At 47.8% G+C, this 119,213-nt stretch overlaps 1 protein-coding gene across 3 annotated transcripts; it reads right to left on the bottom strand.

Moving 5' to 3' along the window:
* Window positions 1-1,635: 1,635 nt before the first annotated feature.
* Window positions 1,636-110,513, bottom strand: CERS4 (ceramide synthase 4). 3 transcript variants are annotated; one of them, XM_035117930.3, is made up of 11 exons: window positions 110,381-110,513; window positions 33,738-33,911; window positions 21,101-21,218; window positions 19,602-19,720; window positions 17,279-17,336; window positions 15,681-15,731; window positions 12,225-12,317; window positions 10,093-10,221; window positions 7,525-7,631; window positions 4,404-4,560; window positions 1,636-2,079 (listed from the first exon to the last, which is right to left on the bottom strand). In XM_035117930.3, the coding sequence occupies exons 2-11, from the start codon at window positions 33,908-33,910 to the stop codon at window positions 1,891-1,893; spliced, it is 1,194 nt and encodes a 397-aa protein (XP_034973821.1). In that variant the 5' UTR covers window position 33,911; window positions 110,381-110,513; the 3' UTR covers window positions 1,636-1,890. The 3 variants fall into 3 exon arrangements, with proteins under 3 accessions (XP_034973821.1, XP_034973820.1, XP_088529143.1); XM_035117929.3 differs by lacking the exon at window positions 110,381-110,513 and adding an exon at window positions 86,715-86,781; XM_088673017.1 differs by lacking the exon at window positions 110,381-110,513 and adding an exon at window positions 52,924-53,077.
* Window positions 110,514-119,213: the final 8,700 nt, after the last annotated feature.

Here is a 119,213-nt window from a genome sequence, read left to right as displayed (position 1 = left end):
GGGGTTGTTTGTAAAAGTCTGGAACGGAATTCCAGAAAGGATTAAGTTTGAGAACCAAGGTACCACTGTACTTAATTCTGACCACATTAAGCCTCTTGACGTTCATTTTGCTCTAGAAGGCTTAGTTTGGTCAGCATCAAGCATATATTTCCAGAGTTGACGCTAAACACATTGCTTCTGGTCAACAAGACACCATAGCTAGGAAAATCTGTGTCTCAGGTTTTTTAGATTCACCCACCCATGTACTATCTGAAACCAAAGGGATGAATTGGTTGCCAGATGTGGGGCAAAAAATATTTCAGCTCTCTTACCCCATGAATGAATATGTTGGGGACAAACAAGGGCTGTTTGTCTTCATCTCAGTCTATTTGTAGGGCTTCCCATTGGGCTGTCCTCGGTTGGAAACTGTATGCTGGGGAACGTGGTGGCTTTCAGATATGGTTGTGACCTCCAACATCAAGCCTCAGCCAACACTGGTCAGAGACGATGGAGACAACAGCATCTCAACTTCCTCATCCCTAAACTTAGATGGACCTCTTCCCTTGGCCAAATCCAGCCACACCTTTTCTCACCTTACCTTCAGTGGAAATTGTGCAGCAAAGACCCCCAACCCCAAACGCCTCATCCTCCGCTGCCTTCGACGGCTCTCCAAAGCAGCCTTTTAAAGATCCCATTGGGATTCAATCCGGGTACGTTTAAGAACGGCGAGAGCGCCTCTGAGCGTACGCGGGCCGCGTTTCTCATCGGGCATAAGCCGAAACTGCGGTGGTGATGGTGGAAGGAGTGGGGGGGGGAGAGAAGAGGAGCTTCTTCGTGTTTCCGACGGGGATGCGCCAAGAGCGAGCGGATTCAAATGGAGAGAGGCAAGTGTTTTTTGCTTCTTCTTTTTTTTGCTTTTCTTATCTGTAATGAGTTTATTGGTTCCAGCAATTTAGTGCACCCACTCCCTGTCTAGGTCACTGGAATGGGGAACCCCCCCTCCCCTGTGCTCCCCCCCCCGCAACCCGTGCTCAGGAAGAGATCAAGTCCTGACTCTCCTTTTTCCTCGGGATTAGCCAATGGTCCGCTCAACACAGGCATACGTTCACACAAGCAGCGGCAGCAGCAGCAGCAGTAGCAGCAGCAGCAACAGCAACACCCCCTTCATTGTCTCATTTCTTCTCCCCAAAGAGACGCAATGTCCTTCTCCCTCTCCTGGAACGGAGCTTCAAAACACAGGCCTTCCGACAACATCCTCTGTCCAACGGCGAACCAGCGACGACCCACCTCTTCCTTCTTGGCTAACCCCACAACCCACTGCAAAAAACCCCAGGCACACCGAGGACTCGGAACCCGCGTTGCCTTAAGACGCGCCGCCGCGTCCCCTCGGGATGGAGGCTCGGCCCAGCTTCCGCGAGGACGTCATCGCCTCCCAGGCCCACCCCTTTCGATTCGCGAGCTGGGATCCCTTGTTGTTTAACCCGCCTGCTTTCCAGCTCTCTGGAGCGGGCTGGCGGGAGCGAAAACCATCGATTGGGTGGGAATCGAATGGGTCCCTCGTCTGCCCACCCGCCCGCCCACCCGCCCGCCCACCCGCCCAACCACCCAACCAGGGCTCCAAGCAGCCTTGCCAAGCTGTATTCAGGACCGGCTGAATAGAACGGGGGAAGGCTGCCTTTATTCCACCCAACCTCATTCCCCCACCAGACCTCGCGGCAATCAACGTCGCCAACAGGATAATATTGCGAAAAGAAGCACAGTCCTTTGTTTGTTGTTCCTGCAGGGAGCAGAGGTTCAGCTAGGAGGCTAAGTTCGTGCCCTTGCGGGCCTACAAGAAGGAAAGACAAGCTGGCATGGACACAGGGGCAGGGTTGGTTAAGAGGCTGGGCAGTCGATGGTGCCTGGCTCAAGTTATCTTGTTTTGGCATCTCCGTTGGCGGCGGGGCTCCTGCCGTTCAGCTGCAGCGGGGGCTCCTTGATGATGCAGTTGCTGCTGGGCTCTGAGTGGATGGCACCGTTCCTCTTGGCTTCCTTCACCTGCCCTGCCTCCTCGTCCCCCTTCTCGCTTTCGTCCGAGTCGCTCCGGAGGTCCTTCTCCATCTGCCGGGAGAGAAACAGCTTTGGTCAACGGCGGCTGCTGCCCCTTCCCCTCTCCGCTGCTGTGCGGTTTGATTTGGAGCGCTGGCAAGGGGTATTCCTTGACCAGGGCTGGATGAACCATTGAGCAAAATCAGCCCTTGCTTTAGGCATCAGGGGCGCCACGCATGGGCGTAGGCAGGGGGGGTAGGAGGGGGCAGTTGCCCCCCCAGAAGCAGGGCCGCTGGCCAGCCTGCCCCGCTGCCCGCCCGGTGCCATCTCCCTTCTCCCTTGCTGGCTGTGGGGCGGGTGGAGGGAAAGCCAGCTTTCCCGCCACCCGCCCCAGCGATCGCGGAGGGGGAGGAGGGAATCAGAACAGCCCAATTTCAGGCTGATCCTGGCGCCCCCTCGCCCCTGCCGATCGCGGAGGGGTCAGAAGGGGTCGGAGCAGCCCTATTTCGGGCTGATCCTGGCGCCCCCTCGTCCCTGAACGACCATGGCTTTCCTTGCCCCACTGTGGCCCCTCCCCCTGTGCCTTGGCCCCGCCCCTTGCCCCCTAATTTTGATCCTGGCTACGCCCCTGGCACCACGGAAATTTCCCATCGTCAGGATTTTTAAAGGTCGCCAATGGCTCAGCTGAGTGTTCGTTTTCTCCGATGAAGGACAGCGGTACCTTGGTTTGCGAACAGCTTGGCTGCCGAACAAATTGGCCCCCGAACGCCGCAAACCTGGAAGGGAGTGTTCAGGTTTGTGGACGTTTTTCGGCAGCCGGACTACCGATGTGGTTTCCGCGGTTTCCGCTTGAGTGCAGGAAGCTCCCGCAGCCAATCGGAAGCCGCGCCTTGGTTTTCGACCGTTTCGGGAGTCGAACGGACTCCCAGAACAGACTAAGTTCGAGAACCAAGGTACCACTGTATATTAAAAACCCCAGTGGAACAACTAGGCAATAACTAGGTGCCTTATCTCTAGTAATCATAAAAGGTTATGAAAAGAATCATAAAATCACTTTTAAAGGTAAAGGTAAAGGGGCCCCTGGCCATCAGGTCCAGTCGTGTCCGACTCTGGGGTTGCGGCGCTCATCTCGCTCTATAGGCTGAGGGAGCCGCCGTTTGTCCGCAGACAGCTTCCAGGTCATGTGGCCAGCATACAAAGCTGCTTCTGGTGAACCAGAGCAGCGCACGGAAACGCTGTTTACCTTCCCGCCGGAGTGGTCCCTATTTATCTACTTGCACTTTGATGTGCTTTCGAACTGCTAGGTGGGCAGGAGCTGGGACCGAGCAACGGGAGCTCACCCCGTTGCAGGGATTCGAACCGCCGACCTTCTGAACAGCAAGCCCTAGACACTGTGGCTTAACCCACAGCGCCACCTGGGTCCCCTCTAGTAATCATAGAAGCTACATTAGTTTTGAGGATCTGATCGAAAGCTTTGCAATCAGAAAAAGTAGGGGAACATTTTTCAAACATAAAATGGAAGTATACAAAAACAAAAAAAATATCATCTTCCTGTAGGTTTCGTTTCATTTTGAAAAGTGAAGTTTCACTTGATGGTTTATTATTGTTCTGATCTGCCAGAATCTTTTTTTTTTTTGCTATTTATTTTGCGTTTTTGTTTTTGCGACTCTTTTTTGTTTTGTGACTGTGTGGAACCCAGTTCAGCTGCTGATTGATGGATTGTGTGAATGCAGCACCTTGTTTATTACTTTCATTTTATGGATCAGTGGTCTCGTCAGATAGTAAAATTCATGTCCAATTGCTGTCTTAGGGGTTGTTTTTTTTAAAGTCTGGAACAGATCAATCCGTTTTGCATTACTTTCTATGGGAAAGCGCGCCTTGGTTTTGGAACGCTTTGGTTTTGGAACGGACTCCCGGAACCAAAGTACCACTGTACTTGTAATGGAGCTTAATTTGCTCAGAGTAGGCACATGGAAAATAACGGGCACGACTAGCTTAGGCCCGTGAATTTCTACTCTTGAGCAGAACTTGGTCGGCAACATCCCACAGCAAAACACAACCACGGCAGAACGTCTATAATGAAAAACAATTAATAAACAATTCCATTAAAACTTGTATAATTTAATTCTTCTCTTTCCAGAGAAGAATCCTTGGAAAAGACCCTGATGTTGGGAAAGATTGAGGGCACTAGGAGAAGGGGACGTCAGAGGACAAGATGGTTGGACAGTGTTCTCGAAGCTACGAACATGAGTTTGACCAAACTGCGGGAGGCAGTGGAAGACAGGAGTGCCTGGCGTGCTCTGGTCCATGGGGTCATGAAGAGTCGGACACGACTAAACAACTAAACAACAATTTAACTTAGGCAAATGTTTGCAGCGCCCGATTTCGGTCCCTACCGTGCCGCTCTTGAGAAACTTGTAGACCATGTGGATGATTAAGAAAGACCAGAAGACGTGGAGCAGTTGGAGAATCATCAGAAGGGCATTCATGAAGTAATAGCCGAAGAAAGGCTGGTAAAGTTCCATTGAGTAGTAATATGTGTTGTAGATGACCCTGCGAGGAAGTTGCAGGGATTAATAACAAAAACACCATTGAGCGGCCCTGCCTTTATTCTGACATCAATTAAAAACCAACAATACAGTTTAAAAGAAATTTCCACCACATGCGAGTCGTAAAAATCTGCATTATCGATCGTCTAAGTCAGGGGTCGCCAAACTTTTTCAGAAGGGGGCCGGTCGACTGTCCCTCAGACCGTGTGGGGGGGCCGGACTATATTTTGAAGAAAAAATATGAACGAATTCCTATGCCCCGCAAATAACCCAGAGGTGCATTTTAAATAAAAGCACACATTCTACTCATGTAAAAACTCGCTGATTGCCGGACCGTCTGTTGGCCGGATTTAGAAGGCGATTGGGCTGGATCCGGCCCCCGGGCCTTAGTTTGCCTACCCATGGTCTAAGTCCAAGGCATGCCTTCCAAATGTCCCTATTTTCCAGGGACATTTCCTGGATTTACAGAAGCTGTCCCGGTTTCTGATTTGATCCCACAATGCCCCAATTTTCCTTAGGACGCCCCTATTTCCGTTGGAGGAATATTGGCATAGAATCATAGAGTTGGAAGAGACCACAAGGGCCATCCAGTCCAACCCCCTGCCAAGCAGGAAACACCATCAAAGCATTCCTGACATATGCCTGTCAAGCCTCTGCTTAAAGACCTCCAAAGAAGGAGACTCCACCACACTCCTTGGTAGCAAATTCCACTGCCAAACAGCTCTTACTGTCAGGAAGTTCTACCTAATGTTTAAGTGGAATCTTCTTTCTTGAAATTTGAATCCATTGCTCCGGCATGTATGGAGTGACGCAACGCCCAAGCCAACATTTTGTACGGCAAAAAAATAATAATAAACGGTTCCATGGTATTATGTCCAAGAGGGTCGCTCCAGGTGGCAAATCATGTTTAGCACATAAAATCTTTGGGAAACTTACCAGACTGGCTTCTGGTATCTATAACTGAGGTCAAAAAACCCATTTCACAGTTTAAAAACAGCAAAGCACCAGGCATAGACTATTTGCCCCCAGAACTATTGAAATCTAACATTGACTGGTGGGTCTCCCTGTTGGTGGTAATATTCTCATTTATCGATTCATCTGGGTTATTCCCTGAAGTTTGGGCCACAGCGGTAGTCATCCCTTTATTCAACAAGGGCCTTACATCCGATCCAGCTAGCTACAGTCCAATTGGTTTGCTGCCTGTAATTAGCAAATTATATGCAAAGCATCTTTACAATAAGCTATTCGATTGGATAACTGACGAAGCTATTCTTGCTGAAGAGCAAGCAAGATTTAGACGAGGGAGATCTACTATAGACCATTGCTTTGTACTAGCCCATTTTGCAGATAAGTAGGCTAAGAAACCAGGTGGTGTGCTATACGCAGGTTTCATTGATCTGAAAGCTGCATTTGATTCAATCTCTCAAACAAGACTATACAGTGGTACCTTGGTTTTCAAACGCCTTGGTGCTCAAACAACTTGGGACCCAAATACTGCAAACCTGGAACTAAGTGTTCCGGTCTGCGGACTTTTTTCGGAACTCGAACGTGCTCCGTTTTGAGTGCCACACTTCTGTTTTGAGTGTTACGCTGAGGTCTGTCTGTTTTTGCTACTTCTTTTGCATTTTTGTTTTTGCAGCTCTTTTTCTTTTTGTGACTGTGGAACCATAGAATCATAGAGTTGGAAGAGACCACAAGGGCCATCCAGTCCAACCCCCTGCCAAGCAGGAAACACCAGAAATAAACAGTAAATTGCAAGAACTCGGGCCAGGAGGAAGATGGATTTCAAGTGAATCATCAAAAGGGATCGGCAAATAAAAATAAAGGCAAACATACTTGGTACATTCTGACCATTAAAACATTGCTGGCGAAGAATTGTCGAAACAGGGCCTTGTCCTGGGATTTTCTCACTGGAATTTATCTTTATTTGCCTATTATACTGGAATCGATTCCTATTTGAGTTCTTCATTACATAAATAAAACCTTTTGAAGATTCACTTGAAATTCATCTTCCTCCTGGCCCCAGTTCTTGCAATTTACTGTTTATTTCTGGACTTCACCAAGAACTCCAATTTCTAAAGCAGGAAACACCATCAAAGCATTCTTGACGTATGCTTGTCAAGCCTCTGCTTAAAGACCTCCAAAGAAGGAGACTCCACCACACTCCTTGGTAGTGAACCCAGTTCAGCTACTGATTGATGGATTGTGTGACTGCAGTACATTGTTTACTTCTTTCATTTTATGGATCAATGGTCTCGTTAGATAGTAAAATCCATGTTCCATTGTTCTTTTAGGGGTTGTTTTTAAAAGTCTGGAACGGATTAATCCGTTTTGCATTCCTTTCCATGGGAAAGCGCGCCTTGGTTTTGGAACGCTTTGGTTTTGGAACGGACTTCCGGAACGGATTAAGTTTGAGAACCAAGGTACCACTGTATAACATAAATAGATTGGTTCAGGTCCTACCCTTTTGTAGCAGGAGAAAACAAACTTGCTCCATCTCCCATGGGACAACCCTTCTGATCCCTATCACATATAATATCTCAATCTCCTCTTCCTTCAGCTACATCAGGCATCCCCAAACTTCGGCCCTCCAGATGTTTTGGATTACAATTCCCATCTTCCCCGATCACTGGTCCTGTTAGCTAGGGATCATGGGAATTGTAGGCCAAAACATCTGGGGGGGCGCAGTTTGGGGATGCCTGAGCTACATGTACCCAACTTCCTCAACCATTCCTCATAAGGCTTGGTTTCCAGAGGCTCAGTTGCCCTCTGCACATGTTCCAACTTGTTAATAGGGATTATTCGACTGATTCATTGATTTCTATACTGCTTAATATGTATCAAAAATCTCTCTAAGAGGCGTGCAAAAACAACAGCGAAGCAACAACAGACAGGTCCCCCACCCACCGGAAAAACCAAGATTTCTCCATTTTCCAGCCCTTGAGATATTTGAAGATGTCTTACTTACTTGTAGGGGAAAATAACCAGGCGGGTGAAAAGGAAAACAGCAGAGAAAGTGAGGAAAAGCGTGTCACATATACGACGCCATTTCAGATAGTTGAATATCTTCGTGGGCTGGAGAAGGGTGCGGGGAGAAATGGGGGGACGGGGACGACAGAGGGGCACAAATGAAGGCTCAGGTGAGGTTTTGTCTGCAACTACTGTTCAGCCTGTGACCAGACTGCAAAGTTTCTCTGAGTTTTAACTGCAAACTCCAAAGATCACAACAAAATAAAAATATCCTTCCAGTAGCACCTTAGAGACCAACTAAGTTTGTCGTAGGTATGAGCTTTCGTGTGCATGCACACTTCTTCAGATACACTGAAACAGAAGTCACCAGACCCTTATGTATAGTCAGAGGGTGGGGGTGGGGGTATTACTCAGAAGCGTGGTGGGAATGGGTGATTGGCTGATAGGAGTGGTGAACCTGTTGACGACTGTTAACGACTGCAAACCCATGGAGAGACCTGGTCTGAATAAGGACACTGGATTCTTGTCTCATTATACATGATCAAGCTTTCTTTAGCACCTCACCCCTTGCTTTTTCCTGCAAGACCAATTGCAGTCGAGGGAGCCGGCATTTGTCCACAGACAGCTTTCCGGGTCATGTGGCCAGCAGGACTAAACCGCTTCTGGCACAACGGGACACCGTGACGGAAACCAGAGCGCACGGAGACGCCGTTTACCTTCCCGCCGCAGCGGTACCTATTTATCTACTCGCCTTAGTGTGCTTTTGAACTGCTTGGCTGGCAGGAGCTGGGACAGGGCAACGTTATTTTAGAATGCAGGAAAATCCCCAAAGCCATCTCGGCTTCTCTAATTCCTCTAAATATTTCCTAGGCAGATTTACAAATCCTGTCTTCATATTTGTGCATGAATAGGGGGGTGCATGTGACCTGGATTCAATAACTAAAGTACAGTGGTACCTCGGTCTCAAACTGCTCTGTTGCCAAACGTTTCGGCTCCCGAAAACCTGGAAGTAAAGGCTCCCGTTTTCGAACATTGTGCGGAAGGCGAACCTCTGACATGGCTTCCGTTAAGCGCAAGAGCCAACTAGAAGCTGCGCCTCGGTTTTCAAACATTTCGGAAGCCGAACGGGCTTCCGGAACGGATTATGTCCGAGAACCGAGGTACCACTGTATTTACAATCTCAAAATGGCTCGGCTGCCCAGGTAATGCAATCGATAAAACATTGTCAGGCATCCTGGCGCATAGGAGAGAAGCTATTGTACGTTGTGATGTACGTAAGAAGCTTTTAGGATGGTCTTTGGCTAAGAGGTTCGGCAGCATCTAAAATCTTTAGAGGAGCTTTTGTTCGGGGTCTCTCTTACCTCCCTGTGAGGGGAACGGGGAACAATTCTCGGCACCCTTAATAAACTGCAGTTCCCCTCAGATAGCTTTAAATAGATGGGGCCTCTCATTCTCTTCAAAGCAGTGTCTGTCCACTTAAACCAGGCATGGCCATACTTGGCCCTCCAGCTGTTTTGGGACTACAACTCCCATCATCCCTAGCTAACAGGACCAATGGTCAGGGATGATGGGAATTGTAGTCCCAAAACAGCTGGAGGGCTAAGTTTGGCCATGCCTGAGTTAAACCAACGGGCAACAGATTTAGGAGGAAGGACACACAACACGGGAATCATTTCAGAGAATGATAGAATCGTAAAGCTGGAAGGGACCACATGGGCCACCTAGTTCAACTCCTTGCAAATGCAGGAACCTTTTGCCCAGCGTGGTACTTGAACCCACAACCCTGAGCCTGAAATTAATTTCCTCGAAACAATCAGATTGTTTCAAGGTATGGCAAAAAGATATTTCTAAATAGATCTGGCAAGGGGAAAAAACTGAGAATAAAATATTGATAGATGCAAAAGAAAGAGGTTTTCCCCTTGCCAGATATGACATTATATTATGAGGCATCCTGCCTTTGCAGGTTGAAGGAATGGATGACATTAGAGAATTCACATATATTAGACCTAGAAGGTCATGATAATATTTTTGGCTGGCACGCTTATCTATGATGAAAAGGTGAAAGTCTATAGAGATTGAAATCAATTTCCATTGGGAGTGGGGCCGATACAGGGAGCTGGAGTTCAGCATCCACATCTAGGTATTGGGCAAATTCTCATGAGAAGATGCATCCAGGGCCGGCTTACCCATAGGTGCTAGGGGTGCAGGGCACCCAGGCACTGGGCTCTCAGGGGCGCCAGGCAGAGTCCAGGGCCAAGATTTGGAGTCCGGGGATGGAAGATCCAGGCAAGCCGACAGCCGCTGCAGAGCAGAGCAGAGCCCATTGGAACGCCACAGGCTTTTCTGTTGCAGGCATTGAGGCAGCCGGCCGGCTCTGCCTTCTTGTGCGCCTGGGGCTGGCGGGCCGTCGAGAGGCCCGCCCAGAGCATGCACGCTGCTCACACTAGGCGCCCAGCTTCCCTCCCAAGCCTCTGCATATGCTAAAGGCGACCCTGGATGCATCAAACCAGCAGGCTAGGCCAGTCCCTCTGGGCTTTCCCCCTTCTGGGGCAGAGGCATCGCTTACCTCCAAGAAGCAGTCAGACGCATCGTGGATGACCATGACAAGGGTGCCAATGCGAATGTAGTTGGCACAGTAGGAGAAGCTGATGAGGAAAATCGTGGCTGCATGGTGGACAATCTGCTCGCCGAAGTCCTGTAGTTGGGGGGGGGGGGGGAGAGAGAGGAAACAGCAATGGAATGGCTGAGGACGCAACATGGATATATCGTTGGTAACACCGAGTAAACTGGCAAAAATATATACAGTACAGTGGTACCTCGGAAGTCGAACAGAATCCGTTGCAGAAGTCCATTCGACTTCCAAAACGGTCGGAAACCAAGGTGCAGATTCCGATTGGCTGCAGGAATCCCCTGCAGCCAATCAGAAGCCGCGTCGGACGTTTGGGTTCCAAAGAACGTTCACAAACCGCTTCCAGGTTTGCGGCGTTCGGGAGCCGAAACGTTTGACTCGCAAGGCGTTTGGGATCCAAGGTACGAATGTAACTCTAAATCAATCAAGTGTTGGAAATGTAGAGAGAAAGAAGGTTCTTTTTATCATATGTGGTGGTCTCATGGAAAGGTTAAAGCTTACTGGGGAATGATATACAATGAATTGAAAAATATGTTCAAAATAACTACACACAAGCTTTATTTTGGGGAATTATAGGGACAGAACAAACTATATTGTATAGAAATTTATTTATGTATGTTACCAAAGCAGAAAGAATGCCACTTGCCCCGAGGTGGAAAGTCCCAGTAAAGGAAGAATGGATACAAAAACTTACGAAATATGCAGAAATGGTGAAACTTACCGGAAGAATAAGAAATCAAGATAACAAAACATTTTATACAAGAATGGAAATGGTTTATTGAATATTTACAGATAAATTGCAAACGGATAAAAACACCAGCAGGATTGTTGTAATAACCTGAAGTTTCACAAGAGTATATATTTAAAACAGTTAATTTAAATGGGGATATTAAATGAATTTGGATATGCAGAAGATAATAATAAAAAAATAAGTTTATACATTTCATTAGTTTAACAATCAATTTGACATTTCAAGAGCTGACTTCCTTCCCCCTCTTTCTGCGGTTCCTTAAATTTATTTCCAATATCTTCTGCATATCCAAATTAAATTAATTTGCTCATTCATTCATCTACCAATATTACCCTATTTCAGGCACGGCCAAACTTGGCCTTCCAGCTGTTTTGGGACTACAACTCCCATCATCCCTAGCTAACTGGACCAGTGGTCAGGGATGATGGGAACTGTAGTCCCAAAACAGCCGGAGGGCCGAGTTTGGCCATGCCTGCCCTATTTATCAAGTCTAATGCGCCATCGAATCTAATGCACATCTTGATTTCCAGAACCTTGAACCCCACCCCCCCAAAAAGGTATTTGCTAGTGAATGTAAATGTGCCAATGCGCACCTTAATATCCGCGAACATAATTTGGCCGAAAAAGGCAAGCGTTCGAGTAAATGTGGTATTAATCGGGGGAAGGTTTTCACCTGGTTCCTATAGACCAGGGGTGGCCAACTTCCAAGAGACTGCGATCTACTCACAGAGTTAAAAACTGGCAGTGATCTACCCCCTTTTGGGGGGTTCAGGTCAAAGTTGAACTTTTTTTCAGGAAGGAAAGCCCTGTTTTTGGGGTTCACGTAAAAGTTGTTGCGCTTCTTTAGGAAGGAGGAAAGCGACATCGAGCTTTTTTTTTTTTTAGGAAGGAAAGCCCTATTTTTGGTGGTTCAGGTCATTTTAGGGGTGCAGGGCAAAGGTGTTGAGTTTTTTTAGGGGAGCCATGGTTTTTTTTAGCAATTGCGGGGGGAGCCACAGTTTTTTAGCTTTTTTTGGGGGGAGCCACTGATCTACTGGTGATCTACCACAGACGTCCAGTGATCTACCGATAGATCACGATCTACCTGTTGGACATGCCTGCTATAGACAGGCAAGGAAGGTGCCCACAGATGGGGAGCCACCGCAGAAAAGGCCCCGTTCTCGTGTTGCCACCCTCCAGACCTCTCATAGAGGAGGCACACAAAGAAGGGCCTCGGAGGATGAATGTAGAGTCTGGGGCGGTTTATAGGGAGAGAGTCAGATCTTATCTTGTCCGAGTCTTGACTGACTGCCCTCCCCCCCCCAAAGCTTCCACTCACCTTCCGCTTGATGTCGAAAGGCAGCGTGAAAACCAGCGAGCAATAGAACGAGAGCTCCAGCATGTAGTAGCTGAAGATGGAGGGGAGCAGAGGCTGCGGTGCCGAAAACAAGAGGCATAGGAAGGAGAGAGAGAGAGAAGTAACGTTATTCCGATAAATCTGAAAAAGCATATCAAGACTAGACTGCTGCCGTGGGCTTTGCATGGGGCTGCCCTTGGGCCTGGTCCGGAATCTCAGTCAGTTTGCATTTCTCAGTAGTGCAGAAATGAATGAAACTTCATTTGCATCAGCCACCGGCCGTAGCGATAAAACAACAATATAAAGAATAGAAAGAAAAAGTCTATTATATAAAATACATTTTAGGGTATCGAATCAATAGTCAAATAGTGGATGTTAGTCTGATTGCCCCAGCTAAAAGCCTTGCCACCTTTGCTGTCACCTTCTCATCTTGATCTGCCAAGAGAAAGGACTGGGCGACCCGGAATGGACAATAAAAGAGGGCAAGCCAGAAGGGCATGCGACACCGATTCAGGACTGCTGTGTCCACAAGGACATAAGGGTTTTTCATGTGGAATATACAGTGGTGCCTCGCTTTACGAATGCCTTGCACAACGAAAAACTCGCTAGACGAAAGAGTTTTGCATTGCGCGAGGCATTCGTAAGACGACAAAATTTTCTATGACCGCCGCTTCGTCTTACGAAGCGCGGCCATAGAAAGCAGCAAAGGAAGATCAGCTGTCAGCGCGGGAAGCTGACAGCTAATCTTCCTTTGCCGGGGGGGGGGGGGGACGGAGCCGAAACGCGGCGGTGCGGCGGCTGCCCCTGCCTGTCTTCCCCTTGGCTCGGGGAGGACAGGCGGGGGCAAGCAGCGCCCGCTGCGATTCGACTCTGTCCCCCGCCGCTGCCTCTTGCCCCGCACCCCCAGCACAGAGCGCAACTTCAGAGGTCTCCGAAGTTGCGCTCCATGCTGGTGGAGGCAGGCGAGAGGCGGCGGCGGGAGAAGGTTTTCCCCCACCGCCGCCTTTCGCCCCTTTTGGAGACCTCTGAAGTTGCGCTCCGTGTCGGGGGAAGCAGGCAAGGCGGTGGCTGGGAGAAGAGGGCTTCTCCCCCCGCCGCCTTGCACACAGCCGTCATCGGACGGGGCTTCGGAGACCTTCTCCGAAGCCCCGTTGCATGCCGCTGCCAGTCCCTCAGAGCCTATAGGAACGCATTGATTAAGTTTCAATGCATTCCTATGGGAAACTGGGACTCGCTAGATGAAAAATTCGTGACACGAATTGACCCGTGGAACGAATTAATTTCGTCTAGCGAGGCACCACTGTACTGGAATCATCCCTCAAGTGCAGCCAAGGGCAAGACATTCAATCTTGCAAGAGTAAAAGAGCACCTATGTTTTAGAATTGCTAGGTTACGCACATAGGGTGGCAGAGAGTCGACATGGGAAGGTGGAAAATAGGCATACCACGGGCAAAATTTCCTTATTGTGGCCCAATTGCTCTGGCTCTCGATATCATTTAGGCGCTGACAAATTAGACTGTTTGCTTTACTAAAACCCAAAGCGAGTAGCTGTTGTGGTGATAAACCACCAGAGTGAAGTGTCTGATAGACAATTTTAGCCCAGGCGCTCTTGTGACAATCTTGCCGCAGATCCTTAGTGCAGAAAGTATGGATCTGATGATGTGCAGAGATCTTTCCTATTCTGATTAATTCAAGAGGGTTCTGGAAGCTTCTCTGTGTGAAAGAAGCAAGCAGAAGGTTCCTGATGTGTGGGTTATCCTTCCAAGAAGCCGAGCACAGCTGGCTTAAATTGTTCCTGTTAGCTTTTTCTGTCAGGGTCATGCTGACTATAATAGTGAGGCCAGAAGGAGTCTGGGCTTCATTCTCTCTCTTTTCGTTCTAGTGTGGTGTTTTGTACATAGCGTTAAGGTTCTAGTCTTATTATAAGTTATAGTAAGGTTAAGTCAAGTCTGCTGCAACTGGATTTCTTTGATCTGGATTCAGGGCCAATCCTGAATGTATGGGAATGTGTGGGAATGTATGGGAAGGAGCGTCTCCACCCCCATTGTTCAGCCCGGACACTGAGGTCCAGCTCCGAGGGCCTTCTGGCGGTTCCCTCGCTGCGAGAAGCCAAGTTACAGGGAACCAGGCAGAGGGCCTTCTCGGTAGTGGCACCCGCCCTGTGGAACGCCCTCCCAGCAGATGTCAAAGAGAAAAACAACTACCAGACTTTTAGAGGACATCTGAAGGCAGCCCTGTTTAGGGAAGCTTTTAATCTTTAAGAAATTAGTGTATTTTAATATTTCTGTTGGAAGCCGCCCAGAGTGGCTGGGGAAACCCAGCCAGATGGGCAGGGTATAATTAATTAATTAATTAATTAATTAATATTATTATTCGTGACCGCTATGCTCATTTGCCTTCAGTAGCAGTAAAGCTCTGCCGGATGAAATATCTATTCTCTGGGAACCCTGCGACGTGCTTAAGCTTTTACTCTGCTAACTATACATTGGAATCTACTCTGGAATCTACTCTACATTGCGTAGGCTTCCAATGATCCTGGAGCGGGTTCAAGGCCTCAGCTGCAAGTCAGGCCATTCTTGCCCCTTGTCTCATGCTGTGTGAGCACATTTCCAGCAGAGGATGATGATGATGATGATGATAATAATAATAATAATATAGGTTTTTTTTGTGGGAGCTCTTCTAAAACATCTGCACTGGCTGCCCATATGCTGCTGGGGCAGACTCAAGGTTCTTGTGCCAATATTCGAAGCCTTGAACAATTTGTTCTATCATTGACGTGGAATCATAGAATTGTAGAGTTAGAAGGGACTCCAAGAGTAATCTAGTCCAACCCCATGCTGTGGAACACACTTCTGGGAGAAACTCCAGCAGGCGTCCTTGCTTTCGACTCTTAGGGTGTCTCTTGGAGACCTTTTGAGGCCAGCAGGGGACTGTGCAACTGTTTAAAATTTCCTTGAGTAGCTAATAATAATAATAATAATAATAATAATAATAATAATAATAATAGAAGATTTGCCTGACACGTGCACAACCGCCGCCAGTCAGTGCTGGCAATATGGAACTTGATGGCCTGGCTTAGTCTAAGGCAGCTTCCCAAGTTCTTTACGTCCTTTAATTCAGAACCATGAGGACTGGAATCTTGCTGTGTTTTCGAAGGAGGTTCTGCAGTACTCGCAGGCAGAAAGCCCCAAGTTCGGGCCTGGTAAGGCTGGCAAGGTAGACCCATTGAAGAGTCCCGGGCAAGTGCCCCTTGATATTCTCAAGCACCTCGGACGTTAAAAACCCAAGTTTTAAGCCTCTTGTCAATCTCACGCTCGGAAAGGCTGAACGGATTTCGGTTTCGTGTCGTTCCGCACACCTTATCTGTGTGTAGCATCCGGACAATTTATTATTATTACTTAACTCACGGATTGCTGATGAAATTTCTCGTCTGCTTACCTGCTGTGGATACCTGACCCAACATTCGCGGTGGTCCCAGAACCAGGGTTTCTGTAAGGAGACAAAAATCTGTAAGAATAATTGCACATCTCTCCACCGTCCCATAAGCCCCACAGGAAAAGGGTTGGGCACATACAACTGTTGGGCTGATTGGCTGTGGGGAGCAAGGGGGAGCTCTAGGAGTTGTCGTTCAACAACATCTCTTCCCCCTTGAGGCATTTTCAGGACCCACTCTGCTCCTGCGACTGTAAATTGCTTTAGCTTGGTGTGGGAATGTTCAGGGTGGCAGGAGAGGATATATTGTTTATTCATATCCTTCCTAACTTGCGCTAGCAAGTTCCTTTACTTAGCAGAGTTTACATTCCCCTTTGCACACCACAGCAGATAGCTGGTTGCAGGCTCGTGTGAGCCTCTCACTATTATACAACTCAGTCTGTCTCAGACTCAATTGTACGTTCCTGGTAAGTTCCCTTGAATCCCTCTTAAAAGAGTAAAGACACCACAATCTTATTCAAAGTCAATAAAAGAAGTTTACTCGCATCATCAATTCACAGTTGGATCCCTGAAGGCAGACTTAGTTACAAATACAGTATGTACATGTGGATCTACCCCATATGGTGGAATAACCCCAGTGCTTCTGCCAGCTGAGAGCTAGCAGAGCAGTCTTCAAACGAAGAAGGAAGTCAAAAAGAGGGAGGTGTGCTGCGTGACTCGTCCTTTTTTACCTGGACAGGTAAGGTCACACCAACCTTCTATCACATGCAAAAGGAAGGATGTTTCAGCCAGGAGGAACAGGAAGTTTCGACTGGCTGAGCCAAACACTCCCTCGCACGTCTTCTCCAACATAACAAGGAATGTTGTACTTGATTGCCTCTCATAAATCACAATCGACTGGCTTGGCTCCCGAACAAATTGGCTCCCGAACGCCGCAAACACCAGAAGTGAGTGTTTTGGTTTGCGGACATTTTTCGGAAGCCCAACCTACGAAGCAGCTTCCAATTGAGTGCAGGAAGCTCCTGCAGCCAATCGGAAGCCGTGCCTCAGTTTTCGGACCGTTTCAGGAGTCGAACGGACTCCTGGAATGGATTGAGTTCGAGAACCAAGGTACCACTGTAATTGTATTTAGCGTCTGGATTTTATTTATTTACTTATTTTTTAAAAAACCAACGCATTCCATTTATAGTTTTCAATTTTACAACAAATACATCATTATTAATATCACCTCGTTATCTGCAACTTCCCTTCCCCCGCCTCCCGTGGTTTGTTAAAATTTCCCCTATTCGACTGCAGATCCGAAATACCCCTTTAGCCTTTTATTTCCCCCTTCCGTCTTATTTCATTTTATTAATCTGTCTCTGATTATTCTAATAATATGCTATCGTTTTATGATGTTTACAAAATTTCCTTCGCGTATTCCGCAATTCCCCCCCCCCCCCCGGTTCTTTCTTAAAAGCCGCCCGTTCACAGCACCTCTGTGTTATCCAGATTGAGCTTTGGGTCGCATTCGCGGCCCAAATGCAGTTTTGGCATCTGAGACAGCGGGCTGCCTTTTGGGATAAGGAGCTACGAAACTGAAAAGTGTTGTTGTTGCAACTCACGTCGTGAAGGACTGCCAAACCGGTGCAAAAGGAAGTGTAGTAAAATGTGCACCTCCAGCTGCAAGGGAAAAACAAAAATCAGAGCAGATCTGTGAGGTCAGGACTTGGGAGCAGGACTAAGTCGGACGAACGGAATCCACTGGATACAACTTGAGTTCTCCCAACATTCCGCAAAGCAGTTTTGTCTAACAGGACACATTTGTTGTTATGCATAGTAGAATTACTTTTGTACAGGCCAAGGGAGCCGGCATTTGTCCGCAGACAGTTTTTCCGGGTCCTGTGGCCAGCAGGTCTAAGCCACTTCTGGCGAAAGCAGACCATTTGCAGTCGTTAACGGTCACCAACAGCTATCAGTCTGTCAATCACCCCTCCCTCCACCCTTCTGAGTAATACCCCCACCATCTGACTATATATAAGCGCCTGGGGACTTCTGCTTCAGTGTATCTGAAGAAGTGTGCATGCACACGAAAGCTCATACCTATGACAAACTTAGTTGGTCTCTAAGGTGCTGCTGGGAGGAATTTTTTTATTTTTGTTTTGGCACGGAAACACCGTTTACCCTCCCGCCGGAGTGGTACCTATTTATCTACTTATCGAACTGCTAGGTGGGCAGGAGCTGGAACCGAACAATGGGAGCTCACCCTGTCTCGGGGATTCGATCGCCGGCCTTTCGATCGGCAAGCCCAAGCGGCACAGTGGTTTAACCCACAGCGCCACCCGCGTCCCACATAGTCATCTTCAAATTATCTCAAGAGCTGTCACGTGGAGCGATATTGTTTTCTCCTGCTTCGGAGGGTAGGACTCAAACGCACGGCTTCGAGTTGCAAGCGAGGAGATTCCGACTCAACATCAGGAAGAGCAGTTTCGACAGTGGGAACGCTCTCCCTCGGGAGGTGGTGGACTCTCCTTCCTCAGGGGTTTTTAATCAGAGGTTGGACGGCCGTCTGTCATGGACTCTTGAGCTGTGATTCGTGCATTTCAGGGGGTTGGACTAGATGGCCCTTGGGGTCCCTTCCGCTCTATAGTTGTATGATTCGAACAGTGAATACTGATTCACTGGAATGGTATCTGTCCTACATCTGAGATGAATAAAGGGATATTTTTGTGCTTCTGTTCCTGTTTCCATTTCTGTTTAAATCCTCTGGCACTCCTGAAGGCACTAGCATCCCATTCTGCTCTCAAAATGTTGACAGGATATATATCCCCATCATGGGGATTTGAACCGCCGACCTGATGGTGGTTTCCTGCTCGGCAGGGGGTTGGACTGGATGGCCCTTGTGGTCTCTTCCAACTCTACGATTCTATGATTCTATGACCTTCTGATCGGCAAGCCCAAGAGGCTCAGTGCTTTAGACCACAGCGCCACCCGCATCCCTATTATCATCTCTATGGGGAATCAAAACTCCAAGGGTAAAATTATCTACTTTAGAAGTAAACCCATATTAAAAGGAGGGGAATGGAAATTTTCCTAATCTTGCATTCTATCATTTGGCAGTCCACTTGAAAGCGATTGTTTAAGCGACAAATGCTCGTGTCGCTTAAAGAAAGGGTTTTGATAACAGGCTGTTCTAGGGCAGCGTTAGCAATTTTGCCTTTTGGTAAGGATGAGTAAACCATAATTAAAATGTCCCGACATCTTGGGTCACATGGAAGAAGCAGCAGCAGCACAAACTGTTCAGGAGAACATTTAGTCAAAATATGTTTCTGAAGAAGTGTGCATGTACACGAAAGCTTATGCCAAGAACAAACTTAGTTGGCCTCTAAGGTGCTACTGCGCAATTTATTTATTTATTTTGTATATTTTGACTGCGTCAGACCAACACGGCTACCTACCTGAGTCAAAATATATAGCTCTACCCGATTTTGCTAAATGCAACAACACTATTTATTGGGTGCTACTAAAAGGATTCTATAATAATAGAATCAGGCCGAAAGAAGCAAATAATAAAAAAAGCACTTGGACATTGCTAGGCAAATAGGTATGGCGCTTATTCCAGATCTAACAGCTTCACTTAAAAAGCTGTCGCTTTAATGAAATTATGATTCAGAACTGACAACTCTGAGCAATGCAGACAAAGAATAATAGAATTGTGAACCCCAAGCGTCCAGGGTTCCCCAAACTTGGGTCTGCAGCTGTTTCTGGACTACAATTCCCATCATCCCTGAGCACTGGTCCTGCTAACTGGGGATGATGGGAGTTGTAGTCCACCAAACAGCTAGTTTGGGAAACCCTGCTTTAGAGTCTTCGGGCCTTTTAATCTTAAACACTGGCAATTTCTGGGTGAAAGATCTTAAACAGCGTGCGTGCTTTGATGTTTCTCACCTGGCTTCGCAGAACTTCTTGGTCAAGCTGGGCCTGTCCTGGTTACGGCGATATCGAAACCATCTCTCCACCTGCCTGGGTTGTAAGTCGCACTGCTTGGCCAGACCGGCAAGCTCGCCCTGAAAAAGAAGCCGGGGAACAGGTAGGTCATCGCAGTAGATCCCCCAAATCTCAACAACTCTGGTAGATCACTGCCCATTTTGTTATAGTGGGAGTAGATCTCAGTCTCTTGAAAGTTGGACATGCCCGCCCTATGGGATGACAGGTGATTGGCAGGTGATGGGAATGCCTTGGCGGACTGTCGGTCAGGTGGTTGGCAGGTAGGTTATCCCACCCACCTGTCAAGGTTGGCCCCCGGAGGGTGGGGGGAGGGATACAGCCAAAAAGGTTCAACACCCCTGCTTTAAGGTTTAGCTATGGTTTATAATCTATGGTTAACATTAACATTTTATATTTTTGTTGTTGTTGCAAACCAGGCAGTTGTAGAAAAAGTGATCTGGATGCAATTGCTTGTATGTTTTGGGGGGACAGGGTGCGTGTGCATGTGGGGGACTCCCTGGTCCTGTATGGGGTAACTCTGCCCCTGAAGGACCAGGTGCGCAGCCTGGGAGTCATTCTGGACTCACAGCTGTCCATGGAGGCGCAGGTCAATTCTGTGTCCAGGGCAGCTGTTTATCAGCTCCTATCTGGTACGCAGGCTGAGACCATCCCTGCCTGCGGACTGTCTCGCCAGAGTGGTGCATGCTCTAGTTATCTCCCACTTGGACTACTGCCATGCGCTCCACGTGGGGCTACCTTGGAAGGTGACCCAGAAACTACAAGTAATCCAGAATGCGGCAGCTCAACTGGTGAATGGGAGTGGCCGCCGGGACCATATAACACCAGCCCTGAAAGACTTACTGTACATTGGCTCCCAGTACGTTTCTGAGCACAATTCAAAGTGTTGGTGCTGACCTTTCAAGCCCTAAGCGGCCTCGGCCCAGTATACCTGAAGGATCGTCTCCACCCCCATCGTTCAGCCCGGACACTGAGATCCAGCGCTGAGAGCCTTCTGGTGGTTCCCTCGCTGCGAGAAGTGAAGTTACAGGGAACCAGGCAGAGGGCCTTCTCGGTGGTGGCACCCACCACCCTGTGGAATGCCCTCCTATCATATGTCAAGGAAATACACAACTACCTGTCTTTTAGAAGACATCTGAAGGCAGCCCTGTTCAGTGAAGTTTTTAATGTTTGACGTTTTATTGTGTTTTCAAGAGTGGTTGGGGAAACCCAGCCAGATGGGTGGGGTATGTATATATATATAAATAAATAAATAAATAAATAAATAAATAAATAATGTGTCTCTTTTTTTGGAGGGGAGGTGTTTAACCTAAATGCTGGTGCTGTACATTCACATTCCACTTTGTTTAGTGGCTGAAGAATAGCAAATCTGGCAGGAGAAAAACAGCCCTCCCTCCAGGAACCAGTAGAACCTGGTTGCAAAGACTTCTGCAGTCACTTACCTCTTTGGGGCTTTTTCTTTGCGTGGTGTAAAAAGCTTCCAGGACGGGGTTCGGAGGAGCTTTCCTTCGTATTTTCTCCCTCAGTCCCATTTTTCTGCTCAGCGGCACAGCGACAATCCTGCAGAGGAGAATGAGTCAGGTCAGCAGGTGCTGTTTTCTGCCTGGGTTTGGTCACAAAATGCCAGGAAAAGGAACAGAAGGCAACTTGGGGTCAAACACTGCTTGTCAGCCACTTACCACCAGAGTCGCTACAGGTATAATAATAATAATAATAATAATAATAATAATAATAATAATAAAGGTAAAGGGTCCAGTCGTGACAGACTGGGGTTGTGGCGCTCATCTCGCATTATTGGTCGAGGGAGCTGGCGTATAGCTTCCAGGTCATGTGGCCAGCATGACAGAGCCGCTTCTGGCAAACCAGAGCAGCACATGGAAACGCCGTTTACCTTCCCGCTGTAGTGGTACCTATTTATCTACTTGCACTTTGACGTGCTTCCAAACTGCTAGGTTGGCAGGACCTGGGACCAAGCAACGGGAGCTCACCCCGTCGCAGGGATTCGAACCGCCGACCTTCTGATCGGTAAGCCCTAGGCTCTGCGGTTTAACCCACAGCGCCACCTGCGTCCCAATAATAATAATTTAATAATTTATTATTTATACCCTGCCCATCTGGCTGGGTTTCCCCAGCCACTCTGGGCGGCTTCCAAACGAATATGAAAAACAGTACAGCATCAAACATAAAAAACTTCCCTAAACAGGGCTGCCTTCAGATGTCTTTTAAAATTAGGATAGCTGCTCATTTCTTTGACATCTGATGGAAGGGCGTTCCACAGGGCGGGTGCTGCTACCGAGAAAGCCCTCTGTCTGGTTCCCTTTAACCTCACTTCTCGCAATGAGGGAACCGCCAGAAGGCCCTCGGTGCTGGATCTCAGTGTCCGGGCTGAATGATGGGGGTGGAGACGCTCCTTCAGGTATACAGGACAGAGGCCGTTTAGAATGAGGCTTCCTCACTGTCGTCACAAGTAAAGGTAAAGGTAAAGGACCCCTGAACGGTTAAGTCCAGTCAAAGGTGACTATGGGGTTGCGGCGCTCATCTCGCTCTATAGGCCGAGGGAGCCTGCGTTTGTCCACAGACAGCTTTCCAGGTCATGTGGCCAGCAGGACTAAACCGCTTCTGGCGCAACGGGACACCGTGACGGAAACCAGAGCGCACGGAAACGCCGTTTACCTTCCCGTCGCAGCGGTACCTATTTATCTACTTGCCCTGGTGTGCTTTCAGACTGCTAGGGTGGCAGGAGCTGGGACAGAGCAACGGGAGCTTGCCCAGTCACAAACCTTCTGATCGTCACAAGTAAGCTGAGGCTTCTTGCATATCGAGTGTGGAGATGATTAGGGAGGCAGGAGATGATATAGTATATTATTTAATGATCTCCTTCCTAACTTGCGCTAGCAAGTTCCATGTTCTAGCAGAGTTCCAAACATCGCCCTTTTAAAATTACGCAGCAATCAGCTTGTTGCTGACTCATCTGAGTCTTACTATTAGAGATTCCTTCCTGGTAAAATCCCCTCTAAGCCCTCTTAAAAAGAATAAACACAAGATTAACGTTAATATGAAAGTCGCTTACTCACAGATTCATTCAGGTTCACAGACCAGAAATCAGCGTGTTTTTACATGAGTGGAATGTGTCCTTTTATTTAAAATGCATCTCTGGGTTATTGGTGGGGCATAGGAATTTGTTCATATCCCCCCCCCCAAAAAAACCAATATAATCTGGCCCACCACATGGTCTGAGGGACAGTGGACCGGCCCATGGCTGAAAAAGGTTGCTGACCCCTGGCTTAGGGCCAAATAAAGCGTATAGGGTAGGACTCGAAGCCGTGGCTTCAAGTTACAAGAAAGGAGACTCTAGCTAAACATCAGGATTTCCGGTATCACGCTGCGCCAGTCCAGCCCACAGACGATCTCCGTGGGAGTGATCCGGCCCATGTCCGGTAAACCTTTCTGACAATAAGAGCTGTTCGACAGTGGAATGGTCTGCCTCGGGAAGGTGGTGGACTCTCCTTCCTTCAAGGTTTCTCAGCAGACGTTGGGTGGCCGTCTGTCATGGATGCTTTAGCTGAGATTCCTGCATTGCAGGGGGTTGGACTGGATGGCCCCTGAGGTTCCCTCCCAACTCTACAATTCTATGATTCTACGGAAAATTTTGGGTGGATAAAAGAAAAGGATTTTCCCCTGTAGGAGGTAAGTTTTGGAACTCTCTCCCACCAACCTAGAAAGAGAAATGGACAAATTTGTGGAGGAAAAGGCTGGTTGTGTGGGCTACTCTTCCACTGCTGGAGGAAGCGATGCTTCTGAATTCCATTTGCTAGAAACTGCAGGCAGGGAGATCGCTGCTGTGTTCGTTTCCTGATTGCAAGCTTCCCAGGGATATCTGGTGGGTCCCCATGGGAACAGGATGCTGGACATTGGAACCCAGTTCTCTCCGAACCAAATCTTTCATTCTAGATTGCCTCTGAGCACCTGCAGAGTGCCTTTTCCCTTTTGCAACTTGGGGGTGCTGGACTGGATCCAACCGGCACCTCATGTCCTCATCTTCTAAGCTGAAACAGCCTGCCTTTAGGCATTGCTAAATTGCTTCTCTGTAAGCGCAGCCAGTCCCTGGGGCAAATGAGTATTTATTGATGAGTTGGCTCTAAAAAGGCAGGAGAACTTCGCTCGGAGAGATAATTGCTCCATTACAGAGCTCCTGCTTTACAGGCAGAAAGGGTTTCGGGAGTGAGGAATAGCGAGAGTTTTCTGGAAATGGCTTTGGGCATGTGAAGGGGGACAGAATCATAGAGCTGGCAGGGACCCCAAATATCATCTAGTCCAGGGGTCAGCAAGGTTTACTGGACATGGGCCGGATCACTCCCACAGAGATCGTCTGTGGGCCGGACTTGCGCAGCGCGATGCCGGAAATCGCACCTGTGCATGTCTGTGGCGCCGGAAACTGCTTCTGCGCATGCCCAGATGCTGAAAATCACACCTGCGCAGAAGCGATTTTCGGCGTCTGGACATGTGCAGATGCGGTTTCCAGTATCTGTGCATGCGCAGGCGCAATTTCCGGTGCCGCTTGGCAAGTCCCCACGCCGCACTGCGCCGGTTTAGCACAGTTTAGGGTTTAGGGACTTGCCAAGCAGGCGGCTCGGTTCAGGGACTGCTCATGGGCCAGTAAAACAGTCTTTGTGGGCCGCGTCCGGCCCCTGGGCCGCACGTTGCCGACCCCTGATCTAGTCCAATGCAGGAATCTCAGCTAAAGCGGATAGCCACACAACCTCTGCTTAAAAACCTCTGTGGAAGGAGAGCCCACCACCTCTTGAGGGAGTCCGTTCCACTATCAAACATCTCTTCCTGTCAGAAAGGTCTACCTGATGTGGACTTGGAATCTCCTTTCCTATAACCTGAAGCCACGGGTTCGAGTCCTGACCTCCAGAGCAGGAGAAAACAAGCTTCTTCCCTCTTCCATGGGACAGCCCTTGAGGTATTTGAAGGTGGCCCTCATATCTCCTCTCAGTCTCCTCTTTTCCAGGCTAAACATACCCAACTCCTTCAACCAACTCCTTCAACGCCCTCTCCGATTGCATGGAGCCCGGACAGCCCCGTGGTTTTCCCCGGAGCTGAGGGCGATGAAACAGTCGCTGAGACAGCTAGAGCGCCGGTGGCGGAAAACTAATTCTGAATCCGACCGAACACGGGCTAGAGCTCAACTTCGAGGTCAATTCTGTGTCCAGGGTCAATTCTGTGTCCAGGGCAGCTGTCTATCAGCTCCATCTGGTATGCAGGCTGAGACCCTACCTACCTGCAGACTGTCTAGCAAGAGTGGTGCATGCTCTAGTTATCTCCCGCTTGGACTACTGCAATGCGCTCTACGTGGGGCTACCTTTGAAGGTGACTCGGAAACTACAACTAATCCAGAATGCGGCAGCTAGACTGGTGACTGGGAGCGGCCGCCAAGACCACATAACACCGGTCCTGAAAGACCTACATGGGCTCCCAGTACGTTTCTGAGCACAATTCAAAGTGTTGGTGCTGACCTTTCAAGCCCTAAATGGCCTCGGTCCAGTATACCTGAAGGAGCGTCTCCACCTCCATCATTCAGCCTGGACACTGAGGTCCAGCACCGAGGGCCTTCTGGAAGTTCCCTCATTGCGAGAAGCCAAGTTGCAGGGAACCAGGCAGAGGGCCTTCTCGGTGGTGGCGCCTGCCCTGTGGAACGCCCTCCCAACAGATGTCAAAGAGGAAAACAGCTACCAGACTTTTAGAAGACATCTGAAGGCAGCCCTGTTGAGGGAGGCTTTTAATGTTTAATAGATTATTGTGTTTTATTTTTCTGTTGGAAGCCGCCCAGAGTGGCTGGGGAAACCCAGCCAGATGGGCGGGGTATAAATAAAAAATTATTATTATTATTATTATTATTATTATTATTATTATTATTATTATTATTACCACTCCTCATAAGGCTTGGCTGCCTGACCCGTGACCATATTAGTTACCCTCCTCTGCGCACGTTCCATCTTATGTGAAATTGCATACCTTTGAAACACCATCAGGAAAGCCTGCAAAGACCCTGCCCCGCCCCTTTCCCTGTCATTTTTGGGTCACTTCTGGGTTCGGTTTGTGGTCATGCACCTCCCAAAGGCGCATCAAAGGAGGCTTACCTGTACTGCGTTGTGAATTTGTGTATTTTTATATTGTGAACTGCCCTGTAATCCTCTGATGGAGGGCACTATAGAAGTTTAATTAACGGAACGCTATGGTCTAAACCACTGAACCTCCTGGGCTTGCTGATCGGAAGGTCAGCGGTTCGAATCCCCACAACGGGGTGAGCTTCCGTTGCTCTGTCCCAGCACCTGCCAACCTAGCAGTTCGAAAGCACACAGTGCAAGTAGATAAATAGGTACCGCTGCGGCGGGAAGGTAAACCGCGTCACTGTGCGCTCTGGTTTCCGTCAGGGTGTCCCGTTGTGCCAGAAGCGGTTTAGTCCGGCTGGCCACATGACCCGGAAAGCTGTTTGTGGACAAACGCTGGCTCCCTCGGCCTGAAAGCGAGATGAGCGTTGCAACCGCAGAGTCGCCTTTGACTGGACTTAACCGTCCAAGGGTCCTTTGCCTTTACCTTTTACCTTACTTAGAGGAGAATTTCGAAACAGTGAAATATCAGAAGAATATATGCTATTTTAAACCTTTGAAACCGGCCATTGAAATCCACGGCTTCAAGTTACAACAGGCATCCCCAACCTTGGGCCCTCCAGATGTTTTGGACTACAATTCCCATCACCCCTGACCACTGGTCCTGTTAGCTAGGGATCATGGGAGTTGTAGGCCAAAACATCTGGAGGGCCCAAGGTTGGGGGTGCCTAAGTTACAAGAAAGGAGATTCCAGCTCAACATCAGGAAGAACTTTCTGACAGCAAGAGATGTTTGACTGTGGAACGGTCTCCCTCAGGAGGTTGTGGACTCTCCTTCCTTGGAGGTTTTTAAGCAGAGGTTGGATGCTTTAAGCTGAGATTCCTGCATTGCAGGGGGGTTGGACTAGATGCCCCCGGCGTCCCTTACTGCCCTGGTTCCTTAGAGCCCGTCAACTTCCTTCCTTCCTTCCTTCCTTCCTTCCTTCCCATCTTATGGCTTTCGAAATTAACCTTTGTATCATTGCATTTCCAATTCTAATGACACTCATTACAAAATGGCTTAAAATTTGAATATGGAAAGGTAGACAATTTCTCATTACACGTCTTCAGACAACCCCGCTAGTGATGTTAATTGCTTGCAATAACCTTTCTAATATTGTATAAATTTGCTCCAGTCCTTTTGGAATACTTGATCGTGCTGGTTTCAGATTTTTCCCGTCAGCTCCGCCAGTTCTGCAAAGCCCATCATTTTCATCTGCCACTCCTCCTCTTTCCTCAGTACTTCCTCTTGTTTCCACTTTTGGGCTAAGAGAATTCTCGCCGCAGTTGTTGCTACATAAACAGTCTTTTGTCTTCCCTCCGTATCTCTTCACCCACTATCCCCAATAAAAAGGCTTCTGGGTTGTTGTTTTTTAACAAAAGTATTTTTAAACATTTTCTTTAGCTCATTATATACCATACTTCTGCTTCATTGACTATGCAAAAGCCTTTGACTGTGTCGACCACAGCAAACTATGGCAAGTTCTTAAAGAAATGGGAGTGCCTGATCACCTCATCTGTCTCCTGAGAAATCTCTATGTGGGACAAGAAGCTACAGTTAGAACTGGATATGGAACAACTGATTGGTTCAAAATTGGGAAAGGAGTATGACAAAGTTGTATATTGTCTCCCTGTTTATTTAACTTATATGCAGAATTCATCATGCGAAAGGCTTGACTAGATGAATCCCAAACCAGAATTAAGATTGCTGGAAGAAATATCAACAACCTCAGATATGCAGATGACACAACCTTGATGGCAGAAAGTGAGGAGGAATTAAAGAACCTTTTAATGAGGGTGAAAGAGGAGAGCGCAAAATATGGTCTGAAGCTCAACATAAAAAACAACAACCAAGATCATGGCCACTGGTCCCATCACCTCCTGGCAAATAGAAGGGGAAGAAATGGAGGCAGTGAGAGATTTTACTTTCTTGGGCTCCTTGATCACTGCAGATGGTGACAGCAGTCACGAAATTAAAAGATGCCTGCTTCTTGGGAGAAAAGCAATGACAAACCGAGACAGCATCTTAAAAAGCAGAGACATCACCTTGCCGACAAAAGTCCGTATAGTTCAAGCTATGGTTTTCCCAGTAGTGATGTATGGAAGTGAGAGCTGGACCATAAAGAAGGCTGATCGCCGAAGAATTGATGCTTTTGAATTATGGTGCTGGAGGAGACTCTTGAGAGTCCCATGGACTGCTAGAAGATCAAACCTATCCATTCTTAAGGAAATCAGCCCTGAATGCTCACTGGAAGGACAGATCCTGGAGCTGAGGCTCCAATATATGGCCACCTCATGAGAAGAGAAGAATCCTTGGAAAAGACCCTGATGTTGGGAAAGATTGAGGGCACTAGGAGAAGGGGACGACAGAGGACAAGATGGTTGGACAGTGTTCTCAAAGCTACGAACATGAGTTTGACCAAACTGCGGGAGGCAGTGCAAGACAGGAGTGCCTGGCGTGCCATGGTCCATGGGGTCACGAAGAGTCGGACACGACTAAACGACTAAACAACAATACCATTTTCCAGGAAGCCTTTACCTCTTTACAAGTCCACCACATGTGGTAGAAGATACCTTTCCAACGATTTTATGATTCTATGCTACAGGGAAAGGGGGCCTTGCTGAGAAATCCGAAGTGCTGTGGCACAAATGGGCACCTTTTTTGAAGCTGCCATTCTGTTGCGAGTTGTATTTGGTTCCCAGGAGAGAGCGTGGGGCTGCGTAAACACTGGGAATCATTTTATGGGCTTTTGCTGGAGGCGGAGGCGAGGTTCTGAGAGGTGCTGCTTGGTTTTCATAGGGCTTTGGGACGATCTTTTTATTGCCTGCCGAGTTTTACGGAAACAATGCGTTGCACCGAGTTACTCGCGAAGGGTTTTCTGGGGGGGGGGGGATCTTCTCCCGGAAAGAAAGCTGCCAGGAGCTTAGGCGCCGGGAAATGCAATTCTGCAAAGATGGACGCTTGAGACAAAATCTCCTTGCCCCGTTCGTGATGTCCTTTTCTGAGCTTCCCTGTTTAAAAAGATGGTGTAATACATGGTAGGCAAACTGAGGCCCGGGGGCCAGATCCGGCCCTATCGCCTTCTAAATCCGGCCCACAGACAGTCGGGGAATCAGTGTGTTTTTACATGAGTAGAATGTGTCTTTTTATTTAAAATGCATCTCTGGGTTATTTGTGGGGCATAGGAATTCGTTCTCCCCCCCCCCCCCAAAGCATAGTCCAGCCCCCCACAAGGTCTGAGGGACAGTGGACTGGCCCCCTGCTGAAAACATTTGCTGACCCATGGTGCAATAGATCATAGAATCATAGAGTTGGAAGAGACCACAAGGGCCATCCAGTCCAACCCCCTGCCAAGCAGGAAACACCATCAAAGCATTCTTGACATATGCCTGTCAAGCCTCTGCTTAAAGACCTCTAAAGAAGGAGACTCCACCACACTCCTTGGTAGCAAATTCCACTGCCGAACAGCTCTTACTGTCAGGAAGTTCTTCCTAATGTTTAGGTGGAATCTTCTTTCTTGTAGCTTGAATCCATTGCTCCGTGTCCGCTTCTCTGGAGCAGCAGAAAACAACCTTTCTCCCTCCTCCATATGACATCCTTTCATATATTTGAACATGGTTATCATATCACCCCTTAACCTTCTCTTCTCCAGGCTAAACATACCCAGCTCCCTAAGCCGTTCCTCATAAGGCATCGTTTCCAGGCCTTTGACCATTTTGGTTGCCCTCCTCTGGACACGTTCCAGCTTGTCAGTATCCTTCTTGAACTGTGGTGCCCAGAACTGGACACAGTAGTCCAGGTGAGGTCTGACCAGAGCAGAATACAGTGGTACTATTACTTCCCTTGATCTAGATGCTATACTCCTATTGATGCAGCCCAGAATTGCATTGGCTTTTTTAGCTGCTGCATCACACAGGCAGACAGGTCCCGGCGGTCAACCGCAATCAACAGGCAGATCCCGGGGTGATTGCTGTCGATTGTGGTCGATCGTGGGACCTATATTTGGATGCGTGGCATGTTGGCAATCTTTTCTTTCCTGGCAGCGGCGGCAGAGGTGCGTGCGATTGTCAGCGCTAGAGCTTAGGGTGAGCAGAGTTTTGCAAGCAAGAAACCCCAATAAAAAGTTCAACAACTCTTTCCACACACACACACCACGCACGCGCCTCCTCCCTCAAATGACAACGGATAGATCACTGCCTTTTTTATACACTGGGAGTAGATCGCAGTATCTTGGGAGCAGACGTGCCTGATCTATGGTATTAAATGTTTAGTAATATTAGGATTTAATTAGGACTTGTATCTTTTAATTGGGAGATAAGACAGCCTTCATCTGCACCTCGATAGGGATTTGTGGTGTTTAATTAGTATCTATGTGTAAGGACTGTTGGAGGTTTGGGCTGGGTGTTCGCCAGTATGCGGATGGTACCCAGCTCTACCTCTCCTTTAAATCGGAACCAGTGAAGGCGGTGAGGGTCCCGTGTGAGTGTCTGGAGGTGGTTGGAGGATGGATGGGAACTTCGGCATGCAACATGAATACTCTACCAAATGAGATAGCTGTTTCCCCAAGTGATTAAGTAAGTTTCTAGTCCTCTTGATTCTGAGGTAAAAGGCTGGCTTAAATAGAAGCATGAGAAATGGATGAATGGATGCTAAAAAGCACAGAGGAATCTTTTATGTGAGTATCTGGAGGCGGTTGGAGGATGGATGGCAGCTAACAGATTGAGGTTGAATCATGACAAAACAGAAGGACTGTTTTTGGGGGACAAGGGGCGGGCAGGTGTGGAGGACTCCCTGGTCCTGAATGGGGTAACTGTGCCCCTGAAGGACCAGGTGTGCAGCCTGGGAGTCATTTTGAACTCACAGCTGTCCATGGAGGCGCAGGTCAGTTCTGTGTCCAGGGCAGCTGCCTACCAGCTCCATCTGGTACGCAGGATGAGACCCTCCCTGCCCAAAGACTGTCTGGCCAGAGTGGTGCATGCTTTGGTTATCTCCCGCTTGGACTACTGCAATGTGCTGTACATGGGTCTACCTTTGAAGGTGACTCGGAAATGACATCTAATCCAGAATATTTGGGTAGGAGAGCTGAACATAATACCAATATATTTCACATCCGGCAACCTATGTGCCCCTTTGTTTCAGATAGTATATAGGTAAACGAGTCTAAAAATCCCCGGACACAAATTTTCACGGCCCTCTAACAGCTATGGTGGCTCATCTACCAAAATTCATGTACAGTCATATCTTGGAAGCCAAACGGAATCCGTTCCGGAAGTTCATTTGACTTCCCAAACGTTTGACTTCCAAGGCATGGCTTCTGATTGGCTGCAGGAGCTTCCTGCATCCAATTGTAAGCCGTGGAAGCCCCGTCGGATGTTCGGGTTCCAAAGAGCATTCGCAAACCAGAACACTCACCTCCGGGTTTGCAGCGTTTGGGAGCCAAAACGTTGAACTGCTAAGGCGTTCAAGGTATACTTGATTCTGACCAAACTAAACCTTCTAGTACTGTTTTTAGCGTTTGATGTTTTATTTTGTGTTTATATGTGTTTGAAGCCGCTGAGAGTGGCTGTGGCAACCCAGACAGATGAGCCGGGTATAAAAAATAAAATTATTACTATTACTATTACTATTAGTATATTTTGCTTTAGGAGACTTAGTTTGGGTGAGACAGCTCTGCAACAGAGGCTTAAACATCCCAGCTTAAACATGCCATGGAAAGTCATCACCAAGTGTGGGTGACTGGGTAAGTTTCATTGGGGTGCAGAACAGTGTACCCCAATCCTCCAGGCTTCCAGGGGATTGCTTGGAGATAAACAGTTCGGGAACGCTTGGCTACCCGTGCCTTGCGGAAGTCACGGATAGCAAGCTGTGGAACGACCTCGCATATGCCAGGAATGTTTAGGAATGCTGGCAGTTAACCAAACTTTAGCTCCAAAGGTTCTTCAGTCCCCGGGAACATCACTTTTGAATCCGGATGCCCACAAAAGCCAGAATTTCACCTTTTGCAAACTCTTGAGAGAAAACCAGGGGTGTTCTGGGGATCTGTCAGAGGCCTTGATGCCGGCCTTCAGAAGCAAAACATCGATCGCGGGGGTGTCTGTGATTGATCATGGGTCGATCTCCCCCCCCAAAAAAAAGCTGAACAACTTTGGTCTCTCCCTTCTAAAAAACCCCAACAACTCTTGGCAATGACAATGGGAAGATCGCTGCCATTTTTTAAAATACCGGGAGTAGATGGCAGTCGCTTGGGAGCTGGACATGCCTGGTGTAGACGATACAGTGAAAGCACAGGGGGCAAGGCTAGAAGGCGTTTTTGGAAGTGGCACCCGCCCTGCGGAATGCCCTCCCATCGGATGTCAAAGAGTTCCACAACTACTGTATATAATTTTTCATAGACATTTGAAGGCAGCTGTTCTTTCAGGACGCTTATAATATTTGAATTGGAAGAAGCAAAGATCACCCACGTCGAAGCAATGATTCTTTAACGTCAACTTCATTACACCGGTCATATTGTGCGGATGCCTGGTTATCGTCTTCCAAAGCAACTACTCTATTCCGAACTTAAAAATGGAAAGCGCAATGGTGGCGGTCAACAAAAGAGGTTGAAAGGCAAGGCAAATCTTTTTTAAAATGTAGTATAAACACCGACAACTGGGAAACACTGACCTGCGAGTGCTCCAGTTGGAGAACAGCCAAAGGTGTCATGGGCTTTGAAGACACTGAAACTCAGGACGAAAGGGAGAAGGACCAGCCTGGGGCTCGTTTTGGACTCACTGCTGTCCATGGAGCCGCAGGTCAATTCTGTGTCCAGGACGGCTCCATCTGGTACGCCGGCTGAGACCCCCCCTGCCCACAGACTGTCTGGCCAGAGTGGTGCATGCTCTGGTTATCTCCTGCTTGGACTACTGCAATGCGCTCTACGTGGGGCTACCTTGGAAGGTGACCCGGAAACTGCAACTAATCCAGAATGCGGCAGCTAGACTGGGGAATGGGAGTGGCCACCAAGACCATATAACACCAGTCCTGAAAGACCTACATTGGCTCCCAGTACGTTTCCAATTCAAAGTGTTGGTGCTGACCTTGAAAGCCCTAAACGGCCTCAGCCCAGTATACCTGAAGGAGTGTCTCCACCCCCATCGTTCAGCCCAGACACTGAGGTCCAGCTCCAAGGGTCTTCTGGCGGCTCCTTCCCTGCAAGAAGTGAGGTTGCAGGGAACCAGGCAGAGGGCCTTCTCAGTGGTGGCACCCGCCATGGAACGCTCTCCCATCAGATGTCAAGGAAATAAACAACTATCTGACTTTTAGAAGACACCTGAAGGCAGCCCTGTTTAGGGAAGCTTTTAGTATCTGATGAATCATTGCATTTTAATATTTTGCTGGAAGCTGCCCCAGAGTGGCTGGGGAAACCCAGCCAGATGGGCGGGGTATAAATAATAAATTATGATTATTAGATCAGAAGGTCGGCGGTTCGAATCCTCATGACGGGGTGAGCTCCCATTGCTCAGTCCCTGCTCCTGCCAACCTAGCAGTTTGAAAGCGTGTCATAGTGCAAGTAGATAAATAGGTACTGCGACGGCGGGAAGGTAAACAGTGTTTCCGTGCGCTGCTCTGGTTTCGCCAGAAGCGGTTTAGTCCTGCTGGCCACCTGACCCGGAAAAACTGTCTGAGGACAAACGCCGGCTCCCTCGGCCAATAGAGTGAGATGAGCGCCGTAACTCCAGAGTCGTTCACAACCGGACTTAACTGTCAGGGGTCCTTTACCTTTTTTATCCTAATAAAATGATTCAGGGACCTTTCCCCCCCCCCCCAGTGACCTTCAGCTGGGTGCCACAAACAAGGTGCAAAGGCAACAATTTCCCACCACCAATATTTAGAGGTAGGCTACCCCTGAACATGGAGGCTTGTCAGAGCTTGCATCGATTTAACATACCTTTCGAAGAAGAAGCGGATCACCACGAGCAGGAGGGCCAAGGGCAGGCTCAGCAAGAGGTGGCGGGGCTGAGGGTAACTGATCTCTTCCGTCTCCTTCATATCCTCCCAAGTGATCCCTGGAGGGAGCCAGTATTCGTGGCGCCAAATCCATTCGGTCACTGGTAGCACCATCCTGGAGAGGGAAAAAGAGGACGAGGTGAGAGGGAGGCAACGGGGAAAATATGTGGCGAGGCAGCGTGGTGTAGTGGTTAGAGCAGGGAATCAGCAAACCTTTTCAGCAGGGGGCCGGACTATATTTTGAAGAGGAAAAATATGAACGAATTCCTATGCCCCACAAATAACCCAGAGGTGCATTTTAAATGAAAGGACACACACTACCCATGTAAAAACACGCTGATTCCTGGACCGTCCGAAGGCCGGATTGAGAAGGCGATTGGGCCGCATCCGGCCCCACGGACCTTAGTTTGGGAACCCCTGGGTTAGAGTGTTAGATCTGGGAGAGCAGGTTTCAACTCCCCATTTGGCCACAAAGTTCACTGCTTATCTTTACAGAGGGAGGAGGAGCTCAATATATTTCCCGAACGCCTTCAGGGCATACAAGTGAAACTCGGAAAAATTTGAAGATCGTCGAAAAGTGCATTTATTTCAGTATTGCGACTTACTTCTCTTTTATTTTTCCAAATGCTTTCTTTTGGGAATTCCACAGTAATCACACAGTTACAATAATACGAAAATAAACAAAAATGAACATCGCTATTACATTTCATTAATTACTTTCTATTTATAATCGACCTGCCTAATGACAAATAATTACAATTACAACAAATAAAGGCTTGACATATCTTGCTTTGCATGTCATGCATCTGTCTCATATATTGGTTTCACCTTTTAAGTTGCATTACTGAAATAAATTCACTTTTCGACGATATTCTGGGGAAACCCAGCCAGATGGGCAGGGTATAAATAAATTATTATTATTATTATTATTATTATTATTATTATTAGTATTAGTATTATTTCCGAGTTTCACCTGTATCTCCACCCCTTTGGGAAACTTGAAAGTAAATACTTTCACATACAGTGGTACCTTGGTTCTTAAACTTAATCCGATCTGGAAGTCCGTTCCAAAACCAAAGAGTTCCAAAACCAAGGCGCGCTTTCCCATAGAAAGCAACGCAAAACGGATTAATCAGGTTCCAGACTTTTAAAAACAACCCCTAAAACAGCAATTGAACATGAATTTTACTATCTAACGGGACCATGGATCCATAAAATGAAAGCAATAATCAATGTAATGTTCTGTAAAATAAATAAGACAGTATTGTAGATGATAAAAATTAAAATTATTATTTTTTCTTATCTGCACTGATGATAGTCATTGTTTGGATGGGGGGCTTTTATCCATTTCCGCAGTCACACAATCAATCAATCAATCAATCAGTAGCTGAACTGGGTTGCACACAGTCACAAAAACAAATGAACTGAAAAAGCCTCAAAAACAAAAACACAAAACAAATAGCAAAACAAAAAAGCCAAACTTAATACGTTCTGGAAGTCCATTTCACTTCCGAAATGCTCGGAAACCAAGGCGCGGCTTGTGATTGGTTCAGGCGCCCTGGAAACAATAGCCGACAGCTGCATTGGACGTTTGGTTTCCGAAAAACATTCGGGAACCAGAACACTTACTTCCAGGAACCAAGGTGTTTGAGAACCAAGGAATTTTGGGAACCAAGGTACCACTGTATGTCTGGTTTGGGCTGCAAAACTGTTGCCGCACTTTGACCCTGTTTTGGAGCAAATCGGACCATGTTGGGGTTTGGGGTGATAGCTATGAGGCTTGAGTACCAATTGCTCAGTTTGTGGGGTGCTGCAAAGCGGAGGGTTTCCGCTGCAAAACAACCGCAACAGTTTGGCACATGTTGGGAGGGGGTTCCCAAATTTTGGGAAGATGGAACAAGACCCTGGTAGGTAGGAGTGAAACCAAGGGATATGAGTTACGAGAAAGGAGAAAAACTCTGGTGATTTAAGAATGGCGGTAAGAGCCATTCAGTAGTGGAACGGTCTCCCTCGGGAGAAGGTGAGGAACGATGGAAGATTTTAACAGCATTGGAACGAGATCAGGAAATCCAGAACTGCAAAATTCAGGTTTGGTGTTCAGAGAAGCATCCCTCAGTCCAACTTCAATGGATAAACTGCTTCTGTCTAGACATGCATCTTTCTCTCTCTTTCCAACCCCTTGCGGAAAGGCTACTGTATTCCTTATCTTCACCCGCCCCCCAAACCCCACTTGATAATTTGAAATAGCAAAAAATAGCTTTGTTCTTTACTTAACCGCAGGCTGTTTGTATACAAGCCCAGCTCCTGTAACAGGAGATTTAAAAATTTGAATGCCATTCCTTTAAAAACAAAACTAAGGCAGAGACCTTTTCTCTCGGCCCCACCTGTGGGTATTAAATGCAATTATAACTGCAAGCTGGCTTCCGGACGGCAGCGAACGTGTTCGCAATGCGCGTCGCAATGCACGCAAAGGAAGAAACAACAAACAACATTTCATACGGAGACTGCAACAGAGACTCGGGAGCGCTTGGCTCTGCAGCGACTCATGAGGAACTCTGGAGAATGGTTGCTAGTAAGGCTTGGGAAAAGAATCATGGAATCGCAGAATTACAGAACTGAAAGGGACCCTGAGGATCATTTAATCCAAACCCCTGCAATGCAGGAATAGGCAGCGGTCCCACACCGAGATCGAACGTGAGACCTTGGTGTTGTTTCAGGTTACCATCCTCGAGGTAGTAAAAGTTTCCGTTTATCATCAATGGGGTGGTAAAAAGGATGAATGCCGGCTACATTCACTTCCACTCGCGGAAGAGAATATCTCTTAACACTCCCCCCACACACAAAAAATAAAATATAGTACAGTACGTACAGTCGTACCTTGATACAGGTAGGTAGCCGTGTTGGTCTGCCATAGTCAAAACAAAACAAAACAAAACAAAACAAAATCCTTCCAGTAGCACCTTAGAGACCAACTAACTTTGTTATTGGGATGAGCTTTCATGTGCATGCTACAGGCTACGAATCAAAGGTATCTGAAGAAGTGTGCATGCCCACAAAAGCTCATACCAATAACAAACTTAGTTGGTCTCTAAGGTGCTGCTGGAAGGAATTTTTTTATTTAGTCATACTTTGGTTCTCGAATGCCTTGTTACTCATACGTTTTGGCTCCCGAATGCCGAAAGTGTTCCGGTTTCCGAACGTTTTTTGGAAGCAGAACGTCTTGACGCGGCTTCTGTTTGAGTGCAGGAAGCTCCTGCAACCCATCGGAAGCCGCGCCTCGGTTTTCGAATGTTTTCGGAAGTCGAATGGACTTCTGGGAACCGATTACATTTGCGAACCAAGGTACGGCTGTAGTTTGCTTTCCTGCGCTGCAAACGGTGGACAATTTGCAGAGATGGAACCGATCTCATAATACAGACTTCAAACCGGTTTTGGACGATATCTTTTTCTGGAAAAAGAGGTGCCATGATTGCTTCCCTTGTTCTTTTAGAAAGTGGAACCCGGTTGAAAAAATGTGCTGGATATATCAATATCCAGCCCTAATGGGTGGAGTGGATAACCCTGCTTTGTTTCGTCAGCAGGATCCATCCCTCTTGGAACAGCAATGAGGAGACAGCCATATGCTTCTACAAAGGAGGTTGGCCGTACATTCGCAGGGAAACCAAAATGCTTGTTTACAAAGCTATTGTACCACCAACCTTACTGCATGCTTGTGAAACATGGACCACTTATAAACGCAATCTCAAACTCCTCAAAATACAACTCTATCAACGGTGTCTCCGAAAATTTTTACACATCACTTGGGAATGCCAGTGTACTGGAAGAAGCAAAGATCACCAGTGTCGAAGCAATGATTCTTCAACATCAACTTCGTTGAACTGGCCATGTTGTTCGGATGTCTGATGATCGTCTTCCAAAGCAACTACTCTATTCCGAACTTAAAAATGGAAAGCGTAATGCTGGTGGTCAAGAAAAGAGGTTTAAAGACTCTCTTCAGACAAATCTAAATAAATGAACACCGACAACTGGGAAACACTGGCCTGCGAGTGCTCCAATTGGAGAACAGCCTTTACCAAAGGTGTCATGGGCTTTGAAGACGCTCGAACTCAGGACGAAAGGGAGAAACGCGCTAAGAGGAAGGCATGCTTGGCAAACCCTCACCGGGATCAACTCCCGCCTGGGAACCTATGTCCCCACTGTGGAAGGACGTGTGGAACCAGAATTGGCCTCCACAGTCCCTTACGGACTCACTTTAAAAACCGTTCATGGAAGACAATCTAACTTGGCTACGAGGGATCGCCAAAGAAGATGGAAGAAGACGCATGAGAGGCAACCATAGCCTGACTGGCTTCCATTCAGAAGGAACGCCCAGCCCAGCGACTCATGCAAAAATGCAGGACAGTCCGCGAGGCTCCTCTCAAGCGGTGCCATTCTAGCACCGATGGGAAAGCAAAGCTTTTCTCGTCACAACCCCCTGACATTTCCCCTGCGGTTGTGATTCAGCCAGCAAGGGTGAGTGGGTGGATGGCAGGGCCACGAAAGCTCAGCGAAGGCTGATCTCCATGAATGGGGGAGGGATCAAGTCCCTAGCATGTCTCCCTTTGAGTTGCATTTCCGAGCCTTGAGTCATCGCATCTGGCCTCCCTCCAAATTTCCAGGGTTATTTTGGAACTCGGCAGAGAGCATGGGTTGACGCAAGGCCATGTGCGTACAGGACTTGCTTCCTTTTCTCCCGCTTGCGATCAAAACACCCTCCGATGTTTCTCCGATGAAAATGAGGACATCCTATTCCATCCCCTCCGACATTTCTCCAATAAAAGCAGAGACATTCCTGCCAACACTTCTCTGATGAAAATAGGGGCATCCTATTCCACACGCTCCCAACATTTCTCCGATGTTTCCCTAAGGAAAAGGGGGACATTCTGAGATCAAATCAGAAACCGGGGCGGCAGCTCGACTGGTGACTGGGTGTGGCCGCTGAGACTATATAACACCAGTACTGAAAGACCTACATTGGCTCCCAGGACGTTTCTGGGCACAATTCAAAGTGTTGGTGCTGACCTTTGAAGCCCTAAACGGCCTCGGCCCAGTAGACCTGACGGAGCGTCTCCACCTCCATCATTCAGCCTGGACACTGAGGTCCAGCTCCGAGGGTCTTCTGGCGGTTCCCTCCCTGTGAGAAGCAAGGTTGCAGGGAACCAGGCAGAGGGCCTTCTCGGTGGTGGCACCCGCCCTGTGGAACGCCCTCCCGCAAGATGTCAATGAAATAAACAACTACCCGACTTTTAGAAGACATCTGAAGGCAGCCCTGTTTAGGGAAGTTTTTAATGGAAGGTCTGAAATCTTTGGCACTCTGCAGCACTTTGACAGCCCATCTCTCACTTTGGGGACGTCCACATTCCCAATTTTTTTCTGGCTCCAATATCATAGAATTGTAGAGTTGGAAGGGACCCCAAGAGTCAACTAGTCCAACCCTTTCTATGCAGGAATCTCTTGCCCAGAGTGGAACTCGAACCCAAGACCCTGATATAAATGTTTGTGCGTTTATGCTTGCGTACCCCTTGCCAAGGCAAAAAGGTGCTGGATCAGAGAAGGCAACCCAATCTTTTTGGGGTTCGGCTACCCTGATCGGCCTATGAGATACAAATGTGTGAGGCACAATGAGTTAGGTAACAGCCCATTAAATTGCCAAAGATATGTGCCTGTTTGACATACTTTTAACTCCATTTGTCACAGACAATACCGTAATCTTTGCTTCTCATGAGCACCCCATAATTTCATTTCTTAGCCACCTGCTTGCTAAAGTTCCAGTGCACACATCTAATGAATTAGGCCGGAGGAGAAAAATTGGATGCAGTTCACGTTTAAAGGGGAACCGAATACTCTTGCATCCAAAAAGCGCACAAACCGGGGGGGAAACAGGCGGCCTTTGAAATCCTCACTTCTCCAACTTATTGCAATGCCTTCTTCCATACAAATGCCAAATTCAGAAATATAAGGGAAGGTTGCTCAGATTTGCATGAACACGTCAAGCAATCAAGCGCTGTGTCTTCTTAAAGGACACAAGCCTCCTTCATTTCAGGGATTTCAGGAGTTCAGGGATATTTTTTTAAAAAAAAAAACAATTTTGCAAGTTGAGTGTCCTTGTTTCTCAATTTGATCCGTCTAGCATGTTGGGGTTTTTTTTGCACGTTTCACGGTATTTTATGCATTGTGACTTCATGTTATCTTTATCAATCATAGTTTAGTGATTCTTTACTGTAATTGTTAAGTGTAAACTGTTGAATTATTATTTGCTGGTTTAATTTTATTGTTTACTATTACATTCGAACGGATTATTGAATATTGCTTTAGTTGATCTAGGTTTTTAATTATAAAGTTATCGCGACTTTTCTCGTATTATTAGGTTGTGATCTTTGCTGTGTGTTTTGTGGTTCCTTCAGCTTGTCAACTGCCTTGTATATCGTAGCCCAGAAAGGCGGTACTCAAATTTAAAGTGAATTGAAATTGGTGAACCTCACAGACAGGGCTCATCTTCTGAGCACCAGAAGCGGGGTCGATTTTTCTTTTGTAAACATGTTCAGCTGGGAAAAAACCTAGAATCATACAATCATAGAGTTGGAAGAGACCACGAGGGCCATCCAGTCCAACCCCCTGCCAAGCAGGAAACACCATCAAAGCATTCTTGACATATGCCTGTCAAGCCTCTGCTTAAAGACCTCCAAAGAAGGAGACTCCACCACACTCCTTGGCAGCAAATTCCACTGCCGAACAGATCTTACTGTCAGGAAGTTCTTCCTAATGTTTAGGTGGAAGCTTCTTTCTTGTAGTTTGAATCCATTGCTCCGTGTCCGCTTCTCTGGAGCAGTAGAAAACAACCTTTCACCCTCCTCTATATGACATCCTTTTATATATTTGAACATGGCTATCATATCACCCCTTAACCTTCTCTTCTCCAGGCTAAACATGCCCAGCTCCCTAAGCCGTTCCTCATAAGGCATCGTTTCCATGCCTTTGACCATTTTGGTTGCCCTCCTTTGGACACATTCCAGCTTGTCAGTATCCTTCTTGAACTGTGGTGCCCAGAACTGGACACAGTACTCCAGGTGAGGTCTGACCAGAGCAGAATACAGTGGTACTATTACTTCCCTAGATCTAGATGCTATACTCCTATTGATGCAGCCCAGAATTGCACTGGCTTTTTTAGCCTGCCCCGAACCTTTGGCGTTTGCATGGAAACGGATCTGTGTGCTAGAAACTGTTTGCAGCAAAGAAGCGGGCCCTGGCCCTCCCTCCCTTCAGCTTTCCTTTGTCACCGAGAGAAGGAGAGCAACTAGTCGGGGCAGCCAGCCAGATTCCCTCTTTGCTCCCTCGCCACTATAAATTCTAGCCTCGTCCGCAGGGCCTGCGGGTAGAAAAGGCTGCTGCACTCACTGTCTGGGAAGGAGGAGAGGTTTGCAAAGGAGAGAACCAAAAGGACGGAGAGTCAGGGGAAAAATCTGCCCAAAGATCCACCTCCTTCGACATCCTCTTCCCAGCTGGGGTCATTTAGATCGGGGGACCTCTCCCAGGCCCAGGGTGGGGCTAGGAGCAAAAAGTGCTTCTGCAGAAGGTTGCCTTAGAATCATCGAGTTGGTGGGCTAAATTTTTTTGGATATAATATTCAGTTAGAATCCTGGGGAAGGTTGTGGAAGGAAGGTACAGTGGTACCTCGGTTTATGAACACAATTGGTTCCGGAAGTCTGTTCATAAACTGAAGCGAACTTTCCCATCGAAAGCAATGGAAAGTGGATTAATCTGTTCCAGACAGTCCGCGGAGTACTTAAACTGAAGCGTTCATAAACTGAAGTGAACTTTCCCATTGAAAGTAATGGAGAGTGAATTAATCCGTTCCAGATGGGTCCGTGGAGTTCGTAAACTGAAAATTCGTAAACCGAGGTGTTCATAAACCGATTTTACTGCATGCAGTGCACTTAAAGAAAATGTTATGAAAATGATGTACAGGTGGTACTTAACACCAGTTAAATTGGCTAAAATGTACAGTCATACCTCTGGTTACGTTCACTGCGGGTGGCGCACATCACGGGATACAAATGCGCCAAACCCGGAAGTACCAGAACGGGTTACTTCCAGGTTCGGCGATTCGCGCATGCGCAGAAGCGCCAAATGACGTCCCGCGCATGCGCAGATTCGGCACTTCAGGTTGTGCACTGCTCAGGTTGTGAATGGGGCTCCGGAACGGATCCCGTTTGCAAACAGAGGTACTACTGTACAAGACTAATGAGTGCTGGAAATGTAAAGAAAGGGAAGGTATCTTTTACCCTATGTGGTGGACTTGTAAAGAGGCAAAGGCTTTCTGGGAAATGGTATACAGTGGAACCTCAGTTTACGAACACCTCGGTTTATGAATTTTCAGTTTACAAACGCCGTGGACCCATCTGGAACGGATTAATTCACTTTCCATTACTTCCAATGGGAAAGTTCACTTCAGTTTATGAACGCTTCAGTTTATGAACAGACTTCTGGAACCAATTACACCCATGCTTCAGTTTATGAACACTTCAGTTTAAGTACTCCGTGGACCCGTCTGGAACGGATTAATCCACTTTCCATTACTTTCAATGGGAAAGTTCGCTTCAGTTTATGAACGCTTCAGTTTATGAACAGACTTCCGGAACCAATTGTGTTCATAAACCGAGGTACCACTGTATAAAGAAAATGTTCAAAAATACTTTTGTCAAAAAAGCAGAAGCCTTTTCACTGGGTATAGTGGGTGAAGAGATACCAAGGGAAGATAAAAGATATGTTTATGTACGCAACAACTGCGGCAAGAATTCTTTTAGCCAAAAAAATGGAAACAAAAAGAGGTACCAACGAAAGAAGAACGGCAGATGAAAATGATGGACTTTGCGGAACTGTCAAAGCTGACGGGGGAAATCCAAAACCAGCACAATCAAGTATTCCAAAAGGACTAAAGGAGTAAATTTATACGATATTAGAAAAGTTATTGCAAGCAATTAACATCACTAGCGGGGTTGTCTGAAGACTTGTAATGAGAAATTGTCTGCCTTTCTATATTTATTTAGATTTTGAGCCATTTTATAATGAGTGTCATTAGAATTGGAAAACGTACAAAATGCAATGATATAAAGGTTAATTCTGAAAGCCATGGGAGGGAAGGAAGTCGAAGTGGTAAAGCAGATAATGATGATGTGTATATAATATTAAATGGAAAATAAATAAAAATATATAATCATCGAGTCGGAAGGGGACCCTTGGGGTCATCCAGCCCAACCCCTTGCAATGCAAGAATATGCAGAGCTCTGTCCCATACAGGGAATTGAACCCACCTTGGGGTTACCACGTGAGCTATCAAGAGTTGCAGAATGCGGATGTCTGTTTTGCTTATTACTGTTGTTATTTGCCATTTATCTATCTATCTATCTATCTATCTATCTATCTATCTATCTATCTATCTATCTATCTATAAATGTATAAATGGTGAAAATGTGGGCTCCACTTTTCTCGGTAACCGCTTGACCGATCCCCCTGAAATTTGGACACAACGATCCATGCCACTTCCCGAGTTTTCGCAGAACCTCGGATGCCTCACATCAGTCTGTGAGCACCTAGAAAGAAACTCTGTGATCACTAAAAGTCAGCATGGGTTCCTGAAAAATAAGTCATGTCAGACTAATCTGATCTCATTTTTTGACAGAATTACAAGCCTGGTAGATGAAGGGAACGCTGTGGATGTAGCCTATCTTGATTTCAGCAAGGCCTTTGACAAGGTGCCCCATGATATTCTTGTAAAGAAGCTGGTAAAATGTGGGCTAGACAATGCTACCATTCAGTGGATTTGTAACTGGCTTACTGACCGAACCCAAAGGGTGCTCATCAATGGCTCCTCCTCATCCTGGAGAGTAGTGACTAGTGGGGTGCCACAGGGTTCTGTCTTGGGCCCAGTCTTGTTCAACATCTTTATCAATGACTTGGATGATGGGCTTGAGGGCATCCTGAGCAAGTTTGCAGATGACACCAAATTGGGAGGGGTGGCTAACACCCCAGAGGACAGGATCACACTTCAGAATGACCTTAACAGATTAGACAACTGGGCCAAAGCAAACAAGATGAATTTTAACAAGGAGAAATGTAAAGTACTACACTTGGGCAAAAAAAATGAAAGGCACAAATACAGGATGGGAGACACCTGGCTTGAGAGCAGTACATGTGAAAAGGATCTAGGAGTCTTGGTAGACCACAAACTTGACATGAGTCAGCAGTGTGATGCAGCAGCTAAAAAAGCCAATGCAATTCTGGGCTGCATCAATAGGAGTATAGCATCTAGATCAAGGGAAGTAATAGTACCACTGTATTCTGCTCTGGTCAGACCTCACCTGGAGTACTGTGTCCAGTTCTGGGCACCACAGTTCAAGAAGGATACTGATAAGCTGGAACGTGTCCAGAAGAGGGCAACCAAAATGGTCAAAGGCCTGGAAACGATGCCTTATGAGGAACGGCTTAGGGAGCTGGGTATGTTTAGCCTGGAGAAGAGAAGGTTAAGGGGTGATATGATAACCATGTTCAAATATATAAAAGGATGTCATATAGAGGAGGGAGAAAGGTTGTTTTCTGCTGCTTCAGAGAAGCGGACACGGAGCAACGGATTCAAACTACAAGAAAGAAAATTCCACCTAAACATTAGGAAGAACTTCCTGACAGTAAGAGCTGTTCGGCAGTGGAATTTGCTGCCAAGGAGTGTGGTGGAGTCTCCTTCTTTGGAGGTCTTTAAGCAGAGGCTTGACAGCCATTTGTCAGGAATGCTTTGATGGTGTTTCCTGCTTGGCAGGGGGTTGGACTGGATGGCCCTTGTGGTCTCTTCCAACTCTATGATTCTATGATTCTATGATTCTTACCTGTGCTGGTACAGACCTGCTTTTCCACAAACTAAAACAGCGCCCTCAAGTGGCGTTATTCCCTCAGCTCCTCCTCCTACACCCCCTCTCTCCCCATGGAGTCTACGCCACACCCACAAACCCCACCCTCACCAACTTCTTACATCCCACCTTCACCACTACCCCCTCCCAAAAAAAATCCCCCAGCAAATAACCACAAGACAAAAATAAATACCATCCTTCAAAACGTCATGAGATACGCCGGTCACGGAGAGGGGGGTGGGAACAAACAGAATAGATCATGGATTGGGACACGGTGGGGACAGTCACAGGGATTACCCACAACAATGCGCCACACCCACAAACCCCGCCTCCGCCACGAGATCCTGTAAAAACAGGGGGACTCTGAGGCTCAGGGGGATCTGAAGGGGGACTATTACCCTCCATTTGACAGACTAACGCACAGCAACGCGTGCAGGCCCAGATAGTTTTAAATAAAAGCACACATTGTTGTTGTTTTTGTTGTTTAGTCGTTTAGTCGTGTCCGACTCTTCATGACCCCATGGACCAGAGCAGTGGTTCCCAACAGGTTGTCCGGGGACCCCCAGGGGTCCGCGAGCTATGCCAGAGGGGTCCGCAAGATGCTATTAGAATAAAAAATATATTAAATATATTTCGTATGATAACAGATTTTTTGTTTTGGCCGCTTCCTGCATGAGCAGAGTCTAGCGCAAAACTAGAATTAGATAGAGGCAGTAGTTCTGCTGTATGCCGTTAGGTGGTGCTTTACAAACACTACTGTTTTGCAAAGAGGCAGCACGCGCATTCTACTAACGCTCACCTCCCCAAGATGCTTTGCGCGCGTCGGCTTCATTTGTGCACTACTGCGCAGGTACCCTGTCTTCTCCATTCCCCTCCCTCCTCCCTGGCACGCGCTGCCTCTTTGCAAAACAGTAGTGTTTGTAAACAAAGCGTTGTTTTTCGCGGAAGCTACAGTTCGCGTAGTTAAAAATGGACCGTTGGTTAAAAAGTGGTTCGTTAAAACGACAAAGGCCTACAGATAAAGAGGAAGAACTTTAAAAAACGTATAAATATAAAATATAAAAAGACTCTTAATTTGGCTCTCACTTTTTAATTTTAGGATTAGGAATTAATGGGGGTCCTTGTCACAATAGCGGCTCGATGATGGGTCCTCGAGAAAATTTTGTTGGGAACCCCTGGACCAGAGCATGCCAGGCACTCCTGTCTTCCACTGCCTCCCGCAGTTTGGTCAAACTCATGTTCGTAGCTTCGAGAACACTGTCCAACCATCTCGTCCTCTGTCGTCCCCTTCTCCTAGTGCCCTCCATCTTTCCCAACATCAGGGTCTTTTCCAGGGAGTCTTCTCTTCTCATGAGGTGGCCAAAGTATTGGAGCCTCAGCTTCAGGATCTGTCCTTCCAGTGAGCACTCAGGGCTGATTTCCTTCAGAATGGATAGGTTTGATCTTCTTGCAGTCCCTGGGACTCTCAAGAGTCTCCTCCAGCACCAGAATTCAAAAGCATCAATTCTTCGGCGATCAGCCTTCTTTATGGTCCAGCTCTCACTTCCATACATCACGACTTGGAAAACCATAGCTTTAACTATACAGACCTTTGTCGGCAAGGTGATGTCTCTGCTTTTTAAGATGCTGTCTAGGTTTGGATTATGGAGAAAGCTAGAGAGTTCCAGAAAAACATCTACTTCTGCTTCATTGACTATGCAAAAGCCTTTGACTGTGTCGACCACAGCAAACTTTGGCAATTTCTTAAAGAAATGGGAGTGCCTGATCACCTCATGTCTCCTGAGAAATCTCTATGTGGGACAAGAAGCTACAGTTAGAACTGGATATGGAACAACTGATTGGTTCAAAATTGGGAAAGGAGTACGACAAAGTTGTATATTGTCTCCCTGCTTATTTAACTTATATGCAGAATTCATCATGCGAAAGGCTGGACTAGATGAATCCCAAGCCGGAATTAAGATTGCCGGAAGAAATATCAACAACCTCAGATATGCAAATGACACAACCTTGATGGCAGAAAGTGAGGAGGAATTAAAGGAACCTTTTAATGAGGGTGAAAGAGGAGAGCGCAAAATATGGTCTGAAGCTCAACATAAAAAAAAAAACCAAGATCATGGCCACTGGTCCCATCACCTCCTGGCAAATAGAAGGGGAAGAAATGGAGGCAGTGAGAGATTTTACTTTCTCGGGCTCCTTGATCACTGCAGATGGTGACAGCAGTCACGAAATTAAAAGCACACATACTACTCATGTAAAAACACTATAGCTTGTTTAGCTTACACGTAAATCCGGCACTGGGCAGAGAGCACAGCCGTCAGGTTTAGCCACTCCTTGAATATGTCTGAGTCACCAGCGAGGCACAGCCCCACTGCTTCCCACCCCCAAAACACCCACACATACGCAGCCAGCTCCGTGATAATCTCTCCAGAACTGGCAGGTCCATTTACTCATTGCAGGCAACAGCTAATCCTCCACTTTCCTCATCCTGGTTTCAACAACACACACACACCACACTGTATTGTTGAGGATGCCAAAGCATAGATAAATCGACAGCAACAATTCTCTATCAACGGCACTTCCCACTGTGTACCTAGTTGGAATGTTTCTGCGTATTCCACGCTTTCGCAAAAGCTTAAGCAATTAGCTAGGGGAAGGGTGCAACTCGCAACTAACTATATGTAGACTCCAGCCAGCTCTAGGCTTGTTTTTATACCAGCATGTGTCAAATATTTCCTATTATCAGTTTCTACTTCTCGGCAAAGGCTAGTCACTAGAAGGCTGAGCTATGAATCACCGAAGTTCCTAGTGCGCATCTTCCCTCAAAGCAAGCCAGATTTTTTCCCCCCCACCTTTAGACCTTTAGTGAAAACCTGGACAAAGTTGCTGTCACATTTTTTTGTTGTTGTCAAAGTTGTTGAGGTTTTTTGGGGCTTTCTATGATTTTAAAGGTTTTTTTAAAAAATAATTGGCTCTCGCCAATTTTTGCAACACGATATTGACATTTGGAAAGGGTTTATGCAGAATGCTGTAGGTCACTAATAATAATACAGTATATGTATTATGGTGCTGGAGGAGACTCTTGAGAGTCCCATAGACTGCTAGAAGATCAAACCTATCCATTCTGAAGGAAATCAGCCCTGAGTGCTCACTGGAAGGACAGATCCTGAAGCTGAGGCTCCAATACTTTGGCCAGCTCATGAGAAGAGAAGTCTCTCTGGAAAAGACCCTGATGTTGGGAAAGATGGAGGGCACAAGGAGAAGGGGACGACAGAGGACGAGATGGTTGGACAGTGTTCTCAAAGCTAACAACATGAGTTTGACCAAACCGCCGGAGGCAGTGGAAGACAGGAGGGCCTGGCGTGCTACGGTCCATGGGGCCACGAAGAGTCGGACACAACTAAACGACTAAACGACAACAACATATGTATTAGGACAATAATATCACTCATACGTCTAGATCAGGCATGGCCAAACCAGATGTTTTGGGACTACAACTCCCATCATCCCTAGCTAACAGGACCGGTGGTCAGGGATGATGGGAACTGTAGTCCCAAAACATCTGGAGGGCCGAGTTTGACCGTGCCTGGAGATAATAACGTCTGGAAATGCAACTGGTTATAGCTTCTCTATCTATCATACAAGATCTTTCATCACTTTATTTTCTAGAACTGAAATTCTTTGAATAAAACAGTGATCAGAATAAGAACAAGGATGGCCCAGTATCACCTTATGGATGGGCCCACCAGTGGCAAAATCGCTCTCATCTGAATTCTCCCGATTCGCTTGAAAATAAATAAATCCGGCCTGGTCGACGGGCCCAAGCGCCTCTCTGGCGTTTCCAGGGAAATCCTGGGGAGCCGGTTGCTATAGAAACGAAACTGTTAGACGACACACATGCACACAAAGCCCTTTGCCGGCGGTTATGGTGGACTCGGGTGCTCTCGGCTCCTGCGAAAGGTCATCTCGCCGTTTGATGAATGCAAAGAGCTATTTGATGCTTCCGAGGGGTTGTGGTGGGGGGCACCCAAAAGGGGATTTGGTTTCAGGCCAGGGGCCTTTTCTTTCTCTCACCGGGCTTGGACTTTGGGAACTGGGGTAACTTGCTGCCAGGAATCGAGGACCGGAGATGGATGCCCTAGTCTGGCAGACTACATGCAAACCACTTCCAAATTGTAGGCAACCCTGTTTAGGGAAGTTTTTAATGTTTGATGTTTTATCGTGGTACCTTGGTTCTCAAATGCCTTGTTACTCAAAACAACTTGGTATCCAAACACTGCAAACCCAGAAGGAAGCCTTCCAGTTTCTGAAAAATTTTCGGAAGCCGAACGTGCTCCGTTTTGAGTGTTACGCTGAGGTCTGTCTGTTTTTGTTTTTTATTTTTGCGGTTTTGTTTTTGTGGCTCTTTTTTTGTGTTGTTTTTGTGACTGTGTGAAACCCAGTTCGGCTACTGATGGATTGATTGTGTGGCTGCAGTACATTGTTGATTGCTTTCATTTTATGGATCAATGGCCTCGTTAGATAGTAAAATCCATAATAATAATAATAATAATAATAATAATAATAATAATAATAATAATAATTTATTTATACCCCGCCCATCTGCCTGGGTTTCCCCAGCCACTCTGGGCGGCTCACAACAGAAAAATGAAATAAAATAATCAATTAAACATTAAAAGCCTCCCTAAACAGGGCTGTCTTCAGATGTCTTCTAAAAATCTGGTAGCTGTTTTTCTCTTTGACATCTGATGGGAGGGCGTTCCACAGGGTGGGTGCCACCACCGAGAAGGCCCTCTGCCTGGTTCCCTGCAACTTGGCTTTTCGCAACGAGGGAACCGCCAGAAGGCCCTCGGAGCTGGACCTCAGTGTCCAGGCAGAATGATGGGGGTGGTGACGCTCCTTCAGGTATACTGGACCGAGACCATTTAGGGCTTTCAAGGTCAGCACCAACACTCTGAACTGTGCTCGGAAACGTACTGGGAGCCAATGTAGGTCTTTCAAGACCGGTGTTATGTGGTTTTGGCGGCCGCTCCCAGTCCCCAGTCTAGCTGCCGCATTCTGGATTAGTTGTCGTTTCCGAGTCACCTTCAAAGGTAGCCCCATGTAGAGCACATTGCAGTAGTCCAAGCGGGAGATAACTAGAGCATGTACCACTCTGGCGAGACAGTCTGCAGGCAGGTAGGGTCTCAGCCTGCATACCAGATGGAACTGATAAACAGCTGCCCTGGACACAGGACATGTTAAATTGCTGTTTTAGGGTTTTTTAAAGGTCTGGAACGGATTAATCCGTTTTGCATGACTTTCTATGGGAAAGCGCGCCTTGGTTTGGGAACGCTTTGGTTTTGGAACCGACTTCCTCTTTTGTATTAGTGTACAGTGGTGCCTCGCTGGACGAATGCCCTGTAAGGCGAATTTTTCGCTTAACGAGGAGATTTTTCGAGCGCAGGTTGCCTCGCAAGGCGAATTAATTTTACGAAAAATTTGTCTAGCGAATCGCGGTTTCCCATAGGAATGCATTGAAATTCAATTAATGCATTCCTATGGGCAAAGAAAGAAAAAAAATTCAATGCATTCCTATGGGATTCGCTAGACAAATTTTTCGTTATACGAATTGACCCGTGGAACGAATTAAATTCGTCTAGCGAGGCACCACTGTATATAGTTTTCCCTCAGGTCCTTGACAGTTGTTTTAGGAGGGAACTTTAGGAGGGAACTTTGAATCATGTTTGATACATTGTTTGAGCCAGCCTCTATAAAAGCAGGCCAGCTCGGCAATGCAGTTCAGTTCTGTTCCAGCTTCCAAATAAAGAGCTTCTTGAAGAATCGCTGTGTCATCTACTCACTATTTAATACTTCCGGAACAGGTTAAGTTTGAGAACCAAGGTGCCACTGTATTCTGTTGGAAGCCTCCCAGAGTGGCTGGGGAAACTCAGCCAGATGGGCAGGGTATAAATTTATTATTATTATTATTATTATTATTATTATTATTATTATTAGTTGTGCTGCAGTTAGAGAGAAAGGCACCGCGGCTGAGAGAAACAGCTTTGGACAAGCTGAATCCCTGGGATCTCCAGGCAGGAATGGGGAAAAGCCCAGATAACAATGTACAAATCATAGAATTTTAAGAGTTGGAAGGGACCCCGAGGGTCATCTAGTCCAACCCCCTGCAATGCAGGAATCTCAACTAAAGCATCCATGACAGACAGCTGTCCAGCTTCTGCTTAAAAACCTCCAAGGAAGGAGAGTCCACCACCTCCCTAGGGAGACCGTTCCACTGCTGGACGGCTCTTACTGTCAGTAAGTTCTTCCTGATATTTAGTTGGAATCTCCTGTCTTGCGACTTGAAGCCCTTGTTTTCTCCAAAGCAGGAGAAAACAAGCTTGCTCCATCTTCCATGTGACACAGTCATACCTCGGGTTACAGCTGCTTCAGGTCGCGTCTTTTCGGGTTGCACTCCACGCCGAACCCGGAAGTACCGGAATGGGTTACTTCTGGGTTTCAGTGTGTGTGCAGAAGCGCTAAACCGCACTTTGCGCATGCGCAGAAGCGCCGAATCATGACCCATGCATGCACAGACACGCAGACGCGGGTTGCGAACGTGCTTCCCGCACGGATCACGTTCGCAACCCGAGCGTCCACTGTATTTGAAGATGGCTATCCTATCTCCTCTCAGTCTCCTCTTTTCCAGGCTAAACATCCCCAGCTCCTTCAACCGTTCCTCATCAGGCTTAGTTTCCAGACCCTTGATCATTTGGGTTGCTCTCCTCTGCACATGTTCCAGCTTGCCAACATCCTTCTTAAGCTGCGGTGTGCAGAATTGCACCTAAGAACCAATAGCCAGGCCAAGAAGGCATATGACCAAATTTATGAGGCCTTCTGGAGCCTGTAATTATCCTGTTAAATATTACTTTAATTATTGTTAATACAGCACCCTCAATCCCAGGGCGGTTTGCACAATAAACACACAATAAAAGCACGTAAATACCTTTAATTAAAAACAGAAGAGCGAAATGTGCATGTCAGCCTAACTATATTTTAGAAAGTTGCTTGCTTGCGGTGCATTTTGGGTAATGATTTGCGCAACGGCCCACAAGGATGAGCAACAGGTTTCCTCCAACACTCGGGTGCCATTTTGAATCAAGATGGCAGGCAGAACTTTTCAAAAGCCTGCTTATTCTAACCACCGAACAACACTGCCTACAAGACCGCTGGGACCACTTGCGCAGAGAGAGCTACGTTTCTACCCACAAGTAAACGGTTCAAAACTGAGACTCCCTGCAAGGTAATAATAATAATAATAATAATAATAATAATAATAATAATAATAATATTCTAGATAATGATGTATCAAAAGAGTTGATTAATACACACACACACACTGTATGCCCAAAGATGGAAAGAAGGAGAGGTTTAAAACAAAAGAAGAATGGCTTTTGAGAACAATGGAGTACGAGGAACTGGCAAGATTAACAGCAAAGATTGGAGACCAAAATGCCCCCCAAAATAATAATTGAGGACTGGAGACCTGTTACTGAGTATTTAAAGAACTACTACTGTATAGGGAATGCGAAAATGCGAGCTGGACTTGAAATATGAGCAACGGAGTTAGTTGTTAAGATTAATAGCTTAAAACAAATGTGAAAAGGGTAAATATGGAAACCATGGAAGGAGAGGTTCGGAAGTCAATGGATAAAGTCATTTATGTTAACATTTGTGAAGTTTCCAATTAAAAAGATTTGAAATAGTAGCAGTAGCAGTAATAAAATAATAAAAACAGGAATGGGACGTCGAGGGCCGCATTCTGCTTTGGGCAACTTTCTGGGGGCCGCACCAACTTGGCTGGCATATACATTCTCCATCTCTCTCTCTCTCTCTCTCATTCACACACACACACACACACACACAAACACACACACCTGCTGCTCAAATTTCTCCATCTTTCATCCAGGTAACCCAGGAGCCCGGTTGCAATCGAAGGACACCTTTCATGCAGGTGAAGCACTCCTTCGCAGAGGAAGTGAGGCAGGCGGGGGCGGCCTGGGGAGGAGCCGAAGCTTGAGGGGAGCCGGGGGGGGGCAGGCAGAAAGGCGAGGGCCGCACGCCTGGGCCCCTAGACCTCAGGTAGGGAAGACCTGCTCCAAAACGAAGCAAGCCGAGCCCCCACCCCCACAGAGCCCACCCCCAAGCTCTGACCTTGCACAAAAGCCGCTTTGGAGGTCCAAAACAGCTCCCTCTGACGACAAGTCGCCCTTGCAGCTTCCAGCCTCTGCTCAGAGCAGGAGAATCAGCAAATGAGATTAAGGAGGGGAGGCCAGCGATGTTTCCCTTTAAGGATCCCTTTTTTATCAGATTAACTCGGCTGCCTCCACCCACGGTTGCTAGAGGAGGGGAGAACGTGGTGTTCCGAAACTCGCACTCGCACCCTGCAGATGTTTCCTCCCCGTCAAACCATGCGCAAATCGAGACTGCATCTGCAGGAAGGCGCCTTGAATCGACCCCTGGCTTTTGCCCATGTCGCCTAGTTTCGGGGGCACAGAAGGGTTTCCCCTACAACCTGATCATCATTTCTCTGCTAGTTAGCAGGACCAGTGGTCAGGGATGATGGGAATTGTAGTCTCAAAACATCTGGAGGGCCGAGATTGAGGAAGCCTGTCCTATTTCATCATCATCATCATCATTGTATAATAATAACAATGTCATCTGAGAATTGTCATCCCCTCCAACATTTCTCTGATGGAAATAGAGAAATCTTGTTCCATCACCCTCCAACATGTCTCCAATAAAAATAGGGATGCCCTATTCTATGACGGTGATGGTGATTTATTATATTTATACCCCACCCATATGACTGCGTTGCCCCAGACGCTCTGGGTGGCTTCTAACATAGATAAAAACATAATAAAAAATGAAACATTAAAAAAAACACGCTTCCCTATAGTCGTACTGGTTTTAAAACAGTTTACTTCTCAAATGTTTTGGCTCCTGAGCGCCGTCAACTGTTCCGGTTTGTGAACTATTTTTGGAAGTCGAACGTCCGGCGGGGATTCCGCAGCTTCCGATTGGCTGCAGGAGCTTCCTGCAACCAATCGGAAGCAACACCTTTGGTTTTCGAACATTTTGGAAGTCGAGCGGACTTCCGGAACGGAGTCCGTCCGACTTCTGGTGCAACTGGACTTCTCCGCGACCCTTCCCCTCTGCAGGGAGGTGGGACCAATTTGGACGGTCCGCCCCCCGCCACTTAATGGTTTCCAGAGAGTGATAGGGGATGCTTTATCCCATGTTGATGGCCTTTCAGCCGATTCCCTGGTGGCCCACTGGAATATGGAGTTAACCAAGGCTATTGACTGTCTGGCTCCAAAGCGCACTCTCCGATTGCATGGAGCCCGGGGCAGCCCCGTGGTTTTCCCCAGAGCTGAGGGTGATGGAACAATTGATGAGACAGCTAGAATCAGACTGGACATGGGTTACAGCTCAACGCCAAGCCTACCAAGTGGTGATGGCAACGGTGAAGAGGACCTTCTTTGCCGCCTCTATTGCATCTGCAGAAAACAGCAGCAGGAGACTTTTTCAGGTGGTTCGCAATCTATCGGAACCACCTTCGTCATTGGGGCCTGGTAGGGACCCCAAGATCTCCTGCAATGCATTTGCAAAGTTTTTTGCAGATAACGTCGCTCAGATTCGGAAGCAGGTAGACACCACCGTGGGAGCAGGGCCAGGGTGGGAGAGTGCCAGAGCCCTGTCTAGTCATGTTATATGGGATCAATTTCAATCTGTTACCTCCGAGGATGTGGACAGGCTGCTTGGACGAGTGAAACCAACCACCTGTCTCCTTGATCCTTGTCCATCCTGGCTGATAAAAGCAAGCCGGGAAGGGCTGGGCGATGGGCTCTGTGGGGTGGTGAATGCTTCCCTCTGTGAGGGAGCCTTCCCAGGCCCACTGAAAGAGGCAGTCATTAAATCGCTTCTTAAAAAACCATCTTTAGATGCGGCCAATATGGCCAACTACCGCCCAATCTCGAATCTTCCATTCTTGGGCAAGGTGGTTGAGCGAGTGGTTGCTGAGCAACTCCAAGCACGCCTGGAAGAAGCGGACCATTTGGATCCCTTCCAGTCGGGATTCAGGCTTCATCATAGGACTGAAACTGCCTTGGTCATGCTGGTCGATGATCTCCGGCGGGCTAGGGACAAAGGTGAGAGCTGTTTCCTAGTTCTGCTGGATCTCTCAGCGGCTTTTGACACCATCGACCATAACATCCTTCTGGACCGTCTAGAGGGGTTGGGAGCTGGGGGCACTGTCATACAGTGGTTCCGCTCCTTCCTCCTGGGCCGTGTTCAGAGAGTGGTGGTGGGGGATGAATGCTCAGACCCCTGGGCTCTCACTTGTGGGGTGCCTAAGGGTTCTGTCCTCTCCCCCATGTTTTTTAACATCTATATGCAGCTGCTAGGAGAGATCATCAGGGGGTTTGGGCTGGGTGTTCATCAGTATGCGGATGATACCCAGCTCTACCTCTCTTTCAAATCAGAACCAGTGAAGGCGGTGAAGGTCCTGTGTGAGTGCCTGGAGGCGGTTGGAGGATGCATGGCGGCTAACGGATTGAGGTTGAATCCTGACAAGATAGAAATACTGTTCTTGGGAGACAGGGGGTGGGCTGGTATGGAGGACTCCCTGATCCTGAATGGGTTAACTGTGCCCCGAAGGACTCACAGCTGTCCATGGAGGCGTAGGTCAATTCTGTGTCCAGGGCAGCTGTCTATCAGCTCCATCTGGTACGCAGGCTGAGACCCTCCCTGCCTGCAGACTGTCTAGCCAGAGTGGTGCATGCTCTGGTTATCTCCCGCTTGGACTACTGCCATGCGCTCTACCTGGGGCTACCTTTGAAGGTGACCCGGAAACTACAACTAATCCAGAATGTGGCAGCTAGACTGGTGACTGGGAGCGGCCGCCAAGACCATATAACCATATCTTCATTGGCTCCCGGTACGTTTCCGAGCACAATTCAAAGTGTTAGTGCTGACTTTTAAAGCCCTAAATGGCCTCGGTCCTGTATCCCTGAAGGAGCGTCTGCACCCCCACTGTCCATCCCAGACACTGAGGTCCAGCGCCGAGAGCCTTCTGGCGGTTCCCTCGCTGCTAGAAGCGAGGTTACAGGGAACCAGGCAGAGGGCCTTCTCGGTGGCGGCACCCGCCCTGTGGAACGCCCTCCCAGCAGATGTCAAGGCAATAAGCAACTATTTAACTTTTAAAAGACAACGGAAGGCGGCCCTGTTTAGGGAAGTTTTTAATGTTTGATGCTGTATTGTTTTTAATATTTGGTTGGAAGCCGCCCAGAGTGGCTGGGGAAACCCAGCCAGATGGGCGGGGTATAAATAATAAATTATTATTAAATAATAATAATAATAATTATTATTTATTATTATTATTCTGAGGTACTACTGTATAGGGCTGCCTTCAGATGTCTTCTAAAGGCTGCAGAGTTACTTATCCCCTTGGCTCACATAACTCCATACCCTCCGACATTTCCCTGATGAAAATAGGGACGTCCTAAGGAAAGGCGTGACATAGAATTGCAGGAATGGGGAAAAACCCAGGTAACAATGTACGAATCATAGAATTGCAGAGCAGGAAGGTAACCCCAAGGGTCGTCTAGTCCAACCCCCTGCGATGCAGGGACATGCATGGGCTTGAGGGCATCCTGAGCAAGTTTGCAGACGACACCAAATTAGGAGGGGTGGCTAATACCCTAGAGGACAGGACCACACTTCAAAATGACCTTAACAGATTAGAGAGCTGGGCCAAAGCAAACAAGATGAATTTTAACAAGGAGAAATGTAAGGTACTACACTTGGGCAAAAAAAAATTGAAAGGCACAAATACAGGATGGGTGGCACCTAGCTTGAGAGCAGTACAGGTGAAAAGGATCTAGGAGTCTTGGTAGACCACAAACTTGACATGAGTCAGCAGTGTGATGCAGCAGCTAAAAAAGCCAATGCAATTCTGGGCTGCATCAATAGGAGTATAGCATCTAGATCTAGGGAAGTAATAGTACCACTGTATTCTGCTCTGGTCAGACCTCACCTGGAGTACTGTCTCCAGTTCTGGGCACCGCAGTTCAAGAAGGATACTGACAAGCTGGAACGTGTCCAGAAGAGGGCAACCAAAATGGTCAAAGGCCTGGAAACGATGCCTTATGAGGAACGGCTTAGGGAGCTGGGCATGTTTAGCCTGGAGAAGAGAAGGTTAAGGGGTGATATGCTAGCCATGTTCAAATATATGAAAGGATGTCATATGGAGGAGGGAGAAAGGTTGTTTTCTGCTGCTCCAGAGAAGCGGACACGGAGCAATGGATTCAAACTTCAAGAAAGAAGATTCCACCTAAACATTAGGAATAACTTCCTGACAGTAAGAGCTGTTTGACAGTGGAATTTGCTGCCAAGGAGTGTGGTGGAGTCTCCTTCTTTGGAGGTCTTTAAGCAGAGGCTTGACAGGCATATGTCAGGAATGCTTTGATGGTGTTTCCTGCTTGGCAGGGGGTTGGACTGGATGGCCCTTGTGGTCTCTTCCTACTCTATGATTCTATGATTCTATGCCAGGATAGAAACCAGGCAGATGGCCTTCTTGGTAGTGGAGCCCGCCCTGTGGAACGCCCTCCCATCAGATGTCAAGAAAATAAACTATATGACTTCAAGAAGACATCTGAAGGAAGCCCTTGTGCTCTCACAGAAGGAGCATCTCCACCCCCATCGCTCAGCCCGGACACTTGCATTTTTCGGCACTCCAGGGATGTGCAAACCTCTTGAGCTCTCTCACAGCTGACTCCCTTTGCCCCGTGCGGGGTGGGGAGAGTCACAAGCAGGCTTGTGGGTCAGCAGCCCAGGGTTATTGCAGTGTCCCCTGCCACACCTGGGAGAGATTGCCTCTCGCTGTTTCCCAATCAGAATTTCCTCCCTCCCTCTGGCAAAGCCTTGCACCACAGTTTCAGGGGTGAGCCTAGGACAACGGGAGCTTCCAACACCAGTGGGTGGTGAGGAACACAGCTCTTTTATGTGGCCAAGGAATCCCGGAGGGAAGGGGCAACGCCCCTTCTGCAAGTGATCATTCCAGGCATTGTTGTTGTTTAGTCGTTTAGTCCTGCCCGACTCTTCGTGACCCCATGGACCAGAGCACGCCAGGCACTCCTGTCTTCCACTGCCTCCCGCAGTTTGGTCAGACTCATGTTGGTGGCTTCGAGAACACTGTCCAACCATCTCGTCCTCTGTCGTCCCCTTCTCCTAGTGCCCTCCATCTTTCCCAACATCAGGGTCTTTTCCAGGGAGTCTTCTATTCTCATGAGGTGGCCAAAGTCTTGGAGCCTCAGCTTCAGGATCTGTCCTTCCAGTGAGCACTCAGGGCTGATTTCCTTAAGAATGGAGAGGTTTGATCTTCTTGCAGTCCATGGGACTCTCAAGAGTCTCCTCCAGCACCATAATTCAAAAGCATCCATTCTTCGGCGATCAGCCTTCTTGATGGTCCAGCTCTCACTTCCATACATCACTACTAGCTTTAACTATACGGACCTTTGTCGGCAAGGTGATGTCTCTGCTTTTGAAGACGCTGTCTAGGTTTGTCATTGCTTTTCTCCCAAGAAGCAGGCGTCCTTTAATTTCGTGACTGCTGTCACCATCTGCAGTGATCATGGAACCCAAGAAGGCATTGCAAGGCATTCCAGGGATTGCAAAAGAGCCAACTGTCCCTCCCATAAGCCATCTACCTGTTTTTTATATATAAAAAAATCACTTTAAAGTACTTTATTATGTTTTTATATATGTCGGAAGCCGCCCAGGGTTCGTGGCGTTCGGGAGCCAAAACGTTCGAGTCGCAAGGCGTTCGAGAGCCAAGGTACGGCTGTATGTGGAAATACAGGTGTGTAATATTTTGCTTTTGCTTAGATTCCTGCATTCCAAGTGGGTTGGGCTAGAGGGTTCCCTTTCAACTCGAGGATTCTATGAAAAAACAACGTAAATTTCCCACTGCATCTTTCCTTGTTCGCTTAAAGGTGGATTTCCAGGGAATCATAGAATCATAGAGTTGGAAGAGACTACAAGGGCCATCCAGTCCAACCCCCTGCCAAGCAGGAAACACCATCAAAGCATTCCTGACATATGCCTGTCAAGCCTCTGCTTAAAGACCTCCAAAGAAGGAGACTCCACCACACTCCTTGGTAGCAAATTCCACTGTCAAACAGCTCTTACTGTCAGGAAGTTCTACCTAATGTTTAGGTGGAATCTTCTTTCTTGAAATTTGAATCCATTGCTCCGTGTCCGCTTCTCTGGAGCAGCAGAAAACAACCTTTCTCCCTCCTCTACATGACATCCTTTTATATATTTGAACATGGCTATCATATCACCCCTTAACCTCCTCTTCTCCAGGCTAAACATACCCAGCTCCCTAAGCCGTTCCTCATAAGGCATCGTTTCCAGGCCTTTGACCATTTTGGTTCCCATTTTGGTTGGGAACCTTTACTGTAAGGGGGCGGGAAAGACTATTTCTAGTTCTCAGGCGGGGGCTGTTTGCCCCTCTGACATCCCTTCCTCCTGTGGCAGCACCCCCTGCCTGCAAGAAGTTTTGCATCTCCCTCTGCTTCTTCCAGGAGGCAGGGATACGGATGCGAGATGCCCCTCTGATGGCCTGCCAGCTTTCTGCAGAGGTCGCCTGGCATGCTGGGTGGAACGAGAAGGAGCGTTTCATCTGAGTCCTCTTGGCAGGATGGCGGGAGCTTCAGGAGATTCCTGCGGCTCTGTCTCCTGCATCAAAAGTCCTGGATCCTGTTTTTCCTGGTCCCTCCAGGGGAAAAAAAAACAGCAACCCACAGGCAGAAGGGCAAGAGCTTCTCTCCCACTGTGACTCGCAAGAACTTCAGAGGTGTCTCGGAGCCGGCCTGTGGTCCCATTTTGCCCAGCATCCCGTTCGCACAATGGCACTGCCAGATGCCTCTAGGTCTCGGATGCCCGCAGATAAGGCCCCCTGTTTCGCTATCATTCATTAGACAGTAAGACAATATCTCTGCTAGATCAGACGCAAGGCAGGTCTCGGTGAGCATCCTGTCCCCCCCACATTGGCCAAAACCTGCAGGTGATGCTTTCCCTTGAGATGAGCATGATCCATGCGGTTCTCAGGCTCTCAAATTCTCGAACCTCTATTGGCAATATAGGCAAGATTCCAGCGGGGTTTGGCACAATAAACCCACTTTGCAAAATCTGCACTTTACACTTAATGTTTATTGAACATTAGGAAATCCTCATTGCCTGTTTCGGAAACCGGGCTGCTATCTCCATCCTGTGTAACCATAACAAAGGATAGCCTATGTTTATCTGATCACCACTCCCTGCTAACAACCAACAGATTAACAAATTTAGATGGAATCAAAAGGGCCCATGGAACTGAGTCTACTAGATGATATGATAGCCACCCTCAAATATCTCAAAGGCTGTCACACTGAAGAGGGAACATAAACAAGTTTGTCTTCTCCTGCTCTGATGGGTAGGACTCGAACCCATGGCTTCAAGTTGCAAGAAAGGAGGTTCCGACTCAACATCGGGAAGAACTTTCTGACAGTAAGAGCAGTTCGACAGAGGAACGGTCTCCCTCGGGAGGCTGTGGACCAGGTACCCCCAAACTTCGCCCCTCCAGATGTTTTGGCCTACAACTCCCATGAACCCTAGCTAACAGGACCAGTGGTCGGGGAAGATGGGAATTATAGTCCAAAACATCTGGAGGGGCGAAGTTTGGGGGTGCCTGCTGTGGACTCTCCTTCCTTGGATGTTTTTAAGCAGAGGTTGGATGGCCATCTGTCATGGATACTTTAGCTGAGATGCCTACATTGCAGGGGGTTGGACTAGATGACCCTCGGGGGTCCCTTCCAACTCTACGATTCTAGAGTGAACAACCAAAGCATTAATGGACTTAGATAGAATTGTCTGATGCCAGGGTCAGTGCAGGAGAACAGGCACGACTGCATCTATCCTTCTCTCTCCGAGTGGTAATTTTGGGAATCTCCCCTGTAGGATTGCCAAATGTAGTCCATTCAGTCTCGCTAGCATGGAAGCCCTGCGTCGATTCGGGTGGGTCAAATGGGAGAGATAAAAGTCACCATTGTCACAATTCCCAGACTCGCACAGACTGTATTCCTGGATTTGGCTAGAAAGCTTTTGAAACCCGTTGTCCAACAATCTGCCAGCAGGCCATAATATTATTATTAGCATTTTGGACTCACAGCTGTCCATGGAGGCGCAGGTCAATTCTGTGTCCAGGGCAGCTGTCTATCAGCTCCATCTGGTACGCAGGCTGAGACCCTACCTGCCCGCGGACTGTCTGGCCAGAGTGGTGCATGCTCTAGTTATCTCTCGCTTGGACTACTGCAATGCGCTCTACGTGGGGCTACCTTTGAAAGTGACCCGGAAACTACAACTAATCCAGAATGTGGCAGCTAGACTGGTGACTGGGAGCGGCCGCCGAGACCACATAACACCGGTCTTGAAAGATCTACATTGGCTCCCAGGACGTTTCCGAGCACAATTCAAAGTGTTGGTGCTGACCTTGAAAGCCCTAAATGGCCTCGGTCCAGTAGACCTGAAGGAGCGTCTGCACCTCCATCATTCTGCCCGGACACTGAGGTCCAGCACCGAGGGCCTTCTGGCGGTTCCCTCGTTGCGAGAAGCCAAGTTACAGGGAACCAGGCAGAGGGCCTTCTTGGTGGTGGCGCCCACCCTGTGGAACGCCCTCCCAACAGATGTCAAAAAGGAAAACAACTACCAAACTTTTAGAAGACATCTGAAGGCAGCCCTGTTAAGGGAGGCTTTTATTGTTTAATAGGTTATTGTGTTTTATTTTTCTGTTGGAAGCCGCCAAGAGTGGCTGGGGAGACCCGGCCAGATGGGCGGGGTATAAATAATAAATTATTATTATTATTATTATTATTATCTACTATGGCATTTCCCCGGGAGCTCAAGGCGGGCTCCGTGGCTCTCCCCTTCCTCATTCAATCCCCACAACAGCCCTGCAAGGTGGGTTAACGCTGCTGTCAAGTGCCCTGCAGCAAAAGATGTTGGCAGCACAAAGCTACATGTGCGGCTGGGTGGCACCACGAGTCCTCCAGCATTCAAAGAGGAAATGCGGGTCAAACCGCAGTGCAAGCAAGATATAGACCTCAGGCATAGCTGTGAAGAAAGCTGTGGACGGAGACTCACGGCTCTCCTGAGATCCTGCCCCTCCCCGAGGTCGGGCAATCTTATCACATTGGCAAAAACCCTGCGTCTGAGAAACAAGGCCTGAAATGGCATACTCATTTCCCCCAACGCTTTGCGGACATAAAGAGGTGGTGACTGGATACAGCCCAAAAGCCCAGCATCCTGTTCTCGCAGTGGCCAATCAACCAGGTGCCTTTGGGAAGCTTGCAGGCTTGACCTGAACACAGACCCTCCAAATGTCCCTATTTTCGACGGACACCCCCAGATTCACAGAAGCTGCAACCGTTTCTGATTTGATCCCGCCTTTCCTTTGGACATCCCTGTGTCCGGGATTTTGAGCTTTCAAATAAATAAATAATAAGGACCCCCTGGAGGGCGAAGTCCAGTCCAAGGCGACTATGGGCTTGCGGTGCTCATCTCGCTTTCAGGCCGAGGGAGCCGGCGTTTCCGGGTCCTGTGGCCAGCAGGACTAAACCGCTTCTGGCGCCACGGGACACCGTGACGGAAACCAGAGCGCACGGAAACGCCATTTACCTTCCCACCGCAGCAATACCCATTTATCTACTTGCACTGGCGTGCTTTCAAACTGCTAGGTTGGCAGGAGCTGGGGGGGGGATTCGAACCGCTGATCTCCACCCCCATCGTTCAGCCCAGACACTGAGGTCCTTCTGTCCGAGGGCCTTCTGGCAGTTCCCTCCCTGCGAGAAGCGAGGTTACAGGGAACCAGGCAGAGAGCACTGCTTTGGCTAGTGATTAGCTTCCGGGCACAATTAAAAGTGCTTCTTTTGAACTATAAAAGGACATCTAGACCCTCCAAGCCTCTCTATTTTCCAGGGACAGTCCCAGATTTTAAAAAGCTGTCCCCGCTTTTCCTTAGGACACCCCTCTTTCCATCAGAGAAATGCTGGAGGGTGTGGAATAGGACATCTCTATTTTCACCCGAGAAATGTTGGAGAGGACAGACATGCAAACTGCATTTGCACATCTAAACAGGAACCAAAAGCATTCAAAGCAGATTTCTCTTTAAAAGAGAGAGAGAAAAGAGATGGGGATTTATTTCCTAACACTGCTGCCCAAGCAGCAAAGCAGAAACTCGGCCGCTGCTCTTTTGACTTTCCCGTTTTAAAAATAAACGGTCTCGTGAACAGGGCTGTGCGTCGCTTGTGCAATGCTGTCGCACGCCAGAGTCAGAGGTGTCCTCGGAAGTGCATGACAAGGCGTTCCTCCGCCCCTCGATCTATTTTTGCCGCACAATCCGCTTTGCACTTTTAAGTCCCCGAGGCTCTCTCTCTCTCTCTCTCTCTCTCTCTCTCTCTCTCTCTCTCTCTCTCTCTCTCTCTCTCTCTCTCTCTGCAAACGGGGATAAAGAGCTCTGAGGGATTTCAGATGCTGTGCAAGAATAGCCACAGCTTAATCCTACCCAGGGCGGACGGACAATGTTTCCAAGGAGAAGGAAACTTCGCTGACGACAAGAGGGTGGAATAGGAAGCCCTCGGAACCAGAAGCACCTGTATCTCAGGAAACCTTTGCCTATGGTAGACAGCGGTGGTTGCCTCCAACTAAATCCTGTTGTTGTTTAGTCGTTTAGTCGTGTCCGACTCTTCGTGACCCCATGGACCATAGCACGCCAGGCACTCCTGTCTTCCACTGCCTCCCGCAGTTTGGTCAAACTCATGTTCGTAGCTTCGAGAACACTGTCCAACCATCTTGTCCTCTGTCGTCCCCTTCTCCTTGTGCCCTCCATCTTTCCCAACATCAGGGTCTTTTCCAGGGAGTCTTCTCTTCTCATGAGGTGGCCAAAGTCTTGGAGCCTCAGCTTCACGATCTGTCCTTCCAGGAAGCACTCAGGGCTGATTTCCTTAAGAATGGATAGGTTTGATCTTCTTGCAGTCCATGGGACTCTCAAGAGCACCATAATTCAAAAGCATCAATTCTTCGGCGATCAGCCTTCTTTATGGTCCAGCTCTCACTTCCATACATCACTACTGGGAAAACCATAGCTTTAACTATACGGACCTTTGTCGGCAAGGTGATGTCTCTGCTTTTTAAGATGCTGTCTAGGTTTGTCATTGCTTTTCTAAATCCTACTCAGAGTAAATCCATTGGAAATGATGACCACGACGGCCAAATTCAGCCCCTCTATCTCATAGCTATGCTTCACCATAAGATCAAGGACCGAGTTACGACGGTGCAAAGAACGAGACCTGGTTTTATAGAATCCTAGAATTGTCACCCCTTTGAAAACAAAACTAAGGCAGAGACTTTCTCTCTCTCGGCCCCTCCTGCCGTATATTAAGCACAATTATCATTGCAAGCTGGCTTTCAGGTGCCGGCAGACGTGATCGCAATGCAACGAAGGAAGAAACAACAACATTTCATACACAGATTGCAACGGAGAATCGGGAGCGCTTGGCTGTGCAGCGACCCGCGAGAATCGCGGGAGAACTGTTGCAATTAAGGCTTGGAAGGAGAATCGTAGAATCACAGAATTGTAGAGTTTGGAGGGACCCTGAGCATCAACTAGTGACTAGTCCATGGGTCCCCAAACTAAGGCCCGGCGGCTGGATCTGGCCAAATCGCCGTCTAAATCCGGCCTGTGGACGGTCCGGGAACCAGCATGTTTTTACATGAGTAGAATGTGTCATTTTATTTAAAATGCATCTCTGGGTTATTTGTGGGGCATAGGAATTCGTTCTTTTTTTCTTTTCTTTTTCAAAATATAGTCCGGCCCCCCACAAGGTCTGAGGGACAGTGGACCGGCCCCCTGCTGAAAAAGTTTGCTGACCCCTGATCTAGTCCAACCCCCCTGCAAGGCAGGAATGCGCAGCAATGCCCCAGATGAGGATCGAAACTGCAACCCTGGCATAATCAGCATCACGCTCTAACCAAAGCGGTTCATATGTCCCCCGTGGGCCCCTTCCAACTCTACAATTGGATCATCTATGAAATCTCAGCGTTGTGGGTTCAAGTCCCACTCTGGGCAAAAAAAAAAAGATTCCTCCATTGCAGGGGGTTGGATTAGATGACCCTGTGGGTCCCCCTTTCAATTCTACAATTCTAGGATTCTACGAAAGGAGCAGTTTAAAACCCCTTAACCAGGCATTGCCAATCTCCTCCTCCTCTTCCCTCTGCTTGGCTTAGTTGGCGAGTTTTTCACTGAGAAAAGCTCGTTCATATCGCACACAGATACGACCCCAGCTGTGAAATAAGGGGTGGCCTTCCTTCCTTGCCCAGTCTTGTTCCCTTAGACCACTGGTTGTCTTTTCCCCTGATACTCTGCCAACCCTCCATTCCGCTTCATTTTCTCCAGTTCCTCTAGAAGTTATGTAACTTTGCATTCCTGGCACAGATGTTTTTGCAGATCGAGATCTGTCTGCTCAGAAGCGAAGCTCAGAAGCGGGTCTCCGTTAAGCGTGAAAGGGGATTTCCTCGGCCATGAACCTGTGCGGAAAGTTTCACCGCCATTCGGTTAGGAATAATAATAATTCACTAGACTGTGCGAAATAATCTGAAATTTGGAGAGGGAAACAACCCTTTTGAATTCTACGTGCCCAAGACATGGAATCTAACAAAGCGACAATATGAATGGGCTCTCTGCACACTTACTATGGCAAAAAGATGCAGTATGAACAGGAATAATAATAATAATAAAAATGTGGCTTTCTTTAATGACTGAAGATACCGTACGTACAAACTCGCTACACACGAACAAGTTGCGTGCAAACGCAGACTTGACATGTACAAAGTCAACAGTATTTGGAATTCATTTTTATAAATACCCTATTAGGTCAAGGTTTGGTTAACTACATTAACACTTTTTTTTTTTTGGTAATGCATACAGTTTTTCTGTTGTTGTTTTGTTTTCTTACACGGGTCCTATTTCTTTTCTTTTTTCCGCCTTATCTTATATCGTGCACTTGTATTTATGTGGTATGAATACAATTATTCATTGTATTGAATGATAATTCAATAAGGAATATAAAACTACCGTATTTTTCGGTGTATAAGACTAGGTCCCCCCCCTTAAATATAATGTCATAAATTAGGAGGCGTCTTATACATGGGGCCATCTCCCCACATTTTCTTGAGTATGAGTCCACCAAAATAGGGGGCATCTTATACATAGGGGCGTCTTATACCCCCCCCTTTCAACAGATATGAAACCTGGGAATAAAGTTATCATTGCCATCCATTACGGGCTGTGTCCTAAGCTTCAGCCTTATCATAACCGTCAGAGAACAATTTGTATAGTCTGAGGATCAAAGTAATGAGAACATTTTTTAAAAAAAGGTTGCAACGGGAAGCAAGCGAAATCTGGGCAATAATATTTTGAGCCAGGAGTTTAGAATTTAACTTTGCGCCTCCCCTCTCGGTTCAAACACTCATTGTCCTGATCTGCTAATGGGGAATGAGAGACAGAGAGAAAGAAACCAGCCTTTTAAAGATCACTATTTCATGCTTAATATTTAATTTTGCTGCCCAACCAGGCCGGACGGAATTTTTAAACCAAGGGAACCAAGACAAAACTATAAACGAGTCGCCATGAAGGTCTGGGCATCTTGTCCATGTGTGATCAAAGGGATCTCCATAAACAGAACTGATGTGCGTGCCCAAGCTCTAATTTGTGGGTGGATCCTACTCTGGTGTTCGGGGGAAAGATCCTGATGCCATGCGCAGAAGCTGTGAAAAGGGCAAATTCCATGTTGGAGAGCATCGTTTGATTTCATTCACGCAGGTTCTTTTATTTATCCCAGAGTTGGAATCGACCCCAAGGGTCGCCAAGCTCAAACCCCTGAAATGCAGGAATCTTCTGCCCAACATGGGGCTCGAACCCACAAGCCTGAGATTAAGTCTCAAGCTCTACCGGCTGAGCTAAGGTACATATGCGCCAGGTGCTGGACATAAAGGGTTGAAGTTAAATAACTCGTGGTCAGAGCAGGCCAATTAGACCAGGCTTCGTCAACCTCGGCCCTCCAGATGTTTTGAGACTACAATTCCCAGCATCCTGACCACTGGTCCTGCTAGCTAGGGGTCATGGGAGTTGTAGGCCAAAAACATCTGGAGGGCTGAGATTGAAGAAGCCTGAATTAGACATTATTAACAGGGGGTTAATAATGTGATCACTTGATCACTGCAGATGGTGACAGCAGTCACGAAATTAAAAGACGCCTGCTTCTTGGGAGAAAGGCAATGATAAACCTAGACAGCATCTCAAAAAGCAGAGACATCACCTTGCCGACAAAGGTCCGTATAGTTAAAGCTATGGTTTTCCCAGTAGTGATGTATGGAAGTGAGAGCTGGACCATGAAGGCTGATCGCCGAAGATGCTTTTGAATTATGGTGCTGGAGGAGACTCTTGAGAGTCCCATGGACTGCAAGAAGATCAAACCTCTCCATTCTGAAGGAAATCAGCCCTGAGTGCTCACTGGAAGGACAGATCCTGAAGCTGAGGCTCCAATACTTTGGCCACATCATGAGAAGAGAAGAATCCTTGGAAAAGACCCTGATGTTGGGAAAGATGGAGGGCACAAGGAGAAGGGGACGACAGAGGACGAGATGGTTGGACAGTGTTCTCGAAGCTACAAACATGAGTCTGACCAAATTGCGGGAGGCAGTGGAAGACAGGAGTGCCTGGCGTGCTATCGTCCATGGGGTCACGAAGAGTCGGACACGACTAAACAACAAAACAGGGGGTGTATGGAGTGTTAGGGGAGGGGCAGTACCTCTGGTGGGGGGGGCACACCATGCTCCTTCTGAGGTAGTTTGAGCACCTTGGGTCCCCACCCTGCACTCATCTCTCACCTGCAGCTCCTAGAAGCTGTCAGGATGCGACAGCGGTCATCCCAGTAACAGCTTTGACTGGCTTGCTAAACCAGGCAAGGTCCTGAAAGACCCGCATTGGCTCCCAGGACGTTTCCATCACAATTCAAAGTGTTGGTGCTGACCTTGAAAGCCCTAAATGGTCTCAGCAAAGTATCCCTGAAGGAGCGTCTCCACCCCCATCGTTCTGCCCGGACACCGAGGTCCAGCTCCGAGGGCCTTTTGGCGGTCCCCTCCCTGTGAGAAGCGGGGTTACAGGGAACCAGGCAGAGGGCCTTCTCGGTGGTGGCGCCCGCCCTGTGGAACACCCTCTTGTCAGATGTCAAGGCAATAGACAACCATTTGACTTCTGGAAGACCCTTGAAGGAAGCCCTGTATTGGGGTGTTTCTAATGCCTGACGTTTTATTGTGTTTTTAATATTCTGCTGGGGGCCGCCCAAAGTGGCTGGGAAAACCCAGCCGGATGGGGGTGGTATAAATAAATCATCATCATCATCATCATCATCATCATCATCATCATCAGTGAATTAGGGGCTTCCCTTGCATGCGAAATCAGGCATTGGTGGATGGAGCGGACGAGACCAAGAGGGGGTCCAACAGTCAAGAGAGCAGTTTCTGTAGAGGGGAAGAAAGAGGCAGATGGAAGCCCATCTAGGAGAAGGAAAACTCCACTGCCTTGTGGGATATCTTGGGGAGAAGAAAAGGCTGAGGAGTAAACCCTACACAAATCTGGAGCGGAGTCCCTAAGGCGGTTGGGTGGCGCAACTCCGGCAACTTCCAGCAACTCCTGCAGTCCAGCTGGTGCCCAACGTCTTGCTCTGCTTTCCTTCGGACCCCATCTTTGATGCCGAGGGTGGGGGGGTGGGGTCTTGTCATCCAGGCATATTCACCCGGTGCTTTTCCAGCTGCACTGGCTCCCGGTGGAGTACAGGGTCAGATTTAAGGTGCTGGTTTTGACCTTTAAAGCCCTTCACAGCCTAGGACCCTCGTACTTATGGGACCGCCTCTCCCGGTATGCCCCGCGGAGGACCTTAAGGTCCATAAATAGTAACACCTTAGAGGTTCCAGGCCCGAAGGAAGGTCAAGTTAGCCTCAACTAGGACCAGGGCCTTCTCAACACTGGCCCCGACCTGGAGGAACGCTCTGTCTCCTAAGACCAGGGCCCTGCGGGACGTGATTTCTTTCCACAGGGCCTGTAAGACAGAGTTGTTCCGCCTGGCATTTGGCCTGGACCCAACTTGATCCCCTCCCACGTTTTTCCTTTTTGTATGAATCTACATTTTAATTTGCATTTTCATTTTAATTTGATGTTGTATTTAATCTTGTTTTTAAGTTCTATCTTAATCAATTGTTTTATATCTAGTGTTAGCCACCCTGAGACCGGTTTTGGCTGGGGAGGGCAGGGTATAAATAAAATTATTATTATTATTATTATTATTATTATTATTATTATTATTATTATTATCTGGGCAGCCCAGGACCTCCAGACACACCGCCCAGGCTTGCAACCCAGAGACGAGGCACATTCCATCATCTCTCAAGATAGATGAATTGCAACGACAAAAACAACTTTTTGACTTTGCCCTCGGAAGCAGAAAGATGTCAACAACAGCAACGGCGACTTAGGGCCGTTGTTTTCAGCGGGTCTCCTCTAAGTAGGATTCAGCCCAGAAGGAACGTGGTTGCGTTGCTCGGAAGCAACTCACGTTTGTTTCGGTCACGGAGACTCTCCTGGCAAGTGGAAGGATAACACATTAACTCTGGTCCATACCGCGTTCGAGGGGATCAGGCCCCACTTAGAACAATGCATTAAGCAGTAACCACAACGCGGAGAGACAAAAGATGGGCAAGTTCAGGGAGCCAGGAGTTGTTGATACAAAGAGCAGCCCAGAAGCAGCCGAGTCATGCCAGACTTCAAATCAGGATTCAGAGCTTGGAATATTGGGAGACTAATTTAAAATCCCGCTCGGCGGAGTTTGGGCGGGGGAGGGGGAGAGGTCATCTGAAAGGGGCAATTGGGGCGTCGCTGCAGACAGCAAACAACACTGCGGCCACACAAAGTCAGAGGTTTCTGCATACACACAAACCAATCCTCATGTTTTCTGCTGCTTCAGAGAAGTGGACACGGAGCAATTGGATTCAAACTACAAGAAAGAAGATTCCACCTAAACATTAGGAAGAACTTCCTGACAGTAAGAGCTGTTCGACAGTGGAATTTGCTGCCTAGGAGTGTGGTGGAGCCTCCTTCTTTGGAGGTCTTTAAGCAGAGGCTTGGCAGGCATATGTCAAGAATGCTTTGAAGGTGTTTCCTGATTGGCAGGGGGTTGGACTGGATGGCCCTTGTGGTCTCTTCAGAACTCTATGATTCTGTGATCCTTGCAGGCAAGGGGCCTTATTCCAGTTCAAGAACATACGGTATTCCTGCAGGGCTGTGGTGGTGGAGGGAATGGCCTGTTGAAACTCCTGAGAGCTTAACCATTAAGACCAGAGAGCTGTCTATTAGTGCAAATACCCCTGCACAAATAATAAATAATAATAATAATAATAATAATAATAATAATAATAATAATAAATGTTTTTATTTATTATTTATAGCCCAGCCACTCTGGGCAACTTTCAACATATTAAAAAAACATAATAAAATGTCAAACATTTAAAAAATTCCCTAACAGGGCTGCCTTTGGGTGTCTTCTAAAAGTCAGGTAGTTCTTTATGTCCTTGACATCTGACAGGAGGGCGTTCCACAGGGCGGGCGCCACCACTGAGAAGGCCCTCTGCCTTGTTCCCTGCAACCTCACCTCTTGCAGTGAGGGAACCGGCAGAGGGCCCTCGGAGCTGGACCTCAGTGTCCAAGCTGGACAATGGGCGTGAAGATGCTCTTTTGGGTCTACAGGGCTGAGGCTGTTTAGGGCTTTAAAGGTCAGCAAAAACACTTGGAATTGTGCTCAGAAACGTACTGGGAGCCAATAGGTCTTTCTGGACGGGTTTTATATGGTCTCAGCGGCCGCTCCCAGTCACCAGTCTAGCTGCCGCATTCTGGATTAGTAGTATTTTCCGAGTCAACTTCAAAGGTAGCCCCATGGAGAGCGCATTGCAGTAGTCCAACCGGGAGATAACCAGAGCATGCACCACTCTGGCGAGACAGTCTGCGGGCAGGGAGGGTCTCATCCTGCGTACCAGATGGAGCTGATAAGACAGCTGCCCTGGACACAGAATTGACCTGCACTTCCATAGACAGCTGTGAGTCCAAAATGACTCCCAGGCTGCGCTCCTGGACCTTCAAGGGCACAGTTACCCTGTTCAGGGTCCAGAGTCCCCCACATCTGCCCACCCCCTGTCCCCCCAAAACAGTACTTCTCGTCATTATTCCACTTCAATCCACCATCCAAATTCCAACTGCCTCCAGACACTCACACGGGACATTCACCGGTTCCGATTTAATAGAGAGGTAGAGCCGTATATCACATGCTCCCAACTCTCCTCATCTCTCCCCCCCCCCCCCCGGAGGAATCTGGAAGGGATCTGCTTCCCTTTCTCGTGCGAGGACAAATCGCGAATTCATTTGCCCAACTGAGCCAACAAGCTGCGGTTTATGACGCCACCTTTTTCAGGCAAACCGTAGCTAAGCTTGACCGTAGTTTTTTTGGCCCGGAAAGAACGACAGACTGTACTGAGCTGAAAAGAGAAGCAGAGGCTTTCCATATCCTATCCTCACATCCTTTGCCGGAGGAGGAGAAGGGATGGAGCTGGAGAGAGAGAGAGAGAGAGAGAGAGAGAGAGAGAGAGAGAGAGAGAGAGATACGATTGGCGTTCTTTTCCCGGTTTCCCTTCCTCGACAGGAAAGGACAGCACAAACCCGGGCATGCACACATCCTGCTGAGCCAAACTCTGGAATGGAAAATGAGACGGGTGCCTAAATGCTGATGCAGGGCTTGAGCTGGACAGCCGAACGCGACGGGAAAGACAAGCCTTTGCCAAAGACAACACTGGAATCTAATCCCTTCGCTGGGCAACGTGAGAGAGAAGGGTTGCTAGCGTGAAAGACGTCACTCGCCATTGGGCCACAGAAGGCCAGGAAGAGACATTATGGGCAACCAATCTCAGCTGAGACCCTCCCTGCCCACAGACTGTCTCGCCAGATTGGTCCATGCCCTGGTTATCTCCTGCTTGGACTACTGCCATGCGCTCTACGTGGGGCTACCTTGGAAGGTGACCCGGAAATGACAGTGTTATGTACTGAGTTGAATCTTCCGCCGTTCCATTATTGTTTTGTAAGAAACGGTAGCGGCATCTCTAGGCGCAAGGAGAGCCCGGGTGATTTCGAACATCTCCTCTCCGCAGACGCTGAAGAATGTCGCCCTCTTCTTGGCGTCGTTGATGACTTCTTTCGCTTCTAGGAGGACGTTGAAATGGGCGGCGTACCCTTCCCAGTCTCCTGATGCTGGGTTGAACGACGAGAAGCTGCTGTCGGTTGCCATTCTGGGTTCCTTGGGTCCTGGAGCTGGAGCCTGGATGCACGGTGCAATGCAGCGGTGCGGCAGGTGGCGGTGCTGCGGTGCAGTGCGTGGTGGCGGTCAGCTCAGCAGGATCCCATCCTCGTCGCCAGTGAAATATACTCAGAGTCGAGAGTGAATTTCATGCTCTGTATTCAGCTTGTAGTAGCAATAGAGGAAGAAGAGAAGAATGGCTCTTTCCCCAAAAACGTCTGCTTATATACATTATTTACACAATAGGCCTTGCGTGATTGGCTACTTCAGGGCTGCACCTGTGGGCCAATCAGGTTGCAGATTGACTTCTGCCAGCAGCCTGATTGGCTGCTCCTGTAGGCCAATCAGGTTGCTGATTCACTTCCACCTGGAGCTGGATTGGGTGGCTCCTGCGGACCAATCAGACTGCTGCCTTCTGGATCCTATTGTTCTAGGATTCAGGTCAGTACATAACAGACAGCTAATCCAGAACGCGGTTGCTGGACTTCTGACTGGGAGTGGCTGCCAAGACCACATAACCCCGGTCCTGAAAGACCTACATTGGCTCCCAGTACCTTTCCGAGCACAATTCAAAGTGTTGGTGCTGACCTTGAAAGCCCTCAACGGCCCAGTATACCTGAAGGAGCGTCTCCACCCCCAGACGCTGGAAGTGAGCTTATTTCCCTAGGACAGTCCCGGATTTACAGAAGCCGTCCCGGTTTCTGATTTGATCCCAGAATGTCCTGCTTTCCCTTTAAAAAAAGGTAAAGGACCCCTGACCGTTAAGTCCAGTCACAGGCGACTCTGGGGTTGTGGCGCTCATCTCGGTTTACCGGCAGAAGGCGTTTGTCCACAGGCGCCTCTATTTCCATCGGAGGAATGTTGGAGGGGATGGAGTTATGCGAGCCCTGAGCCAAGGAGATAAGGAACTCCACAACCTTTAGAAGACACCTGAAGGCCACTCTGCATAGGGAAGTTTTTAAAGGTTTATTATGTTTTATATATATATATGTTGGAAGCTTCCCAGAATAGCTGGGGCAACCCACTCCGATGGGCATTATGATGATGATTGTGATTATTAAAATAGGATGTCCCTATTTTCAACAGAGGAATGTTGGAGGGCATGCATTTCTCGAGGTTTATGTCAAGGCACACTGTTTATCTTTTCCCCTTTCCCTCTCCCCTTGCCCCTCCCAAGCTCTCCGGAATCCAAAGTGTTTCCTTATCAGCGAGTGGAAACGAGAAACAGCCTCTCATCTTGCCCAGTAGGCAATAATACTGAAATGAACAACAAAATCTCCTCCTTTCCTGGTGGAATCTCTGTATGCAACCCCCCCCCCCGGCTCTGTCGCGGCCGGCTCACAGCGCCGGGAATCCTGTGTACATTTTCGCCGCTGTCTAAATATTAGATCAGCGGCTGCTCCTTTGTCTGGTACTCTGACCATGCTGCTCCTTTGTTTTTAAGGAATAATAGGAGTTGCAGCAGGGCCTGGAGGCTCAAGTGGCCTCTGTGTGTGCTTAAGGAGTCCTTACTTCCATCTACCGCCAGAAGATGAAGATGAAGATGAAGATGAAGATGAAGAAGAAGAAGAAGAAGAAGAAGAAGAAGAAGAAGAAGAAGAAGAAGAAGAAGAAGAAGTTATTACTTATACTCCACCCATCTGGCCGGGTTTCCTCAGCCACTCTTTGGCAGCTTCCAACAAAAGAATACATTAAAACATTAATCATGAAAAACTTCCATAAACAGGGCTGCCTTCAGATGTCTTCTAAAAGTCAGATAGTTGTTTATTGCCATGACATCTGGTGGGAGGGCATTCCACAGGGCGGGCGCCACCACCGAGAAGGCCCTCTGCCTTGTTCACTGTAACCTCACTTTTTGCCAGGAGGCCCTCGGAGCTGGACCTCAGTGTCTGGGCTGGACGATGAGAGTGGAGACACTCCCTTTGCTGAGACCGTTTAGGGCAGGCATCCCCAAACTTTGGCCCTCCAGATGTTTTGGACTACAATTCCCATCTTCCCCGGCCACTGGATCCTGTTAGCTAGGGATCATGGGAGTTGTAGGCCAAAACATCTGGAGGGCCGCAGTTTGGGGGTGCCTGGTTTAGGGCTTTAAAGGTCAGCTTGGAATTGTGCTTGGAAATGTCCTGGGAGCCAATGTAGTGGTGTTATATGGTTTCAGCGACTGTTCCCAGTCCCCAGTCTAGCTCCAACATTCTAGATTACAGTAGTTGAAGTTTCTGGGTCACCTTCAAAGGCAGCCCCACGCAGAGCGCTTTGTAGTAGTCCAAGCGAGAGATAACCAGGGCATGGACCACTCTGGCGAGACAGTCTGCGGGCAGATAGGGTCTCAGCCTGTGTACCAGGTGGAGCTGGTAGACAGCAGCCCTGGACACAGAATTGACCTGTGCCTCCATGGACAGCTGTTGAGTCCAAAATGACTGCCAGGCTGTGCACCTGGTCCTTCAGGGACACAGTTACACCATTCAGGACCAGGGAGTCCTCCACACCTGCCCGCCCCCTGTCCCCCCAGAACAGTGTTTTTGTCTTGTCAGTTTCAACCTCAATCTGTTAGCCGCCATCCATCCTCCAACCGCCTCCAGACACTTTAGGACCCATTCTCAGGCAACTCCCAAACTGCGCTACTGCAATAATAATAATAATAATACTCTGGGCGGCTTACAACAGAAAAATGAAATAAAACAATTAAACATTAAAAGCCTCCCTAAACAGGGCTGCCTTCAGATGTCTTCTAAAAATCTGGTAGGTGTTTTCCTCTTTGACATCTGTTGGGAGGGCGTTCCACAGGACAGGCGCCACCACCGAGAAGGCCCTCTGCCTGGTTCCCTGCAACTTGGCCTCTCGCAATGAGGGAACCGTCAGAAGGCCCTCGGCACTGGACCTCAGTGTCCGGGCAGAACGATGGAGGTGGAGACACTCCTTCAGGTATACTGGACCGAGGCCATTTATGTGGGGCTGCCCTTGAAGGTGAGGTGGGGGTTTGATTCTATTTGGTCTCAATTTATTTTATATAGAAACAGAACCTGTAGAAGACATCTGAAGACAGCCCTGTATAGTTTTTTTTTAATGTTTAATGTTTTATTGTGTTTATATATCTGTTGGTAGCTGCCCAGACAAGAGTGGCTGGAGAAACCGAATCAGATGGGTGGAGTATTATTATTATTATTATTATTATTATTATTATTATTGAATAAGAAGTCTCTATTTTCACCAGAGAATTGTTGGGAGGGTATGGATGACCTTCGTCACCCCTTGCAACTCTCTGATTCCATCATTCTCTGTGGCAGGGTTATTTCGGGTCTTAATTCTGGCTTGCGACACCAAAGATATACAAGACGTGCCCTGTCCCTGTGATGGCAATCTGCTTTTAATCATGGTTTTTAAATTGCTACAACCTGGAACATGAGGCAACTGACAAATATCTCTTCTCTTTGGCAATCCCTCGTAGCTGAGTAAGATTGCCTTCCGTAAACACGGTTTTAACAGCGAGTCCATAGGTGACTTGTGGAGGCCAATTCTGGATCCGCACGTCCTTCCACAGTGGGGACATTGGTTTCTGGGCGGGAGTTGATCCCGGTGAGGGTTTGCCAAGCGTGCCTTCCTCTTAGCACATTTCTTCCTTGCGTCCTGAGTTCGAGTGTCTTCAAAGCCCATGACACCTTTGGGAAAGGCTGTTCTCCAACTGGAGCGCTCGCAGGCCAGTGTTTCCCAGTTGTCAGTGCTTATACTACAGTACATTTTTAAAGATTTGTTTTGAGGGTGCCTTTAAACCTCTTTCGTTGGCCACCAGCATTACGCTTTCCATTTTTAAGTACAGAATAGAGTAGTTGCATCAGGCATCCGAACAACGTGACCAGTCCAACGAAGTTGATGTTGAAGAATAATTGCTTCCACACTAGCAATGTTTGCTTCTTCCGGAATTAGTTCACCTGTCTTCCCAAGTGATGTGTGAATTTTTTCAGAGACACCATTGGCATAGCCGCCAAGTCTCCCGTATTCCCCAGGAAACCCCCGTTTTTCCAGCTGTCCCCAGCCGAAAAAAACAGATTTTTTTGTTTTTCCCCGGTTTATTCTGGCGCGGCGGCCATTTTGGAACTGAGCGGAGCATGCTCAGAAGCGACTTTTGATGCTGCTCTGCCCAGTTCCAAAATGGCTGCAGCGCGACTTTTGGTGCGGCGGCCATTTTGGAACTGGGCACAGCAGCATCAAAAGTCACTTCTGAGCATGCTCTGCCCAGTTCCAAAATGGCGACAGCGCTACTTCCGGTCTGCTACTTCTGGTCCGGTCCCTTATTTCTCAGGCAGAAACTTGGCAGGTATGACCATTGATGGAATCTTTCGAGGCGTTGGCGTTTATAACTCACCTTTCTCCTCGGTTACTTCATGTTCTTGTTTTGTTCTTGTTTTCTTGTTTTCAGCGTGCAAAGCTGCCTTGCTCCATGCAGAAACACATCTCAAAACAGCAGAGGTGTTGCGAGCTCCTTAAAGAACTTCGAAAACTCAGGATCCTTTTTTAGGTCAAATGTTTCGTTCCTTGCACTTTTGATCCGCCCGCCCACCTGCCGCTAGCACATGGCCCCTGGAAAGTGGCCTAGGAGGAAGAACAGCCCTTGGGCTAATAGAAATTCCCCCAATTTGAACATTGCCGCAAGGCCTAATGGGCAAAACCATTTGTGCGCATAGAAATGAGCTCCATGGAGATCAGTGGGAAACTGTAGCCTTAAGCACGCGGAGCAAGCGGTAGAGAAGGAGTAGGTTTATCTCACATCGTCACACGGTGTTCTCTCGCATCTAAAAGACCTCTGAATAAAACATTTTAAAAAATAAAAAGGAGGGCAACAAGCCGGAACGTGTTTAGGGTAAGTAGATGCAGAAGTAATGAAAGAGGGAGTGTCTCGGATTATGTTCCCGGCATGCGTCCCACTGCTTCCTGCAACACCACAGAGAGGGATGGTAGAGAAGGGAGACTCTGGGCTCGTGCAGAGGGCATGCGCCTCGCACATCACCGAGGGACCACGGTGGACACTCCCTTTGCAAGGTTCAAGAAGCCGGAAGGCGCGAGTTCAAATCAAGTCCCACAGACCCTCCGAGGGTCCCTATTTTCCAGGGGCAGCCCTGGATTGAGAGAAGCCATTCCGCTTTCTGATTTGATCCAGGAATGTCTTGTTTTCCCTATTTTCATCAGAGAAATGTTGGGAGAGTACGGAGGTTGGTCAGCCCCAAGCCAAGGAGAGAAGTAACTATACAACCTTTAGAAGACATCTGAAGGCAGCCCTGTATGGGGAAGTTTTTTAATAATAATAATAATAATAATAATAATAATAATAATAATAATAATAATGTTTTATTAAGTTTTTATATATGTTGGAAGCTGCCCAGGGTGCCTGGGGCAACCCAGTCAGATGAGGGGGGGTATAAATATTATTATTATTAATATTATTGAATAAAGGTAAAGGTAAAGGTAAAGCAATAAAGGTAAAGGTAAATGACTCAGGGGTTGCGGCACTCATCCCACTTTGAGGGAGCCAGCGTTTGTCCGCAGACAGTTTTTCTGGGTCAGGTGGCCAGCAGGACTAAGCCGCTTCTGGCACAACAGGACATCGAAACCAGGGCAGCACACAGAAACGCTGTTTACCTTCCCACCACAGTGGTACCTATTTATCTACCGGTACTTGCACTTTGACATGCTTTCGAACTGCTAGGTTGGCAGGAGCTGGGATAGAGCAACGGGAGCTCATTCCATCGCGAGGGTTCGAACCACCGACCTTCCAACTGGCAAGCCCAAGAGGCTCTGTAGTTTAGACCACAGCGCCACCCGCGTCTGTTATGCAGTTTTGTTGTTGTTGTTTAGTCGTTTAGTCGTGTCCGACTCTTCGTGACCCCGTGGACCAGAGCACGCCAGGCACTCCTGTCTTCCACTGCCTCACGCAGTTTGGTCAGAATCATGTTCGTAGCTTCGAGAACACTGTCCAACCATCTCGTCCTCTGTCGTCCCCTTCTCCTACCTAGTGCCCTCAATCTTTCCCAACATCAGGATCTTTTCCAGGGAGTCTTCTCTTCTCATGAGGTGGCCAAAGTCTTGGAGCCTCAGCATCACGATTTGTCCTTCCAGGGAGCACTCAGGGCTGATTTCCTTCAGAATGGAGAGGTTTGATCTTCTTGCAGTCCATGGGACTCTCAAGAGTCTCCTCCAGCACCAGAATTCAAAAGCATCCATTCTTTGGCAATCAGCCTTCTTTATGGTCCATATTGTTATGCAATAGGACGTCCCTATTTTCATCCGAGAAGGGTTTTAGGGTATGCAATGTGCAATCAGTGTGAGTCATCTGGGGAGAATGCACTGGCTGTGTTTCTGGAATATAGGGAAGTCCCTTCTCCTGAGTCAGAGCATTCATTGATCATGAGAACCCCAGAACCCTGCTGGGTCAGCACAAAAGCCCACAAGGTCCAGAATCTTCTCCTGGCAGTAGGCTGCCAGATTCCCCAGTGGGAAGCCTGCAAAGGACCTGAGTGCACACTCGATCACACTCCACAGAAATTGAAAGCCCTCAATGGCCTCAGCCTAGTATACCTGAAGGAGCGTCTCCATCCCCATCGTCCAGCCTGGACACTGAGGTCCAGCTCCGAGGGCCTTCTGGCGGTTCCCTCCCTGTGAGAAGCAAGGTTACAGGGAACCAAGCAGAGGGCCTTCTCAGTGGTGGCACCCGCCCTATGGAATCTCAAGGAAATATACAACTGACTTTTAGAAGACATCTGAAGGCAGCCCTGTTTAGGGAAGTTTTTAATGTTTGGTGTTTTAACGTGTTTTTAATGTTCTGTTGGGAGCTGGGGAAACCTAGCCAGATGGGCGGGGTAATAATAATAATAATTCCCATTGCCAGATTTTTAACATTAATGGCCACAAATTGTTTCATTTTCTCCATTTGAAGTATATTAAAAATCTCAACAGAACAACTATGAAAGAAGGCAGACTGGGTGCCAGCGTCCAAAACTCCCCTTGTTCCAGGCGCATTTTGCGACAGGGGATTCCATTAGCGTGAGCCGTTTCTGAGCTCTGGGCGCATTACCGCGCCTAAGATTTCAGATTAAACCTGCAGAGTGGAAGGAAATGAGGACCTTTTTCTACCTCCCCACTTCCAGTTAATCTCTGAAGACAGGAGAAGAGACACTCTTAAGAATATTAGGAGTGGGTGGGCAGGGGAAGGACTAGCCATGGGTGGGTAACCTAAGGCCTGGGGGCTGGATCCGGCCCAATTGCCTTCTCAATCCGGCCCGCGGACGGACCAGGAATCAGTGTGTTTTTACATGAGTAGAATGTGTCCTTTTATTTAAAATGCATCTCTGGGTTATTTGTGGGGCATAGGAATTCGTTCATCCCCCCCCCCCCAAAAAAATATAGTTTCCCGCCCCCCCCCCAAGGGCTGACGGACAGTGGACTGGCCCGCTGCTGAAAAAGTTTCCTGGCTATGTGAAAAATGAACATAATATTTTAACTGTAGTTCATTCGTTTTCAGCTTTGTATTCTTGTTCTTTTTTTAAAAAAAGCATGCCTAGACTTCCCGTTTTTGCACTCTTAACCTAGGTTTAAGACGCCATTGAGCTCCTAGCTTTCACATGTCAGTTTCTAACCCTGGTGCTGGCCTTATCTCTACTAAGTATAGGATAGGAGATGATGTTAAGGAGTGTTAGAAAGTCAAATATATAAGCTGGGTGCCAGGGTTACAGTCGCCTAAACGGAATGGATAGTTGCCATTTTGGCGCCAGGCTGCTCAAAAGTCCTATTTTTCAATACGGATTGGCATCTTCACTTGGTCGCAAGTGGCCAATTGCGCCTGTGGAATTTTGAATGAAAGAAAGGAGGGTGGAATAAAAATCTTGCCGGCTGGGGGGTGGTGGGGTGGTTTTGGCCCAAAGACGAAAAATCTCACCCTCCTATGTAAGGGTAAGAATGGGAGCTTCGGCATGCATCGTGAATACTCTATAGCTGTTTCCCCAAGTGATTAAGGAAGTTTCTAGTCCTCTTGATTCCGAGTTAAAGGCTGGCTTAAATAGGAGCATGAGAAATGGACGAATGGATGCTAAAAAGCACAGAGGAATCTTTTATGTGAGTATCTGAAGACGGTTGGAGGATGGATGGCAGCTAACAGATTGAGGTTGAATCCTGACAAGACAGAAGTGCTGTTTTGGGGGGGGGCAGGGGGTAGGCAGGTGTGGAGGACTCCCTGGTCCTGAATGGGGTAGTTGTGCCCCTGAAGGACCAGGTGCGCAGCCTGGTGGTCATTTTGGACTCACAGCTGTCCATGGAGGTGCAGGTCAATTCTGTGTCCAGGGCGGCTGCCTACCGGCTCCATCTGGTATGCAGGATGAGACCCTCCCTGCCTGCAGACTATCTCGCCAGAGTGGTGCATGCTCTAGTTATCTCCTGCTTGGACTACTGCAATGCGCTCTACGTGGGGCTACCTTGGAAAGTGACCTGGGAACTACAACTAATCCAGAATGCGGCAGCCAGACTGGTGACTGGGAGCGGCCGACGAGACCATATAACACCGGTCCTGAAAGACCTCCATTGGCTCCCAGTATGTTTCCGAGCACAATTCAAAGTGTTGGTGCTGACCTTGAAAGCCCTAAAAAGCCCAGTATCCCTGAAGGAGCGTCTCCACCCCCATCATTCAGCCTGGACACAGGTCCAACACCGAGGGCCTTCTGGCGGTTCCCTCACTGCGAGAAGCAAAGCTACAGGGAACCAGGCAGAGGGCCTTCTCGGTGGTGGCGCCCACCCTGTGGAACGCCCTCCCATCAGATGTCAAAGAGAAAAACAAGTGCCAGACTTTTAGAAGACATCTGAAGGCAGCCCTGTTCAGGGAGGCTTTTAATGTTTAATAGATCACTGTGTTTTAATGTTCTGTTGGAAGCGGGGTATAAATAATTTATTATTATTATTATTATTATTATTATTATTATTATTATTATCAACAATCCACACTTAAATCCCTGGACCATATAGTCCAGACCATATCGCGACTCAGCGCAGGTGGAGGCATCTATTCCAGCCCAGCAAGTCGAAGACTGACTTCCGCCTACAAAGACGACAATGAGGAAAACAGCAGCAACTATGAGGAAGAGCTTAGAGACTCTGACGGGTTCAAACCCCAGTGGGATCTCTAGAAAGGACAGGGAAATTCCCCATAGTGTTCCTGCCAGTCCGTTCGGGCAATACTGGGTCCGATGGGTCATCCCTAAGAATAACAAGAATGTATTTCATTATGCAACCGCGGCAGCCAGAATTGTACTGGCGAAAAACTGGAGATCTGACAAGATACCAGAACTAGTAGAATGGAGAATAAAGATCTTTGAATCTGCAGAGGTGGCACAATTAACAGCATCAATCAGCGGATGTTCTAATCAAGTAATTAAGGAAGAATGGAATTGTGTTAAGGAATACACGGTGAAAGTGGGTGCTAGAGTCTGAAAATTAATATGGTATAACTTAATGGCCGCAAGGTAACATGAAATGTAGTAGGAATGGTAGGATAAATAAATAAATAGATATAGTGAACAACACAACAATAATAAACAGTACAGTAGGTAAAAGAAGATCGGACACGGATAGAGGGAAGCGTGAGGGATAGGTGGGCGGGGGGAGGTCTTTTTCTTTTTTCTTTAAGTCTGTTTAAATATACTGTATATTGTTTATTTGTCGGCTTTTTTCTCTTGTTTTGTAATACTTAAATGTTTAAATAAAGCTTATTTTAAAAAAAGAATGAAAGAAAGGAGAGGGAAATTCCCCGGTGAGTTCCTGCCAGTCCGTGTGGACAATACTGGGCTCGATGGGTCAATGGTCTGGCTTCCTGGGGAGATGGGCGAGGTATAAATAATATATTATTATTATTATTATTATTATTATTATTATCATCATCATCATCATCAAAAGACAGGGGGGAGGGGGCAGGGGTGACTGAAGGAGAGAGAAATGGGGATGATCAAAAGCAGGGTGTCAGAAAGAGGGAGCTGAACCTGGCGCAGAAATAAAACCGCCCGCACATCTGCAAAGCTAAGCAGGGTCCGATACGGTTTCAAATTGGATGTTGGGGGTGGGGAGCCACGTGTCGAGATTCCTGCATTGCAGGGGGGTTGGACTAGATGACCGCTGGGTGGGGATCCCTTCCAACTCTCCACTTCTCTGATTCAATCTCCTCTCGGTCTCCTCTTCTCCGGGCTAAAAGTACCCAGCTCATTCGATCGTTCCTCATAAGGCATAAGCAGATAGAATCATAGAATCATAGAAGAGACCACAAGGGCCATCCAGTCCAACCCCCTGCCAAGCAGGAAACACCATCAGAAGAATTCTTGACATATGCCTCTCTGCTTAAAGACCTCCAAAGAAGGAGACTCCACCACTCTCCTTGGCAGCAAGTTCCACTGTCGAACAGCTCTTACTGTCGGGAAGTTCTTCCTAATGTTTAGGTGGAATCTTCTTTGCTTACAAGCTTCTGGACCATTCAGACACTGGTCCGTATCTGACGAAGGGCTGCACAGACACTATAAAGCACATTTCTGCCCCCGTCCCCCCCCCCACACAAAAAAAGAATACTGAGAACTGAAGTTTGTTAAGGGTGCTGGGAATTGGAGTGCTGTGGTGGGCAAACTACAGGTCCCAGTAGGTGCTTGCATGCTTTAGATGTGCACAGCCTAAGGCACGTTAATCGAGTATGCTTTAGCCAGATACAGCCTAATGCAGGCATCCCCAAACTTCGGCCCTCCAGATGTTTTGGACGACAATTCCCATCATCCCTGACCACTGGTCCTCTTAGCTAGGGATCATGGGAGTTGTAGGCCAAAACATCTGGAGGGCCGCAGTTTGGGGATGCCTGGCCTAATGGATTGACTTTGACTTCTGTCCTAACAAAAATTAATGACATCATCATTATTAGAGTTTATATACCACCCTATACCCGGAGGTCTCAGGGCGGTTCAGAGAAAATATCACAATATATATTTATATAATCAGAATAAAAACAACAACCCAATAACACCCGCCCCCCGAAAAGAGCCACATTTTAAAAGGGCATAGGATGTTAAACAGATCAACCAAAGGCCTGGTTAAAAAGGAACATTTTTGCCTGGCGCCTAAAGGTGTGTGTAATGAAGGCACCAGGCGAACTTCCCCGGGGAGAGCATTCCACAGACGGGGAGCCACTACAGAGAAGGCCCCGTTCTCGTCTTGCCACCCCCTCTGGAGCTCTCGAGGAGGAGGCACACGAAGGAGGGCCTCAGAAGATGATCTCAGGGTCCAGGTAGGTTCATATGGAAAGAGGCGGTCGTTTTTTAAAATGGGAGAAGGGAATCAGCGAATCTTTCCCATCTCTATGTATAGGGCAGAGGGAAAGTGGCAAGACCCTCTGGCAGCTAAATCTCTTGCAGAGGAATCATGCCAAGAATTAAGGGTGGTCCTGGGGCTGTTTTAGTCTTACCCCGTGTGCACCCCGCTCCAAAGAAGAGAGGCGGGGGTTCAAGGATACCTGGAAAGTAGGTAGGTCGTGACCTGCATGATTTCCTCATAATCCTAGGTGTGTGGCAATGCAGATGACAAAAGACACTCTGCAGATGCTCAGAGGCAATCCAGATGGGAAGCCGGCAAGCATGGGATCCAAGCGCAATTCAGAAGCATTACGGCCTACAGCTCACTGGGCAGAGCGTGAGACTCACAACCGCAGGGTCGTGGGTTCGAGTCCCGTGTTGGACGAAAGATTCCTACATTGCAGGGGGTTGGACTGGATGACCCTTGGGGTCCCTTCCAACTCTGTCTGTCTCCAGCCATGGTAGTAGAACAGAGCCATCCTGGCTAGCAGCCATCAATAGCCCTTTCATCCTCCTTGAATTTTCCCAATCCTCTTTTAAGGCACTCCAGTTGATGGCTATTGCCTCCTCCTGTGGCAGGAAGTTCCATAGTTTAACTTGGCACGATGAAGGGTTGTTGTTGTTTTTTGTCCGTCCTGAATCTTTGCAACACTGAGTTTCACTTTTACTGTTACGAGAGAGAGAGAAAGGCCTCGCCAAAAAAATACATAATTTTAAAAGCGTCTATGCCAGGGCCAGGCACCCCCAAACTTTGGCCCTCCAGATGTTTCGCACTACAATTCCCATCTTCCCCGACCACTGGTCCTCTTAGCTAAGGATCATGGAAGTTGTAGGCCAAAACATCTGGAGGGCCGCAGTTTGGGGGTGCCTGGTCTGTGCTGTCACCTCTTCCCTGCCAAATATGTTCCAAGCCTTGCATGAAATTCACTGGGGTGGCCTCAAGCCCCTTGTTATAATTCTGTGCCTAGCCTACCTCAGAGGGCTGTTGTGATCCAGGTCAGGTTCCAAGGGAGGCAGAACTACTTAAAACTACCCCAAAGTCCTCGCAGGGAAGGGGAGACAGAACGAAGACTCGACTTGCCGAAAGCGCCTGTTACTGAATAATAATCCCAATACTACGAATGACGTCCCCCTGTTCTAAAAGCGTTCAGCAGGACAATCAGAAAGCCACATAGTCCAATAGGCTCTAATTGTGCAATACGATCAATAACATAAGATAATCAATAACACGAGGAGTTGAGACCCAACGATTTCCGAAAGCCGTGACAGAACCTTTCAAACAAACACACACAAATCAAAACCGAAACGGCGCACCGGAGCTCAACAGTTTGGCAACCCCCATGATAGGGTTGCCACCTTTATTTCCTGGCGCTGCTCCTGCGCTTTTTGTGGCACGTGTGCTACAGAGGAAACGAGGGGACGGGGACACACACACACACACACTTTCCCCCTCCTCTGGGCCTCCTCCTTTGCAGCACGGGCTGCTCTTAAAAGGCGCAGGGGGAGGGCCGAAGGGGCACCCAAAAAAGAGTTGGCAATACCCCCACCCCCAACTGGGATGAGGCAGGGAGAAGCCTATTGAGGTGGCAGTTTGACCAGTTTTTTTTCCAGGCACCGCAAGGCCAGCTGGAAGGGAAAGTTGGCAACCGTGGTTGTTGCCAGTGAATCAGCCCTGCCAACTGGGGGGGAGGGAAGGCTCTCCCCGCCCCCACAAACACCACCCACGTGTCCCTTCTCCCACAGCAGTATCCTTGGCACGGCTGGGCATGCCCCGGCCCTGCTGCAGCTTGCCCCCAAAACCGGGCACAGCCGGCCAAATCCTGGGCCCATCTTTCATCCCTTCTGCCTCGGTTGTCTGGCGACTTCCACGCGGCGGAATAACGGCAAGAGCCTGCCCCACATTTAGGGGCGCCTGCTCCTCTTTGCGCACTGGCCTCGCCCCCATGGCTGAGCAGTGGGGCTTCGGGCACCCGCACCCCCACCTAAAAGATACCCTGCCAACTGGGCGCTGTCAAACCGACTCACTGCCAACTACTCACAAGGCCGTGTCTCTTGGAGCAGCAAAGTCCAGCCTGCCTACCCCTCTTCCTCCCTCCCCACGCACGGCTCTGACACTGCCAACTCCCTCCCCCCCCCCCCCCCGAGAGAACAACCCGTTTCATCCCAGAGTGGAGGGCAGTCCTGATGGCCTCTAGATGCCCCTTTCCAGTCCGGCGCCCTATCTCGATTGGTGCCCATTCTGGGCCTTTTCTCTCTCTCTCTGAGTCTGCCCTAAACTGTGCCCGCCCCCCCCCAAGGCCCATTCTCTACCAACACCCGCCCTGCACCCACCTGATGCCCCTTGTGAGTGGGGGGGGGGGGAGTCCTATTCCAGCTCTTCACCCACTCTGTGTGGATGCCCTCTGGGTGTGCCAACACTTTACCGGGTGGTACCCAATTTCTACCAAACCCACCGCCCCTTCTTCTTCCTAGTTCAGGTTTGACACTGAGCCGGCATTGCCCACCAGCCAAGAGACCCACTTGAATAAAATATCGGGGGAGGGGGGTTGCCCAGGCAAGCCATGCCCCGCATAATCACAAGACATGGTGCATGCCCACCATTTGAATGGCAATGCCCATCAACTCTGTTGAGCCCACCCCCACAAATATTTTACTGGGGGGGAGCCAAGGGACCTCGGCCCCTTGAGGTTGGCTCCCATGCCCCCAGGTGCGCCCTCCTTCCCGATGCTCCCCCCCCCAAAAAATACCCCACCCTCCTCCTAGTCCTGACTCACTTCTGACAACCTTCCCCGCCCGGGTCGCCGTGCCCCCTTGTCCCGCTGCCCAGATGTGCCCATGGAGGAGAGATGAGCAGCGGCGGCGGCGCGCGCACTCCCCCCCCCAAAAAAACCCCCCACGAATCCTTGCTTCCGATCCAGCATTGTGGGCTGTGCCACCGTTGATGCCCAGCTGGCGTTTGGGGAGGGAGAGCCCGACGCCGGCTGATGCCCAGCCCTGGGGCGCTGTCGCTTCCAGAGCGCTGCCCATTTTCTCCGGGGAGGGGGGACCCACCCTCCCTCTCTCCCACCCCCGCCAGCCCCCTCCCTGCCCGCATCCAGACCTGCTGCTCCGGCGCGCGCGTCTCCGCCGCTTCTCCGAGGCGCCTTTCGTCGGCTCCGGAGTTCAACGGAGCTCCGGGTCAGGGTGGAGAGAGAGAGAGAGAGACGGGGCGGCCCCCGGGAAGGAGGAGCCACGAGGAGGCGGGCAGAGGCGCTCTCGCTTCGCCTTCCCTCCTTCCCTCCTTCCCTCCCTCCCGCCTGCGCTTCCCCCTCCTCCGGGGCCGAGAGGGAGGAGCGGAGCCTGTGGATCACGGGAGCGACGGGGAGGGCGACGGAGTTGCCGCGCCTCTGAGCGCCTGCAGAGCGCGCCCAGCCCCAAGCGCAAAAACGCGCGCGCGCCTTGTTGGTTTGGTTTGCTTGCCTGTTATGAAATAAAAATAAAAATGTGGTCGGATTCTCCCCGCGTGGGGAAGGGCGCCTGGCTGGCCGTGCCTCTGAGCGCGTGCAGAGCGCGGCCCGCCCCAAGGGCCAGAACGCACGCGCGTCTTTTTGTTGTTGGTTTGCTTGCTTGTTTGCTTGCCGCCTGGTTGGTTGGTTTGCTTGTTATGAAATAAAAAATAAAAATGTGGTCAGATTCTCCCCGCGAGGGGGAGGGCGCCTGGTTGGCCGTGCCTCTGAGCACGTGCAGAGCGCGGCCCGCCCCAAGGGCCAAAACGCGGGCGCGCCTTGTTTGTTTGTTTTTAAAGGGGCTCACTTTCCTAGGGTTTCTTCTGGGCCCTGGAAGGTGTGGAGTAATAATAATGAAACAGGGCCTCTGAGCATGTGCAGAGAGCTCCCTGCCCTAATGGTGAAAATGATGGTGCGCGTTGCTGTTTGCTTGCTTGCTTATTTTTAAAAGGACTCAGTTTACTGGGATTTATTCTGGGCACTCAGTTTTGGGCCCTGGAAGGTGTGGGGAATGAAGCAGGGCCTGAGTCCCTGCAAAGTGCCTTTCACCCTCCCCAATGGATAAAAAGGAGGGTTGGCTTTTTGGGGGGGTTAAGAGAGGCTCAAGCATGGGAGTAGCCGGTGGGACAGCTGTAAATAAAAACGCTTAACTAAAAGTTGAAATGGTAGAAAGATTTTTCTTGACACCTTAAGCCCAGAAGGTGTGGAATTAAGAATCTTTAGTTTCAATTATTCACATCCCAGGTTCCCCCAAAGGAGCTCAAGGTGGCGTTCATTTTTTAAAAATTTAAAATCTGTGTTAAATTTATAGGCCGCACTTCATCCGTTGATCTCCCATTTCGTCCTCACAACAACCCTGTGAGGTTGATCAGGCAGAGAGACAATAACTGGACACCCAGGTAGCAAGTGGGTTTTTTTAGGGGGCTCTGTTGCCTAGGATTTCTTCTTGGCACTCGAAGCTGGGCCATGAACGTTGTTGGAATAATAATAATAATCACATAGTGTCTCTAAGCATCTGCAGAGTTCCTTTTGCACAATCCCAATGGCTAAAACACAGGTGGCCTTTTATCTACATATATAAAAATGTAAAAAGGGCATGTGGGTGGGTCTCCACTTTTCTCCGAAACCGCTTGGCCGATTGCGTTCAAATTCGGACACAACGTCCCATGCAAATGTCCGAAGGATCTTAGAAAGTTTGCAAAGACAAATGTCACACCTGGGCCACGTAAGACCCCAAGAAACCCCTGTTCCAGAACGCACCACTCAGCCGAAAGTGCATGCTGGGAAAAGAACCAGGTTGCAAACCAGCACCCTCTAGCGGCGGCTACACTTGTACTGCACCTATAAAACCGTCTCTCTCAACAGCACCTCGGCTCCAGTTTACATACTAGGCCAAAGCCTTTACAGACTAGACCGAATGGAGGTACTGACTCGCCTGGGGGGGGGTTGGGGGGGAGGGAACGGGATAGGTCAGGACACGGTGGGACCACTCACAGGGATAAGCCGGGGGGGGGAGGAAGAGGGGGCGGGATACGTAATGGATCGGCACAGGGTGGGGGCAGTCACAGAGATTAGCCACAGCAACGCGTGGCGGGGCCAGCTAGTATACTGTATACAGTATATATTTTTAAGAGGCTCAGTATTCCGAGGATTTATACTCGAGCCTCAAAACTGGACCCTGGAAGGTCCGGTGTTCTGACAACAGCAGTGGCTCATACATCGAATCAAATTCAAATCCGAGAGATACATCAAATAGGATGAAGATTTTTTTGCAGAGGCTCGTTGGAAGACGGATGGCTTTGGCAGGGGACAAAGAGACAATCTGGTGCGCCGCAGGAGGGAACTCTAAACCCTTCCCAGCAATCTGTTGCCAAGATCTACGGCTTGTGGACACATTAAGACTCTCCTGTCCAGCATCTAAAACACGCACACAAATGGCCGTCCCTGAATGGTAGAAAGTCCCAGCTCCAGTCTCCACAATTGCCAGGTAGGTCTGAGAGAGACTCTGTCAGTGTGGGCAATACTGTGCTGGTATAAACAGGCCCAGGAAGTGACTCCCCCCCCCCAAAAAGCAGCTTTCTGTGTTCCAAACTTTCTTTTTAAATACAGTCGTACCTCGGGTTACGACCACCTCGGTTTGCGAACAGTTCGGGTTACGAACTGCGCAAACCCGGAAGTGTTTTCGCCGCGCGTGCGTGCGCAGAAGCGGCGCAATCGCGCAATCTGCGCATGCGCAAATCGTGAAAATCGCGCTTTGCGCATGCGCAAAATGGCGGCGCTCATTGCGTTCGGGTTACGAACTATTCAGGTTACGAACTGCGATCCGGAACGGATCGCGTTCGTAACCCGAGGTATTACTGTAATAATAATAATTATTTTTTCTAATTTACATTTCAAAATATTCATTTAAATGGTAAAGGTAGCCCTGACCATTAGGTCCAGTCGCGGACGACTCTGGGGTTGCGGCGCTCATCTCGCTCTATAGGCCAAGGGAGCTGGTGTTTGTCCGCAGACAGCTTCCGGGTTATGTGGCCAGCATGACTAAGCCGGTTCTGGCGAACCAGAGCAGCACACGTAAACGCCGTTTACCTTCCCACCGGAGCGGTACCTATTTATCTACTTCCACTTTGATGTGCTTTTGAACTGCTAGGTGGGCAGGAGCTGGGACCGAACAACGGGAGCTCACCTTGTCGCAGAAGGATTGCCAACCTTCTGATCGGCAAGCCCAAGGCTTTGTGGTTTAACCCACAGCGCCACCCGAGTCCATTCAAACAACCTTAAATCAATGAATTCCCTTCTCCTTCCATGGTTCATTCTGCATCCCATACAACCCTGCATATTTTACATGAACTGATCCATACAGTATATTCCATTGTTACATCCATCAGAACTTATTTACACTTGGATTTATCTTAATGCTGCCAGCGTTTTTTAAATGTGCACAATTTTCACCCATATATCCAGTAAACATTTTCCGGTCTTCTTTAAACGTGCGTTCTTCTTGTTCTCTTATTCTATATGTTAAATCTGCAAGCTGCGCGTATTCCATCACTTCAAGTTGCCGTTCCTCTTTAGTTGGGACCTCGCTCATTTTCCGTTTTGGGGCTAGCAAAACACGGGGCGCAGTAGCGGCATACATAAATAGTCTTTTTTGACACCTGGGAATTTCCATCTGCGTTATCCCCAACAAAAAGGCTCTGATGGTTTTGGGTGTGGTTTTTTTTGGGAAAGTGTTCCTATCTTTCATTTTGTCAATCTATAAATTTGTTCTATGTTGGAAACCATGCCTTATGAGGAACGGTTGAAGGAGCTGGGTACATTTAGCCTGGAGGAGACTGAGAGGAGATAGAGTCATAGAATTGAAGCGTTGGGAGGGAACCCCAAGGGTCCTCTAGTCCAACCCCCTGCAATGCAGGAATCTCAGCTCAAGCATCCATGACAGATGGCCCTCCAACCTCTGCTTAAAAACCTCCAAGGAATGAGAGTCTACCACCTCCCATGGGATTCTGTTCCACTGCCAAACAACTCTCGGTGCCAGAAAGTTCTTCCTGATGTTTAGTCGCAATCTCCTTGCAACGTGAAGCCATGGGTTCGAGTCCTACCCTCCAGAGCAGGGAGGAAGCAAACATGCTCCCTCTTCCATGGGACAGCCCTTGAGATACGACGGCCATCTTGAAACAGAGCATTCTACTAGATACACTGTGAACTGTTCAGTTTCACACAATTAACTCAAGGCAGTGTCAATTTACTCTTGGCAGAAAGCCAAGGTCTGCCTGACCTGGAAACTACTCTCTGATTGGTTAACGACCAGCATTGAACTCTTATCTAGGAATGCTAGCACAGTTGTTTCTTGTTGGGTGTTAGGTTAGGAGTGCTACGTATGGTTGGAGAGAGAGAGAGAGAGAGAGAGAGAGAGAGAGAGAGAGAGAGAGAGAGAGAGAGAGAGAGAGAGAGAGAGAGAGAGAGGATTTATTTTGCTTTGCTTTGTATGCAGAAACTCTGCTGGTTTTATTGTCTTTTAATAAATCCTGTAAATAGTTATTCTGCGTGTAGCCGACTAGTCATTTCCACCTCAACTAGCTTCTGCGCTGTGCAGGAAAACTCTGCTACGTTTGGGCTAAAGCCACTAGAGCTATGCCTGACACTTCAAAATTCTAAGATGAACACCCTTTTTTACGCATTATTCAGTCGCAGAAGTGATTTGGCCGGAGAACAGTGCTGCAAGGCGGAGATGAGCCCAAGTTTCGAATCGCAGAATTGTAGAGTTGGGCCGGAATGCAGAAATATGCAGCAATACCCATACGGGGATCGGACCTGCAACCTTACTGTCACCAGCAGCACGATCTCTAACCAACAGAGCTAGCCAGGTGCCGCTTTTTAGTTTGTGCATTAATTTTCAATTCGGTAGGTTTGCGTTCCGTTGTTTACCGGACTCGAACGCCTCCCTGTTCTTTGCTCATATTGCGCAACTACAGGTAGATCCCTCTGGGAAAGGAACACACACACACAGTCGTTCCCTGGGCCCTGGGATCCGGTAGCCAGAGGTAGTTTTCTGAACACGGAGGTTCTGTCTCGATCGGGAAGGTCCCAAACTGTGGCCTATGGACCACAGCGATTCACGAGCATCGCTCAGGTCGACCATGGCCTCCTTTGTGGAGAGGCAGATTTCGGGGAGTGGAACCAGTTTGGTTGCACTGGGTGCAGAGCCTGGGGGACGCCACCACTATTAATTAGAATGGCACGCAAGATGTGAGGAGGGAGGAGCTGGAATTCGAGACCCCAAGGTCACCAGCTGTTTGTTTGTTTTTTGCCAAATAATATTTGTTTTCCAGATTTTTAACAAATCAATGCCAAATTGCATTGTATTTATGCATCCCCCCCCCAAAGAGTTGACTTCCTGCTGTTTGTCCTCGATGGGTCTAACCTTTCCCCCATTGCTGCTCGACATGCCATATTCATTTCTAATTCACATCTCATTCCTTACTCATTTATGAATTTTCCGATTTTTTACTTTTGTTTCCTCTCCCGTTATTCGCCAGCTGTCGTTTTATCGATTCCTGCTCGTGTGTTTACATAACGGCGACATGATCTTCCCTTAAAGAACGAAAGAGGTTTATGCATCCCCTTGCCTGTCCACTCAAAAAATCATTGTTTATTCTTTCTATATTAATTTTTCTTTCCTTTCTATCTTGCGACGGAATGGCAGGCTGTTCTAAGATCTCTGCAGCCCACCTGTGAGGTGAGCTGCACAGATCAGAGGTGATGGAGAGGAAAGGAGAGGCAATTGAAATGCAATTAAAAACCATATAGCACTCAGCACTGTGCAGACCCAGGCAGGAGAGAATTCACTAAGTGGTCCCGTAAGGCCCAAAGCAATTTTCAATCGGTCCCATGCGGGAGAGGAATTTGGGAACTGCTAATATAGGTGGTTCTCTGGTTAATGGCTGCTTGGCAGACCGAGAATGGCTCTCTGACCAAGTTACAGTTGCCAGTAGGGTGGTTGTGGGGAGCTCACAAATAATAATAATAATAATAATAATAATAATAATAATAATAATAATAATAACAACAACAACAACAACAACAATAGTTTTATACCCCACCCATTTAGCTGGGTTTCCCCAGCCACTCTGTGCAGTTCCCAACGGAATATTAATAACAATAAAGTGATAAAACATAAAGCATTAAAACTTCCCTAAACAGGGCTGCCTTCAGATGTCTTCTAAAAGTCAAATAGTGGTTTATTTCCTTGACATCTGATGAGAGGGTGTTCCACAGAGCGGGTGCCACCACCAAGAAGGCCCTCTGCGTAACACTCAAAACGGAAGTGTAACACTTAAAACGGAGCATGTTCGGCTTCCAAAAAAAGTTCGCAAACCAGGTTCCAAGTTGTTTGAGTACCAAGGTGTTTGAGACCCAAGGTACCACTGTATTTAATTTATGACTTATTTATAGCCCTCGTGTTTAGATCCACCCCAGGTCATGTTTACTCACATGCCCTTCAAATGCCCCGATTTTCCAGGGACAGTCCTGGAATTACAAAAGAGCCACCCTTGATTCTGATTTGAACCCGGTTCCGCTGCCAAGCTCATCCCAAGTGGCGGCGGCTGCGAGAGAGTATTTTGTTGCCTCTCCGTGGCGCCGTTGCCAACATCCTCCCTTGGGCAACTGATAGTGGCTGCTGCAGAACGGGGGGAGAGGAACAGTTGCTGCAGGTGAGACCCAGCCCCTTCTGACACGCCAGCCCTGAGATGTAGGCGAAAGGGCAGGGCTGCCCTAGGTGGGAAGAAAGGGGGAGCAAAGTGGAAGGAGTCTTGATTTAAAAATAAAGAAATAAACGAGAAATGTCCCTATCTGAGGAATGTTGGAGGGTTTTCTCCCATTTTTTTATTTTGCTGCTTGGATTAATTTTATTTCAATTTTTTGGTATAATTTTTTATTAAGTCTTTCTGTTCTACATTTTGGAACATTCATTTAAACAACCTTAAGATACCAATGGCTTCCCTTCTTCTCTTTCCGTGGTTCGTTTTGCATACCACAAATCCCTGCATGTTTTACATAAAACTAAACCACTCAGCATCCCATTATTACATCTGCCAAAACTTATTTACACGGTTGGATTTATCTTGACGCTGCCCACGTCTTCAAGTGTACACAATTTCCCCCCATATATTCAATAAACGTTTTCCACTCTTCTCTAAATGTACATTCTTCTTGTTCTCTCATTCTATATGTTAAGTCTGCAAGCTGCGGATATTCTGTCAACTTAAGTTGCCATTCTTCTTTGGTTGGGACCTCGCTCGTTTTCCATTTGGGGGCTAACGAAACACGGGCCGCAGTAGTGGCATACAAAAATTACCTTTTTTTTTTACTCCTGGGAATTTCTTTCTGAATTTTCCCCAACAAAAAGGACTCTTTGTTTTGTTTTTTGGACATCTATGTATCTATCTATCTATCTATCTATCTATCTATCTATCTATCTATCTATCTATCATCTATCTATCTATCTATCTATCAAAATGTAAAAGGGGCATGTTGGTTGGTCTCCACCTCTCACCAAAACCGCTTGACCAATGCCAATGAAATTTGGACACAACGTCACATGCGAATAACCGAGTGTCCACATACCATTTGCAAACACAGATGACACCCCAGTGCAAGGTGAAACCCCGTTTTGTGGACCTCAAAACTCAGCCAGCAGACACTGCTGGGCATGCTGGGAAATAGAACCCAGAAACTGCGTCTCCAAGGGCGAGACAGAGTGCATCCTGGGAAACAGAAGGCCGAACCTGCGTCTCAACAACCAATATGCTATAACTGCCAGAACGGCCATTCCTCCACAAAGGGCCACGCCGGGATCCTGCCCCTAACCACCCACGCCCCAAAACATGTCAGCTCACTAGCCTGCATTGCGGGTGGGGGCAGGACGGGGACAGGATAGCTCAGGTTTGCAGGGAACAGAACTGGGGACCCACAGCAACGCGTGGCAGGGCCAGCTAGTTCATTATAAATTATTTCCCATTACTCTTTTATCCTTTTACAAGTCCACCGCATATGATAGAACATACCCTCAACCTCGTTGCAGTCTTATACATCTTAGCACATGGGCAGGCAAACTAGGGTCTGGGGGCCGGATCCGGCCCAATCGCCTTCTAAATCCGGCCCGTGGATGGTTCGGGAATCAGAGTGTTTTGACATGAGTAGAATGTGTCCTTTTATTTAAAATGCATCTCTGGGTTATTTGTGGGGCATAGGAATTTGTTCATTTTTCACTCTCTTCAAAATATAGTCCACCCCGCCCCCACAAGGTCTGAGGGGCAGTGGACCGGCCCCCTGCTGAAAAGGTTTGCTGACCCCTGTCTTAGCAAGTCTACTCGGAGTTAAATACCATCTGTGAATCATTTTCAGGTCGTTCTCCGGCAGGGGTGGGGGTGGCGCTCCTATTTTACAGGAGGATAACTGAGGCTTATAGCAGCAAAGGACTGGCCTTTGCCAAAGTCCGAGCCCAGATCGAATCCTGCTCTTCCCTCCCTCTTCCTTCCCCTGCCCTCGGTCTGCCAGCTCCCCCTCCCTGAGACTGTCCTGCACGATCAGCCTTGAATTGGCCGTCTTGACCGGAGCAAAGTTTTAAATAAACAGCAGAGGTCAAAAGGCATTCATCCCCCCTCTTGGGGGACAAGAGGCTGCCTAGCGATCAGCTTTTGTGTTTCCACCTAGCAAAGGCTCCCCCTCCATATTCTCTTAGACCGGAGAGAAGAATCCTTTACAGTAACTAATATTCTTTGCACAGCTGCGCCGATCACTTAGCCGACAAGCGCCTTTGTAATCCAATTCTGGAGGACCATACTGTACGGACCCTCCCTGTGCCAACTTGGCACGGCTGGCTCGCTGCTGGCACCCCTGGGTGGCTCTGACGCTGCAACTGCACAAAAAGCTCAAAGCGGCACCTCGTGCTTGTCCCAGCAAAATGCAAAAAACCAAAAAACAAAACACCCCACAACCTCGCACAAACACCCCCTGCCTGCCCAAGTCCAGCGGGCAGGTTGTTGGCCCTGCAGACAGGTATGACGTGAAAGGTGGGGAGGCAAAAAGACAAAGCCATTCCCAAATCTCCCTAAAGCAGGGGTGTGAAACCTTTTTAGCAGAATGAGGGGGGCCATATTCCCTTCTAGCTAAAGGCCCAGGGGCCACATGGTGGCTGTGGGCGGGGGGGGGGGAGGGAAAGGGAAGCCAACTGAAAAGAGGGCAGGGTGGCCCCGCATCTGACATTTGTCCGAGGAAAATAGGGACGCCCTGTTCCTTCCATTCCAATGTTTCTCCGAGGAAAATAAGGACGTCCTATTCCATCCCCTCCAACATTTCTCTGGTGAAAATAGGGAAGTCCTATTCCATTTTCATCAACATTTCTCTCCTGAAAATAGGGACGTCCTATTCCATCCCCTCCAACGTTTCTCCTCTGAAAATAGGGACGTCCTATTCCATCCCCTCCAACGTTTCTCCCCTGAAAATAGGGACGTCCTATTCCATCCCCTCCTCTTCATCCTTCAGGCGTCCCTGTTTCCCCCCATTGCTGCCTGATATTACATATTTATCTCTAATTTGCAATCCATCCCTTACGTTATCCATCAGCTGCCGGTTTATCAATTCCCGCTCCTGCGTTTGCAAAAGAATACTCTTGAAGAACAAAAGAGGTTTCACAATCCCCTTCCCTATCTATTTTAAACCTATGTCAATTTTCCTTTCTGATACCTGCTCACCGTGTAATGGGGAGGCCGAGGGAGAAGGGAAGGCAGAAGCTCCACTGGGGATTGACCCCAAAGTTACCCACCTCTGCCCTAAAGCAAAGAAAGCTGGTTGCAGTTCCCTCTTCCAAAACTGCAGAACGCTCCTGCACTGCCAGCAGCCCCTAAGCCAATGCCCACCTACACCTCACACCTATTTGCATGCCTAGCAACCAACACCTGTATAATGAATGGGGTGAAGTTAGCTTGTCACCTGTCCCCACTTTTAAACCTAGAGGGTCTATTTCTTTTATTTTGGGAATTGTAGGGGACAAAACTACCTGGAACGTATAGAAACTTATTTGTGTCATGAATGTTACTTGCCCCCAAATGGAAAGAAGCAGAAGTCCCAGCAAAGGAAGAATGGATACAAAAACTTATGGAATATGCAGAAATGGCGAAACTTACTGGAAGGAAGGAAGGAAGGAAGGAAGGAAGGAAGGAAGGAAGGAAGGAAGGAAGAAGGAAGGAAGGAAGGAAGGAAGGAAGGAAGGAAGGAAGGAAGGAAGGAAGATTGTGTGTGTGTGTGTGTGTGTGTGTGTGTGTGTGTGGGAGAATGGAAATGGTTTCTTGAATATTAAAGATTTTAAAAAATTGGCAGGATTATTGTAATAACCTATAGTTTTATAAGACTATATATTTAAAGGAGATGAATAAATGAGTTGTTGTTGTTGTTTAGTCGTTTAGTCGTGTCCGACTCTTCATGACCCCATGGACCAGAGCACGCCAGGCACTCCTGTCTTGCACTGCCTCCTGCAGTTTGGTCAAACTCATGTTGGTAGCTTCGAGAACACTGTCCAACCATCTCGTCCTCTGTTGTCCCCTTCTCCTAGTGCCCTCAATCTTTCCCAACATCAGGGTCTTTTCCAGGGAGTCTTCTCTTCTCATGAGGTGGCCAAAGTCTTGGAGCCTCAGCTTCAGGATCTGTCCTTCCAGTGAGCACTCAGGGCTGATTTCCTTCAGAATGGATAGGTTTGATCTTCTTGCAGTCCATGGGACTCTCAAGAGTCTCCTCCAGCACCATAATTCAAAAGCATCAATTCTTTGGCGATCAGCCTTCTTGATGGTCCAGCTCTCACTTCTATACATCACTACTGGAATAGCCATAGCTTTAACTATACGGACCTTTGTCGGCAAGGTGATGTCTCTGCTTTTTAAGATGCTGTCTAGGTTTGTCATTGCTTTTCTCCCAAGAAGCGGGCGTCTTTTGATTTCGTGACTGCTCTCACCATCTGCAGTGATCAAGGAGCCCAAGAAAGTAAAATCTCTCACTGCCTCCATTTATTCCCCTTCCATTTGCCAGGAGGTGATGGAACCAGTGGCCATGATCTTGGTTTTTTTGATGTTGAGCTTCAGACCATATTTTGCGCTCTCCTGCATACCTGAGGTTGTTGATATTTCTTCCGGCAATCTTAATTCTGGTTTGGGATTCATCTAGTCCAGCCTTTCGCATGATGAATTCTGTATATAAGTTAAATAAGCAGGGAAACAATATACAACCTTGTCGTACTCCTTTCCCAATTTTGAACCAATCATTTGTTCCATATCCAGTTCTAACTGTAGCTTCTTGTCCCACAAAAAGATTTCTCAGGAGACAGATGAGGTGATCAGGCACTCCCATTTCTTTAAGAACTTGCCATAGTTTGCTGTGGTCGACACAGTCAAAGACCTTTGCATAGTCAATGAAGCAGAAGTAGATGTTTTTCTGGAACTCTCTAGCTTTCTCCATAATCCAGCGCATGTTTGCTGTTTGGTCTCTGGTTCCTCTGCCCCTTCAAAATCCAGCTTGCACTTCTGGGAGTTCTCGGTCCACATACTGCCTAAGCCTGCCTTGTAGAATTTTAAGCATAACCTTGCTAGCGTGTGAAATGAGCGCAATTGTGCGGTAGTTGGAGCATTCTTTGACACTGCCCTTCTTTGGGATTGGGATGTAGACTGACCTTCTCCAATCCTCTGGCCACTGCTGAGTTTTCCAAACTTGGTGGCAAATTGAGTGTAGCACCTTAACAGCATCATCTTTTAAAATTTTAAATAGTTCAGCTGGAATATCATCACTTCCACTGGCCTTGTTATAGCAGTGCTTTCTAAGGCCCATTTGACTTCACTCTCCAAGATGTCTGGCTCAAGGTCAGCAACCACACTACCTGGGGTGTACGAGACCTCCATATCATTCTGGTATAATTCCTCTGTGTATTCTTGCTACCTCTTCTTGATGTCTTCTGCTTTTGTTAAGTCCTTTCCACTTTTGTCCTTTATTATGGTAATCTTTGTACGAAATGTTCCTTTCATATCTCCAATTTTCTTGAACAGATCTCCGGTTTCCCCCATTCTATTGTTTCCCTCTATTTCTTTGCATTGCTCGTTTAAGAAGGCCCTCTTGTCTCTCCTTGCTATTTTTTGGAAATCTGCATTCAATTTCCTGTATCTTTCCCTATCTCCCTTGCATTTTGCTTGCCTCCTCTCCCCCGCTATTTGTAAGGCCTCGTTGGACAGCCATTTTGCTTTCTTGCATTTCCTTTTCCTTGGGATGGTTTTTGTTGCTGCCTCCTGTATAATGTTTCGAGCCTCCATCCATAGTTCTTCAGGCACTCTGTCCACCAAATCTAAATCCTTAAACCTGTTCCTCACTTCCACTGTGTATTCATAAGGGATTTGATTTAGATTGTGTCTTACTGGCACAGTGGTTTTTCCTACTTTCTTCAGTTTAAGCTGGAATTTTGCTATAAGAAGCTGATGATCTGAGCCACAATCTGCTCCAGGTCTTGTTTTTGCTAACTGTATAGAGCTTCTCCATCTTTGGCTGCAGAGAATATAATCAATCTGATTTCGATGCTGCCCATCTGGTGATATCCATGTGTAGAGTCGTCTCTTGTGTTGTTGGAAAAGAGTGTTTGTGATGACCAGCTTGTTCTCTTGACAGAACTCTATTAGCCTTTGCCCTGCTTCGTTTTGAAGGCCAAACTTGCCAGTTGTTCCTTTAATCTCTTGATTCCCCACTTTAGCATTCCAATCCCCTATAATGAGAAGAACATCCTTCTTTGGTGTCATTTCTAGAAGTTGTTGTAGGTCTTCATAGAATTGGTCAATTTCACTTTCCTCAGCACTGGTAGTTGGTGCATAAACTTGGATTACTGTGATGTTAAAAGGTCTGCCTTGGATTTGTATCGAGATCATTCTGTCATTTTTGAGATTGCATCCCAGTACAGCTTTTGCCACTCTTTTGTTGACTATGAGGGCCACTCCATTTCTTCTACGGGATCCTTGCCCACAGTAGTAGATATGATGGTCATCTGAACTGAATTCACCCATTCCCGTCCATGTTAGTTCACTGATGCCCAGGATGTCAATATTTATTCTTGCCATCTCATTTTTGACCACATCCAGCTTGCCAAGGTACATGGTTCTTACATTCCAGGTTCTTATGCAATATTTTTCTTTACAGCATTGGACTTTCCTTTCGCTTCCGGGCATATCCGCAACCTTTCAGCTTTGGCCCAGCCGCTTCATCACCTCTGAATCTACTTGTACTTGCCCTCCGTTCTTCCTCAGTAGCATGTTGGACGCCTTCCGACCTGAGGGGCTCATCTTCCAGCGTCATAACTTTTATATGCCTGTTGTCTTTGTCCATTGAGTTTTCTTGGCAGGGATACTGGAGTGGTTGCCAGTTCCTTCTCCAGGTGGATCACGTTTAGTCAAAACTCTCCACTATGACCTGTCCATCTTGGGTGGCCCTGAACGGCATAGCTCTTAGCTTCTCTTGAGTTATCCAAGCCCCTTCGCCGCAACAAGGCATTGATCCATGAAGGAGGAATAAATGAGTAAATTCATTCAATTTGGATGTGCAGAAGAGATTAAAAACAAATTTAAGGAACCGCGGAAAGAGTGGGGGGGAGTCAAGTTTTGAAATGTCAAAATGATTGTAAAATTAGTGAAATGTATGAAATTAGTGAAATGTATAAACTTGAAAGGGACCCAGGTGGCGCTGTGGTTAAACCACTGAGCCTAGGGCTTGCTGATCAGAAGGTCGGCGGTTCAAATCCCTGTGACGGGGTGAGCTCCCGTTGCTTGGTCCCAGCTCCTGCCAACCTAGCAGTTCGAAAGCACATCGAAATGCAAGTAGATAAATAGGAACCGCTACATCGGGAAGGTAAACGGCGTTTCCATGTGCTGCTCTGGTTTGCCAGAAGTGGCTTTGTCATGCTGGCCACATGACCTGGAAGCTATACGCCGGCTCCCTCGGCCAATAATGCGAAATGAGTGCGCAACCCCAGAGTCGGTCACGACTGGACCTAATGGTCAGGGGTCCCTTTACCTTTACCTTTATAAACTTGAAAAGTATAAATAAATAAATAACGGTGCTGGAAGGAATTCAGTCTGGGAACTAGCACCAGAGCAGATCTTATCTGCACGATGGACATCCTTAACTCTGGTGTATGACAGTGGAATGGTCTCCCTAGGGAGGTGGTGGACTCTCCTTCCTTGGAGGTTTTTAAGCAGGGGTTGGATGGCCGTCTGTCATGGATGCTTTAGCTGAGATTCCTGCATCTCAAGGGGTTGGGCTAGAGGACCCTTGGGGATCCCTTCCAACTCTACGATTCTCTGATTCCTTTGCCAGCAGGGACAAAGTACTTAATGGAGCCGTCAGGGACTGCGAAATCCCCATTGGATTTCTAACAGAATTCTCAGTTCCCAGGATCCCTGGGAACAAGAAGCCATGATAAATTAGGCAGCTTTGAAACAAAACCTAGCATACGCTTGTCATGTGAATGCGCTTGCAATCTCACCAGCTGGGGCCAGTTTAGGGGGTGGGGGTGGGGAGATAATCTTTATCGGACCCTCACGTCTTCCTACCATTTGGCTGATAAACAGGAGATAGGTCTTGGTCCTTGTAAGATTAAGCAGGGGGGAAACAGCAGCCCACGGATATAGATAACTGCACATTTCTCAACGAAAAAGGGGGAGGGGGAGAGTTGGTTTCTTGGAGACTCTGCATCCTGACCGGAGAATGTGCAGATTGCCTGGAACATGTAGGAAATGCAGCCGAGGTTCCCCAAGGCTTGATGGAGATTATGCAAGGTCAGGGATGAGTTGGAGCCCAGACCCTCCAAGTGTCCCTCTTTTCCAGGGACAGCCCCGTATTCACAGAAGCCGGTTTCCGATTTGATCCTAGAATGTTCCACTTTTCCTTAGGATGCTCCTATTTTCATTGGAGAAATGTTGGAGGGGATGGAGTTATCAAAACCCCTGAGCCCCCAAGGGAAGTTTTTTTTAAAAAAAAATGTTTAATGTTGCATTATGTCTTTATATATGTTGGAAGCTGCCCAGAGTGGCTGGGGCAACCCAGTAAGATGGGTGGGGTATAAATATCAAAATGATTATTATGGAATGGGACGTCCCTATATTTTCATCGGAGAAATATTCGGAGGGTATGGAATAGAATCATAGAGTTGGAAGAGACCACAAGGGCCATCCAGTCCAACCCCCTGCCAAGCAGGAAACACCATCAAAGCATTCTTGACATATGCCTGTCAAGCCTCTGCTTAAAGACCTCCAAAGAAGGAGACTCCACCACTCTCCTTGGCAGGAGGGTCCTAGCCAAATCTCAGCCCCCTTAAAAGACCACAGTTCCCAAAATCCTTTGGGGGAAGCCATGATGGCTATTTAAAGCTGTATCGTAGTGTTATAAATGCACATCGTGATGATGACTTGAATGGTTTTCCGCAGTGTCGTGAACACTGTTTCCTGCTGGTTGTTTTGCAATAAGTTTCGGGTGCCTCCGGGCTCTCTCCCTTCCACGCAGAGACATTTTTGCCTCTAGGCCTGGTCCTGTTGGAGGGAGGTGTTGAGAGAGAGAGAGAACTGGTGGGCTTCCCCTTGTCCCTTCAGACAGTGGCGCACACATTTCCTCTGCCCTCCCCAGTCAGCAGCCCTCGAGCGAGGCAACCTTGTTTGGCTAGCCAGGGATTCCCCCAGGCAGACCTCGCCCCTTGGCTCCAAATGCTCCTCTTTTTCGCCTCCTGCCCTATCTGATCCTGAACACGAGTTGATCTTTGGACAGCACATCAGCAAAAAAACAACAACACCCAGATCCCTCGTTCGCTTAATCTCGCGCTGAGAGCTGCTGACATGTCACCGGCGAGCGATTGCGCTCCCATCTCTCCGGATGTTCTGGACGGGGCAATGTCTGTTCAGCGAGAAGGTTGGATTATGCTGACACTCAGATTTCTTGGAAAGGAAGCCGGGCCGTGGCCGCGGGGAGAGCTGCGAGGCTGGGAATTGTTCTCTGGGAAACAACCAGGGCCTTGTTTCTGCCAGGATGGGAACTGATGTGTGTGCCGTGTGTGTGTGTGTGTGTGTGTGTGCGCGCGCGCTTTTTCCTTTTCACTAAATCTTGCGTCTGCTCGGACTCCTAACAGACTGCCCGCTCTCCCCACCACCCTGAGCTCAGTCGCAGCTTTGACCTGCAATTACCAGACCTCTGAATCTCTCCCAGAAAAACAACCCAGAAGGTCTTTATCCTCTAATCCCCTTATCTCAGGGGTTGCGATAACTAAGTGGTCCGGCACGACTCTGCACATTCTCAGAACATTCAGTAACTATGTTCCCTACATGTGCCTGATAGTTTGCAGGGTGTGTAAGAGGACAGCTCTTTGCCCTGGAGACCTTACAGTTTAAAAAAGGTCAAATCTTCGCATACAGGCCTGGCTCGCTTGTGACACCAAACCATTGTTTGCTCATTATTAAACCATGGTTTGGCGACGTCCTGTTCAAACCCAAGTATATAATTTTTTATTAAATTTTGTTTTACAACTTAACGTGCTCATTTTTACATCCTTAAGACATCAATGACTTTCCTTCTTCTCTTTCCATGGTTCATTTTGCATACCATAAATCCCTGCATATTTTACAAAAACTAAACCTTTCAGTTCTCCATTATTACATCCTTCAAAACTTATTTACACTTTTGAATTTATCTTAATACTGCCAATGTTTTCAGGTGTATACAACCCCCCCATATATTCAATAAATCAAGCATCCCCAATCTGCGGCCCTCCAGATGTTTTGGCCTACAACTCCCATGATCCCTAGCTAACAGGACCAATGGTCGGGGAAGATGGGAGTTGTAGTCCAAAACATCTGGAGGGCCGAAGTCTAGGGATGCCTGCAAATAATGTTTTCCAATCTTCTCTAAATGTTCTCTTATTCTCTTCTTGTTCTCTTATTCTATGTATATGTTAAGTCTGCGAGTTGTGCATATTCTGTCAACTTAAGTTGCCATTCTTCTTTGGTTGGGACCTCACTCATTTTCCATTTTGGGGCTAACGAAACACAGGCCATAGTAGCGGCATACTTAAATAACCTTTCTTTCTTTTTTACACCTGGGAATTTCAGTCTGAATTATCCCCAACAGAAAGGACTCTGGTTTTTTTTGGGGGGGAAGGACTTTCAAACATTTTTTCCCAATTCGTTATAAATTATTTCCCAATACTCTTTTACCCTTTTAAAAGTCCATGACATGTGAAAGAACGTTCCCTCCACCTCTTTGCATCTCCAGCACTTCTCTGAATCAGTCTTAGACATCTTTGCAAGCCTACTCGGAGTTAAATACCACCTGTGAATCATTTCCAAGTAGTTCTCCTTCAAAGAATAACATCAGGTCACTTTTCCAGAGTTTGCCCCAGAGGTTAAAATCTATTTTGTGACCTATATCTATTGCCCAGTGTGTCATAGAGCTCAAACCCAGACCAACAGCTTCACGACGGTTTTATTAAGAATGGTTTCAGGTTGCTTGGCTAGTTCTTTTCGAGCAAGCGAAGCTAAAAGATGTCAGACTTCCTGCAAGGAGCTTCAATTTCCGATTACAGCGATCTCTTTCAGGTATAATTAACCTTCTAAGTCAAGGCCCTCAGCTCTGATTCACACCAATATCCCATCCAGCCTTCTGGGCCTTTAAAGATCTGCCGACTGAAGCGGCCGTCTCCCTTTGCCCAACGCGAGGGCCGGAACTGTTTGTCTTCTGGCTCTCCAAAGCTGCAGTGTCTTTGCCACCGAACCTCCTCTGGCTTTGGCTGCCGGCTACCGCTGGCTTCTTGGCTCCTATGCACGCATACCCCCCCCCCAACGTCTCCCTCTCTCATTTCCGGAGAGACACAGAATGCAAATCCATCTGTGTTGCTTCTACAGGAAGCCGCGAGCATGAAGCTCTCTCGTGATGCGGGTTATTTATAGCCCCTTATCGCAGTCCCGGCTTATCGGCGAGACCTTTAAAAACCAGGATTGTCCCCTGCATGGCCGGGTGCTGCAAAGAGAATCCCACTGCACATGGGACGAGCGCACCTTGCCCCACCCCACCCCGAGCATCTTGCCTGTTGCAACACTCAGATGGATCCCTGCACAAACTTTGCTCAGCCACATCAGGGCACATTCCCAATAACACCATTCCTCTGCAGCGGCAGACTGCGCACACCTCTTCCGCCATTGCTTGTCCTCCACATTGAACAGCCAAGGAAGGTTTGCTTTTTTTCACCGAAGCACCAACAGGGACTTTGCTCTCCATATGAACCCACCCTGAGATCATCCTCTGAGGCCTTTCTTCATGCGCCTCCTCCTTGAGAGGTCCAGAGGGTGGCAACGCAAGAACAGGGCCTTTTCTGCAGTGGCTCCCCGTCTGCGAGATGCTCTCCCCAGGGAGGTCTGCCTGGCGCTTTCATTATCCACCTTATGGGCCAGGCGAAAACGTTACTCTTTAACCAGGCCTTTGGGTCGATTAACACCGCATACTGCTTTTAAACATGTTCATGGGAAGTGTGGGTGGGGATATTGGGTTGTTCTAGTTTCCCTTTTATTATGCATTTCGTGTTTCTATCTTGTGATTTTATGCTGAGACCTGCGGGTATAGGGTGGCATACAAATTTCTTTTTTTATCTGTAAGCTGCCTTGAGTTGGGGGGAAAGAATGGGGGATAAATAAATATATCATCAACAGCATAGAATTGCTGTACCCCCAAGGATATCCCCACCCCACCCCTTGCAATGAAGGAATTGCAGGGAGATTTTACTTTCTTGGGCTCCTTGATCACTGCAGATGGTGACAGCAGTCACGAAATTAAAAGACGCCTGCTTCTTGGGAGAAAAGCAATGACAAACCTAGACAGCATCTTAAAAAGCAGAGGCATCACCTTGCCGACAAAGGTCCGTATAGTTAAAGCTATGGTTTTCCCAGTAGTGATGTATGGCAGTGAGAGCTGGACCATAAAGAAGGCTGATCGCCAAAAAACTGATGCTTTTGAATTATGGTGCTGGAGGAGACTCTTGAGAGTCCCATGGACTGCAAGAAGATCAAACCTCTCCATTCTTAAGGAAATCAGCCCTGAGTGCTCACTGGAAGGACAGATCCTGAAGCTGAGGCTCCAAGACTTTGGCCACCTCATGAGAAGAGAAGACTCCCTGGAAAAGACCCTGATGTTGGGAAAGATGGAGGGCACTAGGAGAAGGGGACGACAGAGGACGAGATGGTTGGACAGTGTTCTCGAAGCTACGAACATGAGTCTGACTAAACTGCGGGAGGCAGTGGAAGACAGGAGGGCCTGGCGTGCTCTGGTCCATGGGGTCACGAAGAGTCAGACACGACTAAACAACTAAACAACAACAACAATCATTATTCATTGAGCTCAGTAGTGTCTACACAAACTGGCAGCTGCTCTCTGAGGTTTCAGGCAGGTGCTGGCAGGAATTGAACCCAGGACTCTCTGCATGCCTGTCTCGGCTTACAAGAGTAACAAGGCCAGGATGCCTGTCTTATCAGCAACTGCCTTGCGAATGGCCAGTGCTGATAACATAAAATCATTGCTGGGTTTCAATTTCTGCACGGGATTTGCCTCTGACCTCATTTGTCCCCCTCTAACCACATCCCAGCAATGCACGTTGATACCGAAAGACAAACAGGCAGGCAGACAGACGGAGACTCAATAAATATTGCCTTTCCAACTGGTCAGCAAAAAAACAAAAAACACATGTTTACCATGGGACTTCCTGTTGCTTCTGCTGCAACGGAGCTATTTATTTATTCCGTTAATACACCACTTCCTCTCTCTCCCCCCCCGCCCCCGGATATCTGAAGGCAACCCTGTATGGGGAAGTTTTTATGTTTTTTTTAATGTTTGTATGTATGTTCAAAGCTGCCCAGAGTGGCTGGGGCAACCCAAACCATTCAGATGGACGGGATATAAGAAATTAAAAAAAAATATTATTCCTATTACGATGATTGAATAAGTCGTACCTAGCTTCATCGGAGAAATGTTGGAGGGTATGAGAACCTCCTTTGCTCCTCTTCCAATTGTTCCAGTTGTAATTTATATTACTCCCAGGTTATCGCACATTAATGAATCTTACATCTACTTAATTTCCTTCTCACATATTTTAAGCAAGGTTCAGCCTAGGTCTGCTATTAGAGTTTTCGATACTCCATTTTTCAACAGATATTCTTTAAACATCTCCCATTCTTCCTTTGTTCTCTGTTTAGTATGCCCTCTTATTTTTGCTGATTTTTAACATTTTTGCTTTTTATATGTTTTTTCCCCCTTTCTTTTTCCCTTTCATTTTTTGAGTTTTTTTCCCCCTTTTCTTTTTATTTTTTCTTTCTTTTTGATATATTTTCAAATATGTTTTGTAATCTATTTTGGTTTGTGATTTGTTCTTTGAATGTACTTTGTACTTTTATATATTTGAGAAATGTAGATTGTGTGTATATGTATACTATCTGAACTTGCTTATTTTAAACAATAAAGAATTTACATTTTTTTTAAAAAAAGAGAACCTCCTTTGCTCCTAAACGGGTTTCTGCGTCAGTCTAGGTTGTAACTGTTACCCTTTGGGGGGGGGGGGAGGAAGCAACAGCTACCAGTTTAGGACTGTTCGATGGGGCATTTAATCTCAGCACTGATCTGGTTATAAAGTCACCGCGATCTGAGCAGAGCAAAGCACGTGTTTTTCACAGGGAAAGTTCCAAGTTCAATCCATTTCCGTTTCTGCTTAAAAGGAACGGGGAGGGGCTGCCGGGAAAGCTGCCTCTCTGCTTGAGTCCCTGGGAGAGTCAGATTTTGCTGCGAGGCAGCTTCCTATGTTCCTATTAAACCCTCCGTCCAGAACAATGAGGACTGGAGCCTTGATTTGTTTTTAGCTTGGCGGTAGAGCACAAGCTTTGCATATTCCAGGTTCAGTCCCCAGCAACTCCGGGTAGGACTGGTGGAGATCCCCCCCTGTAAATATCTTATTTTTCCTTCTTTTAATAATTTCAAAGTGTGTGTGTGGGGGGGGGGGGTGACAAGAAATTTTCTGCACCGGGTACCACCTGACCTTGCTACGCCACTGCCTGGAGGGCTGTTGCCGGTTAGAGCAGTCAACACTGCTCTGGACAGACACCCCCCCCCAAAAAAAATGATTCATTTATTTATGCATGCAACAACAGCAACCAGAATCTTATATGCGCAGAACTGGAAGGAACAGGATATACCAATACTAGAATAATGGATTTTTAAAGCAAATGGACTGTGGGGAACTGGCAGAACTAACAGCAAAAGTAAGAAAACAACACGAGGGGCTCCGCATGGAAGAACGGAAGCTCTTTCTGCAATAGCTGAAAAAATATCGTAATCAGATGACATCGCAAGCAGGATTTGAAATATTGGCAATATATGAAACAGAAGAATATTTATTAGGTCCTCAAGAACCGCCTCTTCCAAATGAACCTACCCGGACCCTGAGCTCATCCTCTGAGGCCTTTCTTCATGTGCCTCCTCCTTGAGAGGGTGGCAACTCAAGAACGGGGCCTTTTCTGCGGTGGCTCCCCGTTCGTGGAATGCTCTCCCCAGGGCAGTCCGCCCAGCACCTGCATAATACACCTTTAAGGTGCCAGGCAAAAGCGCTCCTCTTCAACTAGGTCTTTGGCTGATTGACATCCGGTGCCCTTTTTTGGGGGGGGGAGAGATTATTGAGTTGTTCTTGTTTTTATTTTGATTACGTGTCTGGTGTTTTTTATAGGGCGGTATACAAATTTAATAAATAATAGTAAAATGGGATTGAGAACGGCACGGAGGGAAAGGCCAAGTTAAAGAGAAATGGATATTGAAGTTAGAATATGGAATATATACCGTGTGCAAATGTTTTAAAGTTTAATAATAATAAAAATGATTCCAGAAAACAATAACCCAACACAGCGCCGGACAAACCTATGGTCCGCATAAGGCTACTCCCTCTTGCCCCTCAGATATCTCACATCTAGAAGCCTAGGGGAGGCAGACAGGAGCATTTGTGCTCTCATGCATTTCAAAACTGCACCCGCAACATCTCCCCAAAGGCCCAAAGCCGGGTGACATAATAAGGGCATTGTTCTATCCCGGAGAGGCAGCCGAGAAACAGGGGCTGCTCCCGGGAAGCGGGGGCAATCAAAACAGTTGGGAATCTTGGAATGCTCTCCAGCTCTCCAGCCACACTCATTACAAAACGTCAAGCCTGCCTTTTGGCGTGAAAAAGGATAGGGTTCAATTGGGGGGGGGACACACACGGGAAACTCTTCCTGGTTCCCACTCCAAATGTGACACCTTGAGTTTTGTCTAGGATCATAAGACTCGCACAACTTTGAAGCAGTCCTCAAATAGGGTTGCTGCCAGGTCAGAAACTCTGGTATTTAAAAAAGGTAAAGGAAAAGGACCCCTGGACGGTTAACTCCGGTCCAAGGCGACTATGGGGTTGCGGCGCTCATCTCGCTTTCAGACTGAGACGAGCTGGCGTTTGTCCACAGACAGCTTTACAGGTCATGTGGCCAGCGGGACTAAACCGCTTCTGGCTCAACGGGACACTGTGACGGAAACCAGAGCGCACAGAAATGCCGTTTACCTTCCCGCCACAGCGGTACCTATTTATTTACTTGCACTGGCGTGCTTTCGAACTGCTAGGTTGGCAGGAGCTGGGACAGAGCAACGGGAGCTCGCTCCGTCGTGGGGATTCGAACCACCGACCTTCCAATTGGCAAGCCCAAGAGGCTCAGAGGTTTAGACCACAGCGCCACCACTTAAATCTAGGTCTTGGTCGCCACAACGGAACGTCTGTTCCCCCTCGGGGTCCCTTCCAGGGTTGCTGTTCTACGATTCTATGATCTCAGCTACATTGCTTGAGTGCAGCTTGCTCGTACAACAATTCACTTGTCCCAGAATCCAAGAAGGAAAAGCACACACATTGGAAATGGAAATTAACTATGGACTAAGGCAGAGGTTTTTTTTAACTGTAGTTGCCAACTGTGGTCACCAACAGAAATCTCCACATAGTTGCAACTGGACTATTCCCCCCCCCGTCCCCCCTTCTGCCTCAGTATCCCCCCCCCCAACCACCTTCCTTTCCAAACAAGACGGGATTTTATCGAATCATTCCATAGATCACACATCGAAAGAGCAAGCGAGCAGAATCCATCTCGACTCCATGATCAGAAAGCCAAAGTGCGTCCAAGATGCCACATCGACGCCTACGTAAAATGAAACATTTTGCTGCTGCAGTTCAACCCTGCAAATCAAAAGGCAGCAGGGGAGGCAAGTGTTGAAGCAAATCTGCATCCTTAAAAAACAGACTCTCTGCCGCAGTTGTCTAAAAGGGATTCCAGATCCCTTTCCACAAGCTCTGGAAGACTTTGCTGCGAAGGAAACTCCCAAGTCAAATGCACACATTAGTCCCTTGTCACAGAAAGCTTGCTCCAATATTTCGTAGAATTGTAGAGTTGGAAAGGGTTCCGAGGGTCATCCAGACCAACCCCCTTAGTAAGTGCCCTCTAAGGCTCCTCGGCTTTTACAACCCTATTCCCGGCAGGCACTCAACAGGCCAGGCTCCCACCACTGCAGTTTTACAAAACAGCAGCAGTAGGACTTCTGCCTGTCGCACCCTCTGCCCTCAAGGTGCGAGGCAGGAAGAGGCGAGGTGGGCACAGCTGGGCATATCGGGGCAGTTCCCCCTTACCTGCTCTGGCTGCAGCCGAGGCGAGAGCTCTCCACCCGGGACCCGTTCGGAGAAATTACCCAAAGTGAAGTGTTGGCCGGCCTTGGACTCTGCGGACCAAAGTTTATTAGCTGATGGCTGTTGGGAGACGAATGCCAGAGAGTTAGCAGATCAATGTCTGAAGCCAAGGGAGGGGGAGGCTGGTTGGCAGGAACAAAAGGCAGATGATAAGCAGACACCTTTCACGCGGAGAAAGATCTTCTCCGTGGGGCAAGGGCAGTAATTACCCGCGGAGGGGTGAGGCCTGGCTCCTCCTGCTCCTGAGGTCTGCTGAGAAATCGCAGCACACCTCCAGGTAGAATTGCAGAATCATAGATTTGATCCCGGAATGTCCCGCTTTTCCTTAGGATGTCCCTACAGCGGTACCTCGGTTTACAAACGCAATTGGTTCCGGAAGTCTGTACTTAACCTGAAGCGTACTTAACCTGAAGTGAACTTTCCCATTGAAAGTACAGTGGAACCTCGGTTTATGAACACCTCGGTTTACGAATTTTCGGTTTACGAACACCCCGGACCCATCTGGAACGTATTAGTTCACTTTCCATTACTTTCAATGGGAAAGTTCGCTTCAGTTTATGAACGCTTCAGTTTATGAACAGACTTCCGGAACCAATTGTGTTCATAAACCAAGGTACCACTGTAATGGAAAGTGGATTAATCCATTCCAGACAGGTCTGCGGAGTACTTAAACTGAAAATACTCAAACCGAAGTGTACTTAAACCGAGGTATGAGTGCAATTGGTTCTGGAAGTCCATACTTAACCTGAAGCGTACTTAACCTGAAGCGAACTTTCCCATTGAAAGGAATGGAAAGTGGATGAATCTGTTCCAGACAGGTCCGCAGAGTACTTAAACTGAAAATACTCAAACCGAGGCGTACTTAAACCGAGGTATGACTGTATTTTTCTTGGAGAAATGTTGGAGGGGATGGAAAAAGATGCCCCTATTTTCATCAGGGAAATGTTGGAGGGGATGGAATAGCAATATAAAAATGTAACAACAACAACAACAACAACAACAACAACAACTTGGAAAACTTTAATTCACTCACGATGTGAAATCATACATATAATTATGTGGATGGAAAATAAAAAACTTCCTTCAGTAGCACCTTAAAGACCAACTAAGTTTTTATTTTGGTATGAGCTTTCGTGTGCTTGCACACTTCGTCAGATACCATCTTGGTCTTTAAGGTGCTACTGAAGGAATTTTTTTATTTTGCTTCGACTCAGACCAACACGGCTACCTACCTGTAACTAGAACTATGTGGATGGAGTAACAGTATGTAATTGTTTATTGCCGTAATAAGTTGTATTAGCAGGGGTTAAGGTTCTCCTGACCTGTCTGGCGTAGCCTTGATCTGAAGCCAGGACATACCCATTAAATCTCTTTTCAAACAATAAAAGTTTATAGGGCTCTGTTTACCAGGCCAGACGCTCTTCCCACCAGAGTTTGCTTTTGAGCCGAGAGGGAGTTTACAAAAGGCTTCTTAGGTGATTCTCTCAGCTAAAGGGTGGAGATACGGAATCTGCTAAATAAATAACGCTCATGAATAAATAAGGAGAGATTGTTATTGGATGGCTTCCAGGAACACCATTGTCTTGGCTGCAAGAGAGGCAAAATCGCTGGTGAACAAACTTATCCTGGGGAAGCAGATGAAGGCTGCGCCTGCTACCGATTGAATCGAGACTGATAACGGAACCCGCAGTGTCCCAGCTGCGTTTTTTCATTCAAAGGATGATTTAAGCGGATGCGAGGTTTTGTCTTGTTTGAGCATCCTCTACAACATAGGTAGGCAAACTAAGGCCCAGGGGCCGGATCCGGCCCAATCGCCTTCTAAATCCGGCGCGCGGACAGTCCGGGAATCAGCGTGTTTTTACATGAGTAGAATGTGTCCTTTTATTTAAAATGCATCCCTGGGTTATTTGTGGGGCATAGGAATCCGTTCATTCCCCCCCCTTCAAAATACAGTCCGGCCCACCACAAGGTCTGAGGGACACTGGACCAGCCCCCTGCTGAAAAAGTTTGCTGACCCCTGCTCTTCAACATTTCTCCGATGAAAATAGGGATACCCTAGTCACTCTTTTCAGGTGGCGCTGTGGGTTAAACCACAGAGTCTAGGGCTTGCTGATCAGAAGGTCGGTGGTTCGAATCCCTGCAACGGGGTGAGCTCCTGTTGCTCGGTCCCAGCTCCTGCCCACCTAGCAGTTCAAAAGCACATCAAAGTGCAAGTAGATAAATAGGGACCGCTCCGGCGGGAAGGTAAACACCGTTTCCATGCGCTGCTCTGGTTTGCCAGAGGTAGCTTAGTCCTGCTGGCCACATGACCCGGAAGCTGTCTGCGGACAAACGCCGGCTCCCTCGGCCTATAGAGCGAGTTGAGCGCCGCAACCCCAGAGTCGGACACGACTGGACCTGATGGTCAGGGGCCCCTTTTACCTTTTAGTCACTCTTTTATTTGATAATCATTTTTATTAGCTTTCAGTTGCAATCCAAGAACAGCCTCATTATAACAATACCAATTTACAACACAATTATTAATACCAATAGTTCAAATACTGAATTACATAACGTTATAAGAATTCAAGGTCTCAAATGTAAATTTAATGTTCATAAATTTACAAGGCAAGCACATTGTTGTTGTTGTTTAGTCATTTAGTCGTGTCCGACTCTTTGTGACCACATGCACCAGAGCACGCCAGGCACTCCTGTCTTCCACTGCCTCCCGCAGTTTGGTCAGACTCATGTTGGTAGCTTGTCCAAGATGCCGTGCCCCTGTCCCAACGACAGGCGACACACGGCGGCATAGCAAGGTCATGCGTGCAACCCCTAAATATAGGGAGAGGTGGGCGGGTGTTCCGATGCACTGGCCCCAAAGAGGAAGCTCAGGGACACATGCATGGGCTTAAATAGAGGTCCCTCAATAGCATTTAGCTGGCATCCCATTGGTCTAATTGCACCCAGCATCGAGGGACCTCCAATTGGGTGTTGTGGCCATCCAAGCGTTCCCATCCACAACACAGGGTTTGGTTGCCAGGTCATACCGCAACACATGCCCTCTTCTTAGGGAAGACCCGATTTGTTGAGCTTTTTTTTAGGATTTTACCCCAAAGTTGTTGAGCTTTTTTTAGGATTGAAGTTGCTGAGCTTACCCACAACAGGGGGCCGGATTAAACCGACAGTGGGCCACACTAGGCCCCAGAAACGGACTTTGGACATGCCTGAAGCGCACCAGCCGCCTTGAACCAGCTGCAACCTCGCAAGATTGTTGTAAAGAAAAATGTACAGTACGAGGGAAGGGATTGGGTCCAACAACTTCCACAGATACCGTGTATTCCCCAAAATAAGACAATGTCTTATATTTATTTTTCCTCAAGAAGACACACTATGGCATATCTACAGGGGATGTCCTATTTTTTTAATTACACACCCAGCCTCGCCTCTTCCTTGGCGCCCTCCAGAACTGCACCTATCACTATGTCTTATTTTCGGGGTATGGCTTATATTGCGCAAATGCTTAGAAATCCTGCTACAGCTTATTATTTTATGGGTATGTCTTATTTTCGGGAAAACAGGGTAAATGGAATGAAATGGAATTGTGGCTGTAAAATGTTTTGAGTTCCTGTTAGGGGGGGGGGGAGGCAGGATATAGCAACAGCAATGGAAACTGTGAGACTGATTGAGAAGATGTTGTTGTTTAGTCGTTTAGTCATGTCCAACTCTTGGTGACCCCATGGACCATAGCATGCCAGGCACTCCTGTCTTCCACTGCCTCCCGCAGTTTGGTCAGACTCATGTTGGTGGCTTCGAGAACACTGTCCAACCATCTCGTCCTCGGTCATCCCCTTCTCCTTCTGCCCTCCATCTTTCCCAACATCAGGGTCTTTTCCGGGGAGTCTTCTCTTCTCATGAGGTGGCCAAAGTCTTGGAGCCTCAGCTTCAGGATCTGTCATTCCAGTGAGCACTCAGGGCTGATTTCCTTCAAAATGGAGAGGCTTGATCTTCTTGCAGTCCATGGGACTCTCAGGAGTCTCCTCCAGCACCATAATTCAAAAGCATCCATTCTTCGGCGATCAGCCTTCTTTATGGTCCAGCTCTCACTTCCATACATCACTACTGGGAAAACCATAGAAGATTGAGAAGATACCAGAGAATAAATCCTATTAAACACAGTGGGACATAGACCTGAGCTAATATGCTGTCCAGGCTTGGCCCTGTTTCTTGGGAGTAAGCTCCACTGGATAAAGTGGGACTTACTTCTGCGTAGACAGCGTCAGACTCCATTTACAATACAGTGGTACCTTGGTTCTCAAACTGTAGCCCAGGCATCCCCAAACTGCGGCCCTCCAGATGTTTTGGCCTACAACTCCCATGATCCCTAGCTAACAGGACCAGTGGTCAGGGATGATGGGAATTGTAGTCCAAAACATCTGAAGGGCCGAAGTTTGGGGATGCCTGCTGTAGCCTATCAACAGGTTGAGTGTGTCAGGACGGGGAAGGCAGGATTTGACCTTTTATTACATACCCTCCAAGTGTCCAGATTTTCCAGAGGGCAAAATTTTTGACACCCCTATTCTCTCTGTTATTTCTTTCGTTAGGTTTTCTTTAATTTTAATTTGACCAAGTAATAATCATAAATAAATACGGTGGTGCCTTAGTTCTCAAACTCAATCCATTCCGGAAGTCCGTTCCAAAACCAAAGCGTTCCAAAACCAAGGCGCTCTTTCCCATGGAAAGCAATGCAAAGCGGATTAATCCATTCCAGACTTTGAAAAACAGCCCCTAAAACAGCAATTGAACATGAATTTTACTATCTAACAAGACCATTGATCCATAAAATGAAAGTAATAATCAACACACTGCACTATAAAATAAATAAGACAGTATTGTAGATGATAAAAATAAAAATTATTATTATTTTCTTACCTGCACTGATGATCATAGTTTGGATGGGAGGCTTTTATCCATTTCCGCAGTCACACAATCAGTCAATCAGTAGCTGAACTGAGTTCCACACAGTCACAAAAACAAAATAACCGAAAAAGCCTCAAAAACAAAAATGCAAAATAAATAGCAAAAACAAAAGCACCAAACTTAATACCTTCCGGAAGTCCATTTGACTTCTGAAATGTTTGAAAACCAAGGTGCAGCTTCTGATTGGTGCAGGCGCCCCGGAAACAATAGCCGACAGCAGCATTGGACGTTCGGCTTCCGAAAAATATTCGAAAACCGGAACACTTATTTCTGGGTTTTCGGAGTTTGGAACCCAAGGAACCACTGTAAGAATAAACATGTGCGCCTCACCACCGTGACCATTCCATTGTAGCTATCCAACCTCCCCAAATTTCAACACCTCTTGCGACAGTTTGACCCAGGCACCCCCAAACTTCAGCCCTCCAGATGTTTTGGACTACAATTCCCATCTTCCCCGACCACTGGTCCTGTTAGCTAGGGATCGTGGGAGTTGTAGGCCAAAACATCTGGAGGGCCGCAGTTTTGGGGTGCCTGGCCTTTGATCCCTTTCCATTTAAAAAAACACAAATTCTACAAACACGCTCCATATCTCCTCCAAGTCATTTCTCTTGCGTATTCTACCTTAATAGCAGGTGTTTTGTTGTTTAGTCGTTTAGTCGTGTCTGACTCTTCGTGACCCCATGGACCAGAGCACGCCAGGCACTCCTGTCTTGCACTGCCTCCCGCAGTTTGGTCAAACTCATGTTCGTAGCTTAGAGAACACTGTCCAACCATCTCGTCCTCTGTCGTCCCCTTCTCCTAGTGCCCTCAATCTTTCCCAACATCAGGATCTTTTCCAGGGAGTCTTCTCTTCTCATGAGGCGGCCAAAGTATTGGAGCCTCAGCTTCATGACCTGTCCTTCCAGGGAGCACTCAGGGCTGATTTCCTTCAGAATGGAGAGGTTTGATCTTCTAGCAGTCCATGGGACTCTCAAGAGTCTCCTCCAGCACCATAATTCAAAAGCATCAATTCTTTGGCGATCAGCCTTCTTTATGGTCCAGCTCTCACTTCCATACATCACTACTGGGAAAACCATAGCTTCAACTATACGGACCTTTGTCGGCAAGGTGATGTCTCTGCTTTTTAAGATGCTGTCTAGGTTTGATAGCAGGTGTTAATTTACCATTAAATTGCATTGCTGTGGCTCAGTCTGTTAAATGGAGCCTCAGAGTCTCACTTCAAATTCGCCTCACCTTCAGAGTCCCCCTGTTTTATGCTTGTTATGTTTACACAGAGGCATCCCTGTGACTCCCCCCACCCATTACCTATCCCGCTCCCTCCTCCCCCCATCCCCCACCCAGGCAAGCCCCACCTCCACTCGGCCTAGTCTGGAAAGCAGCCTAGTCTGCAAAGCCAAGCCGAGATGCTGTGGAGAGGGAGGCGTTCCTAGGTGCAGTACCAGTGTAGCAGTCGCTAGAGGGCGCTGGTTTGCAACCTCTCCTGTGCTCCCAGCATGCACTTTTGTATGATTTATGAGTTCTGAAACACTTGGTTTTGGGGGTTTTAACTGGCGTAGGTGACACACCTGTCTTAGCAAACTTTCCTATAGCCTTCGGACATTCGCATGTGATGTTGTGTCAAAATTTCACCTCCATAAGTCAAACGGTTTTGGTGAAAAGTGGAAACACACCCACATGCCGAGTTTACATTTATTTATACAGTATATAGATATTCTGCTTGCTCCTTCCTAGCTATCTTAATTCGTGCAGCTGTCAATAAATTTGTGAGCAAGTCCTTCACGGGGTGAAGGTTCTCCCTTTGGTCGCTAGAGGGCAACCCAAGCCCTCGACTAAATACTTGCAGCACAGGTGAAAGAATTCGAGGAAATGGGATTTAAGAAGTCTCGGAAGTGGTTTAAATGCGTCGCCTCATTTACACCTGGTATTGCCTCAGGTTGAACAGGCTGTGCACAGGGCCGGATTTTAGGTTTGATGAGGCCCTAAGCTACTGAAGGTAACGGGGGCCCTTTATATGTCCAGCTGTCCTTTGTCAACAACAAATTTCCACTGTTTTTTTGTGTTGAATATAACCACTGTGCTGCTTGGGCTTGCCGATCAGAAGGTCGGCGGTTCGAATCCCCGCGACGGGATGAGCTCCCCTTGTTTTCGGTCCCAGCTCCTCCCAACCTAGCAGTTCCAAAGCACGTCAAAGTGCAAGTAGATAAATAGGTACCGCTCCGGAAGGAAGGTAAACGGCGTTTCCATGCGCTGCTCTGGTTCGCCAGAAGCAGCTGAGTCATGCTGGCCACATGACCTGGAGGAAGCTGTACACCGGCTTCCTCGGCCAATAAAGCAAGATGAGCGTCGCAACCCCAGAGTCAGGGATCCCTTTACCTTTACCTTTAATAGGTATCTAAAGCCATTTGCTCATAACAAAATAACCAGTCCGTGCAGAATGTAGGCACCCTATATATAGAACGGAGCAAACCAGTGATATTTTAGGGGGCAGGCTAGCAGGCGGGGCCCATGACTTACATCATAGGAGCCTACAGACTCTGTTGCTATATGTAGGTTTTTTGTATTGTTTTTTATCTTATATTTTGGAAATGTACATCCAGATTTTTTTCCTTTAAATTTTTTGGGGAGCCCCAACAGTGTGTGTGTGTGTGGAGAAGAAATGCAGGAGAAGATTCCCAATAGAGAATAGGACGTCCCAATTTTCATGGGAGAAACGTTGGAGGGGATGGAATAGGACGTCCCTATTTTCATGGGAGAAACATTGGAGGGGATGGAATAGGATGTCCCTATTTTCTTGGGAGAAATGTTGGAGGGGATGGAATAGGATGTCCCTATTTTCACGGGAGAAACATTGGAGGGGATGGAATAGGATGTCCCTATTTTCACGGGAGAAACATTGGAGGGGATGGAATAGGATGTCCCTATTTTCTTGGGAGAAATGTTGGAGGGGATAGAATAGGACGTCCCTATTTTCACGGGAGAAACGTTGGAGGGAATGGAATAGGATGTCCCTATTTTCAGGGGAGAAATGTTGGAGGGGATGGAATAGGACGTCCCTGTTTTCACAGGAGAAATGTTGGAGGGGATGGAATAGGACATCCCTATTTTCATGGGAGAAATGTTGAAGGGGATGGAATAGGACGTCCCTATTTTCACGGGAGAAACATTGGAGGGGATGGAATAGGACGTCCCTATTTTCATGGGAGAAATGTTGGAGGGGATGGAGTTATCTGACCCCCAAGCCATCTGAACTTAGGCCTGTGTAGGGAAGTTTTAAAATGTTTTATTATGATTCTATCTATGTAGGAAGCCATCAAAGTGGCTGGGGCAACCCAGTATAAATAGTAAAATGATTATTGTGGAATCATCCGTCCCTGTTTTCGCCGGGGAAATGTTGGAGGGCGGTGCAACTCCCAGGATGCTTTTTTCAAAGTGCTATGATCCTGCTTTAAATGCATGGTGTGGTGATGGGGCCTCAGTTCTGGGATCTCTTGACTCAAAAAGAGCAGAGAAAGACCCCCCTTCCTCTAATGACCCCCTTCATCCCTCTCCCCATTCTGTCCCAGGGAGCGAGGCTTGCAGGAATTTTTATTTTTTTTACGGAAATCCTGCTGGCATTTCCAGCCAGTCTTCACCTCTCCGGGTCACAGGGAATTCATTACTGGAGGATTATAAGGGTGCGCCCCCCCTTCTCCAAAAAAAGACAACCTCCGTCCAAAGAAAATCCTACAGATTATTCTAAGGCTGCACTCGAGGCTCCACGTTTCAGGAGGGGCTGAATTCTGATCCACAGCTGGCTGAGAGCACGGCACACGTGGGGCAT

This window comes from Zootoca vivipara, chromosome 6 (assembly GCF_965207765.1).
Source record: "Zootoca vivipara chromosome 6, rZooViv2.hap1.1, whole genome shotgun sequence".
Taxonomy (NCBI): domain Eukaryota; kingdom Metazoa; phylum Chordata; class Lepidosauria; order Squamata; family Lacertidae; genus Zootoca; species Zootoca vivipara.
Note: the sequence above shows the minus strand (reverse complement) of the source record. Positions and strands in the feature narration are given on the sequence as shown.

What these genes read in the sequence shown, in the direction of transcription:
- CERS4 (XM_035117930.3), bottom strand. Translation starts at nt 33,910, where the DNA reads ATGGTGCTACCAGTGACCGAATGGATTTGGCGCCACGAATACTGGCTC. An exon ending in GTTTGGCAGTCCTTCACGAC is followed by an intron (nt 15,732 to 17,278) that starts GTGAGTTGCAAC and finishes GTCTCCTTACAG; the next exon opens with AAACCCTGGTTCTGGGACCA. An exon ending in CGTCTGACTGCTTCTTGGAG is followed by an intron (nt 7,632 to 10,092) that starts GTAAGCGATGCC and finishes ACCCTTCTCCAG; the next exon opens with CCCACGAAGATATTCAACTA.